The sequence below is a fragment of the Pavona decussata genome, unplaced genomic scaffold (assembly GCF_977016875.1).
Source record: "Pavona decussata unplaced genomic scaffold, jaPavDecu1.1 SCAFFOLD_2, whole genome shotgun sequence".
Lineage (NCBI taxonomy): Eukaryota > Metazoa > Cnidaria > Anthozoa > Scleractinia > Agariciidae > Pavona > Pavona decussata.
Genome location: NW_028145426.1, coordinates 1,417,501 through 1,532,622, shown reverse-complemented (window position 1 = coordinate 1,532,622; position 115,122 = coordinate 1,417,501). Strand labels below are relative to the sequence as shown.

The window sequence follows — 115,122 nt, the reverse complement described above, 5'->3', positions numbered from 1 at the left end:
AGTTCAGGAAAAAGGTTGACCTATTCGCTGACGCTTCCGGCCAAGCAAAATGAAATATCAACATATTCACTTATAAACCTCTAAACAGAACTTGGACATCTTTCTAAATTTTTTGTTCTCACGTTGACGTTTTCCGACCTTTTTTAAATTCGCACTGGTTGTAAAGGGATGAGCTTAAATACATGAAAGTGAAGTTCACAGAAAAGGAAAACAAAGACAATTATAGATACTTTGGAATATGACGGAACACAATCAATTATGGTTTAAAATCGACTATTAGCGAATTCCAAATTTTTGCAATAATAAAAATTAAAAATGTTTCAAACAGAAATCTGTTCCGCAATTTTTGTTCTAGTTTCCCTTGATGTTCTAAGGTCAGGTTATGTCCTGAAACTGCAATATTTCAGGAGAAAAATTCCTCTACATAACAGAGTTATTCCATTGTTTATTTTGAACATCATAAGAGCGTTCTGTTTGTCTCTCTATAAACTTAGTTTTTTTAAGTTTGGGTATAGGACACGACGGAGGAAATGTGTGTCCAGATGGACTTAACATAATGGCCACTGGAGCAAGCTCAGGAGATGGGGCCTTAAAATGGTCTTCGTGCAGCAAAAATGCCTTTCAGCAGTTTCTCAAGTAAGTGTCTGTTTTCTTTCTTTTTAGTATTATTATCATTATTATTATTATTATTATTATTATTATTATTATTATTATTATTATTATTATTATTATTATTTACTGCACACCCCCCCCCCCCCCCCCTTCCTTCCACCCCCAAAAGTAGGTGTCTGTAGATACACTGGTTGAATAAACAATCGCATCCTAACGGCACCTAACATATCCTTTTCTTCTGTGGGCAACTGAGCACGGAGCCGAGGGGGTGTAGGACGAGATAAAGGGATTGCGATATATTACGTCCAACGCCCTATCCTTCAGAAAATGGGACGATGACGTAACACCATGTTTGGTTGGAATTAAGAGCTTTACACAGCCACCATCTTGGATTTCTCGTCTTCTTCTCGGTCCATTAACACGCAATAAGAGAAATTGGCCGATACCCAGCCATCGCGACATTAGGTTTGGCAAATAACGAAATGTATATGATACCATATCACACCTTGCCCAGTTATTTAGAATAAAATCAATGCAGTATAATACAATGCAATAAAATACAACACAATACAAGGTAATGCGATGCGATAAGGCACAATCCGGAACAAAACATTAATACAGCAAATATGTGTACTACGTTTTATAGTGGACCCGGTTCCAAGTGTCTGGAGGACCCTCCTCGAATATCTCTTCCCACTTTTGCCAACAAAAACTTTGTTGGAAAGTTACCCGGTGTGGTTTACAATGCAGATGCCCAATGTGAATTTATCTTCGGAGCAGGATATAGACAATGTCCTCATACCAAGGCAAGTTTTTGCACGTTTAACATTTGTTTAAGGTTGCTCTAAGCCCTATCTAGATCGATTTTTCTTTTTGGTCCTCTGGAGGAGCCTGGGATGGGGACAGATTCCGTCTAGGGATGTGTACTTTTGAGGTCCGCACTGATCACAAGATGTGGGAATGTTGTCAAACGGCGGCCATCCTAGAAATTGCTATATTGGATTTCTGATTGGCTGGGTCAAGTACTCAAAAATCTGGTAGGTAACCTGTTAAGTCATTTGCTGAATCATTGCCTTCCACCTCCCCTCTTCCTCTTAAAAAAAAGGAAGACAAGAAAATAACGGGGACGGCACATTTCACCTGCCGTCGGCACTATGCAAGTAACTATGTATACAATGCCAGGACTATCTCTGCCACCTGATTACATACTAAACAAATAATATAACTTACAACTGTTGAGTTGATGTATTTAAAATTTCGCACTTTTGCGAGGCGAAACTATAACTACGATATCATTTGTGTCCACGTTCTGTTTCTATTTTCTAGTCAAACTGTGTCTCCTCGTCCTGCACGAACAACTGGAGTGTCTGCGTTAGTCTACCAGGTGGGCCTGCAGACGGGACAAGCTGTGGACCACGTCATGTATGTCAAGTAGCATAAATGTTCCTGTTTTTAATTAACCGACTGCCTGAGACTTTTCTATTGTGAACGAATAGCAATTGCACTGCTATTCTATGTTTCAAAACTAACGTATTCGGGGACTGAGTGGAATCTGATTTGACCTGTAATCATACCAGTGATTTACAAAATCGGACGATCGGGTAGCAGGATTCTGATTTGTTTGATCGCATTCATATCAGAGCGAATCGGTACTGTTACCCGTTCATGGTAACCATGAAAGTTTCCGAGAACAAATGGAGGTGACAAAAAATACAGTCTGAATTGATGGAGAAGGATATCCTCCATTCCGACAAAGAAAAGCGTGTGAGTTCCTTTAGAAACTGTATATGAAATCAAAATCCTGATTGTTGAATTTAGTGCAGAGCGTTCAATGTGATTGGCTCATAGAGGTGTCCGTTTACAGCTTTGAGGAAAACTAGTGTAAACTAGAGCAGTATTTTTAGCCAGTTACGTTCTAAGAAACTGTAATGCTTATCATTTGACTACAAAATGTGCCAGTCAACACACTTCAGTCAATCACAGAATGGAGGCCCTTTTAGGCGTCATGTCTGCAAATGGTTGACCGCTTCTGTAAAGATCTGACTTTTTGAGTTATATGTTTATTGTAATAAGAGTAATTGATTTCGAAGAAAGAGAGTCATTTTACATATTTCACATGTATTGATACGGCTTGCAACCAGTGGTGCATCCATAGTAAGTGCGTTGACAATGGATCCCCAAGGGTTAACGGGGGATGGAGTGAGTGGTCTGACTACAGCTCTTGCAGTCGATCATGTGAAGGAGGTGTGCAGTACCGAGAGAGGACGTGTACTAACCCCAAGTAAGTAGTTGTCTTGGCAAAGTTACTCTGTAGCTTGGAGATATCAATTTATTAACTAATTAGTTAATTAATAACTTTACCAGCGCTCATTTTGATCGTTCGCTTTTATCATGATTACTCTTAACTCCCGGGGAAGTGGGGGGGGGGGGGGGGGTGGGTGCTGGAGGGAATCCGGAAATCTACTACATAAGCTATAGAAGTATGTGCGGTGTCAAAGGGTACGGTTTTTGAGTCACTTTGGTCTGAAATAGAGTATAGATTTTAAACATTTTGGTGTGAAAGTGTGAAAACACCCCAGTTGCTGGCTTCAAGGACAATCGTAAAACATCATTAATTACATTTATTGGGCCAAAGAGAGAAACACGTGCAAATATGACGTATACTAAATCTTCTCTGTCCTTTCAGACCAGAAAATGGTGGCGAGGATTGTTTAGGACCAACCAAGGGCAAATGGAAAATATGCAATTACCAGGTATATATGTTGTGAGAAAGGACTTTTATTTACACCTTTTGAAGGAATGCACCTCAATGAGTTCAGTCGAGATTACTGTCCTGGATTGTGCAATAGAAGGATGAATATTTTCGTAAAGAATGCTGTACAAAGAAGGTACATTCACAACTGGAATTTAAAGATTTCGCCACCAGGGTTATCGTTATTGAATCACTTAACTCAGAACTTATGTTGTTCAACACTATGTATGATTGACAAATTTTTTCTTCACGCGTAGGTCGAATGTCCCTTGCCTACTTACCGTGATGTACAGTGTCAGAAAATACAATCTGATATGCGTGGCTACTTCTATGGGGGTGAGTTATACTGATTTATATCAGTTTTAAACTTGTATTTCTTGTAAATTTTTGGAAGACTTAAAATATCGACCCTAACACCTTTCAAATGTCTTTCTCAAACTCATCAATAATTCATGAAAAGATAACAAAGGAAATTAACACCGTGAAGGAGGTTTGGAAATGAGATCCTAATTATCATTAGATTTGGAACTTTGCGAACTTTTGCTTTGAATTTCTCGAAGAATTACTAATGGTTTGAGAAGCTATATCAAACACTCAAAGAATGCTTCGTCTGATTTCTAATCACCTCAAAGTTAGTTTTAAAAAAATGTCAGCTACGACTCGATTTTTCAATCCACTTCTTCGTGTTTGTTAATCAGATGACACACTCTTTTCCTGTTCGATATATTACATGAATGGTTAGAACGCTGGAATTAAATAATCACACTAGATACAATACGTAGATCTAGACGAAATTTATTCTGGATAATCTGTAGTGAAAGGATGCCTTCAATTCGCTTCATGAGGAGATCAACCAACTGCGACTAGGGAGGTAAACAAAGGACGCATACATTAAGTGACCTGATAATTTCAATCAAACTTGAAGCGTAAAAAAGACTCTTAACCATTATTTAGTTCAATACGGTGATTCAGGTTTCCAAATGGATTCCGAAAGGAATATGCTTCTTAATCCTGAACAAGTTGTGGTGGTATGAAATTTTCTTATTCAAGTCTGGGAGGTGGAAGAAGTAATTTTTTAAAAAAAATTGTTTCACTCGCTCAGGGCATCCAAAAACAATTGCAGCCGAAATTGCAGAAGAAACGTTATTAAAACTTCCTACAGCATTAATTATTAACTAGGGAAGCAATGGTTTTTGTATGATCGATTTTCGTAATTTTCAGTTGTGCTTCCTTGAAAATACGTAAGTTTTTAACCGTGCAAAGCATCACGTCTTTAGCAAGCTGTTAAAAAATTTTGGTCATTCACTTACCCAGTGTTATCTTCCTCGCAATTGAGGAAAGATCTTTGCCTAAGAACGGAGAGTAACTTTATTCCTGTTTACAGATCCCTGTTACCTCGCCTGCATAAAAGGAAATGTGGGAACGTATCCTCATGGCAGAGTTGCTGATGGAACCAGATGCACCGGTGACTCAAGAAACTTTGACACTTGCATTGAAGGAAAATGCCGGGTATGGAAACCTTTAATTTTTTTCATCGATCCTCAAGCTTAGAACCATGCGAATTTCCGACCACTTAGAAAAACTATATCTGACTGTCAAATTAATTTTCTGGCCCCGGTTTTTCAAAGAGCGTAAAACTTATTCAGTAGATAACGCAACAACCAGCGAATAAAGTTGTTTCTCTTTGAGCAAGCGGGGCCAGATTCACATATTTCAAAATGATGTTTTCCTCCAAGGCTGTGGGCTGTGATCATATTTTGGAGTCTGGAGCGAGGAAGGATCGCTGTGGAATTTGTGGCGGGGATGGAGATACATGTATATTGGAAAAATCGGAATATACAAAAGATTACCGAGAACATGGTGAGAATTATTGCCACAACGGTATGAATAGTTTAAAGCAGAATAAAAATTTTCATCTTTAAATATTTGAGAAAGTAAAGGTGCATAATTTTCCTATTTTACAATAGAACTCATTACGTACGAGATTTGAATCTCGTCAGAAAACACAGTGTCTATTTCTTTAGTTTCACGCTAACAACAAGAAGCTGTATAACTGAAATAGTTTAGGACACTGGAGGATATTACAGTAGGATGCTGCGAACTCCAGGGTTGAATTTATCAAAGTTAAGGCCTATTAACTAGTAACGAGATTAAGTTCCCAAAGAGAAACAAAACGTTAAACGAGCTAGTATATCATTGATCAGAATTACAGAAAGAATCTCAATTTGACCTATTAGGTCAGTAGCTTTTTTTAATTTAATCATTTTCCAGGTTTTGGCAAGCCGGACACCATTGTGGTGCTTCCAGTGGGGACGGCCAATGCAAGAATTAAAAAGAAATCAAACGCTACATACAACATGCTGGGTAGGTTTATTAACTGGACTAAAATTAGAGACGAACAGTTTTAATTTCTTGTTTGGCTATTCAGCCCCACCATCAATTATAAGCTTCTATTTAACTAATTGGATTTTAGACTGGCTCTCCGTTCAAATTAAGCCGCTAAAGTACAGCACCCTCACATTTTTCATTCTAAAATATATTTAACTGTCCAATTGACATCAGAATCACTGGAAATATCGACATGCAAACGCGTTCTACCTATCTGAAATTGACTTTTGGGTGGTTGATTGATTACGTTGACTTAATCACTAATTAAAAAAAAAGCTGATGGGGACAATTCGTTTCGTTATCAAACAGGAATCAAAGATCATTTGACAGGCAAGTACATAATCAGTCTTCCAAGCTGGAGCCGAACAGTTTATTACAAGGGAACAAAAATTGAGTACAGCCATAATGACAATCTTTACGCTGATGAAATTAAACTAGATGGACCAACAACTGAACCTCTGAGGGTAGTGGTAAGTGTGGATTTTACATTTTTTGACTATTACACCTTTAAAGTTTCAAAAATGCAAGTTACTACCTAATCTTTGTCACCAAACAAATAGTTTTACCATGTAAGACTAAAACAAATGGATTGATATAATGATATTTTCCTTTTTTTCTCAGCAGTAAGATGACTTCATTCACCTCAATCACCCGAAATCATTTTTCTCCCATTTAAATTCAAATTTTATAACTTCAGCGAGAAATAAACAACAGTATTTCTAACGTTCATGAGCAAAAGAGACTTTGAGGGGTTATGGTAATCATAGCGTAGTCAGATGACGCCATAATGAAATTGTCCTATTACTTTTAAAGTCGCACAGTCAAGTGCCGAAAATTGTAAGTCTCTGTTATCATCACACTAGTTTAAATGTTCGAATCCGTTGTTTACTGCCAAGTGTCCCTTAATGTTTTCCTTGAGGTGTGGGAATATAGCAATTCTCTGATAATACTTCCAACCAAAAATTATGCACCACTCACACCAAGGTTCAAACACGTTTAAAAGCTATACAGTTGAACACAGTTTAAAATTGTTTCCTTCATAAAAGCTTCTTTCAGATTTTTGTCAACTACAGATTTAGGCAAAATGAAACCATAAGTTAAAGTTTACTTGAATCCTATGTCGAAGCCAATGGTCCAGCTTTCTGTTACCAATTTTAATTTTGTTAAACCTGGTTTAATTAAACATGTTTTGTTGGTGTGAATGGGGCTTTTGATTCCATAACAATTTGCAATTAAAAATCATTTTGACAGACGATTCGTGGATCTCCAGTGTAAGATTCATCAGGTAAAAAAACCGATAACATTGCATCGATCAAATGTAATTTTTGTATTTTCTTTCAGTTTGTGTACCTTTATGGAGTGCCTCAAGGAGTTGACTTTCAATACTTCAGGCCGTTATTGTCAAACGAGTCTGCCACAACTGCGCCCTCAAGATGGGTCGCTGGGGAATGGTCCACCTGTTCAGGGAAATGTGGCCAAGGTAATACTTGCTGATATGTTTTTCACTGTAGAAACGGAGTCTCTGGGAAGTAAGGTCAAAAATAAGAATGTGTGATACTAGAAGAATTTCCCTTTAATGAAGTGTAGCAGATTCCCGAAACCTCGATCACCTTCCATCTCGAACAGTGATAATTTCCTTTGATGCTGCTTATAGCAATTTACAACTGCCTAACAAGAACTCCTGCTTTCTCGGAAAAATTATATTCGCTTTGTTGACGTTTTTTGTATTTCTTTACATCACTAAAAGATCCCTAAACCTTTAAGCGTGTAATAACATTGTAAATGAAATGAAACCTACATATAACTAAAATCCATTATTTAGAACGGAGGTTACCTTATTTACAATGAAGACTTTTTGCATAAAGGCTTCAATTGTATATGTGTAAGTTAAGACTTGGTCCAGTATAGTCTACAGGATTGATGAAATTAATACTGAAACGAATAACGACGTGAACTTTTATACCTTTTTGTAGGAGTTTCGAAACGAGACGTTCACTGTTTCCGGTCCGATGATGGGACGCCTGCTCACTCATGCTCAAAACTGGTTAAACCTGACACACAGACGCCTTGCAAACTCTCTGAGAGTTGCCTCCCAGAGTGAGTTTACTTTTTCCTATGATATTAAGTTTCATATTTACAATATTAGCACCAACAATAACAAACACCATCAGCACCGTATAAGTATAAAACATATAAAACACATCAAATTTCGTACACCGTTATGTCTTATAAAGATCCTCCAACGTGTCAAAATTACAAATACATGTGAAGTTAATCTTTTTTTCATTTTAAGGTGGTACCTAACAGATTGGAACGAGTGTTCCAAAACGTGTGGAAATGGCAGCCATTCTCGCCTTCTTTACTGCCGTAAACAAATCAATGACTCGTACTACGAGGAACTTGATGAATCGGCATGTAACATTAGCACTAAACCGAAAGTGTCTTTGTTTCAACGATGCAATGAAATGCTTTGTCCAGCAGAATGGATTTCTTTGCCTTGGTCTGAGGTAAAAATACATCGATTAATTATTAAATGAGTCGTTAACAGTGAAGAAAAAAATATCATGGCAGCCGTAAAAGTGGAAAAAAAGATGGTACGGTAAAGATATTTTGCCGTTTTGGGTCAATAGGCAAAGAAGTTCGTTATTTCTTCCGAAGCATTATCGGTACTGTACCACTTATTATCGTTTCCGCGCCATTTTTTTCTATGTTATGTGAAAGACCCTTAACTAACCAGTTAAGATTGGCTATAGCTATGCAGTGGCATCGAAGTTTTAGTTAGTTCGATCACAATATTTAAAAAGGTCTATGCGTTGTTGACATTTTGAGCCATTTTGCTATAGAAACGGGGTTTTCAATTTTTAACCTATAATATACCCAAAACTCCAAGGATGCTTTTACGTTATAGTTTGACTCCATTAACCTAGTCTAAGTTAGCTGACATGTCTGAGACTGTTTAATAATACTGCTCCTAGCTAGAGAAAGGCTATTAGCAAAAAGAGCCAAAACAAAAACAAACAAACAAACAGAGTGGTTCAACGGAAGCATACTCTACCACTAAGCTATAAAGCAGTCACTTGAAGTAATATATCAAACACGAGGAAGAGTGTAAGTTCACAAAATTTTATGATAATTCAGATCACATTTCTAAACCTCCTTCACGGTAGTGATTTGCTTTGTTTTGGCTTGATGAATTATTAATGAGTTTGATAAAGGGTGTAACAAGTATGCACGTGTCCTGTTCACCAGTATTGACGTGTCAGCATACTTTAGGGTGTGTTCGATTGACCCTATTCCGGAATAGGAATATATAGAATGATGTCAAAAAATCCCACATGAGAGGTTTTTGGAGTTACTAAGGCACAAAATTGCTCTTAAACTATCATGTGTCAGCGAAATTTTGCAGAATGTCTTTCCAAATTTACTTGAAGAGAGAAATCTAACAGCTGTTCTGCTTATTCTTATTCTGGAATACAGTTAATCGAACGCAGCCTTCATTTATGATAAGACAGTTGACATGTTTTTGTCTCGTGGTTTAGTGTTCGGTGACGTGCGGTGGTGGTGTTATGACCCGAAAGTTAGAATGCGTCCGAACTAACGAGCTTGGAAAAGTTGTCCATACTGCAGACCTACCTTGCCGACATGCTGTCAAACCTCTCACCGAGTTCGCCTGCAACGAAGACAAGCATTGTGATCGTAAGCGCATTGAGTGTTACTGTCCCTTAGTTTTTAATTATTAAGAAAATCTAACAATAGAGGTATTTTTACTCTCAGTGATACAAGCAAACAATTAAAGAAAATAAAGGAAACCCGACTTCTCCAAACAGGAGTCCAACCTAAGACCTTCTTATCACCTTATTATAGAAAATAAACGCTTCGTGAAATTAACGCGAATTAACGTTAATTATTTCCGCGTCTTTAATTAAGTGTCGCATTAATTTCCACGATCTTAATTTCCACTATTTTCACACCAAATTCTCGACACACTTCAGAAAGGAAAAAGCACTGTTTTATCAGGGTGGAGATCCCCCGGTATGATGGACACTGCAAAGAACGCCCGAAATGGTCAGATTCTGTGGCTTAACCCCAACGTTTAGGAACAATTCCACGGACATTGTTTGCATTTGGGATCTTTATACTAAGTTTTAAAAGAAATTTGTTCCTGTAGTCTCAACAAATTCTGTTTCTTTGTGGCAGTCGCGTTAATTTCCCTCATCTTGAAATTTTAGCACCTCTTTCGCGTTAATTTCCTTTATTGGGAAGTGATTTTCCTGCAATTCGCGTAATTTAAATCGAGTTCATTTCCAATACCTTAATTAACACGGGCGTTAATTTCCTATAATAAGGTACTAGTTCGAATGCTCTACCACTGAGCTACAGGAGACTCGTGGGAGCTAGGCCAATACAATAGATTCGCGTGTCAAACATCCTGCATACTGCAAGGACTGAATGTCAATAAGTGGATATACGTGAAAGAAATGTAACGTTATGTTTAAAAAATCTACTTTTCATCTACACGCTGCCTTCATCTTAGAACACGTAACTGACGAGCTCGCATATTGTGTTAATGTCTTGCAGCATCCTGATCCAGGTGGCGGCACTTTTTTGTCGCGTTTTGATTTATCACAGTCACAATCCACCGTATAGAAAAAAGATTGCGCCGTATACTTTATCACAATGCCGTGTGAACCTAACACAGCCAATAAATACGTAGCAAGCCAATTTTCTTGCGAAATTCGTTCCTGTACTAACAACATTGTGTATGCTAGATTTGAAGCTTTTAGATTTTTTCTGTGCGTTTTTATGAGCGTTTTTATGGTTTTCGTAAGCTACCAGTCGTCATCATTTTCGGTAGGGTGGATTTGTTTTAACTTCAAAAATACTGTCAGTGATGTCGTTATCTACATGCTGATTCCGATCAAATTAACTTGCTTTGATAAAAAGTATCTGGTTTTAGACGTGCTCAATCAGAATGGAATTTCTGACTCACTACACTAGGATTTTCCATTCAAAGAGGAACGTGAACATTGAGTTACTTGTATTCTTATATCAATTACGTCCTACCAAAATTACTTGTCTACATCTTAAAGCATGTTTTAGATCGGAAAAAATGTAGGTTTAAGTATGGGGTTAAAAAAAGAAGGCATGGTAAACTTGCTAACAATTGATGAAGTCGTACATTCATTATTTGCTTAACAGCTCCACCCGAAATCCAAGTGGCATGCTTTGTTGGTGCTGATAACCTCAACGAGGTACTTGGTGATTTCACCAGTCAAATCAACTGGGACAATACCAATGAAGTTGTTAAGAGGTGCGCTAAGTTAGCTCACGAGAAAGATTACAATCTCTTCGCCATGGGCATGGATGGTTTATGTTTGTCTGGAGCCGATATGAAACACAAGTACCATATCAGTGGTACAGATGGAGCGTATTGTAAAGATGGGATTGGCATGGGAAACAGTATTTTCGTTTATTCTTTAGGTGAGCGTTGATTTTATGTTATCTTATATTAGAGAAATACTTGGAAATGTGTTCAGGAAGTGGGGGTGGGGGTGGGTAGGGCTTATAAGGCTCTTACAATGGCTCTTGATGGACTCGTTAATCGCTCAAGGTTAATCACACTGACACACTTAGTGTTAAACCTTACTTCAAAGACAAACGTTAGTAAAAAAAGGTGTTCTAATTCTTACTCTGAAACAGTCTAGGAATTGCAAGCTTTTTACATTACAACTTAACTAGAAAAGAGCAACGTTTCATATGTAGAAATCCAGAATTGGTTCTTGAAAAGTACACCATTATCAACCCCAAATAAATTAAACCTGCATTCCTCCATGTTGCATTCCACAGACCCCTTACCCAGTCTGCGACCACTTGGGTGTTATCACGACAGTCACTACGATCGAGCCCTGCCAGTATATTATGCCAACTTCAGAAGTCAGATCAAATGGTCACGAATGAATATGACGGTAAACCAGTGTGCACGAGTGGCCCACGACAGAGGATTCGAATACTTTGCCGTTCAGTTTTACGGGGAGTGTTACAGTGGAAATGATGCTGGAAACAACTACGCAAAATATGGCAACAGCACAGAATGTTGGCAGTTTGACGAAGACAAGAGCTTTGGAGTGGGGAAAGAGTGGTCAAATTTTGTTTATCGCATCGATTGACTTGGTAAGATTTACGAATATGATTCACTCACTTGTAGTGACTTGCTTTGTATTGTTTGGAACTAAACTGGAACTCGAGCAGTCTTGTACTAAAAAGCTGGACAACACTACTTGTCTAGATTTAGCTGAATGTTCATTACGGACAGTTTCCTTGCAGTGTCATTAATTGGATTGCACCTTCTATAATCTACAGGAACCAGACGTTCTCAATCTTTTCCATATCTGTAATTTATTGTAACATCTAAAAACGACATTACAGTCGTCCTTAGTCTATTCGGCAGAAAACACATTTGTCTGAAAAGAATGTGCTGGCCAACAAACGACACACGATTAAATAATAACTATCAAAGAATGAATAAGGTCTCGAAAGGGGTATTTTTTCCTTCTCCAATGCATCCGCTCCAGTTTCTTATGTGTAAACCAACAACTTATTAACAGCGGTTTTATGCTTCATTTCCAACAGGGTAACAGGAGAGCAGTCATACAGCGGTTTTAAAGTCACTCTGATTAACTTAACTCACAAAACTTTAACGAAATTGTCAAGGGAAGATAGTAATAATAAAACTGCCGCAACAATGTCATTTGTGGAAATTCGTCTTATTTTGAGAAACATGATTTCCAAAAGTTTGACTGTTATGATCTTTCAAGGTCATGACATTTTGGTGTTTCTTTATTGGTTTGTAGTAACGATTCCATTATCTATTCTTTCCTGGTTCCTACTGGCCTTGAAGAAAGCGATAAATACAAGATGGGAGCAGCTACGCGTTGTCATCATCTCATCTCATCTCATTTTGCAGACTCAAAGGTCCCACTTTTGGCGTACGTCATATAGAAAGCAGAATCTGCCCCAACCTACCTCCTACCTCCTCCCCCTCTCTTTAGCTCTATGGGCTCAGGAATAAAAAAAAATGAGTAAAATCATCTTTTAGCGGTTCACACCTCATACAAACTCTGCCAATGGGTCTAGTTGTTAGCTGTTTTTCTCCATACATCAACAATCCAATTAAAATTTAAAGTAATGGCCAAAATTTCTTTAAAACGGCTAGTGTACAGAAAATAATCCTGTCTTCAGTCATGAATGGCCAAGATCAATGGATGAGAAAAAAGTCAAAACGACGTTTTGAAGCTCTTCCCTGATGTTCTTGATACTGAATTGACACTAACATTTTAGGGCTCATTCTTTTTTTGTAGATCAAATCTCAATTGTAATATTCATGGAAGTTAAGTTTAACGAGATAAACTATAAAAGGATAACCTCTTTTATCCCCGTTTCATTTTTTCATAAAAATTGTGAATAAACAGTTAATATATAAATTTAGCCAAGCCTGAAAGCGGAGCTCCAAAACTACCTATTAAATAGCATTTATATAGGTCTGATTATGGTTATCGTATGAATGTAATAACCTTTCAAATGGCTCATCCTTTCTTGAGTTATTTCAATAGAACTGACATCCTACAAAGCCATACGATTATGTGGAGCTGGGGGCCTAAAAAATGTTCGGTGTGGAATCTTATCTTAATTTATCGAGTTACCATAGTTTACTTTACGCTCAAATTTGCATAGAGTTACAACTGATAGACTGCTGCACAATCAATGCATTGCAAACATAAAATGTAATATCCCCGGTCCTATAAGCGTGCACAGACGATTGAAACGATAAAATACTCGGTATTAAAGGGTGAATTTCCCTAAGAAAAAGTGTTTATGATGCGCCATCCACTGACGAGTAATTTCTTTCCAGGCAAACTCCATGAAATAGGCCATTTCCGAGTTGCTGTGAACCTCACTATGAGAGCGAGGCTAAGTGCAAAACTTTTCAAATGAAAATTAGTTTTGTTTGCATATGAATGAAAACTAATTTTCATAACAAAAACTTTGCACTTAGTCTCGCTTTCATAATGAGATTCCAGTAACTCGGAAATGGCCTATTGTGTTATATTTAGCACGCACCGGCGATAATTGTAAACAAGGCGTCACGGCAAACATAAAATGTGATATTTCCGATTCTATAAGGCGTGCATAGACAATTGAAACGGTAAAATACTTTGTATTTAACGGTGAATTTCCCTACAAAAGTGTTTATGATGTGCCATCTACTGGTGAATAATTTGCCTGCAAGCAAGGTTCATGAAATTGTGTTATTTTTAGCTGTCATTCTCGCTGTTGGTCACTATAACTTGGTCTCTTTTCTCGTGCTCTATCTTGCTCTTTTACTCGCTGTTGGTCACTATAATTTAGTCTGTTTATCCTCTGAAATATAAATCGCTCAAAATGGATTTCAGAAGCTCTGAGAAGCCTTGAAAACACACAAAACATACCATTGGTGAGCTTTTTCAGACTCCATTGTAATTTTTGTAGGTTTTCGAGGCAATGTTGTTTTTTAATTTTCAATCGAATTTTAACGCCATGCAAACTCTTAAATTACACTTTGGTGACCTGCGACAAAACCTAAATTTCTCGCATCGAAGCTTACCATATTTTCTTACCCATGGTGCTCCGCTCGTGCGCCTTCGGCGCGCGGAGCTCCATTATTATTTTTGTATCGGAACAAAAGTTTTTAGGTATTTATTGTCTCATTTTATATTAGTTTTAAGGTTATGGATTTAGTAGCTTTACTCTTGTTGTTGTGCGCAATTGATCATTGATTTGTTAGCTGCGTAAAAGAATTCGAAGTAACGTTAAATTGTGGTAAGATATGGCTATTTAAAAGAAGAAAAAGGATGTTTGAACATAGTGCTTTCAGATCAAGTTTTCTTTATCTTGTGTCTTGCGTTTCGGCGATCTGTGATAAGTAATCTGTGTGCCAATTTCTTTGTTTTAATTTTGTTGTTCTTTACACGGGCAGTGTTACTTTACTTAAGAGAAACAAAGTTATGCAATTAAACCCAACGTTTTGGGTAACAAACAAAAAAAAAAATAAAAAACGGCAGTGCTATACCAATCCAAAAAGCAGGAATCGACATGGATACGATTCGGCTTGCGGCTTTCAAGTTTCAAGATCGCTAATAACCAAGACAATTTATTCTAATAAACGGCTTATGTACACTTAGTGTTCAGGTCTTGTGACCTTAATTCCTCCCTTTTTCCGTTAATGTTGTACTTTCCTAAATGAAATCCTATCCATAAGGTACGGCAGCAGTCTTGGGGAAAATTTGTTGAGAGACCTAACTATGAAACATTCTGTTCGCAAATGAATCACCCTTGGTCGTCCATTAAACGATAGTTTAACCATCGAAGCCTGGGAAGACCTTGCTTTAATCGACAATCATGGCGCAGCCGGATCAGTAGTGGAGCCTTTTTAGCTGAATAGCGTCGCAGAGCTATGGCTGAAAATAAATGAACAGCGCGGGAAGCGAGAGCTGCTAGCTCTTCCAGCAAGTCACCAACCGGCCCAAACTACGCAATCTGGGGCACACAGTTGCATGCCTAGATTGTACTAATAAGCCACCTTCGCAAGCACCCAGCCAAACAATGAAGTTGGGGTCATCATCGTTATCAATGGACGAACATCATCAGCCATCGGTGGCTAAGACAACTCACTGTCTGAACAGTCAAGTCAGAAAAGCTTCTTTATCGTCTTGTATGATGCGCGCATAGTTTTTCACCCACGCACATTTCTCTGCGAATTAGCTGCTGTTTGCAAATGACGTAAACAAATATGTGCAGAAGGTTTACGATTTGGTTAAATTTTAAGCTTTTACAAGTGGTGTGAATCCGGAGAAAACAAGATGCGTTTTCGAATTTCCACGAATTATTGAAGACGGGGTATGAAATCTAGCTTCATGACCACAATATAAAACTGCACTCGGTCGTTTGAGGAGATGACCCGCTCGGACCAAGGGGATAATTGCCATTTTGGCGGTTCAGTCAACTAAATTAAGCCGGCTTTTGAACTTATTTTTTGTATTTACATTGACGAACAAAATTCGCCGAAAGTCACGCTTTTGATGGCATTCAATTGTTTAGCTGCCGACAGCAAAATGTCATACAATATGTGCAGAAGGTTTACGGTTTACGGTTTAAGGTTTACTTGCCTGTATAAGTATTGATCCGTTTGAATAACATCTCCGCACAATCTTTCCAATCTCCTTGCAATTGAAATATTTATTTCCTCTTCTAATATCGGAAATGACGCCAACCTTTATGCTAAAACAATTTGATCTCATTTTGCATGAGAACCTACCCGGGGCATGCAGTATCTTTCCCTCTGCACGTGTAAACAAGAGCGCGTAAGGGTGTCAGTAAAACGCAGGGTCGGGGTCGGGGCCGGGGCCGGAGCCGGGGTCGGGGTCGGGGTCGGGGTCGGGGTCGGGGTCTCTTTTTTTCTTTTTATTTTTTTTTCAACATCACAGGTCATTTGTGGGTCAAAAAAGGATTAAAGCCAATATAAAAAAGTTAAGTCTCTAAAGCTTACTAGCTTAGGATAAGTCATCGGTGACAACACTCGATGCAGTTCCGTATTCTGGCGGACATTGGTTCCGTGAATTGACCACCTTTTATTCTTCTAAGAAACGAAATGAGGCAAAAATACAAGGTACGAGACAATATGAACTAACAAATTCTTGAACTAGAATGTGCATGAACTTACTATGATCATGAACTGGATGTTACTAAAACCGGGAACGGAGAACGGGGAACGGGAGTCTGGGAACGAGTGTACAGCGGTAATCCCTAAAAGAATTCAAAATAGGCTATTTAATGCAACTTAAAGAGCGCCTTTAAGGTTTATCTTAGATTTTTTTGGCAGATATTTAGGGTTAAGTCACTTCATAACAGGTATTAAGAGTGATTGTCAGTAAGAATCCGAGAAATCGTGGCCACGGTCAAAAAATCGATTTCGCCCATACTTTCTCAGTTTGAAGGCCTAGGTAAGTAACTGAAGGATATACAGCTTTTTTTATTTTTTATTTAATGTTCCACGAAAAACTGTCACCCTGCGGGAAGCTTGGAACACGACATTTTACACCTTTCAGCTCCTCGCTACACAGACGTTAACATAGCTGCAAATCTTTCCTAGGTATAATTGACTACATTGATTCCTCGTCAGTCAAAACATATAGCAATTACTTTCATCTCTACTCGTTTATGAGCGAATTGAGCTTGGATTAAGCATACACACTTTTCTCAATTACGCAAAAGTAAAATAATCCAAACCCAGCGAGAAAAAAACTGATCGGTAATGGCTCAAATGCTTTGGTATTTTAACAAAAGACAGTTGATTTTTAGGTTTGCGGTTTTAAATCTTTAGGATCTAGCAGCACTTTCGCACGAACGCCGATCAAAGTTCAATAAAATTACAATTCAGCGCCTTTGAAATCTACAACTCTCCAGCGCGTATAGGGAACAATGCAATATTTGCTTTTTGTGGGAACAGTTACTTCCGATTGGCTATCGAAGGCTGATAAAGCTTCTCATCCTTTATAAAATTAATTTTAATTGTTCCACGTTGTACTGCTATTCTGATATTTTCTCTTTCTTCAGCAAGTTAACCGGGGAATCTGGCACATCGTTAAGTAAGATATTTTAGAATATGACCTATTTTAAATCAACGGATGTAAATATCTGTTTGTAGCCAATTCACTCGTGACACAGATTGGGGAGCGAGATAGATTTAATTTCATCTCGTGGTAATTTTGGTGTTTGTTAGTTTGTTTTACCTGTGAATACAGTAGTTAACATCAATATATTTTATAAAACGTTTAAGAGTTTAAACCCTCTTTTTTACATAACCTTTGGCCGAGGAGTTAATTTATTCTATTTTGCATTTTTATGTAGAGTCAGGGGTAATGGGCTCCTGGTAGAGTTGGAGATTTCAAAGGTGCTGAATTGTAATTTTATTGAAATTTGGTCGGCGTTCATGCAAAAGTGCTGCTAGATGCCAAACTGCAAACCTAAAAATAAATGACTGAACTGTCTATTTTGAATTCTTAGGGATTAATGCTGTACACTCGTTCCCAGACTCCCGTTCCCCGTTCCCCTTTCCCGGTTCCCCGTTCCTGGTTTTAGTAACATCCCCGCCGCCTTCCATGATCGTGCTCGTTTGTTACAGTCAATCCATGTCATGCTTGACTATTATTTCCGAGAATGAAAAAAAATGCGTTCGAATTCCTTTGTAAAGCTCGGCATTTGAATGGAATGTAGAACACACCTCTGGTCGAAGTCTTTCCGAAAAAGACGCATTAACTGACAAAAAAAAAAAGATTCAAAATACTTGAGAGACAATTGTTATTCTTGAAATAATTGTGCTGTAATGTAAAGAAAAATTCATAGTTTTATACCGTCAATAAACTAAGGAAATTTCTACGAGAACTCTGAAATCTCATTGACGACATCAAAACTGACATGTAAATAGACCTTATCACGGTTTTCGACGCCATTTTGACGAGTAGGTAAACAGGCTTTAAATAACAGTGTTTGTATGGAAATCCGGTGTCAAATAATTTTCATAAAACATTGCTGCTGAAAAATTCATGAGTTGGAAACTTTTGACATTAGGAAAAGGATTTTAAGAAAAAAATTGGAGGGATATAACTGTGCCAGAAAGCGTCCAGTCGTGTTTTGAACTTTCCATACATTTTCCTGTATTTTTTTTCCCGCGAACTATTTTTAGTAGCAGTTCACGGCTGGTTCGCTTTACAGACAAATGTATGGAAAGTTCATAGTAAGTTCATGCACATTCTAGTTCAAGAATTTGTTAGTTCAAGGAAATATATTGTCTCGTACCTTGTATTTTTTTCCTCATTTCGTTTCTTAGAAGAATAAAAGGTAGTCAATTCACGGAACCAATGTCCGCCAGAATACGGAACTGCATCGAGTGTTGTCACCGATGACCTATCCTAAGCTACTAAGCTTTAGAGACATAACTTTTTTATATTGGCTTTAATCCTTATTTGATCTGCAAATGACCTGTGAAGTTGAAAATAAAAATAAAAAGAAAAAAAAAAACACAAACGAATAAAGAGACCCCGACCCCGCGTTTTACTGACACCCTGGAATGAATGGGGTGTGTTAAAATAGCGTAACATTCAGCCTGTTGAGAATGATGATTATTCAAGAAAGTGACGCAGGCATACTCGGAAAAAAGAAATCCGAGTGCTCCTATCAGGAGTCGAACCAGGCTGGAAATATACCATCACATTTCTTTCATATTCAGCTTGTTGTTTAGTAATTATAATGTTGTAATGCAAAATGTACTGCTTTTGCTTGTTGCGTTGTTGAAATAAAATAACCCTTTATTAAAAAAAAAATCATGACCAAAAGATATCCATTTTGCCGGTCCTTTATAGCTTTTACCGACATGAAATCACTCTATGATTTTATTATTTTCTCAATAAGTCAATTAATTGGAAAATAAAAATGATTTTTGCAAGCTTGAGCCAGGGCACGGTTCAGTTTTTCTAACTTACCTTACCTTCATTTTTGTAACTTTAAATTGAAAAGGTGACATCTCCGAAGGTATGAGTTTCTATTGACTTGGCAACATGTTATTTTTAGGGCATGTTAACCATATGCACATTGACCATAATATGGCACAATTATCGTTTTGTAGGGCAAATGAAAAAGGTTTGTTCAAGGCAAAAACAGAAAAAAGTGATCTACTTCAGCTACTGTACTGCTCCTATAAAAGCGGTTTTCAGTTTAGTATCGAAAATAATAATTCATTTTTGTGCTTTTAAAACTTGCTTTGTTACAGTCTGTGCTACCTTCTCAACCAATGAAAAGCAAAGGAAAAATCAAATGTAACTTGCGCGCTTGAAGTTTCCCGTGCTTGACACTGGCTACATGTGCACTTATCTATTTACTTTGAAATTCTAGTTCATTGTGCTATGAGAGTAATTACTTTGTTTTTGGTTATATGACACTCAAATGAAATCGCTCTTCGTTTTTTTAGCAGCCCGTAGGTACACGTAATGGATTTCAACTTTGTTAAAGACAGCAAACAACACTCCATTTGCTATGCTTACTACACCACGTTTATTTCAATTATTTCTTTCAAATCTTCAAACTGAACTGCTATTCCATTTCGCAGGGAACTTTCAGGCCGTCCTCTATTTATCCTGTTCAGAAAAAAACAAGCAGAATTCTCGTGTCAATGAAACGTTAAGCACAAAACTGCGAACGTTACATAAGTTTTATTAAATCCCGTATTGCAATCCAAAAGCGCGATTCCTAGCGAAGTTTCTCTAGTAGAGTTATGACGGTACGTGTTACGGTACTGAGCCGTCGAATGTCACAGAAACTACTCGCTAGTCTTTAGTACCTCTTAGGCTAGGGGTGAAAATAAATTTACGTCTCGTCAACAACACGAGAGTCTAGTACCTCTTAGGGTCTTACGAAAAATCCTATTTTTTTTTAGCTGAAGAAAACTCTAGTAATTAAGAAGACCGGGCACCCAAAGCTTCATCACCTGCATGCTTTTCCTCGAAAAAGTATGTATGTGTATTCATTGTTATTAAACATATAGTTCGGAAGAGATGGCTGTTATGAGACGTTTAGTTAGGATATCGAAAAAAAAAAGAAGAAAAACGAAACAAAAAACAAGAGTCGAAATTAAGAAAGAAGGAAAGCCAGGTGATCACCACTGGAAGATCGATTGTGACAATCTTTATCTTAGCCTTGTCCCATAAAGGAGTTAATTCATTACAATTTCATGCGACTATTGAAAAAGGCATAATTATGGTGCATTATATTACTTTGATGACACTTCTGTATTTGATTACTGCCATTTTTCTATTCCGTTCATTAAAGTAAATAAGTATCAAGTTGTTTTATTTACTAGAATACAGCACCATGTCTTTTACAAACCTGCTTTATTCGATACACAAAATTACTTAATGATGCCCCAACTCCGAAGCCTTTTCCTTTATCAAACTCCCAGCATCCCGTACTTTCCCCAAATTTGGCGTACGTCTTTTTAGCATCTTTTCCACCGTGGCACTCTCCGTAAAACTGAACGGCAAAGTATTCGAACCCTTCGTCGTGGGCCACCCTTGCACACTGGACCACAGTTAGCTCCATTTGGCTCCAGATGATCTGATCTCTGAAGTTAGCATAGTAAGCTGGAAGAGCTCGGTCGTCAATGGTGTCGTGATAGCATCCAATTGGTTGGAGACTTGGCACAGGGTCTGAAGAAAATAATTGACATTGTTTTGTGTGTGCGTGTTTATAACAATAATAATAATAATAATAATAATAATAATAATAATAATAATAATAGTAATAATAATAATGTTTATTTCTTATATTGCGTAGTCTAACATGCAATAAAGATATGATCGAATGCGCATTACAACAACAAAATCTTAAAGTAACGAATGGCTAATCTAAATAATAACAACAATAATAATTTACAATCTCGGGAAAAACAATAAATTAAAATATGAGTTAATAAGAGAACTAATAAAAAGCTAATTTAAAAAAGATATTCAATGATTGGCATTGTCTGATTTCTAAAGGGAGTCGGTTCCATACTTTGGGCGCGGCATTTTCAAACGCCCTATCCTCTAGTGTCTTTTTTGTCCTATAGGTATTATCCATTAGAAGTATGCCCCGGTGTGATCTCAACTGGTACCGCGAGCTCTCATTGATTTTTATCAAGTCTAAGAGATACTGTGGTGCGACGCCATAGATACATTTGTGAACTAGCATTGCTATCTTGAATTCTATTCTGTGGGTAACCGAGCTGCCGCGTTCTGCAGGCGTTGCAGCTTACCAAGATGAACAGCAGGCGTACCATATAATAGACCGTTACAATAGTCTAATCGTGACAATATAATAGCCTGTACAACGGACTTCCTATTGTCATATGATAAGTACTTTCTAATGCGCCGGATGTTATGTAGATATTAAAAAATAGACTAACATATGCTGTTAATATGTGTGGTCATATTCATGTTTGCATCAAACCAAGCACCAAGATTTCTACCAGAGTCGACAGCAGAGACCTTTATCTCACCTACTTGCAAGTCATTTATCGTAACCTTATTTAATTGTGCACGTGTACCTATAATAAGAAACTCGGTCTTAACATCGTTCAGCTGAAGTTTGTCCTGGACAATCCAAGTTCTTATGTCCCTGATGCAAGCTTGCAAAGCGTCAACAGCATCCGTCTCAGTAGCAGAACCATCTGGCTTAAATGAGATGTAGAGCTGCGTATCATCAGCAAATGCGTGAACATTAGGGAGATGGGATTCAACAACATCGAAGAGCTTGCTTGCATACAGCATGAAGAGTAAGGGACCTAGACACGAACCTTGCGGTACCCCTTGAGGCAGATCGAAGTCACTGGAATAGCTCCCGTTAATCAGGATTCGCTGTTTCCTGTCTGATAAACACGAAACCATTTGAGAGCGGTACCTGTAAAACCATACGTCACGTACAGGCGATTCAGCAACACTTGGTGGTCAATGGTGTCGAATGCTGCACTCAGGTCTAACAATACCAAGAGAGTAACTCGTTGATTGTCCATTGCAGCTAGTATGTCGTTCTGTATCTTCAATGGGGCAGTCTCTGTTCCGATAGGCTGACTGGATGGGATACAAGCCCGACGTGATCGGTTGTCTGATCATAAACTGCCCTTTCAACCAGTTTAGAGAGGTATTGCAGATTACTCACAGGTCTTAAATTGGATAAGGAAGTCCCTTCCTTGGTATTCTTCAGTCTTGGATCCACGAGGGCCGTTTTCCAATCAGATGGAAAGTGTCCCAAGAAGAGTGAAGAATTCACGACATCAGTGATGATAGGGAGAAGCGTATCGGACATGCCGACTACTAAATTGGTCGGCATAGGATCGAGTTGACAGCTTTTCTTCGATGACCTACTGACCAGCTTCCTCATATCTTCCACAGAGTACGTATTGAAATGATCAAGTTTCCTATCGCCTGTAAACACTTTATCCTCAGCCACCGCCCCAGGGTGAAGAGTGCACGCATCAAGTTCCGCCCGAGTCTTTGCAATCTTACGGTCAAAAAACCTCCCGATATCGTTGGCTAAGATTGAGTTGTCCGTGTACCATCTGTAAAACACAACTCGTTCCTCGGAAGTAACAATGATCGAGTGGCCCTGAATAGCTTTCCTTGGTCTCCACTATTGTCGTTCACAAAGTCTGAGTAGAAAGCACGCTTAACCCGTGTACTTATATAAGTAACGTGGTTCTTGAGTTTCTTGAAGGCCAACAAATGTTCCTGTGATTGTTTACCTCTTGAGTTCCATCACCGTTGCATGCATGTTGTGTGTAGAAGTTTATTTCAAGTATCTTTTATAGCACTGTTACCATTTTTTAAAAATACAATTGTTGGCATTAAAAGATTGTTTTAGCAGACATGCAAAACATTGCTTGAAATATCCAGTGGTCTGTTGACGAGTTTATCGGTGAGCAATAATGAAAATAAATGCGTCAAACAATTTCGCCTAGCTTTTTGATGATAGAAGCTCGGTTGACATAGTAATTAACAGTTATTACACGAGCGAACGTTGGATAAGGAATAAATTAGGTACCCAACAAGTCGCATTGGCTATAATCATCCGATATCCTAAGTAAAATAATTGCTTTATTACAAACAACCACGAAATATTGCAAAATTCTGCTCATTTAGTGATATTTTCTTTTCTTCCCTACCCTGACTCTTTTCTTGCTGTTTATCCATCCATCCACCCATCCATCACTCCACCGTTTTATCCATCCGTCCATTTGTCCCGCCGGCGTCCGTTCGCCGTCTGCTTGTCTGTCTTCCTATCTGTCTATCTACAATTGTTAATATCAGGACTATGACAAAACATGTCAACGATGCTTGACGCTTACATTTCAGTGACTGTAAACTGAGGCGATTGCAACCTAAATAAGTTCGTGAGAACCTATCCGCAGTTTATTTCACCTTTTCCAACTTTAATTCTAATTCATGTTTGTCAAGCAAAAAGCAAAACAAAACAAAACAAAACAAAAAACGAACAAATAAACGAAAAAAAAAAAAGCAATGCTTACCCAACGAATAAACGAACATACTGTTTCCCATTCCAATACCGTCTTTACAATTTGCTCCGTATGTACCACTTAAGTGGTATTTCTGTTTCATGTCTGCTCCAGATAGACACAAACCATCCTTGCCCATGGCGAATAGATTGTAATGTTTTTCATAAGCCTTCTTAGCGCACTTCTTCACAGTTTCATCGGTGTTGTCCCATTTTATTTCATCGGTGAAGTCACCGAGTACTTCTTTGAGGTTATCAGCACCAACAAAGCAAGCTACTTGGATTTCGGGTGGAGCTATAGAGCAAATAAAAAAATGGTTTTCCATAATCTGTTCACAAGTTTGCGTATCATTCCAGCTTCATATTTTACCCCAAGGTTTCGCGGGTCCAAGTTATCTTAATGTATTGAGAATTTAATTAGCTAGAAGTAGAATAAGTACTATTACCCTACTTTTTACCCAGAGTCAGGCTACCACCGTGATGACAGTAACAATCCCATAGACTTCGTACGGCTGGTTTGGACTCTGGGAATACTGATGAATGGTTATCAGAACTAGAAACATCTGTGAAAAGCCAAAATTATTTCATTTCCAAAGTCCATCACGACCCGGCATATTTCATACGGGGAGGCCCCGCCCGGGGCTTCAACCCTCAGCTTTTCACATACCATGTTTAACCCAAATAGTGCCTCTTTCACACCTAACATAAAAACGAAAAATTGTGCCCCTTCCTTACACTGCAAAGATAATCCAAGGCCTCAGTTTTTTTGCCGAGAAAGCGGAATCTTTCCAAATACTTGGGTACCAAGTATTTGAACCCTTTCAAATACTACCCTATTAGTTCAAAGTATTTTAAAAGTACTACGAGGGTAAGAGCTTTCCCGTAAAGCCAAACACATGGGGAAGCCCTCCTCGGTCCACCCCACTCCCGAGCTACGATCTACCACTCGCTCAGCATATATGTAAGTGTACGAGGACATTGTTTATCTATACAGTTACAAGAGGTTGTAGAAAAGGCTTCCAAACATTCAAGACTTGTAATCCACCCCTCGATCAATAAAGGTATTTCCTCATCCACATCAGTTCTAAAGTTTACCTTTATTTGAAATAAACAACGGGAGAAGCTTGGTGTGGCTTGCCATTCCTTACTGACCAAAATTTTTTCACGTCGAGTTTTGTTCTCGAAAATTTAAAATTTTCCTGGTTTTTTTGCCGCGCGAATCGCAACGAAAAATTCCTGCAGTAACTTTCGATTCCTGATGTTGATTATCCAAAATGGTGGGTACTTGGGAATCATAATGTTGTTTCCTTCTCATTTGACAGAATTCCCCATTACCCCACCCCCTAACTTCACTCCCTCCTCTCTACGGCAGAAAACTTGACAAAATTTGTATTCTGAATTATGTACGTACGATCGCAGGGCTTGTCATCATTGCAGACTCTTTCCGCGAGAGGTTTCCTTGCATATCGACAAAGCTGGCTGGGAGCTGATTTAGCTTGACCAAGCTCGTTTGTTCTGATACACGATAACTTTCGTGTCATTAAACCACCACCGCATGTAGCAGAACACTGAAAAACAGAGCAACGAAAACAAATTAACACTGTTAATTTTTATCATAAGTAACACAAAAAAGTAAATCCAGACTCGTACAATTGGAAAAGGGAAACACGTGTATATGCTGGTAAAGCTGGGACATATAAAACATTTCGTTGCCATCTATATGGAAACCTTGAATATGTAGTGCTTGCGCCCTTGCCTCACAGTGCTGGCTGTGGTATTTGGAGATAACTATTGAAAGATAGTCTGGGTATATATATATCACTTAGTAAGAGCCATTCAGGATAAAAGCATGGTCGTGGCTAATCCTGAGCAGTTCAAAATATGGTTTGACCAAAAACTATAAAGAAACCTGTAAAAGATAATGTACAAAATTTAATAGGAGTTAATACCGAAGCAAAAAGGGTATACTGGGCGGTTATTACAGTTATGAGTAAATGGGTCATTCTCTAATAAACTTGTCCTACAGTCTCTTTTGCACGTTTTTTGAAACAAAATATTTGACCGCAGACTGAACTGTAATAAAAACTTCTTATTATTCTTTTAATATACCTCAGACCAAGGGGATGGTTTCCATTCCGCTGGACACGGTACTTCGTTACAATGTTGAGCCAAGGATACATTCGGTTTGGCGCTCATATCACATGCCGAGTCATCAAGTTTCTCGTAATAAGAGTCGTTGATTTGCTTTCGACAGTAAACAAGGCGCGAATGGTTACCATTCCCACATGTTTTGGAACATCTGTTCCAATCTGTCAAATGCCACCTTTAAAATAAAAAAACAAACAAAGGATTGAACCAGTTGAAAGTAATCTATAAAATAAGTTTATTCATCTGTTTCCTAAAGAGGCCATGAAGGATTTTTCTCAATGATGCACAATAGTTGATTGTGATAAATAAAGCACAGGCATATAGACCTTTCTGTAAACGTTATGCCTGCAATCTATCGTACAGAGAGTTGTTTTATCTGTATCTGACTATAATAACTAAAACTCACTCAGGAACGCAGCTCGTGTTGTTGCAGAGTCTTTGTGATTCAGGTTTCACGAGGTTTGAACAGGAGCTCGCTGAGGCGGGTGTCTCATCGTCAGATCGTACACAGCTCACTTCTCGAGTCGACACTCCTAGAAAATAAAGTTGAGCAACATAGTTTGGATTATAAAAGAATTTTGTTTGCAAATGAATGAAAACTGATTTTGATAGAAAACGTTTGTACTTAGCCTCGCTTTTACAATGAAGTTCAAGACAAGTTGCAAACTTTGACCCTTGATCCAGACGTTAATGAGATTGACACCTGGATGGCGAGTTGCCTTCTGAAGAATAGTCTTGCCGTAAGATTGCTCTTTCTAAAGCTACACAAAATTATATAAACTTGCAGAAGTTACCCTGTCCACATGTCATCGAGCACGAGGACCAGTGATCAGTGCTCCATTTTAAGGGTACGCTTCGGGAAGATTCATTAGATGACAACGGTCTATAGTATTCGAAGTCCACTCCCTGGTTGTCTTCATATAACCATATAAACTGGAAAAAAGAAACAAATAGTTAAATGGCGGTCACCCGCTGAGAAAAGTGGTAGTAGACATCAAAACGAGGCCTTTTAGGATTAACAAAAAACAATTGTTCAGCAAGTGTAAGCTTACAGAGAGAGTATAAATCAGCCGATAAGTGCAGAGTATCTATATAGAAAGGTTTTCTGATCGCTCCTTCCCAACGAGTTCAAGTTCTAGTATTTATTATTTATTGTTTGGCTTCTTTTAGCAATCTCAAATGCAAAATACATACCCATATGGACAAATCAGATAGATTTTTTGTTTCAAACCTTCGAGCGCAACGTCTACAGAGAACAAGAAAGGATGGTGGAAAGGTCTTCACTCTATAACACGTACTACAAAGGATTCTTCGGTGTATTTTTTTGAAAGTGAATTTGAGGTAAAACAGGTCTTGAAGAAACGAAAATGAATCGAAAAAAGGACGGTTGAATTGAGGGTTCAATTGAGGGTTGCGTGATGACTACCGGTCGGAAGTTCCGAGCACAAAACCTTCGAAAACTGCAAAAGAATCCAACCCTATATGTGTGAACAATTCTAATACCTTGTAAAACGAGAGCAAAACGACATAGGGAGAAAACACTGGAAGAATAGTTTAAAACTAAGGAAGCAAGAAGTGAGCCAAGACTTGAATGGTTTGGTGGATTTTAGGTGGTCTTCCTCGAAATAAAAAAAATATCATGCATCGCAAGATTGGCCAAGATTCATGCAAGTCATTGAAAATGTGGAAGCTACCAAAGTCAAGAGGAAATACTGGAAGTAAGGTATCAATTTTAAGTTAACGATACTACATGGAAATTCAGGAATGTTACTTTAAATTAGGTATATTGTAACTGCGTAACTAGGAATGGCAAGTTTAGGAACCCAGTGCAAAGCGAAATCATTTTCCGCCAAATTATCAATGTAAATCTTCACTTAACGATTTCAACTGAATCGACGTTAAACCTCTAGTATTTCTCAGCCAAAATGTAGTATTCTCTAGTCGCTCTTTTACGGATTATAAAGTTCCTCATTCAGGCAAGAAATTTTCTGTTTGAGCTTGTAGTAACAGTTGGATTTTGGTGACTCGAATGATGAATGAGCAAACTATGAATTTTGAAGGGACCGCATCCTCTGCTTGTTGTCAATAATTAAAAATGAATCAAAACACCCAAGTCTTGGCTCACCTATTGCTACTTTTTAAAACGATTCTCACTGCCATTTCTCTCCTCATCCTTCGTGTCATTTGTTGTGTTTTTTAGGCATAATAGCTGTTTAGCCAAATCGTGGTGGTCTCCCTTGTGCTTGGAACGTCCGATACGTATTCATCACATAACCCTGTTTGGAAATGCATCCTTTTGTAGGTTCGTTATGTTTCCTTCAAGACCTATCTTACTTTCCTTTACCAAACGTATACCAAACAAACCCTAGTAGTATCTGTATGCATTCGTACTTTCTGTAGCCATTGCACTCGAAGGTTAAATCCTTCGGAAACAAAAAATCTAACCGATTCGTTTCCGTGAGTGCCTATTTTGCATTTGAGATTGTTATAAGAGACCAAACACAATAGAGCTCTCTCGTTCGGATTAAAACCAACGATCTGAAAAACTTGCTACCAAAGAGTTTATCTGCTGAATTAAGTCTCTGTGAGCTTGCACTCACTGGAAAATTTTTTTTTGTTTGCCCCCCAAAGCCTTGTTTTAATGCGTCCGCCATTTGTGAACACGGTGTATGTAATGACATTCTATTCGTCGTCCTTAATATCCATAAAGTTAAAGGTTATATATTACGTTTGACTCACGCATTCGAGGTACGCACGGTTGAGTCAAAAACACTTTAAACCAGGAAATATATTAGCACTACAGTCAACTCCCTTAGTTGCGGACAGTCTCAGGACCAAGCGTTTGTGTCCTCAATAGCGACAGTCCGTAATAGCGGGAATTTATTTCAGTCAAACGTCTGTACTCTATTCTTGCTGGGGATTTAGCTGCTGTCCGTATTATCGGGGTGTCCGTAATAGCGAGGTATCCGCAAGGCGAAAGTTGACTGTAGTTCGTAACGTGATTCCGAAGTGAACGTTTCGTGAACCTTAAATGTCAAGGAGGAAATACAATTATTGAAAAATCCCGCGCCAAAGTCGACCCGTTCTGTAAACAATTGATCAATGAAGTGTTTTTTTGTGAGTGACAGGCCACAAGAACAAATAGGAAAGCCTGTGAATAACAAAGTAAATCTGCTGCGGAAACTTCTGAAATTCAAGGCTTGCAAATAAACGTTTCCGACATGACTGAGCCCCTGAACTTTTGCTTAAGGTTACCGTATACCTTCAGAGGTGTCTCGCGTTAAAGCGATGTAGCGCGTCCGGTTTAAATTGTAGATTCCTGAACCCTCATATCAAATTAAAGCTTATAGAGCTGGCTATCAAACTGTAAAAATAATTTGAAATAAAATGAATTACCGAAATTTTAGCACTGTTTTCTCGAATCAATTTTTTCCTTTGGAGGAGACACTTCAAAGAGCTAAAACTCTAGCTAGTTTAACATATAAACAACAAAAACGTGTCTGCGAATTTTTTCTTTAGAAATATTTTTTCTCCGAGAGCGATTTTTGTACGATCACTCCACATTTTTTTGATCCTATTTCGAAAATGTTCTGTAACTTTTCACTGCGATTGAATATGGCAAAACGCAGACATGTTTTTTTAGCGCTTTGGGTCCGGAAACTGAGGAGGAAATTAAATTAGCGAAAACAAAATTAGCTTTGACTTGTAGCATTCAAAATGTGATTCGGACGCTCGCATTTGGAGGTCGTGAAAAATTCGACAATTTATTTTATTTCAAAATTCTTGGTATAGTTTGATAGCCAGCTCTATAAGCTTTAATTTGAGGTAGGGGTTTAGGTATCTACAGTTTAAACTGGACGCGCTACATCGCTTGGACGCGAGATACCCCTAAAGGTATACGGTAACCTTAACGATGTTTGCAATTGATTTTGAGGAAACTGGCTTTTTCAAAGTTGTTTTGTTGTTTATAATTCATGGTTAATCCAGGCCATTCAGGCACTAAAGATATTTCACCTCATTAGTATTCTTTATATAAAACTTTACACTATTTGCCAGGTATTCTTTATATTAAGAATTATAATGAGGGCAAGGATTTACATAACGAACACTAATGAGGTGAAACTCCAATCAGCCCCGCTCTCCCCTGGGACTGAAGCCAAATGCCGAACCGCCTAGGTTTTTTCAGATTGACAGTGGCTTGCCAGTTTTAATAGTTCGTCCACGTCACTGATTTGAGTGAAGTGATAGGTTATAATACTCATGAATTGTCAATGGTTTCTCTTCGTAAACTTTTACGGATAATTCTTTATTATGCTCTTACCACAACCCTTAAAGGGACTGTTGTAGGACCATCGATTACAATTGAATCATCGTGCATGTTATCCTTATGTTCGTACTCAATTCGTGTTCCTTTGTGGTAAACTGCTTTACTCCAGGAAGGCAAATTGATTATATATTTGCCTGTTAAATCATCCTTGATGCCTATTTGAAAAAAAAAAGAGAAGAATTTTCAATAACTGAAAAGGGTAAGGGTTTTATGGAGTGGTTTTATTATTTTAAAATATAAATTCGGATGACTATGAAGCGTACGGCTGACTGTTTGTAAATGGTAATGGCAAAAAGATCGAAGAATAAACAGAAGGAGTTGAAATCAAATCGTCCGTTAACTCAGTAATTGTTTTTTTTTTTCTGTTTGTTTGTTTGTTTGTTTGTTAGCTTGTGTGTTTGTTTTAATTATAATCACTCTATTCATCACCCCGCGATTTGTTGCCCTGGCTGAATCAGAAATATCACTAAAAGTAACTTTAATTCATATAATGTTTTCTCTCCTGTGTGTCTTGTTAGAATAAATTAGGCAACAACTGTTTTACTGAATGTTGTAGCCGTAATGAAATCACTACCGCAAGAGAAATGCACTCTTCCTGGTGGCACCTTTGGTACCGATTATGGTCCGAAAGTTAAGCAGCGCAAACTCGTGCACGATAAACTGGCACGGTATAGATGATATAGATCATCTATGAAACATTGAGTACCAGACGCACTGCTTGAGAACTATTTGCAATTAATTCAGTGGTATTTTATTTTCTTTGCTATCTGATGCCTTTTTGGATTTTTTATGACGTTTATTTTTCTTGCAATAGCACCTGAGATGCGCAAGGGGAGGATGCCCGTATCATGAATGATGGATATCGAAATGTTAGCAACTCGCTATTATTGGATAACCAGCTCATCCTCACGCTTATTCTAAGAGCTAATCAATCCTTTTATGCTAAATGCCCGAATGTAATTTTAGAAGTTTATGAGTCATACAGAATGGCTTGACGTATTGTGACCAGAGTAACTATAAATCCAATTATGGTGTATTGGAAATCTGTCGTTGTTCCCCTAAATAACATAGCCATGATAACTCACCCAGCATATTATATGTCTTCGCTTTTTGTTTGAATCTTGCGTTTGTTGTTCCAATGGGAAGTATTGCAATTATATCTGGACTGCTAAAACCTGGTGAAAGTAAAACCAAGTGAATCGTTTCTTCCTGACTTCATCCCTTCCTCTCCCTCTTTCCCTCCCTCTCTCTTTTCGTTTTTCCCAACAATAAAGAATGAATGTCAACAGAGTTACACGATAGTTCGATAGCATTTTGTTTGTACTTTAGCTTTGATTTAAAGTACGAATAAAGTTATTGTCTAATGCCCTTTAACTAGCTTTGATGTTCATACTATAATTTAAGAAAGAAACCAGTGACGTGAGGCGTTGATCAATCGTGTGCCATAGACAAAAGCAAAACCATTGGAAGAATTCAGCTTCGATAAGTTCTCAACGATTATCAAAGAAGAAAGGTTCACGAAGTCAGAAACAAGCCATACGTAATTAAAGGTTGGGGTTTCGAACCATAATATCTTATAATTAAGAAAGAAAGGTTGTTTCGTCAATAAGACATTTATAAGGACTAGGTTTAGTAACAGGTTGCTGTTCAAATAAATGGAGCCTGTTGTATGACAAATTTATGGCAGGCAAAATAAATAAAAGAAATGTTTACCATGGTAAGAAATTTGTGCCACAAACTGAGGTGATCTACCCAAAATGATTTTTAGTCTGCTTGTGATACTGTGCTTAAATTGTCGATCTTACCATATCCTCTGTAAATTTTTGTGTAAGCTGATTTTTCCAATATGCACGTTTCTCCATTTCCGCCGCAAACTCCACAGCGATCCTTTCTTGTTCCAGACTCCAACACATGATCACAGCCTACAGCCTTGGAGAAAAATTATGATACCATCAACTTTCCAATATTTGCCTTTTTATTTAAGCGAGCCTGACATTTTGTTTAGTGTTAAAAATAACTCGGGAGTGAGGTCTTGTAGCACTAAAAACATCAAGGTTAATTCAACCAATAAGATCAGTTTCGCATTGAGAAGATCATAGCTGAGTTGCTTCGCAGCGTCATCGATATGGATGGGTTTTAGTGAGTTTCCTTCCTCTTTAAATCTGAGAGAAAACTAAAAAGGATCATCAATAAACTTACCCAGTTTCGAGATTTTGTCAGCTAAGTTTAACCAAATTTTTGGGCACAGCATCTTTATGGAACAATTACATTTCAGACCCTAGTTAAAGGCAATTATGCATCTTCCAATCGGTCTTCTGCCGACCAAACTTTCTGTTCTTTGAAGAGACGTGGCCGTTACGGGTAAGGTTAAAGTTTATGGCCGATCTAAGGCGGGAACATTGTTGTTACCGTTGTCGTTATTGTTAAGATTATGACTTTTGTGAGATTTCCTAAGCTTTAGGAGAGGGAACTCAAGGTGCAAACTGTGCTGAACTTCCTCCATTTTAAACTTCAAGAGCAAAAGCTAGTACAGAATTAAATGCAAAGGATGTGTAGTACGTCGAAAACTGCTTCCCCTTGAGATCAGTAAAATGAGAATACAACAACAACTTTATTGAATAAATAATAAAATTACATTCAACGAACTTAAGAACCCGCATGTAGCTATCAAGGTATTCGAGGCGTGCTCAAGGAAAGCAAGAAAACAAAAAACAAAAAAAAAAGGAAATGCATACTGTTTGTATCATCATATCACAATTTCTCTTAACGGCCACGATTTCGAATGCAAGTAACTAAAAGATATTTATTTTTTTAACTAAAAACCCCACAATAACAAATTTCAAAAACAAAAACAAAAGCAAAAAAACCCGCCCATATAAAAATTTGGTTGCTTCACCCCTTCCACTCAAGATTAATAGGGTGCATTTAGTTTGATTGACTGTTTTGTTCCATGTCTTTGCCAATTAAGAAGTAAGAAATCCAATTTGCTAACGGCTTCATTGTCGGCGTCAAGCTTCCAATTGTAATGATCCAACTCTCGCAAAAATCATTTTTAATGTATTGTACAGCACATCAAATGAAAACATATATGTTTTCTCACCCGGCATCTTCCTTCAATGCAGATATCAAAACTTTCGGGACGATTATTACATCGACTGCCGTCTGCAACAAAGCCATGATAGTAAACCACAGATCCTTTCTCGCAGGCAAGTTCACAGGAATCTGCCAAACAAAATGAACATTCACTCGCTGGAATCTTTCACATAATGGAAGCATTACATAACAAAGAACAAACAAGGCCATGGTAATAACTTTGAAGAATAATGCAAGTCCTCGGTCTTTCCATTCTTCATCAGGTAAGTGTTGGTACACATCGCGTTTCATTTCGCGTTTAGTAAGTGTGCTGCATGTGCAGTTTGTGATCAGTATTGACCTACCTCCAGAATAGTGAGCCCTCAAGTCCGAATCTATGTCTTGACACTGTACATCTCGGTAAGAAGGAAGAGAGCACTCTATCTAAAATAAAATGAGATACTGGTAAAGCAGATTACAGATGTGTATGTGTTCATAGATTGCAGTAAAGGGGATCAGATTGGTTCACAAAAATAAGATCATTTCCATTAGGCCTACCCTGAACCGCCAGTCATTGAGTATGTACAGTCGGTTATTATATACCAAACCAGTGGCCAGTGTTTATCGCGTGCTCCCAATGATTGGCTATTGTAACTCTGGGTAGTATTTGCTATTCGCCTTTAGGTATTGTCGTCGATATCGCGCGCGAGTTATTAAAGAATGGTCAAGCTAAGACTGAAATTCCACCGGTTTGATCTTTACATAAAGACAACTGCTCACTTCAGTGTCGGTTTACAAAGGTAGGTAGCACTATCCACCTCAACTCCACCTTGATAAATTATTGTTGAACATTAAGATTTTATGTGTTTATGCTGAAAATATTTTGGGAATTAAGAAAAAGTCTTAATGAATCTCGATAAAAGTTGGATTTTTTATTCATGTTGCGTCTCTCTAGAATTCAGTGGCATTTTAACACTTATTTTTGAAATGTGGTACACTAATTTGGATCAGTAATAACACTAATGAATTTGAGTCATGAGTGAAATTTTTCTGGTATTTTGAAAAGCATTTTGATAGAAAAATAATCCTACTAAAATTGTTTTCATTTTGACCATGTAGTAAATTTGAAAAACCTTATAAAACGCCGTGAACTTCCCATTCCGGCATAATATACTCATTGCCGCGTTGCGAGCGCAGCGAGCGAGCAGCAACATGATCTAGATTCAAGAAAAATATTAAAGTAAAAGTACGTATGTAAGCTGGGACGAATTCTCGATTTCATCACTTTTTTCCAGAATGCACTGCGCCACGAACAACTCAAATAAAACACGTGGACGTCGCTCAGCGGTAAATCGAAAGAAGAACTACTAAGGAATACTCAACAGTTTCAACAGGCCTAGGGGAAATCCGAGAAATAACCGCGAAGAGATTGTGCTTCGAGGTCAAATTGTCGTTTTATCCAGCCGACCAGCTGGCGGACAACTCAAATTATTTTTCAGGCCACGGACTTTTGCTTAAATTGCGAGTACGTCTGGGAATTCAACTCACCAAAAATTACAGGTTTAATTGTAAATTTGTTCTAAAATACCATTCTGATTGACCGATTCTTTGTATTCCGAACAGTTTTTGCGAAATTTTTGAAAAACGTGCACCGCACGAGTCGACAAAATCGCTTCGAAATGCACTTGTAATTCCTTCAAATCGCTTGCGCGTCTCTCGTCTCACTTTAAGAATTATAAGCGTTTCTTTCTTAGGGTTAAGCAAAGACTTATCTGAACAAATTTTTCACTTAGGAAAGCTTTATGTTTTTTGGTTTTTTTTTCTATTTTCATTGATAAACCGTGACAACTGCGTAATCTCGCGTAAACAAACAAACCCTCGCGAGCGGATCAAATTCACCCATGTGATGCGAGGATCAAATTCATCGATATTTTTACTTTCAAGTTTTTTTTTTTTTTTTGGAAAATTTTTAATTGGCAACTAGTGTTTTTTATTCGATAATGGGTAATTTTAAACTATTTTAGGCCAAAGGGGTGTTGGTTTTTTTACCGTGTAAGTTGTGCATTTTTACTGCACATGAGGTTGTTTGTTACCACTTTGCAAATTTGGCGAATGTTTGGAAAACCTCTGGTTACGGTTGGTGATCAATGGGTTAAAATACGTTGTTGTTCTTGTTACAAATGACACCTGAGAACTACTAAGTAATGTACTGTTAATGTCAGTTGTTTCAAATAAAAAAACATCAATCATTGCACTTTGCCCTAACAGTATTTCCAGCCAAAATATGTCATCAGAAGTTACCATAGCAATGGTGCATCAAATTCAGTAATGACTATTGAACTTAGCTGCTAATAATCGTTTTCACATTCACAAATAATTTTTATTAGTATATCAACCATCAATGTCTTATAAACATGGCAGTCAACTACCATCCTTTCATCCCTTCAACATCAGAAGCTAAAATAATCCTCACTGACTTGGATACACCGTTGTTGTGGTTATCAATGATGGGTGATGTCAGTATCAACAAAATGTGTCGCAGCATCACTCTAGAATACTAGTTTACTTAGATACACTAGTTTTTATGTATAATACAAAAAGTTCAAATTTTCTACGTATCATTATTTACTTGAGAATTGCAGATCCTCCATTTGCCTTTGGGTGATCCCACACATTTCTTTCCACCATCTTTAGGTCTGCAAAACATATATATAATGGAATTAGCCTCGTTTATTCAGCGTAATTCTTCAGTGCAAATGTTCAGCCTAACATGTTTTATATTGATGATGTCGTGTTGATGACAAGAGTCACTTTACTGTTACTAATTAAGGGCCGGAGGGTAAATAAGACATTAAAATGATTATACAATTCACTGCTAGCGTGACATTGCTCAGAAATTAATTTCCAATACTGAATCTGAGTTTAGTAGACACATAACGTTTCGTGGCGATCTGATTTAAACTCGAGGATAAAAAAGAAAAAGATAAAAAAAAATGCAATTTTCACAAAGAATTGTATGGTCTACGGGCGTTGACAGCCCCCCAGCCATATATTTCTCTACAAAAATCGTGCAATTTAAACTTCAATATGACATGTTATGACTTTCCAGCAGATCTCTACGAACTTGACGTATCTGCTGAATTTGATATGATATTTGTTTTCTTAAAACGTTTTTCTACTTGAGCAAACGATTAAGAATGAAGCTTCGAATGTTTAAAAAAAAAAGGAAAACATTTGTTTAATCTAAGTGAGAACCTTTCAAGAAATATTTACTTACGGAGGGTTAGTACACGTCCTCTCTCGGTACTGCACACCTCCGCCACATGATTGGCTACACGGACCATATTCAGACCACTCACTCCACCCACCATTGGTCCTTGGGAGGCCGTTATCAACACAGTTGCCCTTGATACACCACTATTCAAAAGATTAGCATAACAAAATCAAGTTTAACTATGTTTCTTGTGAGGCAAAGCCAAATGACAAGAAAACAACGACCAGCAGGCTTCCTTTGGAGTGATGCCCCTTCTTACCGTCCTAACCTCCTTTGATTAAAAGAGAACAACAGGGAACGTACTCCCACTAACATGCACTGAGTGTGAATATCAAAACTGTCATCCACCTGTCCAACGGTCGGCACTCCAATGCAACCTTTGTCCAGTATGAATATTAGAAGCTTATTCCTGCCAATTATCGTTATCAAATACTTGTGAATTGTTCGTGGCTAGTCTGACGCGGCGTTTCGTCTCGGCCAAGAGACTCTTCAGAGACCTTTAGAATTTGTAGGCAAACTCGTTGAGCATCACGCTCAAAGTCCCGTTCGCAAATTCAAGATGTTAGCAGTCTGGCCCTCTATCGCAGAAGGATTCCCAACCGCACGTACACGAGTTGAAATTTATACAATAAAGAATTGAAAAATTGTCAAGTATTTGACAATTTTCAAATCTTTATTCTGCGATAGAGGGCCAGACTGCTAACATCTTGAATTTGCGAACGGGACTTTGAGCGTGATGCTCAACGAGTTTGCCTACAAATTCTAAAGGTCTCTGAAGAGTCTCTTGGCCGAGACGAAACGCCGCGTCAGAATAGCCACGAACAATTCACAAGTATTTGACCATTTTTCAATTCTTTATCGTATAAATTATCGTTATGTCAATACGCACCATCACAAATCTAACTAAATCAATTTCTATAATAGTGGAGAAAACAACAATTAAAAACTGGATATATTCTATTTTGCTAAAAAATGAGATAAGAATTCACCCCTGCCAAGAAATAGATAACAATTTCTTTTTGTTTAAATGTTCCTCTGGTTCTGAAACACATATTAACACTATTTGCTTGTTTATCAAAGGGGAGGGGGTGGGGGTAAGGGGTTGGCCCTTAATTCTGCAGCTATTTTTGTTTCATTAATTTCAATTATAAGTATACCATGACCATTGTCTTCAACAGCTTTCACTCCTTCAATTTTTTAAAACTTTGATTGTAAAGGCTATTTCGATTCAATCCGCTCAAAAAACTAGCAGAATTTTTAACAGCTGCAATTATAACGAGTTTTGTGTACAGGGGATAGCTAGAATTGAATTATCACTCATATAATAGGGCTGAAAACAGACTAAGCCGGCATGCAAATAGTTAATTACTGGATGTACTGATAGATGATATGAAAGTGAATTTTAAATTTACATACATGACGTGGTCCGCATCTTGTGCCATCAGCAGGCGGGGCCGCCATGGTAATGCAAACATCCCATGTCCTCGCACAGTACAGGGAACGACATGTCTGATACTTTTAGAGATACAAAAGAAAGTTGTATGTTTAAAAACTTTCTTGTTTACTTGGTAGGAAAAGAGGATCAAAATGCTTGTTTTACCAGGTTATATAAAGAACCAAACTCAGACGTACAGTTCTTTAGTCTAAAATAAGCTGTGTCACTATCCATAAAATGTATAAAATAATTCCTGCATACTTTGTTTTGTAATTCTTGCTTAAACGTGACGCAAACTGGATCGTACGGGAAACGTTTTTCTGATCCAAAAAAGAAAAACAGCCACTTTATCAATATTTGTTTCTACCGAGGGATTGCCGCTGTCTCTCAAAAGCGACGTTGAAACAGAAGTTTGTAGAAAAAAAAGTAATGAACACAAAAAATTTGACAAGAGTGTTGTACCTAGTAACATAATCAAAGTGGTATATTTTATTGGAGTCAGATAACTTCAGTAAATAAATTTTCCACCTCTACCTAACTCAATGATAGCTGCCAAACTCCAAGAAACCGAAGAGAATATCATAAAATTACAGATTTGTTAGAAACCAACTTGCCTTACTATCAGAGCATTGTCGATAATGTGAACCGAAAAGAAATCTGCACTGAACATCTGCGTCAAATAGAAAACCAGGCAATTTTGTAGCGAGGTTTTTGTTGGTGAAACTTGGAAGAGATATTTGTGGAGGATCATCCAGACACTTAGAGCCTGGTCCGCTGTAAAATGTAACATATTTGAATTAAAGATGATCATAGTTAGATCAGTTTCAAGTCCCCCCCCCCCCCCCCCCCCACCTCCCCCAACTAGGGTTCCCTATTTTGAAGTGGAGTCTGATGGGAGTCTGGTGATGTTTATGCATATCCTTAAATATTCGTTAACTTTTAGGGGACTTCAAATTACAGTTGTAACTGTTAACGAAAGGCTTTCAACCAACTCTTGACTCCTTTTCCTGTATTGAGTGTAACAAAACAATCCATGTAATTCGCGATCCGCTATCAAGGTACTGACAGAATTGCATAATCTCGAAAGACGCACTAGTTCCAAGGTGGTAGAATCACGATCGAGAAGCACTCCCAAGTAAACATGTATCCTGAGTACTACGTCTTAACAATACACTATTGTTAAGCAACAGTGCTTATGATACATCTTAACGTAGGAGGGCTTCGTGAATCTAGCGCTAGGAGGTTTCGACATCTAGCACTGACCTTAGAAATGCTTGAAGTAGTCTTTTGGTGCATGGAGACCATTTCAGAGCTCCTTTACCACCTGGTAAAGCAGTAGCCATAATGTTGACTCCACTTTTACAATGGTTGTCACCATCATGTCCCGCGCCAAGGCTGAAACAAAGTTAAGAAAGGTTTTCTGAAAAGAGGTTTATACTTATATCAGTCCAAAGAGGACTCTTAAATCTGTGCATACCCTCAAAGGTTTCCACTAACTTTCGAATGGTTCAACAGCATTTAAGACCCAGGTTATGCAATTTTAATATTTTCGAATCCATTTAAAAACACACCTTCACAAAGTTGTTCTTCATTATGGAGGAGAACCATGGGAAAAGATGTAGCAGGAGGAAATGCTTCAAAACGTGCTTTTTTGTTGTTGATGTTGCTCTAAAATGAATGTTAGTAGTCAGTGTTTAGTGGGTTTAGTGCCCGCGACACCCACCTTCCTACTCTTCTTTTACCCTATTTGTATTCAGGATCAAGAAGGTTTTGATTATACTTATGAAATCCAGTAAATATCAAGTTCATCCTCATCCATTTTGTGCACAGAATCACTTACTTGTGACCGGTTTCGTGCAAGATGATTCCAGCGGTTTGCAATCCAGTGTAACCATTTACATTACCAACGACTCTGTGGGAGCATATCCCTCCCAGCAAGGCCATTCCTTTTAAGAGATATTAAAGCCAGTTAAGCGATGCAAGAAAACGGCCATTTTAAATTTCAACTCCCTACATTAAAGTCGAAAATATATTGAGTTAATCGTCTCCCACATTAAAAATCCTAATTCACGAAGCCGAACTTTTTGGAATTCACTGCTCACAGGTTACATGTTTAGATCTTATTCACTGCCTAAAACGCCATATTGAAAAGACCTTCTACAAGCCAATAGGTTTCCGTTTCAAGAGTACCAGGGAGTTTGTGGGCCGTTTCCCCCTATTCTGGGACCAATTCGGTCCATCTCCAGAATACGCCAAATTTAGAACGATGTATAATTCTTGTGACAAAGAAGATGCAATCAGCTTTCGCTGATCATGATGTTAGTCAGCCTTCAATATGTCTCCACCTTAAGGACGGTGCCTACTAATATCGAAGTATTTTTGTGCGGTTTATGACTATGCGGGAAAAGAAGATCTTAGGAAGGCCTATTGGAATCCAAAACGAAAATTGGGGGTAGCCACGCATTTTTCAGAGATAATTAAGCAATAATATCTCTAAAAAGCCCTAAAATATGAAGCAATGTATGGGATTTATTTCCTAAATTGAAGCTTAATAATCTCTGAAAAATGCATGGTTACCCCCAATTTTTTTTCGAGATACCAAAAGCGTTTGCTAAGTTCTGCTTTCTCCGCATAGTTTTAAAACGCGCAAAAATATTCCTGCATTAGCAGGCACCACCCATAGGAAACCCGAGTATCTCAAGATGCGCAGAACGTATGCGCAGTAACAATAGTAGGCACCGTCCTTAAACAGTTTAAAAGTTACAGGCAAACATGAGAAATTTAACTGAGCCGAGAACAGCTCAAGCCTAATTTAATATAATTTTAACAGATCATTCTAAAATCGAATTTAATATCCGTTGTGGAATGGTAAATGAAATGTCAAATTTCTCTTCCATAGAAATACGTACCGCCCCCTTGGCCACTGTAAATGAAATAAAAAAGGAATATTTTAGTCCAAAGCATTAATTTTTTCTGTGTTCATAAAAGTCACCAAGCATGTCTTTCAAGTTGGTTTGGGTAATTTGTTAATAGATTTATCAAACTATGCTACGTCTCACGGTTACAGAAAATAGATCTGAAAAAAAATAGACATTTATGGTGTTTTATCCTATTCTATGGCAATGAAAATCATGAAAGTACAACATGGAATTACAATAGACTGACAACTACCCATACTTCCTTCCAGAAATGTCCTGGGTGCTTGAAAATATACATAAAAATACTAAAATGATACCCAACAATTACTTTAAATAAATGCTGTATAGAAACTTAAAAGTCTGTATACAAGTAATTTTCCTATTTAAATGCTTTGCTTAATAATAATTTATAATTTTCTAGGGGGGTGATTGCCACCAAAGACGAATTTAAAATAGCCACCAAACATTCAAAAATAAGTTACCTAGTGACATTTTGGAACGACATGTTGTTACTCAACAAATTCTCCATACCCTCCTTTCCTCTCTACCACAGTGCAGACGTTTTCGTAAATGACGTAAATGAAAAGTAACATTTTAACACGACTTACACATGAATTAGTGAAGTGACATCCAAATACATTGGATCGCTTTGGTTTCTAGGCTTATGTTTTTCGATCCACCCATTTAGCTTAGCCAGTCTCTCGCCGTTTGGGGCGTTTCGGTTCACGTTTAGCTGAAAGCAAAAATGGGGTACCTTTAATTAAGAATGACCAGCCTTCAAAAACTCTACAAAAACTACAAACAAACACAATGACAACAATAAAAGCAACAGAGCATTATATGATTGTGATGATGATGATAATAATGATGAAGACGATGACAAGGCATGATGCACGTCTACTCAGTACTCAGACATGTAGACAGACCGACTTTGACCAGGCACGTCAGTTACTTTGGATGGTAACATTGAGGCATAAATCTAGCATATTTAACATAACAACTGTCTTCAATAGAATGCAAAGTAAATTCTGCAAAATTTAAAGCTACATAAAAATAGATGCAACATGAATTACCTCTTTGTTAGAGATGATTGCAAGTCGGCTGACGACATAATTCACTTTCATTTTTCCAATTGAGTTATCACGGAACGATCCAGCGACCTTTCAAGAAAAAAAAAACAACAACGAAAGATACAGCACCTAATTTTATATCTAGACTATCTAAATCAGAAGCTTTTCCAATTATTGTTGATTACTTCTGATATAAAGACCTCTCTTGACTTCGCGAACATAAAAATAAGATATAACTGAAATTCTAGACTGTTGACACAACTTAATTTATCATTGTAGACTTACCTTTAAAGGAATATATATTAATTTATATAACCATCAATCTTTGCAACTGGAATACGCTTTCTAAAATATACATCGCCAAAGAACAAAATCTTGTTCATCTCCTCAATGAGCTAGGCACTCTTTACAATTTGAAAGACTACAGTTTTTCTCAAGCTAACAAAAGGTAAATATATCGCTCCTAAAGAGGATACATTTTCCCTCCTGTTTTCAAGTATGCATACGGGAGTATACGTGAGCTTGTACGAAAACATATAGCAGAAAAAAAACCGAATACGTACTATATTTGCTATAACTAACAGGAAGTCTGCGGTGTTGTTTCCATGCTTAGCTGCAACATTCTCATCCGCTAAGAGCTCTACTTGTAAGAACTTGTGAGAAGCAGCAGTATCAGAGCTGCCATTGATGACCTCATCAAAATTGTTGGAAGAATCAAACTTTGAAGCTGTTAAAGACACAATAAATATTAATGAATGAGTGACGCATTGTGTGCCTATGCTTATGGCGACAGGAACAGGATTAAGAAATTAAATGTTATTATCATCTTGGGTAATTTTTTGCCGCTTTTTTTTTTTTTTTTTTTTTGTTAGAGAATATGAGCGGTTATCATTTCAATTGCTCCAAGTGATTCCGCACACTGTAAATTACCTTAAGTGTAGTCAGACATAATAAGAGTTAAAACATATTTGGTGGAAACTGACCAAAAGCCGTAAAATTTGAATTTTTGGGATAACACGATAATACTATGAACACGAGAACCTCATTAGGGTTTAACTGAAATTCTGTAAAAGTCAGGAATGTGACCACTAGCGACAGCGGTCTGTAATCATCATAGTCGCAACAGAATCAAAATCGTGATTATTGTGAATACGGTATGACGCTAATAGAGAGTTTTTGTTACCTGAAAAAACACCCCCTTACTTTCTTTTGTTTTGGTTTTTAAGGCCCTAGATGTTTTTCCAGTTGATACTATATTAACCAATTTACTGATCTCTCGACTACTCTTGTCTTCGGAGTTTTTCGGAATCGAGCTAATAGGCTACGTGGGTTTGTAAGAAAGAATGGCCCAAGGTTCTTGCATTGAGATTACCTGTTGTCCTGGTTTAAACGTGTGTTAAAATGACGAAATGTTTCCGGAATTGAGACTGGGTGGTTTAGGACTGATTTGACTCGGCTTTGTTGCTTTGGCAGCGTAACCATTGATGTGGCTAAGTTTGTCAACTAATTATTATAATAATTTCATCGGGCATTACGGCGTATTTTGCGGGCTAAAATATAGTTTAGCCCGCTGCTCTGAGCCAATAAGAAAGAAGAAAATAACGTAGCCAGCCAATCACAACTGGAAACCATTCAACTGTTCGCGCCGTTTTCTTGCTTATTTGACTGGAAGCGTTGCCATTCGCAAAGAAATTGTTTGAGCTACAAAATGGATAAAAAACCTAACGAAGAAGCAAATTCTCAGTAGTCTCAGCTAGATGGGCTAAAATGAGCCTGAGAAGGGCCAAAAACATATTTACGCCCGTGAACATCAACTCTATTGTTATATTGTATTTCAGATAGTTTGCAGATACCTGTTTTACAGGGAAGAGGATTTAATGACTTTCTGTAGACGAGATGCGGCTGGGCTCCATTTCTGGTGTTCACGTGTTGTGCCAAGTGATCGGGTATTGGATGAACAAACAGCGTGTCACGTGATAACCTGATCATACCAGTCTGAAAAAGTATCAGTGTAACTGGAAAGTTTAGACTTCTATTGACTTCTATTATGCCTTTCAAAAGCGTAGAATCAAGGGTTACTTTGGGTTACTATTGGATGACATGTAGCTGATGTGTTTAATTCTACTAGGACAGTCACCATTGCTCTGAGACTTCACAATAAAACCGGATAAAAATAAACGACATACCGAAATGTACAGACTTCGAAAGGGAAAAAAGTTATAACCTGCCCACTTTTAAATAGACCGATTGAGAGGTATTCAAATCGTAGCCTGGCTACAAGGCTTTGGGGAATAAAACAAAAGAAATTAATTGCTCATCCCTGAACCTCACTGTAATAGTTTCGTTATCTTATTTCCAAAAGCCTTGCAACCAAGTACAAATTTTAATGTGCAGAGGGTATGTACTGTCACGCAGTAAAAAATAAATCGAAAACCATCCAGTGGAAAAAGTTGAGAAGTTGTGATGTTATAGAGGATGACTAAAGGAGATAATTCTCTAAATTTTAGGCCTGTACGTCTCCCCAAACATCAGCTATCCGTCGAAATGTTTTGCAGAAATTTACAGAGCCCAGTGTAGATCCGCCATCTTGGTGTCCCTCCGTGGAGCACCAATATGGCGGCCGAAAAATAGTGTTAACATCTGGAACTTACTTTGGCTATCTAGCGACTGATTAGCAGCACTGAACACCAAAACCACTTACAAAAGCACTTTCTCTAATGTTCTAACTTATAAAAGGCTAAAAATAATGAGATAAGCATATATTTTACAACAAAGTCGATCGTAGCTCTTTGTCACGCAACTCCATAGTGAAATTCAAACTGCTCTGATTTCCAAAGGAAGGACGCAATGGAGCTGTAAAACTCTAAACAGTTATAAATATACGGCCTCTTATCCCTGATGAGGATAAAAACTTTGGAGGCTCTTTAGTTTTGGATTTAAGAAATTATGACGTCACAGGCATACGCTCTATCGGAATTTGTCTATTAAATTAAACAGCAAACGATTCCTCACCAGTCCCTTCATGTTACTAACAGCCACCAAAGAACCTGGATCCGAGGTCACTTTACCATGGAAGTATGAATTCAGACTGACAGGCGTTCTTGTAACGTCACCGTTCTCGTGCCTTGTTTCCAGTTCGAGGCCTGGTTTCACCATTTGCGTATTTTCTCTCAGCTTCAGGTGCATCGTGTTTCCAAATGCGTCCATCCTGTAGTGCCACTCACCGCTGTCGTGTAACTCGCGCGTATGTCGCCCGTGGAGCGTGTGTGACACGAATTCGCCATTGGAATTCGACAGATATGGCTCGGTTACTTCATACTCCGGAACTAATAAATCATATTTGAAGTAACATTTTTAACAAGAATCTTTCTATACAACGAAAATTGAATAGTGCTTAGCTAGGTTTTGGACTACCTTTTGATGGAATTTAGGTTTCCACAAGAATGATGTCGTTTGTTCGACTGTCGTATATTGTTTTTGTTTTGTTTTTTTCTATTGTTCAGTAACTTTCCGGGTCGCATTTATTCTATGTGACTGAGGAAAATTCTCATATAACAGTATACCTTTGCTATTCGACAAAAAATGTGAAAAGCATAGCAGTTGAGTTCACAGAAGAACTGTTTGAATTGCCATTCCATCGTATATAAAGTTTCTTCTTGAATTCTTAAGACCTCCTGCAGTTATCTAAACTTACCGTCCGCGAAGGTCTGCACACCAAAGTACCGTTCTATTTCCATTTTTGTCATGTGTTGATGAAGAGGCTATGGAAATGAAGTTCGATTTTTAACCAGTTATATAGTTCTAGAAACCTTAGACTGCACTTTCATTCGTCTTAGATGAATTTTTGTTATGAAATTAGAGTATTAGACATTTTTATGTTAATTTTTTGAAAACCGTTTCTCTATCTTCGGGTTAATTCTTCATGCTCGCAATGTAATACTTTTGGATAGTTTTAGGAGTCAAAAGGAAGTAGTGCCGGCCTTACGGTAATTTTGCAACGATACCCATCTTTTGTGGTAAAAGTTTGTTTTTATAGAGTGCCCGTCGAGTTTCAATCGTTTCTGTTAGTACTGAAGGAGAAATTCAACTTCCTATTGTAAGAGGAAGAATTCTATTTTAATTAACAATGATTAATTCTTAAATTCCTTCGTTTTCGTAAGGGTTATATTCATACGCTGCAACACAATACTAACTTCCATTTCGAGTGAGAAAATCTATTCCTTACTGCATTGGCCTCCATCGCTAAGCGATCCCATCCAAATAAAGAAATCCTTTTTTGTTATTACCAGGAGGCAGTACCGCTCTAAATCCATAAAAAAATTTGTCTGCATACATCAATGAAAACCTGTCTGGGAAATTCATGAGAATGTTGTGTTATTCATTCAGTAGATGCTTGGTGGTCGTGTTCCTGTTAGGGGAGCCCTCGTTTCTCTTCCGAGTATGCCTTGTCACAAACCGATTCTGGAAGTTGTACATGGAATGACATTAAAAAAAAACAATTCCGGTAGGATACTTGTCATTCCTTTTAGGCCGGCTCAATTACAACTCAAATTTTATGCAAAACAGTTTCAAAACTCTGCTACCTTTGAATCCACTGATTTCTGCATCATGCATTCTGCAATTAAATGTGTCAAACAGTTAAAGTTGTTTTTTACGACGTGAAATGTGTGTATCTGATATATATTGAAATCTTCGAATATTGTGAGAAGGCGAAAAACTGAAAAAGGCGTCTAGTTTTCGCGAGAACATAGTGTTGTCCAGAAAGGAAAGCTTTTCAGTGCTATATACTGCCAAAAATTTATTAACTGCTTGTTGAAAACAATAGCAAAAAACTAAAAGCCTAAAAAATAATTACTCTTGTTAGAACGCATACTTTTGTAACTCTCACATAGGTCCAAGTCTTCTTGAAGGGGACTATTGCACCGTTTGTGCAACTTATTGCGTCAGCATTTTTCTGCCACCCGAAATGTGAGAAAAATTCAGAAAAAATGCTGTCACAAAGGAGGCATTTTCAACAATAACAAAGGTGAATGGACATTCAACAGAAAGACAAAGGAAAACTGATGAGAGGAATAACCGAAAGAAAGCCAAAAAAAATATCTCTGTGGAATTCTTTTTATCGAAGCCAAGAAAGGAGTACTCATCATCATCTTGATCAGAAGAAACCTCATTTGCATTACGTTCAACGCAAAATTTAATTCAAAACAAACATGGCGACCAACTAACCAGATCTTTCTGCGAAAGTAAATGCAAATGATGTTTTTCCTAATCAAGATGAAGCCAAAAATGCCCTTAAGTATAGAGCAGTTACAAAACTTACCAAACAGAAAGGGAATGGTGACAAAATATCTTGCCAAATGAACCATCTGTGGATATAAACGGTTAAGAAAGGCAAAGTGAGCTTTGCTACATATTACGAATTCCGAAAATATTTAAGTTACTATTTCGTCGCAAATTCAGAAAAAAAGGTTGGCACTATAACCTCTCAGCTATTAAGAAAGATTAGAAAATAACATAGGCTTTCTGTTTTCACTAACAAATTTGAATTATCGCTTAATTCTAGTATGTGCCAAAGTGTTAAAGTCGTAGACTGGTAAAATATAATGAAGGAAATATTAGAAACATTCATTTCTTTCGCCTTTATATACAGCTGTTTCGATAAAGGTTGTCCAAAAAAGCGTCAACGCATATGCGACAATATCAAAACGTAGTCAGGGAAATACCTTATACATTTCAACAAGAACTCAGAATCCATATTGCCCGCCACATCAAGTCTGCCCTGTACGGTCGAGGCATTGTTTACTCGAATGACACGCCTGAGCAATTCGGTTCCTGGGTAGTTCGCAGGTTTTGTACAAGTTGGAGAGGTTGAAATATAAATCGCGTAGTAGCACAAATGAAATGAAGTTATATTTTCAAGTGACGTTTTCGTTGATGTCGCCATTGTCGTTGTTTAAGTTCCCTACTGTCAGTCTGTGTATACTGCGAGTTTTTGTTTTTCGCTTTTAAAACATGCAAACAAACGTAAACAGTGTTTCCTTTCACCCTACTTGTCGCGCCTCCGAAAATATATTAAGACTGACTACCCACATTATCCGTTTCGGTCCTGTTTTTAAGCTTGAAACTTTGATTCGACAACGTTAATTGAAATAGCTGTATATTTTACCTCCAGCTACATGCTTTTCGAATTTTTAGCTTAATAACTGCTCTTCTTTCCTTAATGTATGGTAAAAAAATAATAATAAACAAAGCAGTTACCTTCATTGCTTGCATTTGATTTTTCCGCCGTCCAGCTGTTTCCAAAAAATGTTTCCAGTAAGTCGATCTCAAAAACCCCTCATTTGACCAGTCCACTGATCGGTGCTAAAGTTTGTCTGTGTCAGGATTAGTTCCAATTTTTTTTTAATTTCAGAAACGGACAATACATTAAAATATTTTGTGAATGGTACAGATGTAAAGTTCTTTGTTTATTTACAAAAAGAATACGATGTTATATGTGGATGCACGCAAATATCTGGAGCTCTCAAGAGAAAGTAAACATTGCTCTCAAAGGGAAACGTCTGTATTTCGTTGAAAACCCAATTCTCTAAAGAAAAAGCGACTGGAATTTTTTTGAGAGATTTATTTGCGTTTATACTTTCTTACAGTTCTAAATTACGATTTCTACTTGCATTAATTAAATAATTTATTTATTTATTTAAATATTCTTGGGATAAGAAATTTTCTTAAAGGTACATTCTGCACGTGATGTAGATTCGGTCCTGAAGGTGTTGCAGCTTTCAAAAAACATTTGTACAAAACATTCTTGAATAGAATGAGTTGCTAAAGTTTATTTTACATTGAGATTTAAATTGTTCAGTTGATCTTTTGTTTTAATGAATACATTGTTGATTGTAATTCGCTCATTAACATGACTATAGAAGTCAAGATATCGATAGCTCGTTAACCCCATCAATACATGCCGGCCTCACTAATTATTACCCGAAAATTCTTTCAAGAAGCTGATTGGGTGTGGCATGATCTGCCACCAGCATGAAGGCACTTACTCGGACTGTTAAAGCGGAATAAAATAAATTCGTTTAAATAGCCAGCTTCGAAATAAATTTAATTTAATACCCAGCTTTAATAGTATTCCTCTTTGAAATACTGATTGCAAAGAATCGGAGAGACAATATCTATCAGTAGGTAACTTATCTATCATATCTGCAATTGTAACAACACTACTAAGCAAGCACCCACTGTTAGACCTAACGAATCAACTTGTAATTCAAGTGCTCCTAATGTTTTGTCAAGTAAATTGTAAACATAAATCTACCCCAATCGTCTAAGCAGTTATTTATGAATAGTTTATCAGCATATATCGATGACGCCTAGCTGAGAAAATCGTTTCCATATATTCGTAAGTTCTGAAAGATTTTCAAATCTGCTCCATTAAAATATCACTTTGACTCGCATTCAGTTGGCTGTGAAGTCTCGAGACTTTCTATTTTAAATATCTGAAAAAAAATGTACTGAAACAAAAGACAAAGTCTGTTTTGGCTGGTAACTGTTGTGCGCGTATGAGACATGAAAGGAATACGAGTCATGACCCCCGTTAAAACAGTTATGTTCTGTCAGTGTTTCAAAGAAATCACTCCTACAACCAAAACTTTGTGGAAAGTGGACGTTATCAAGATGATAAAATCTAGCAACACAGTACCTATGCGTAGCACCCTTAATAGCTCGCACAGTACTCTTTAATATTTCTTCAAACAATCTATAACAATTTTTAAGATAAAAGCAACAATTGTGACAGGATTGTGGGCCAAAAACACGAGAATATTTTCCACCGGATGTTATGACGAAAAGGTAATCCTGGTAATTGTTATGTTTGTTCAAGTTATGAACATCAAAAGGCTTAGAGAATCAGGGATACCTTACTTTTCCCGTCCTACCTCGAGCTCATGAAGGATCACACAGATACATGCATTATATTTTGAATTCTCTCATAGCACATTACTTCCATCTGCGTTTCAATGTTTCCTGAACGAATAATACAGCTCCTCTCTTAGTCGTCTTTTGAAATGTCTTTTTCTTCGTCGATCTCTGGCCTTATCTCCCATTATTCGAATGCATTGCAGATTGCCTTGCAAGAACTCCGTCGATATTATTATTTCAGGGAATTCTAAAATGACCATAAGAATTGAAAATATCAATTGTATAACTGGATTTTTAAAATAGTTGGAAGTACGAAATATATAAGTTCGTAAATTTTACTTTACCGATAAAGTAATATTTTATCAACTCCACAAAAGAATTATGGCCAAATCCTCCTTCAGATATTCCTGGGAATTACATTTTTCATTCCCCCCTTCCCCCTTTTCACCTGCAAGCTAGGAGATGTAGGACCAGGCCTACAGCTTGCAACCTGTTCACTGACCGAACGTTTAAACAAACGCCATACAAATGCACATAAAGCATAACGGACAATAGCGATGGCTGTTGATGTGGATGGCGATTTCTAAATGGATCCATATGTTTACCGTAATATATATGGATGTGTTATTTATCAAAGCGTTTAATTGGATAAGGTTAAAATTGTTATTGAAATGGACTGATAAGAGTCACTGTCGGGAAACAATAGTTTATCTGCGAAAAGAACATCTTCGTTAGATTGTGATCACTTTTAAATGCACCGAAAAGCTGTGTCCGCTAACTAATTATTATTCACGAATTAATTAAGATACTAATTTTACTATACTAAGAGAAATCCTTAAAACTGAAGATTCTTTTCCTTTAAAACAATGAAGACGTACCGATCCTGACTGATTTTGGCGACAATTTTTCGACGAACGATTGTATTATTTGGACATCTGATGACCAGATTCAACTTGACAAAAAAAAGCAATTGCCTGACTTTGACTCATTGTAAATGCTTTTCTACAACTTTGATTCCTTCCACATAAAAGAGTATGTCTCGAAGTGACGCACTGCACCATAACAGAAAGCTCACAGGCCTATAGCAAAAAGCAATGAATTCATGCTTGTAATTTGAATTCTTCGGTTTTAAGAATGTTTTCCATGACACAGCTGGTGAAGATAGTGAGTCCAGATTTTGGCCCGTATGCGTAAATATCTCTCATTTGTAGAAACTTCCTACTAGGGCAGCTTAGAAAGAAATTTAATTATTATTAAAATGACCTAATATGTAAATGATGGTCTTATATGTGTGAAAAGGATAGCTTCGTTAGATTTTGATCGTTACCAAAATTTTAGAATTAGCTATTAAGGGAGTTTGCTGATCACGAAATCGTGAAATGTAAAGATTCCTTTTCATGTAAAACAAGTGCATGCACTATTTTGACCAATTTCGATGCCACATTCGGCATAAGTGCATTTTAGGATAAAGGTTCTAATGCTAGAGCCATTTAATAAATGGACCTTAGAATGATCGATCAATTGAGGGAAATCTGGCTTTCGGAGGTCACCGGCTTAAGCGCCTCCCTCACTGCTAGCTGGAGTTTGTTTCAAGGTTAAGGCTCGAGTTCAACCAAACCCTTGGACCATTACACGAGCTTACTGTTCGACTGCCAGGTGGTATTTTTGACCATGTTATTACCAGTGTGAATAAATTCAGTTTTTAATGTTTGATACTCGGCCCCATTCGCACCTTTTGCAACTCTTATCAAGGGTAATTAAGGGACAATGATTCTAGCTAGAAGACCGGCTTCCTGCTGACGTCGTTGCTCAGTTGGTTAGAGCTCTGATGAACTAATCCAGCGGTCGTGGGTTCCAATCCAGCCGAGGTCAAAGATTTTCCTTTCACCCCATGGCGAACCAAATTTCCTCCACAGGACTAGTAAGCATGGGGAGCTCTAAAAATAGACGTCCTCACGTAAGCACTCTAAAAATAATTTCATTGCATTTCTAAACCATGAAAGAATTTTACTGAACGTTTCGCACCCTTGACCATTTTAAATGTTGTTTCCGCCACAGAATCCTCAAAGGCGTTAGGCAATAGAGATTTTCACGGTATGTTTTCAAACATGTGCTGAAATAAAAACTTAGTATCTTTTCTTGTGCAAAAATATGCTCCTGGAACAGCAAGTGGAAGGCGTCAAGCGTTGTTTTTTTTTTTCCTTTTAAAGGAAAACAATAGCAATTTTCGCAAGGCAGAAGATAAAATAACTTGAATTTAAATTGCATTGCAAATTTTTTGGAAGTTGCAATCCACATCCATCCTGGCCATAAGTAAACAAAGAAGCTCATTTATGGTTTGAGAAAACTAGTAAAGTAATTTGAAACAAAACCGAGCTATTATTCTTGGGTTCAGGCTGATTCTAATATGCCTTTAAATTTTTTAATACCAATAGCAAAAGAGAGGAGAACATAGCCACTTTGATGAAATGACGTTATAAAGGGCTTGAGGTGTTGTACAATGGACCTCCTTTATTTGGAAAGTATGAATCTGGACAGGTGGATCCACGTCAAAGCAATCCCAAGCCCTCTCCTTCACTCAACCCATGCAACCCCAAAGTGAACATTTAACAAGACGGGCCCAATCTTTTACACGTTTTATGTCTGATCAGATTACTACAGTGACTACACTGGTTTTTCGTTTTTCCTTTCTATGCCACCGGTAGAAGGTCAGCTTTAGCTACCGTTGGATCTTCTCTTTCTTCATTCAGTATTCGTTTGCAATCCAGGTTACGTGCGGCTTCACACAAACTCCTTCTGTACTTCTGCTCTACAGATGGCTGCTCTGGAAAGAACAGAAAGGTATTGGTGATAAAATTGTTCTTTGAAAGGGTCCTGTATATCTAAACACAAAGTCATGCATACAAGGATAATTAAAAACAAAAAGGTTTCACTTTATTCACAGTTAATTTTCTTCTTCGTTTTCCATTTGATAGAATTATTTTGAGGAATGATTTAAGCATTTTTTGACAAGTACTTTAAAATTTCAAATGTCTTTCAATTCCCAATGCACTGAAAGCATTAAAATGCGTCTTTGACTACCGATGGACAGGATAGAGCTACATTGGAAGTTTGAACGATAGACATACGTTTTTAAGTGTTGAAAAACGTTCTGTCTTGAAAAAAAAAATGACAGAACTAAACACCAGCTACATTTTGCTCTTGACGTTCATTGAAATATTTCTTTTTGTTTGTAGAAAAATAACGGTGTGTATGAGCGCTTATTCACGATTTATTTTTCCCCAGTAATAGCCAAGCAGAAGCAAAAGTTCCTCGACTCAAGGTAGTTAACATTCAAGGTAGGTAAGTTTCGTGAGTATCACTGACAAAATAAAACTTTTCATCAATCGGAAAATACATACTTTTTCATTATTTACTCAGTTACAAATTTCAAGTCTCTTACCTCTCTTTTCCACCATTATTCCTTCACCAGGAATCATCAACGACACCAGCACACAGGTGCAAAGAAACACAGCCAAAATTGAGGACTTCATACTCCACGCTTCTTCTTCGATTCTGTTCGTCTCTTCAAGGTTTTGCGAGCAACACGCGGGCAAGAATGGCTTTGGAATATTTTTCCGTTCTTATAAGTTTTATCAATTATCAGAGAGAGAGAGCTCGTTTTTAATCAAGATTCTTGATAACTGCTTGGTAAGCACTATGTCTGTAGACACATAACTAACCAATGTTTCTTGTGTGAAATGAATTGGATCGTGAGACTATGATGACACATAGATTGTCTGATAAGTATTTTTATTCATCCTATCATTATAATTAAAAGTGTGGCCTAATGAGCTAGAGACGACCTCTTTCAATCAAGATTCATGAAGACCGTTTCACAAGCCCCGATGAGTCTTTTTCATCCATATATAACTGTAATTATTACAAACTTTCGTCAAATGAAGAGAGGCGAAGTGCTCCAACCATAATAAAGTAAATGGCAATTGGTTAAGAGGATTCATAAAAAAAACAGGAGCGTTCGGAAATAAGATATTTTACAGTTTAGTCTGTAACTTTATTAAATGGATGAGACAGTTGGCAAGCAACTTTTGTCAAGAAAAACTTATGATAATAACAAAAGGCTCGGTAGTGTGCGCGCCCTCAAAGGAAATCGTAGGTTCGCCCGCTTGAGCAAAAGGAAAATTCTTAACACATCGACGAAGTAGTAAAGAAACAAATCACGGAAAAATGTTAGTCTAAAAGAGGATGCAAGTTGCAGGGTACAGGTTTTATTTTGAAAGAGAAAATAACTAACTGATGACAACATGAATTTTAAGCACTAAAATTAATAAATTCCATTTGAGTTAAATCGAGATGTCTTCCGAGCGGTCACGGTCCAAAGCTATTTTTGCATGTTTATTTTTATAGAAATGTAGTGGTCAAAATAAGCTAGTGACGAAAAATGAATAATGAAAGAAGGACAATTACAACATGTCTTCAAATGAAGTAATGCGAAAGGTTTTAATCATATTAGAGTGAATGGCAACCGGTTTGGAGGATTCATCATAACCATAAAATTGAGACAGCCAAAGGTTCAATGTGCAGCCGCAGAATCAGTCTATCCAAGATAGTGAATTGACTTTGTATATTTCAGATTTAAAGACATTCATAAGAAATTTAACGCGATTGAACTTTATGACCAATAGCGGTACTAATCTCGTACCCAGATCTCCCACGGTCAGGCGGAGGGGAGATCTGGTAAAGTTCGATTTGAGGCCCGGAATACGGGCCTGCCCATCATCCTTTGTCCACCGTGCTGAATGGCCGCCGGCTCGTAACTGTGATCATTCCTGGTGAGGTTTTCGCTTTCGAGGGTGCTCTTCGGAACGTTCTTCGCTCGAGAGGACAACAAAACTTGAAACTTAAACCAAAACGAAAAAGGCAACAGAAGAGATTGCAATCAACAAGCGCGGTAAATCACTTTTTTACTAAGATTAGTTCCTACCCTTTGTGACCATCTAGACCATCTTTGTAATGAAAACTGTTCCAAGAACAAATCCATCGTAATTGTGCTTTCTCCACTCAAGATCAACGTGCTTATCGACGATCAATTAAAAAGACTTAAGTCAACCGGAGTAAGCTGTATCAGTTTTCGCCTTAGATGGTAACTGTATACCTGCCAACTCTCACGCCTTAGGCGTGAGTCTCACGCCTGTGGGTTGAAAACTTCGATCTCACGCTGGCTCACGCTTGCGGGCCAATTTCTCACGCCTGGTTGAAAAATGTGAGTTGTTGCCGTCTTGCTTGACACAATTTCCAAAAATATGTTAACTCAGACCCATGTTAGAACGAAAACCATGTGCAAAAGGAATAAATGACAATATCCTCCTCGCGATCTCTGATTTTTGAAGGTGAAAAGCACTGGGAGCGAGCTCGCGTCTATACGCGCCTTGAGACTTCGGACGTCCTCGGAAGACTTCGGAATTCTTCGGAAATAATCGTGTCGTCTTCAAAAATCCCAGCACTCCCAGGATAAAAATCTCACGCCTATATCTTAGAAAAAGTTGGCAGGTATATAACTGTATTGAAGATACTGTAATTTACAGGCAGGGAAATGTCACATAATTTTTGTGCACCCCAAGGTAAAGGTAGCAACAGACAGTGCAGAGAGTTTTTGTTGTCGAAGCTTTATCAGAAAAATTTTGTGGTCGTTGTTGTAGATGAGGCACAATAGAGTTACTGATTGGCATCTTGGTGTTAAATTTCGCATTGGAAAGTCAAATGGTTCATGTCATATTTTCATTTGCAAAGTTTCAGAAATTGTGGTCTACCAGTGATACGTAAAAATTATTTCTTCTCTTTGTAGTCTTTCAGCTGATTTGGTCACACAAATTCTCCTTCTTCCATAAGTTAATGGTTTAAATCTCCAAACCAAATGGATTGTGTAAATGCGGCAGGTTTTCTTTTACAGGCCAAAGGACACAACTCAAGGTCACTGTAATAATATAATTTTATATGAACCAGCTAAACAGGGCCTCCTCCTACCTACAACAACTGTCCACTCCTATAACACCAGAAATTCTGCCAAACTTAATTTCCACCGACCACAAGCTAACTAACATAGGCAAATTTACTTTTAAGTACTCTGCTTCTGTCATATGGGAAACTGTCCCCATGGCATTGAAAAAAACAAAAACTTTTAACAGGTTTAAGAAACTTTATAAGGCCCACCTGATCTCTTGTCAATCAAATAATATATGTTCTGTTTAATGATCAAATATAATAGTATGTAACTATCTAATAATAATAATAGAGTTAAAAATAATAATAATAATAATAATAATAATAATAATAATAATAATAATAATGTCTGCTTATATTTTGATCTTTGTTGTCGCTGCTGTTGCTGCTGATGATGTGTTGTCCTTTTCCTTTCTTTTTGTTTGTTGTTGTTGTTGTTTGTTTGTTTGTATGTTTTTTTTTTGCTTTTTTTTGTTTTTATTTATTTATTGTTTTGTTCTTCTTTTATTAAGCTTGTCCTGTTTAGATTTCTTGCTCGGCTCAGTATATCTCGAACATACCTTAATTTACACAAATGTAATTCTCTCTTGTATATCCTAGGCTCTACAAACATTTCCTACATTTTCTAATATCTCAATAAAGCTCAGTGTCATTTCTTTGTTTACTTAAAAGTAGGTGGTGGTCAGCTAGAAAGCCTTTGCTACTTTGACCACCACACACATTTTATAATTTGTACTGTATTTATTTTTATCTTGTAATCATTTGTTGTAATACTTTTCTTTCTATGTTAATGTTGTGTAAATAGTGTGAAATAAATGAACCATGAACCATCCTAGCCCTAACACCATGCTACTGTCTTGGTTATATACCAGCAAACCAGAAAGACCTGTCCGTGTAAATGGTAGGCGCCCAATTATGTCCAACATTAAAATACCGAGTACACCCTTGCTGTTTTAAAGGTTTTTTTTTTTTTCTCAAAAATGGAAGTTTGAATTTCTTTTGGGAAATGGAGGTACCACATCTGGATTTGGGATCTGAAGAATGTTTGGTTACTTGCAACATGTGAGCAAACAGAGCAAGTCCCTATAAGTTTCCCCATTAGAGTTTTATTTGGTAGTGATGAGCTTGGTTCTTGATTCACCTTTATCACATAACACTTGAAACATTTTCACCTGAAATTTATGTTAAGTTTAGGGGACATGCCCCCTCGACTGCTTCTTTGATGACAAGTTAATAAAGGTTATAATTTTACACATAGGAGTCCACAGACTCGAAAATTAGAACCACATAATACACAAGTCTAATAATATTTGACTCTTGATATGAAGAACAAAGGTTATTATCTGCATTTGATTTGCAAGGCACAATGAGCTGCTTAAATAATCATTGTTGTACTGAGCATTGCATTATTTGTACATGCATAGAGGATGATACACTAAGAATAATACAAGGTTCTTTATGTCCAAAGCAGCTATCTTGGTGCTTGGACACTCACCTCTGATGGGATCCTTGATTTCAGCAAAAAAAAATAATAACAATAATAATAGGAAGGTGTGAAGGTCTTTTGGGCTCATAAAAGTAGCAAATGGCAGATAAATAGAAAACAAATAAAAAAAAATATTTCCACTATTTGTTTTCCTGTGCATGTCTGTGTGTTCTAATGAACTGTCACCCATTTCTGCAGCAAAACAACAGCTTTCACAGTAAGCTGATCTTCAGTAACCATGAATTCCTAAGTATTCCTTAACCATGGCCTTCCATAGCCAGGAAACAACATTTAATCAAACTGTCAGACACAAACCCACTGCAGAGAAGTGGTGGGGAAAAGAAACTTTGAAAACAGTGTCTGTCTTGGATGAAAATTCCTTGTTGATGCCAATTCCTTGAGCAAAAAAAAATTTCTTGTATTGATGTTTGCACCCATGTAAGGTCCTAACTTTTCTTAATATTAAGACCAGCAACACAAAATTATGTTCAAGGACTTTTCACACAAGTACACAAAAAATATCAGAACAGTGAACCTTGAACCTTTAAGCCCCAGTAGTGATCAGTATCAAAATTTCTCCTAATATTTATCAATACACAATCAAGGAGAGGTCATGAGATCACCAGTGGTGAAATTTCTTGATATTTCAACAGCCTCCCTATAATGCTACTATGAAAAATGGACATGTAGAGACCAGTAAGGAGAAACTGTATGTTGACACTGAGGCTTAAAGGTTAAAAGCAAATAAATACAGAGCCATATTGTTGGTGATTATCGCAGCTTCTTTTATGCTTCGTCCTTCCACCACCCCATGCGTCAAAAAGGGCTTAGTTACTTGAGAATCCCTTTTTATTCAGCCTTCTCATTATCCATTTTCTGGTAATTATATTGTCTTATTCTAATGGAAAGAATAACAACATCCCAGTGAATGACTACAGTTTTTTCTTAATTAATTGCATCTTTGTTCAGGGGGCACAACTTCAGAGTACAGCAAACGAGGAACACTTTCCTCAGTATTCCCTACAGCGAAGATTGTTGTCATGACAACAACAGCAACAAAAAAACAACCAAACTACAATCATACAAAGTTTGAATATGAAAGATTTATGGAGTACTACAAAGGCCCTCCTATCTTAACACAAAGTAATGTTGACCAGTTTGATTAAATATTTTCGCCCATAGCAGATGAACTTATCACCACCAATGTCAAAAATTAAGCCTGTCAGCCTATTATTTACTCATCATCAGTACTGTGTGGATTTGGGGGCGCCTTTTTGGGTGGAAAGCTTGGGGATCACCAGTTCTACCTTACTCCCCAAATTCCTCAAAATGCACTTTTGGCTCAGTCTCATTCTCTACAGACTGGCAATGAATATTATTTGCCACAATCTTTGGGAATGGGGTTTGATTCTCATTGTGTTGGAAGGATAATAATTTATTCATTTTGGTCTTCCGCAAACTATGGAAAGTTTTTTCCAAGAAAGTGGAAGAGATGGGAAGCCTGCTACATCAAAACTTTACTTTAACAACAATCATATTGGTGCAAATATTGAAGAAATGCAACCCACCATGACAGATTAGTGTAAATACCCCAGAAATCTGTGCAGGGGAAAATTTTTGCTTATAACCACTTTGGTTTTGGCTTTTGTGTGAGAAATGCAGCTGTTGTGATATCTGTTGTCCGAAATGACTGTCATTGCTCTTAATTATGTGTTGAGCTGTGTCCAGCTGTTTTAGCCCTTGAAGATATTCACATCACTGATAGGAACTTTAGGAACTTGCTTCTCCCTAGAAATCAGGTGGAAGAAATTAAGGCAGAGTTAACAAGAAATAAAGGAGAAACTGAGGCCAGTGATAACTATTTGTATCAGAGAATGTGCTAAGGATTAACAATGGAAGTAGTAAATGAAGTGTGTTTAGTCCTTCAAGGACTCCATACTAATGATAAAATAATGGAGAAATTCCCCCATCTTGAAGAAAAGAACAATGGCAAAAAGATTCTAAAAACTATAAGTGATGTCAAATCCAAAGAGGCATGTCCTCCTTTTAAAACTACTTCCTTTCTAAAGCCTATCACAAGCATAGACCTGCAAAACATTAGGTGGTGCAGACATGTAAACCAATGTCCCCATTTTTATTTTAGAGGAGGGCTAGTTTTATATTTTGGATCCAATTTTTTTTTAACTCAGCAGGTGGGAGAGAGGGGATAAAATTAAACTAACTACACTTACATAAAGAGCCCTAATCGGTTCAGACAAGGTGTTCTCTGTTGTAGTACGGGTTTCATCACTATTATTTTGGCGGTCATAAGTCGGACATTTTTCATTTCTCTTAGCTGAGGGGTGGGAGGGATATTGATCTCACCAGATGAATAATATTATTGTGTGGACACTCTATCAATTTCTCAAAAGTCCTATGAGAGATGTTGTATGGATCTTGAAGGAATAAGCACACTGGTCTGAAAGGACTTATATTATATATATTATGAAGTCTCTTAATCGAAGTCCAGTTCAATTTATAGAAGGAAAATAGTCTTTTAGCAGAAGACAAAAACTGAAAATATGCTAGCAAATGCGGCGCGCGTGTTCAGGAACTCAAGGTAAAGTATTTTGGGGAAATTAATTTGCGTTTACTAAATAAATAATCATTTAAAAAAAAAATCATTTTTTGTCAAGAAATACCAAAAAAAAAATATATGACCTACCTCCATTTTATCCCCAAAAGTAAGCAAGCTTATATCCATCGTGTTGGAAACTTGTGTAATTTGGCAAGGCCGTTTGAACGTTACTGCAAACTCTTTTCGGCTAAAGTCGCTGTTGTCTTCCGAAAAAACGATTTCTCACTGTTCTCTCCCCACACAAAGGGCATGTATGTATTAAAACGTCGCATGACAATCTTAATCGGAGCGAAAACTTTTCCGTGTTTTTGTTTCTGCGAAAACCAAACACAGAAGGAAAGAGCCAATCACAGAGCAGATTAGAATGAGGCATTCTTAATTCTGGTAACCAACCAGAAATGGCGTTGTATCGAACTTTACCAGATCTCACATTTCGACATTCCCGAACCGACGACTGAGATCGGGGTACGAGATTATAGCGGTACAGCTTCCATAGTTAGGTTCGATACGTAAGCATTTTAAAGTGTCTTTTCCTCCAGAAACAAATTCCCTCCCTGTTTTTGTTTGTTTGTTTTATTTGTTGTTGTTGTCGTTTTTGTGGCTACTGCCTTCTGGGAAGGTCAGTAGCTACTATGCTATGGTGTTGTGCATAAGTCCGTAAATCGGAGGCTTTCGGAATTGCAGAATTTACCCGAAGTTGGGTCGAGTTCACCACGACAGGTTGACGAGATCTCAGTCGGCTTTATTCGTATGGAAGATCCTTGTATTCAATTCAAAATGGCTGCCGTGTATTTCATGCGTAGATTTTCAAGGTGGCAATTTGTGGTTCTTGGAAGGAAAACACAGGTTTTCAATACTGTAAATCAAAAGAACAACTTCTAAGGAACACTCGGCTGCTCAAAAAGAGGAAATCAGTGATTTCATAGCGAAGAAATGCCTGTTCGAGATTTTGTGTCAAGGCGAAACATATGCGATCGTAAACAAGATCTACAAATCATCATGTCAGTAGTAGACGTTCTCGCAAATTTTTGGGTGCCCCTGGAAATCCACTTTACAAAATACTACAGATTTGAATGTGAATTTCACCGTGTTTTATGTTAAATTGATGGATTTGTCATATTTCAAATAGCTTTGGCGAAATTTTCGAAAAACGTACTCAGTTTAAAAGAGTCGAGAAATTGTGCTTTAGTGACTCGCAGTTCGCTTGGATCGGTCGCTTTCATTCGAGGCGAAAATTAAACGAATTTGCTTTTCAAGCGTGAACACAGGCCTGTCTGAATAAATTTTTCAATTAACAAAGCTTATTGTCTGTTTATCTGTGTGTCTTGATTCACGGAATTTCTTCACCATGCGATCTTATTTAAACCATGGGAGAGCCAAACCATATAATCTATTACTGTCCCCTGTGTATTAAAGTGTAAACAAGCCGAAATCCTCCAGCGCATACCAAATTCGCCCATGTGACAGGACGATCAAATTAAGCTGCACAATTTTGGCACTGACTGGAGCTGTTCATTCACCGCAATATTCTACAAAAATAAAGCAGTAGCCACATGCAGTCATAGACTGCCTTTTATTTCACTTTACACTGAGCTCAGAGCGCGGCGAATTCAAAGCGAGATCTCTCTTCGGTTTATGGACGTTTGAGAGATAATGGGGCTAACCAAGCAAAACAAAAGAGTTAATACGCGGCCGGATATTTTTGGGGGGGAGAGGGAGGGGGAGGGGGGGGGGGGGAAGATGTGTTCTTTTTTTTTATAAACGTCTTAGCTAATGAGCCGTGTATTTAATCTCTTAAGAAAAGGAAACGTAGGCCAAGATTTCTAGGGCTATGTTCTTGTAAATCCAGACATATATATGGGGCAGTTTCTCTAAAAGATAGAGGAGCGGAAAAGGTTATTACGTAAGGATTTGAAAAGATAATAATTCAGATTAGATATTTTGGCCATCTGCTTAATCTCGATTAATTTCTGAAACGAGCGCCCTTCACCTTAAAAAAGACAAAACAGCTGTGTTGGATTGCAACAACTAAGACCTAAAACTGTGACGTTCTTTCTTTGTTTTTGTTTTCGAAAAAAATTCGGGCGACTGTTATCAAATCAGACGCTTGTAATCAGTCCGATTTTATACCACATAATGTGTTTTGTCCAATGAGAACGCGCGGAAATTTATCGGTGTGCTGTAATTTACACTATGCAAACGAAATTTAACAGACAAATGAAAACAGATCAATTTAATAATTTATAGCTGAAGTAACTGGACACCAACTCTACACTCGTTCGTACAAAGCAATGAAAAACATCCGGTTTTTGAGACATACATATTAAAATCGATTTTTATATTACAATCCTTTTTCTTCAGAGACCGTAGCGGAGAAAATGTGCGAACACCGCTTTCCTCTGCTTTGGTTCAATACACCAGAAATGTAAGTCCAACAGAACTGAAATGAGTCAACAAAACTAACGTCTACTTGCCCTGGCCAGTAATAGTCATCTTAAGTATTAAACTTACGCATCACAGACGAACGAAACGATCGAGATGAACTCCGTCGTTTCTCAAAGACGTGATTGGAATCTTGATAAAGGACGGTATCGCAAACTGCATGCATGCGCCTGATTTGACCGGCTGTTGTATGAGTAACGACGAACAGTTTTCAGTTGCAGCAAAATTCGTCCGCTAAAAGTCTCTTCTTGACCAGTTTATGACACAAAGCATCATATAATACCTGGTAAGTTGCAGTGGGGCCTTCTCTCTCTTTCCAGTGCAATAGCATTTTGTATGCTTTCTCAGAGTACTCCTCATTTTCTTTGTGAAATGCAATCAGCTTCATGAATCTTTAGGCGTCGTCCAAGGGGCTTCCATGCCTCAGCAATTTTCACTGAAAGCTCCTCTAGTTCTTCTTCCGAGGGAATCCCTTCTTTCACTGTGGTGTGCACAAAGAATAGGATTCATGTTTTTTTAGAATCAAGAAATGCAATGTGGAGATTTAAATCTTAACAGGTATTAAAGTCGTTCACACTGCTGTCACCTCAGTGAAAACTATTTCACGCACATGTATTTTGACCTTGCGTTTCGAAATTTCTTCTATCTTCAGTAAAAAAATATATTACCTGCACAACTTGCTGTCTGGGAGACCTTCACGGGTGGTTGATCAACCGAAGGTTCCACTACTCCACCATTGCATGGAGACCCTCTTTTTCGAGCTATAATAACATTAACCAGGTACCAGTTATGTTCACGCCATTAATAGTATTATTTTGTCCTTAAATGAACTAAACTCTAATTACACACATATGAAGTGATCATAAATATCAAAACTTGCACCTCCATTTCACCCTCACGTAGGTAAATGACATGCATTCTTAAAACACCTTTGAGCATAGTTAATAAACGATAATGGTCAGGAAGCTGGCAATACTTTCTACGTTTTGTTAGCATTTTTGGCCTTGGCCGTGCACAAACAACAATAGATTTCGAAATGTGTTGCAGCATCTTACCAATACAGAAAGTTAACGTCCCTGTTAAGATGTTCAACTGTAGTGTGAACGTTAAAACAAAGGATTATACACGGTCGCGGCCCTTCCAACATAAAGTGCTGCACCATTGTTATCAAATTTGAACATAGCAAGGTTTCATAACAATTCGCTAATTTAAATATGCTTGGAGGAATCCTCAAAAAATGTTGTACCCAATTCAAATCCTTTGGGCATAAAATGTTTTGTTCTAAGTATTTCCATATCATTTAAATGTGAATGCTACATTATAATGCAAAGAATCTTAACCCCGGGGGATCTGAATTGGGTACATGCAGCATTGGGTTAGCCGAATAGGTCTATTAAAGGTCAACTGAACATATTTCTACGCATTTCAAAATAGTTTTTAGTTCACCGCCACAATGAGTGCGGGCACCTTACGTTGGTTTGCTCAGCTAACACAAACAAAGGCTCAAATCATCAAACAAATATTATGCTACAGAGGGAAGACCAGGAAAATGAAGTTATTTAAATTCAAACATAGATCAGCTTAGGTACATGACCAAGGTACACATGAATTTTAAACACGTTCTCTAAAGGGACACAGTCACGAAAATTTTGCTGTATTTTGGTCAAAACTGGTCAATTTATGTTTGACAAAGAACCTTACCTGTAACACGGAGTTTCTCTAAGAGCACCGGGAGAAAAATATTAGGCGATTTTTTGGAGAAAGAACAAACGGTAACCAGTTTTTTAAGTGGTTTCTCAAAGATATACGGTAAGAACTTGAAAAATTGGCCAATTGTTTCAAGTTGCAATCCATCTCCATCCTACCCATCCGTAGCCAAAGATGATTAATACTAGTTTCTGTGCACAAGTAGGGTTGTTGTTAACAAAACGAAACCATTATTTTAACGTTTCTAGAGAGAAAAATGTACTTCTTGGCCATTGAAAATAACACTACAAATAAGTGACACTGCCCTTTAAGATAATTAACACAAAGTTATGAAAGATATGGACTCAACTCCTGAGGGAAGCGGTCAAACCGTAAATGGTAAAAAAGATAAACAGTGACTCACCAGACCGTCCGTTGGAAAGGACACTTCCTTTTAGTGCCTATAGCATAAATAACGAGAATGATATATTGATCATTAAATGACACAGGCACACTCGGAAAAAAAATCCGAGTGCTACTCTCAGGAGTCTACCCTAAGCGCTTCCGATTAGTAGTTCAAATGCTCTGCCACTGAGCTACAAGAGACTTGTGGGAGCTAAGGCAAATAAACTAGGTACACAAGTCTCTTGTAGCTCAGTGGTATCCGAACTAGAAATCGGAAGGTCTTAGGATCGACTCCTGATAGGAACACACGGATTTTTTTTCCCGAGTATACCTGTGTCATTTACTGATTAATACATCATTCTCATTTATTCACCAGTCTTAACATATTCCATCACATTATTTCCAACATAAACTACCTTTAAAATTCCTTTAACTCGAAATATAACTGGATACAATCACTGATTACAAGGGGGCTTACACCGATAATATAAAACATAAAGAACCTTCTCACAAGAATGTTCAATTGAGAGGAAGTGGGCCTTTTCCCGAAAAGACAAAAGTTAAATTCACGATAAAGTGAAGGACAAACGTATACCTAAAACCGTATACGCCGATTTATCTACCACCCTAATATAGATTCTAATCAATCATTTTGTGACTTCAGTATAATATACCTGTCGCTTAATTGGTAGGCCTTTAGTTGGCTACAAGATTTACCTATTAAAAACTAAAGTTGATCGATTGACTGACTGATCGAAGGAGTGATCAATTGATTGCCTAACTGACTGATTGGTTGATGACAAAGGGATTGTTGCTTTGCTTTTCATAGTAAGAGAGTGGGAGCAGACCAAGTGGTTGGCCGACAATTTCCGTCGCTCTCATAGGTCTGGTAATTCTTCCTTAAGCAAGGGCTCATTGCACCGAGCTGCGGCTAGTAACCGTGCCTGATATGGAAACAGGTAACAGTCTTATTCCTCGAATTTGCCACATTGAAACCATCACCCACACCCAAGCTCTCTCTGAGAGCATTGGACCGCTTACCTGAATCCAAGTCTGAGGTATGCGGAGGTCTGGGCCTTTGGCATCTTTACAGCAGAAAGGCGAACTGTCTACAGGTACGTAGTGGGCACAGTCGTCATGTAAACATTCTCGTTCCTGATGCCAGAAACATTTTCTAGTCTCAGGGTCGACTTTACTGGGACACAATTTACATTGACCACAAAGCTGCCAAGATACCGCACACAACCAGTGACACTCTCCCTTCAGTTTCTCTAGGCTATCCCTTAAAATTCTAAAAGGAGAAAGTTTGAATGGAGTGATCACCAACCTAATTTTTATCATCATTATTAATTATACTTATTAGTAATAAGGTACAAGCACAAGATGAAAGAGATTGTAAATAAATTACACATTAGGGCATGGGCAATAGGAAACATGGGTTTCGACTAAGCAAATTGTAATATTACATTTATCTCAAATACAGTTGAATTACTCACTGAAATAGTCTTTAGTCTTTTCTAGTCGTTTCTCCCCATTTATTTCTTGTAGAATAGCCCTGATTAACAAGTAACAACGCGCCGTTTGACTCAGAACAAATTTAGCCTGCATAACAAATTCGTCAGCATTCGTTAGTCTTGGTAACCGTGCGTCCTATTGAAATCCCAGCCGCAGTCGCTAAGCGCGCGAGTGTTAACTCATAATCCCCCCTAGGTAGGAACCAAACTCGATCAATCGTGCTAACCTCGTAAGAAGAAACTATGCCCATCTCCATATCAGGAAGCAAAGGGTGCCCGCTCCTGGGGGGTCTAAAAGGCGGATAGAAGTCTGGTAACGAAGAGGTGTCGGACAATGTTCGAGAGAGAGAAAACTGGAGACAAGAGTCGCTTCGAGTTCAAAATATGTGGTTAGTTGGAAGCTGTTTCACCGGAATATTTCGTTGTTTGTTTTGAATACCTTGCCATGGAACCACAAACTAACTTCATTCCAGGTTTGGAAAAAAATACCATCGTTTAAAGTGCGTTTACTCCAGTTCGGCGCTTGAAAGACGTTTTTTAAAGTGTTCGATTTGTTTTCTTCTGTATTATAGCGATTGTTGCATTTTTCCATAAATATCTATATCTCTTTAAGCTTGTTAGAAGTGCAAGTAATTCAACTGCAACAAATTTCGTACGATGTTGAAGCCATCCGAAGAAGCTGGAGTTGGCGCTTGCTCAAGCTGGGAAGACCGGACTGCAATACGTCAAGTAATGTTTGTAAAAATCCTGAATAAAATGTTATTACATGTAATGGAACTTTTTCCTTCGTTAATCTACTTCTTGACCTTCTTCTGTTTATCTGACTTTGAAAAATTATCATTGATTTCAATTCACAGTTTGGCCAACAGCAATCCAATCCAAGCATTTTTCAAAGCCCAAATATATCAGTCCAGTCATATATTTCAAAATTGTTTTCGACTCCTTCCATGTGGGGAGAGTAATCTTTTTGTCATATTTTGCAACTAGCAAGGGGTGGAAGGAGTTTGCAGTGCTCTTACCAGGTGCAGACGAATTTGAAAAACAATGCCTATTGTATTTTCGGTTTAGTGATTGGCCAATAGTTCTAATCTCCTAGCAACGGTTAAATCATTTCCTACCCAGTCACTTTTTAGTGTTAACGCTCACGCGCTTAGCGGCCGCACCTGGGGTTTCAATAACATGGTACGGTTACCAAGACTTAACGAATGCATGCTGGCGATATAAGAATGTTATGGCTATTCTACAAGAAATAAATGGGGAGAAACGACCAGAAAAGGCAAAAGACTACTTCATTGTGAGTAATTCAACTTAATTTAAAATAAATGTGATCTTTATTTAGTCGAAACCCATGTTTCCTATAGCCCATGATTAGAGAGTTTAAAAGATCCGACGACGGCGGGTGTCTGCGACGGCAACTATGACCGTGGAAACCTGGGCAGAGGCCGGAAGAGTAAACCTTAAGAAACCGGAGGACAGCTGCGTGTTGAAGAAAGTGTTCAATAATTTTAGTTGTAGTTATGGCTTTCCTTATACCGGATCGGGACGAATTTCTTCTTTTGTACGATTTAAACAAGTCGAAAAATCCCGATTTTTCTTTTTCTTCTGTCCATTCCATAAGGATTCTGCAATATAAAATATAGTAATTCGAAGTAGTCATGTTCCCGGCCGCTCGTGTTTGAAAGGTAACAGATTATGTGTACCTCTATAAACGTAGCAAATTTCAGAAGGAAAAATTTAAAGGTTTAATGACTTGAAAAAACAAGCTCGATTTTGTGTTGTCAACAAACGGAGCCTCGATTGTTGAATGTTGTCTCGTTATTTCGATGAAGGACGACTGGTCTAATCTAGCTACAACTCGATACACACAACAGAATTCAAACGGGATTTATTCTGATTGGGATCTTTCACACAAATCCCTAACATTACATCAAGGAAAAAGAAAACATTACAGATTTGGCGGCTTCTTGACAGAGCTACAGTGGCTTTTCATGTGTACTTCTATACGATCGACAAAATGAGATTATTCGTTTTCTCTTCATGAAATACTCAAATGAAGCGATCCATTAAGATTGAAAAATCTTTAACTATCGAAAGTATCGAAGACTTTCGTCGAAAAAGACCTAAAATGAGATTCTTTTATTCACGTTTTAGACGCGACAGCAAACTCGGCCTTTTGACGTCGTAGACAACCCCGCTACGGCGGCAAACCTTTCACGACGGCTGTCAGGAAGTTCTCTGGAAACTTTTTTTACTCCCCCTCGCTGCCAAAGACACCCGCTGTCGTCGGATCTTAAGGTCGACATTTGTCAACTAGGAATACGTTAAAAGATAAGACGATAATATCACTGGAGCCGTGTGGGTCATGATTTCTCAAACGATATCGGCGCTACCATTTCAATTTCTATTCCATCCAAATTTTCAATTTCTTTGGTATTTGTAACTGATATTAAAAACCTCAGGATGTTAAAATCAATCAACCTCTCAACAGAGATTCTCTAGATTTAGCTGATGATAAAAAGGTCAGATCGTTAATCCCAGTTAAAGCAACATTGTGAAAACCACTTCACGGTCACGAAACAATGCAGGTTACGTAGTTTGTTTTGTTTTCGACAGATACTTGCACTGACAATCGAATGTTTTATTCAGGTAATTACCTTCACGTAACTATTTCATTACCTGGACGCATCTGAAGACACTTCTGGCTCTCTTTCAGCTGGGTTGGAGCCGTCCATTGTCCACATGTGGATCTTGATGACAGTTTTAGAACAAGCAAAGCTTAGGCAAGTGACCTCTCCAACAAAAAAACGAGCGGCGTTAGCAAAAAGTTGTAACTGTTCACAGCTAGTTTTTGATGCGGCCCACTCCCCAAAAAAAACAAGAAGCCTAGAAAACAGTCCAGCTGGAACGTAATTAGTGTCAAATGTGATGTACACGGGAGCACATCCATGGAACACTGGACCCATCAGGTCTTTCACCGGCTTAGTTGTCAGCATACAAGGTACAAGGTAAAGTGGCTTACCAATCTTGTCCTTACATTCACAAAGAAGGTTAAACTTCTTCATGATGTAAATCAGGGAGTGTTTAATGTCACCTAGTGCCAGGTTCCTGCATGCATGATCAAGAAGTTCTGGATAAAGAACACCTTTGTCTTTAAGCTCTTTGCGAAATAAAAGTATTGTGGTCTCATCCTCGCTCTGTTCCTTGACTGTTATTATCTTGCAGAGTACATCATGGGTAAGCCATTGTGGATCCAACACAACCAGACCATCTGGATTGTCAGCACAGTCATGATACACCACTGTACCTCGATCGTGCAAAAAATTCAGAAGGTGTTCCAAGTCACTTCGGAAGTCAAATTGGATGACTTTGTCAACGATTTCCATCTTAAACTTCTGTTTTGTCATATACGTTTGTTTTTTCGTGCTGACGTGGTTGCAGATCATGTTTTCAACTTCAAGCCATTTCAAAGGCACTTCAAGTTTTGTGTGGGGCATGACATCTCCTACATTTAATATGGTTTGTCGTAGTGCAACAATTCGTCGATCTTCTTCACCCGTGATAGCCAGCTGACCAGCAAGCTTGTTATCTATGGTTAATCTCTTAGCAATGCGTTTGAAAAAATCTGGTGCATTGTACATGAGAAATTTGTTTAAATCATCCATTTTCTTATTAGGATTGCAAACCTCGTCAGCATGTGTTCCAACGAGAACAACAGGAGGAAACTTGTAATCACTTTCAGATTGCCTAAGTGAGTGAACTAAGTCTAATAATCTCAGAATATGATCAAGATTTGTGTCCAAACTGTCAGGGGCTTCAATTTCAATCTCTCCAAGGCCATCTGTGTTCACTCTACATTTGGCCATAGCGTGGATATCTTTTGTAAGATCAAACACCAGAACGTAAAGTGCTTCGGATGACATAAAAATGGGATGAATGGCACGATAAACAGCTTGGCCTGCAAAATCCCAAATAACTGGCCAAATTCCATTAGCCTCCCCGACCCCAACTTCTTCATCATTGAGCTGAAAGATTTTGTTTGGTATTTTACTATCTGGCCGTATATCATCATCGGCATGTTCATCTCCATGAAAGTCACTACCGCCATCACCATTATCGTCACCATCATCGTCGCCGTCGTCTTCTTTCTCTCGCGGCGGTGGAAACTATAGAAGAGTAAAATAACACTCAAATGCATGTAAAAACAACATTACGGCTTCGCAGACAATACAATATTTTTTTCAAACGTCTGAATAAAAGAACCTTAAAAACATTTTTGAAAAGCACAAAGAACCAGTCAAGGAATGATGATCATTACGCTATCGGAACGGCTCACAAATTAGGAAGAACAGAACTCAACCTGGGACAGTGCAAAACAACAACGTGACATAACCAAATTTAAGGTTTCATGGAGAAGGTGGACGCATGATGATTAATTTTCGCGCAACTTACTTGGAATAGGAAGAAATGGGGAGAATAAAGCTTTTGAAAAGGCTGTAGAAACCATTGGACATTGAATTATATCATTATAATATCTTCAGATCACAGCTATTGCAAAATACAGTTGAACCTGTGTATAAAGGCCACCCTCGGGACTTGAGTAACTGGCCGCTTAATACAGGTTGCCGCTTAATACAGGATCACTAAAAATACTCCCTGGGCGTGATCTAATGTCAATTTAAATGGCGCATCATACACAAACACTTCATGCACGGAAACAATAGGACAGTCAATCAACACTCTTTCAAGTAATCAATACCTTAAACAAAGTTCAGTGCCAACTTGTAACTTAACGGTATAGTATACGTAACATTGTGTAAAAGTACTATACAATAAATTGTCCTCTACTCTCCTACGGTATATAGTGCTCTATTTCTATGACTTACAGTTCACAACAAAATATCTCATTCCGTCATTTCATAGTTGTTACGCTCAATGTCCAATGTCACATGGCTGAAGAACAAGTTAATTAAAGAGGAATTTCTTGCTAAATAGTGAAGCATATTCAAAACAAACTTTTTTAGGCGTTCGTGATATGGTACTGTACTTCAGCACATTGCGGACATCTGAAAAGCGTTAACTTTATTAAACGGCCGAGTATCAGCTTACAGTAGCTTTGTACATGTTATTTCTTTATAGTGATGCTGGATCGCATTTTAAACACAATAAAATACCGCATAAAATAACATATGGCTTAGTTTCCATTCAAGGGTGGCCGCTTAATACAGGTAAAAATAACTAAGAAAGACAAACATGGGACTGCTACAGGGTGGCCGCGGCCGCTTAAGGACGGTGCCTACTATTGTTACTGCGCATACGTTCTGCGCATCTCGAGATACTCGGGTTTCCTATGGGTGGGCCTACTAGTACAGGAATATTTTTGCGCAGTTTAAAACTATACGGAGAAAGCAGAACTAAGCAAATGCTTTTGATATCTCAAAAGAAAATTGGGGGTAACCATGCATTTTTCAGAGATAATTAAGCTTCAATTTAGGAAAAAATCCCATACATTGCTTTATATTTTGGCGCTTTTTAGAGATATTATTGCTTAGTTATCTCTGAAAAATGCATGGTTACCCCCAATTTTCTTTTTGGATTCCAATAGCCCTTGCTAAGATCTGCTTTTCCCGCATAGTCATAAACCGCACAAAAATACTTCGATATTAGCAGGCACCGTCCTTAATAGAGGTGGCCGCCTAATACAGGTAACAAGTACAGCGTTTGTATGAGCAAACAATCGGGACTTTAAAAACTGGCCGCTTAATAGAGGGTGGCCGCCTAATACAGGGCCGTTATATACAGGTTCGACTGTAGTTTATTTCATTACTTAAAATTTTGGAACATTTTCATACTATTTCTAGACGAAAGCGAGGAGGCTCTATGCTTTTGGTGTATGAAACATTAACCAAAGTGGTTTATAACATAGAAAATTATTCCCAATCATGACCAGTCGTTCATTTCAGTTCATTTCATTTGCTTCATTTCGGTTGGTATTTAGTCTGGTCAATACAAAAAATCCCCTGTCCAAAACAATGGGCACTCAAAACGTCTCCTTCGTAATAAGCAGTTACCGTATTTACTCGAATAAGCGCCGCCCTCGAATAGGCGCCGCCCTCGATTAAGCGCCGCGCATGGAGCGGAATGGTTAATAAGCGCCGCCCTCGAATAAGCGCCGCAGCTCTGGTGCGGCGCTTGTTTGAGTGTTTCCATAAGATGATAAAAGTACACTTTAATCGCTGCAATGCGGTTCTAAGCCAGCAATGGGAATTTATTTCCATCAACAGTGATGTTTTTCAGGTCGAAGTGAGTATATCTTGATGCTCTTTCATTCAGTTCTCTCTTCCAAATGTTCGCGTTGTTCAGTTCTTGCGTGAAGGCTGTAAACTTCGCCGGTACGATAAGCCCAACCTCCCTCTTTCTCTTCCCTGTAATTGTTGCAGTAAGGAGATTGTCAACGTTTGCTTGTACAATCAAAATGTTTTGGCTTTGTGGTATGAGCCTTTTAATAAGCGCCACCCTCGAGTAAGCGCCGCACAGGAGACACGAAAAATTAAATAAGCGCCGCGGCGCTTATTCGAGTAAATACGGTAAACAATCCGCGATTACGCCCTCCCCAGGCGAGAATGGCCTATTGCAACTTTTTGAAGGCAGAGCAGAAGCACCAGTTGGTAGTGCATTCTCCAGCCATTTCTGATTCTTTGCTTTAACCTCCTATTCTACCTCTCCATCTTCGCTTGATTTGATTTTGCTGTTTTAATCATGACACATGCAACTTTCGCAGCTTGTGTAAGAACCATGGAACCTGAAGACAAGGCAGTTTGTAACTTTAAGGTGCCATCTGACAGCAGCTCGTCAGTCGTTTGTATTTTATCGATTGCCTCCCGCTCCTCTCTGTCAAGACTCCCTCCTCTGTCTCTCAACGATCTGGTCTCACGTCTTAGGTTCTTCCAGTCTCTCTTCCTTCTTTCCACCTGTTCAGCTTTCATTTTCTCTTCAGCCTGCCTAGTCTTCGTCTTAGCTTCCACTTCATCCAATCGCTTCCTCTAATGCATATGCGCAGATCGTTCAGCACTTAAAAGGCCATCTGATAGGCGAATTTTCTCTGGTCTGTGGTTCCCAGGGTTGTGAAACTTCACAGCATCTTTTACAGTTGTAAGGCCAAGTATGGTCTTCTCTCCAAGAAGTTTCCTTATCACCAAACGGGCATTCACTGAAAGACTTCTTTCTGACTCAGCATTCATTTGTGCAAGAACAAGACGACTTTTGGAAAAGCTGAAGATCAAGGCCCGGTCCCACGGACTTGCACAATGCTGACATCCAACTTATGCTGCAACTTTTTGCCAGTCTTGCAATTGCCTTTACATTGCTTGCCTAATGCTCTCAACTCCAGTTGCATAATCCCAATCGGGTAGCTGATTGTTTCGACTACACACAATACTTGTAGGTCACTTCCAAATTTTTTCTCATAGGTTTTTTTCTTTTGGAACCTAGCTATAAGCTTCCGCAAAATCCCACACATTTTGGGAAGTTCTTCTGTATAATGGTAAGGAGATCTTCAAAAACAGGTGAAACATTACTAATAAATTTCAGCTGTGCTTTTGCTTTCTTTCCTTCTTCGTTATTGAACATTAAGGTCACTCTCTTGTAAGAAGCACTCTTGCAATCTTTTCCCACGTTCTTTTCAAAGCTGCAGATACAATCCCATTGCTCAACAATTCGTCGCACAGAAGGACCCAGACTAAACCATCTCACCTCTGTATGATGTTGGAAATGGTGTACCTCTACACCCACTGTAATTTGTAAATGCGATTGTCTTCTCGTCTCGCTGCAGTGTACTTGAACAGGAAGTGGACATTCACACACAGCAAGGGGGGGATTTACATGCTTCCCATCGTGCATTGCGGGCTAACTAAATTATCAACTTGAGGCCACCCGCGATTGCCGCATTAGACAGTAGACGCCGTGAGGCTCACAAGTCCGCCAGCAAATATTTTATAGTGCAACAACAGCCAAAATCTCACAGAATCTTCTTTTATTTGTCTTCCAGCAGTGTTCCTGTTATATTTGATGTGTTTTATCACCAAAGTATGCTCATAAGGCGTCGTAGGTCACGACAATCTTATCGATATCGTAAAGACAATAAAAGGACATCGTATCAACTGTTTTGGCAAATTTATCTATTGGAAAAATATCAGAACGAAAACGTGCAGTCCACTGGCATTAACATAGACAGAGAAAGTTAACGAGAAGCCACCGAAAATTCCTCTGAACTTAGATTATTTCAATAGCATTTTATAAGACAGAGCTTATTGAAACGCCTGTTAAAAAATGCGCATCGCTCCCGCTGTGCTTGTTTATTACATTGCGGTTCTACATCTACCTAACAGTAACACGCCGCTTTTCCGGTTAAATCGCCTTTTTCATGGCTTCGTTTTGATCGATTCCGACAGAATAAAATTTTACCTCCTGTATAATCCGACATTTCGAGCAAGACAAGCAATTTATAAAGAAATTAACGTTAGGAAAACAATCTTCGCCACGGCGGTGATGCGCTGATCAAATTGAAACTTCAACATTCACCCCCCCCCCCCCCCCCGGGCAAACCCCCGGCATTTGATTATTTTCTGTTCCCGGGGAGTGGGGAATTTGACGGGTAAGGCCTTCGCGGGGTGGGGAATTTGACCTTGCCTGGGTGGGGTGGGGAAAATTGAACCGGAAGTGTCAGGTTTTAAATCGCTTTTTTTCTTTTGGGCGCCGAAGTCGCTAACAGCTATAAACACGTGTTTGGACGAGATGGAAGAGTTTAAAGGAACAGATATAGCATTTTTGAGTGATTGGCTTACAAAAAAAAGGTCTTCAAAAGTGAGAGTGTTTAAATATTAGTTATTTTTAGAGATTGTATATAAACGATGTAGATTTTTTATACAATGAGTCAAGCTGCGGCTTTGTCCCGCAGTGAATAGTGAAAGAAATAAACACTGTCGAATGAAAAACTGCTTTGGCTTAAATTGCAGAATATCCTGCCACTCGAACAGTCTACGTAGCCGGCTAACTCATTTTCAATATGTTATTATGTATTTCTCGTTAAACAACCTTTGCCGTGATTCGGAGTCAGAGCAGCTTACACTTAATGATTGACATTGTCCGACTTAATTAACTCAATTTCCAATCATTTTTTAATAGTTTCAATGTTAAAGTTGTGGTTTTTGTAGTAACTTATGACAGGAGCCGATAACGATTGTTCTTTAGGTGGGGCATTTGACAGGTAGGGTATTTGAACACTATTTTGGCCCGAGGGGGCGGGAATTTGAACGATCCAATCTTCAAAAAATCAAATGCCCGGGGTTTGAAGTTTTGTTGAAGTAATTTCGAGTTGATCGACTTAAAGTCGATCACACGTCTGACTGATATGACACCTGAAATAACCTACATTTAACAGCAAATTTTGGGGCGAAAACGAGAGGTCAATACATGTCAATTCTTTTCATAGCAAACTTTGAGGTTTAAAAATGTTGATTTTTAAAATCTTTGGCTATCGACGGGTTATTTTGTGTGCCGCATGAACGATTGAAAATGCTTATCACCACTTATTGTGAAACAGTCGCTGATGACAACCAACAAATAAGGCTCCTAAAATTATTTTTATAAGATCGTATACGCTCAAAGAAACACATAAATCTCATTATTGAGAATTTAGCAATATAGTAAAAACTGTTTACTTGCCATATCTCTCTTTTGAAGCGAAAAAATCCATGTGGAACTTCGACTAAAATACACATATTCAAAGCTTTCACCGGTAGTCATTCATCCACAAGTAACGCAAAGAACAATGGGAAGCATGCAAATCCCACCCTTACACACAGCTGTTCAATTTCTAAACCTTTTCAAAGCATTATGGATTTGTTATGAAGGACAAAAATTAAAATATCAACTGAAATTTGGATTGTCTCCCTTGATTGCTCCATGTATTTTTCTTGTCCAAATATGCGAAAAAAAAATATTAGTCTCCTTTCCGAAAACTGCCCAATCTTCCGCCATTACCCCATCTGCAAAACTGAGCCGCTGTATCCCTGATTCCTCCTCCTTCCCACCTTGCTTAGCACGCTATTTGCATAATGAGAGACCTCTGGGTACGAGACAGGTGTAGAGATCAACCTAAACGCTCTTAGCTTTCAATGACATACTAACCTTATGTAGGGGAAATTATTTATGTGAGGGGTCAACCGTTGACATTGTCAATACTAACATTGTGTTAGTAACATTTGATCGTGTTAAAACCTGACTGAGTGATACACAGCGCAGTTGCCGGGATGTCTTCCGTTTCTTTTTGTCAAAAACATCGGTTGGAAGAAATGCTTTTGGCGGCTGACATAAATACACAGTGCATGAGAGTCTCTGAGAGTGAGCAGTACGCGCATGTCAACCCCTGACGGTTTCTCTGTAATAGCTGAGTTGTTATTTGCTATGATACTTAAAGGGACTTTCCTTGAGAATTTGTTAAATTACTTAATGAAAAAGCGACAAGGCTTCCATTCAATTCTGGTTAGTACGTACCCGGAGATAAATTGGTTGTTATTGTTGACAGATCATTTAGTCTGTTTAAATTAGGGGCGGTTGGCGGTTACTTAAAGTAATACATCAAGTGTTCTTTTTTTCCTTCTCTCCCCTACATGAAAACAAAAATGAAAGCTGGAAACTAAATATAGTCAAATATCTCTTACCCACAGAAGATGAGATGGACTGGGTTGAAACTCTTCTGAAAAATTGAAAAACCACATGAGATATACACATTTGTTCTCACAAATTTTTGTAGCGCAATGATATTTAATTTAACTTACGTGTATATTTTCATACATAGACAATGAGAAGCTTAAGCAGCGACGACGATGACGTCAACAAGAACGTCAGAAATAAATAGTTTTAATTAGCAAAACACAGGCTCTGCACGTGCATTATACACTTTGGCACATTTCTTCGCGGTCCTCTACAAAACAACAACGTGAAATGACAAAATTTAATGTTTTATGAAGAACGTGGACGCATGATGATAAATTTTCTTTTTTCTTTCTGAACTTTAAAGCCGCCCGTGCGACGTTGGCTCCTAGATAGTCTGGCCACATTAAACAAACTAAAAGAGTGTCCTCACGAATTTATTCAGAAAACGCAAATAAGTTCCGTTTTCGTTGGCTTCGTCGTCGTTTCCACTTAACGTCCCTAATGATTAGGCGTCGAAATGGTAAAAGAGGGTTAAGGTAACTGTTTTTGCAACCCGTAAATGACATCGCATTCAAGGTAGAAATAGAGTTTTTAACACGTTCGTTAAGTGCATGGCTGCTATTTCATTTTAATGTTATTGGCGTTGGGCTCTAGTTTACACCAAAGTGGTCGTAAACTGGTGCTCGCAATCCTAGATCTTAACCTCTATGCACCTATGTTAAGTAACATTCATCGTGGTCCTACTCATCCATCTCCCGACAACCTATAGCTAGGTGTTGGCTATGGCATTAAATAAAGAAGCAAGTCAAGAGTGATTAATACAGAAATAACTTTAGATGAACGGAATATTTTCAAACCTGATTTTATGAGGTATGGTCTGGTTAGTTCGTCCGTCTTTAGTGTTGCAGGATAACCCAGGCGTCTTTCAGAGAAACCAGGTGTTTCATGGAAATCAAAAGTATTTGAAACTTTTTCAGTGGGGTCTACTTCAGCTTGCATTTTCACCACCAACAATTCCCTATTAACGTACTCAGCAAATTTGTGATGGTACGCAGTAGTTCCCTTTTGCAAAAGAAAATCTTTCCAGGGGCGAACTCCAGGATTTCTCACGGGCTCTTGCATTTGAACTCCATCTGTGCTTGTTTCATTGGCCCTGAATTGCTCGCCTTTAAGTGATCTGCCGACACTAGTCTTCCCCACACGGTCCTGACCAATCAGTAAAACTTTAACACGCCTGTCAAGTGTCTTTCCAGTTGCTTTAGCTCTTAGGTAGGCTGCCATAGCTTTTGGCCCTCTGGCCACAACATAACTAGGCATTGCATCTAAAAGAATAAGTTCCAAGAAAGTGACTCCCGTAACTAGTTTTGAAAAGAGAACGTTAAGTGATTTTGAACCACTAAGACATTAAGACACTAAGTCACTCTTAACTTTCCTCTTTGACTGAACGAAATTACAAAAGGGCTTCGGACTGTTGCGTGTCTTTAATTCCTCTGCCAGGTCGTTTATATACTCCCAGAGCGCAGAGTTGCATTCCTTATTCAGGTACGTAATTATTAAATTTTCGCAAGCTTAAGTATCTGCTAAGCCGTGCCCTCTCTCCTCCTTCATTCGGCTGTATTATTTGCGGCGCCCCGTGCATTAATTCGACTTAACATAGCAACATAGCAGAGGTTGAGGAGTCAAGAGAAAAGACGCCAAGAAAACTTAGTGGCACGGTCCTCCGTTCGAAATTAAAGAAAAGTAAACGAACAAGTTACACTCACGCATCACTGCTATTGTTAGAGGCAGCTTTTACCTTAAGCATTTTGCCTTCGCCTCCCATGTAAGAAATGAGCAATAAATGTTGCAATTTTATATTAAAGTAATGATTGTAATGCCATTACGTGACTTCATAATGTCCTATATACTTACCGACTGCATCCGTTATGACTGTAATGGCGTCATGGCGTTCAATCTTGTCCAATGCCACGATAAAATCGTGTAAATTTGTGCCAGGTGACCTTAATGCCAACCATATGAATACTTCTTTCGTAGGGCTTGGGTCTCTTCCCTCTGACTCATCAAACCAGTCAAGAAAAACGTTGGAAGGAATACCCAGCCTATGGGCCAGGTAGCGCCAGTTCTTGACACCAGGTACCCTTTCGGGATTGAGTGCCTCCGTTATCCTATCCAAGATTTCGGATCTTGTTACCACCACGTTTTTGACGAACAGGCTATCTGCATAAACAAATCAGCGAGGCTAGTAAACAATCAGGCAAAACCCTACCCAAATTACTATCACTTTCAATGTGACTGTATATCACTACGACTCAACTATGGCTGAAAATGTAGCGAAAGAAACATGCAGAGAATTGGCTGAAAGCTCGACGTACTACATTAGAAAGCCCTTGACAAAACTCTACACACAAGGAAATTAAAACAAAGTATATTCTCGACTCAACGTAATTAGAAATCTGGCTCATGGAATAACTATTACGAACCTAAGACTAATAGTTCATTCATTACCGTTAAATTAAGGAAGATACGAAATTATACGTCACCAATACCAGCTGAAGAAAGAACATGTTTAGTTCTTCAGAAAAACTACATACAGAATGGACGGCATTTCGTAACGTATTTCCAAGTACGCGAAAGACTAAGAAGCACACTTCATTTAATTATTTTCCAAAAAAGACGTTACTTTGCTACTGTAAAGGTTCATGATAGAGCAACATATTTTCTTAAGTAATATGATGGCAATGCTTTCAAAGGAACTTGTGAGAATGTCTTTTCATGTCATTTTTCGGAAAATAAACAGGGTACGGGATTGTGGATAGGATATTCAAATGGTAGTGAAATAAAGACTGAGAATTAAATGGCCTCAAGATCTAATAAAAGCGTTTAGAGCTTTCTCCTTGTCAGATAAAAATTTGATTTACATCAAGGATTTTTTGAGAAATTCGACAGTATAAAATTTGTGATCAATATTTGGTCTTCCAGAGGTCATGGCTTCGAATCCCCTTCAAGCCTGAATTTTTGCGAGGCTTTCTTTTCGCAAAAGGTCAGGTTGTGTTCATAATTGTAATGGTCATTCACTTATTCATTCTTTCCTCTACATTGAAATATGTGCATTTCATACATAGTGTGTCCAAAGAAGTTTCCATTGAGATCCGCAACAGGAAATCACGCGGGATTTACGTCACTATTTCAAAATGGCGACCATGTTAGCACCACCAAACATGATTTCTTGATTCTCCAAACCTCAAAAAACCTCGAGAATCGGCCGAAAAGTAGTCAAAATGAATTCAAAAACACAATATTTACAGTAAGAAAGTGAATTTTTGCTTATTCAAAACGGGACTCTTGGATTTCTGAAAGACCTGCCTGCCAAAAAACAAAAAGTGGCCATAGTAACATGAAAGGCAGTAAACCCTGAGCTACCATACCAAATTGTTGTCAGACAAATTCATGAAAACATTTAAGGTCTTTTGTTGTTTACTTAAATATTAAAAAAGTTATCAACGTTTAAAGCTGGCGCGGGCAAAATCTGCCCTCCCCCCGTTTAGATAGAATGAGAGTGTAGAAAAAATTATCAATTTTATTACGTTCTAAGCTCTTATAGGCCTTCGGCTAAAACAAATGATGTTATAGTTGATGGGGTAGTTTCTAAAGATATTGTAGTGTTGAGTCATAGGTGGAATGAAAATGAATATTTCGTTTTATCAACTGTGTTGATAAGGTAATTTGGCCACTGCACTGAGATTCGAGAGCGCAAGTTTAGAGCACTATAATACCTCTTCGTCAGAACGAATCTATCAGCCCTCGCATTTCTTTACGTGGCCAATTACCTTAAGGAAGACTGGGGTCGTGGGCTTTGAACTTACCTCCCAAGCCATGAGTTTGCAGAACATCCAGCACATCTCTCCTACCAATGATAGAGAGTGTTTCCTTCAGCTCCTTTACTATAAGCTGTGGGCGAGTAGTTGCCAAATACTGGAAGAGCTCTTTAGTCGGGTTTTGAGTTAAACATTTTGGCACTCCTAAACGCGGCGACTTCCCATCTAAAGCCAATGCTAATTTGGCCTGAAGTCCACTGTGTGCTGTTATGACATCTTTGACCTTCGTTGAATCTTCGTAGACCGCTGTAAAGGAAATTTTCGCTATGTCAATTCATGTAGGTGCACAGATAACAGAAAAAAATTCATCCTTAACCCGTTTACCAAAGAGAGTCATCGGCTGCGGTTGGTCAACACGTAATTCTCCCTCAATCTCAAGCGAAGTCTAACATTTGTTACTTGCCGAGTGAGCCGTATTGAAACGAATTTTTTTCAACTAGTAATTTTGTTTCTGAATTCCACTGTTTGTGATTTGTACTGGGAACAGAACGTCAGTTCATTAAATTAATGTTGGAATGTTTAAATCAATTTGCAGCATCTGTTATTTCACTGGCTGTTCGAAAAACCGGCAGTACTCATCACAGAGTGTTCCCGCGGCTAAAGTTAAAGTAATTGAGCCAATAAACGAACTGGTCGGCGGCTAATAAACATGGGCAATGAATTCGTTTCAACGTGATGGAGTAATCTCGTTACATGACAGCTTAAATAAAACTTTTAAACGTTTTATTGCGATCGAATTGGTAAGAAATTTTTAATCTTGCTTCGTGAAGAAATTTCAAAGCAATATTTTGTTGCTAACATTCGTTGAGGACATGTTCGATGGAAATATGGACGTATTATTCGAATGCCACACTGTACCTGTAACGTTGTGGTTTTAATGTAAGCTACATGCAAGACATTGTTGAAACGTTGAAGGTTCGCTGAGCGAGAAAGAGAGCACACATACATAACTTACGCGCAGCTTGATATATACAAGTTGGCGAATGCCACGCAGGACATTTGCACGGGCTAATTAGCAAGATAAATATCGACACATCTTCCCTTAACAAAAAAAGAAAAAAAACAACAACAACAACAAACAAAACAAAAACAAAGAAAAGAAAAACCAAAAAAAAAAGTCTTAAAGTCATTGACAATTCTTCGCCAGAAGAAATAAAGTCCTCAAAAGTAAACAAAGTCCTCACTGGTCCTTATATATGAATCAGTTATGACATAACAAAATCCTTAAAACGTTCAGGAGGTCTTCTCTGTCTTGTTGATCTCCTCATCGGCAGGACAACATCCTCAGCTTCAGAAGATGGCGCCGTGGACTCAGTTACTAGACGTGGCGTTGACGATTCAGCAACAGGAGATGGCGTTACTGGTTCAGCAAAAGGGGCAGGAAGGGCAGTAGCCGGCGGTGTGACAGCAACCCGTTCAAATTCAGCAACTGGTTCATCAAAAGCTTGTGCAGTCAGTGGTTCCCCAGTGCGCCATATGTCTTTGCGATTTCGACGCGAACCGCTCCATCGATTAGAACATCGTATGATCTGGGGGCAACTTCCCTGAGACATTCAGCCGGTTTCCAGGTTCCAACAGGTGAACGAACGCGGACAGTCTCACCAGGCTTTACAGGTAAAAGGGGGCGCTTTCCACGGTTGTAGTACCAGCGCTGTCGCTCTTTCCGGGCACACAGTTGATAAGCATCATTGGCGAGGCTAAATCCAGGGGTCAGAAGAGTTCCAGGAGTCGGCAACAAAGTCTTACAGCGGCGACCCAAAAGACGCTGGGCGGGACTCGAATCCATGCCCTAACTCGAGGTGTTCCGCCAATCCAAGAGTGCTTGGAATTTGCTTACACCAGCTGCATCGCATTTCGTAAAGAGGCGTTCAACGGTGCGTACGGCGTTCTCGGCCTTGCCATTGCTTTGAGGATAACGGGGACTCGAAGTAACGTGCACAAAGTTCCACCGGTCTGCGAATTTGGCGAACTCAGACGAAGCGAAACAAGGCCCATTGTCCGTAACCAAGGTATCCGGCACTCCAAAACGGCTAAATATAGCCATCAGACTTCTGATCACAGACTTAGAGGTTTCAGAAGAGAGGGAATCAACCTCTATAAAGTTGCTAAAATAGTCGACGACCACCAACAGTACTCGACCAGAGTGGAAACAGATATCCGCAGCAACCCTGGCCTAAGGACGAGGTGGGACTTCGTGCTGAAGTAACGGTTCTCTTACTTGCGAGTCACGGTGCGTAAGGCAGATATCGCACTGGCCAACGAAATCCTTCATTTGAGTGCTCATTCCGGGCCAGAACAGACACTCGCGAAGACGGCGAAGGCAGCCCCCAAGGCCAATGTGACTCGAGTGAGCCAGAGACATAAACTCCTTTCGGAGTGAACTGGGAACAAACAGACGAGATCCGCGGAAGACCAGTTTTCTTTCAACGATCAGCTCACCATGAAACTGGAAGAAAGGACGCAAAACAGGTTCGCACTCGCAAATGTCACAGGGCCAGCCTTGTAGAATGACTCTTCGAAGATCAATACAAACTGTATCACGGGCTGATTCTTCCTCAATTCGCTCCAGCCGAGACGGAGAGACCCGCAAGTTCTCAATATGGTCTACGAGTTCCAGAGACTTCACCTCCCCGAAGGCAACGTTTCCTTGAGGTACGCACGGCTTAGCGTATCCGCGATGTACATAAGGGGACCTCTCTCGTACCTGACTTCGAGATTGTAGCGCTGAAGTCGTAATAGCATGCGCTGAAGTCTTGCCGGTGCGTCGCAGAGACTCTTCTTGAACATTTCTTCTAGAGGCTTGTGACCAGTTTCCACATGCACAACATCACGCCCAAAGATATACTTGTCGAACTTCTCGCATGCAAACACAATAGCCAGGAGCTCCTTCTCAATTTGTGCGTACCTGGTCTCGGTTTGGGTAAGGGCTCTGGGGCCCGTTTCTCGAAAGTCCCGGTAACTTATCGGGCCCGGTAAGTTGCCCGGTAAGCCCCCGATAAGTTTACGGGTGTTTCTCGAAACTCCCGTTATTTACGATCCCGGTAAGTTGCCCGGTAAGTTGCCCGGTAATTTACGGGAGGTCATGACCTCCCGTAAAGTGCCCGTAAAGTTTACGGGAAGCAATAATTTTGTTGCAAGAAAACAAGATGGCCGCCGGAGGCGGTCATTTTTGTCCCGGTTTGTCGGTCGCGTACTTACCAAGAACGATTGATTTTAGACAAAATAGAAGAAAGAGAAATAATAGAAAGATACTGGTTATCCAGGGAAGTAATAAATTCGCTTGTTGACGAGTTACTGGAGGAAACCTTTCGAGAGACACCATACAGTACGAGAAGCAGTCCGCTGTCCGCGAAAACACAGGTAAATATTTTGCAATTTTAGAACTAGAACAAACTCCTAATCCAGTTGGTTTCAGTCGGTAAAAACCAGAGCTACTGTAGTTTGCTCAGTGGGTTTCGAATTTCGGTTATCCCGGGAGGACTTGCAATTTTGCGCCGTAAAGCATTTCATATGCCTGCCCGTACGTACGTGGCCCTTAGATTGATTTTGTTTGAGATCTAAGATGGCTTTTTTTACGTAGAAACTGCTTCCGATCGTCCGAAAAGTACAGTATGTGAATTACCGAATTAGCTGCATGCTGCATTTACTACCAAAATACCGGCCGAACTGAAACTAAACCCACTCAGTACTGTAAATAAACACTTCATAAATTCGGGAAAAAAAACGAAAGTGATGGAGGTGTCATTTTTAACTACAAAAATACAGGAATTTGTGTTAATGACCTAGTGTAACATAGGAGTTCACAGGACAAACAAACAAACCAAAGTAAATAAAATAACTGAGGGCAAGGGTAGGGTAGGGTAGGGGGGGTGGGAGTAAATAAAAAAGATATGAAAATATTCTTTGGGCCATGGAAAGCAGACATACAACTGAACTGCCCAAATAATGTATTGAATGAATGAATGAATGAGCAGCCACAACAGCAACTGAACAGGCAGACATAAGCAAGCCAAACTGAGTGGCAGCATGGTACAGACAAGAACAGCTGCACAAGATATTTTCGGGCATGAGGCCCACTCTTAGACGTACCAAACGGACAGTTGAACATGCACTAACACCATCCATCAGATGGAAAAGCAAACAAACAGAAACGACAGTCCCTCAGTAATTTAAAGAATGACTGAACAGCCACAGTTGTGACTGAACAGCACATAGACAATAGAGTTAAACCACCATGAATAAGTACCAAGACAGCTGGAGGTATGGCATGAATGGGAACAGCGGCATAAAAGGATAGCCTCCAGAGTATATGTTGATCGAGAATTCTTATGGTGTGGGATTGCTAGATTGAATTAATTTCTTTACATAAAATTACATTTTCATTTGAAATTTGGTGGAGTAGTTTTTTGGAAACCATTAGCAATTACATGTAATTGGCATCAATTGGATTTATTTGGAGGAATAATTTGAATTTTTTTGGAATAGAACCTTGAATATTTTTTTTTAATTTGAATTATTGAATAAAAACTTGAACAATTTTGTGAACAATAACTTGAATAATTTTTTTAAATTGTTATTGAATAATTATTTTTCAAGATAATTTTTATTGAAAATTCTTTTTCATCCACAGGGGTTCAACTGACAGAAGAGGGCTAACTGAGAACATCAGGAGCAGGGGAACAACTGATGGAAGAAGACTGAGTGTGAACAACTTAATTGAATTTTAATGAAAAATGTAATTAAGAAAAATGTATATACATGAGTAATTGGGAGAATTAAATGAGCTTGAAAACTGCACTGGCAGTGCCGTCACTCATTAATCATTAAAAACAAATCCTTTACATGTGATAATTAAACTCAATTTTACTAAATGTTGCATAAGGTTAGACATACTTGTATATATTGGAACTGCTAATTCTTTTAAAGTATTTCAATACTTTCTTTTCCTTGTAATATAGGACTTCATGAAAGTAAAACTGACTATTTTTGCTAGTGAAACAACATGAGAATGTGAAAAGTTAAGTGGCCACCTTGAAATGACCAAGTAGCAACATTTTTGGCATATGTACAGTCTGGTTCTTGTGTCAGAAAATTGTATGGTTCCATGCTCACTTTGTAATTTGAGGGCTCAAATCTGCCACACAATCAGCTTCTGACTTAAGCCATTAACCAAAACATAATTTAAGTCCCATATTCTTCCCACCCCCAGGGAGGGTACTCAGTTATATTTGTTGCTGAGGTATGAAAGCTTTTGTGGGTTTGAAGTTAGGGATTTTCAGTTGGATGTTTGGGTGGCTTAGGTTTAATTTTTTTGGCAGATTTATTTGGTTAGAAAACATTTTGGTGGGGAATTTTTTGGTGTTGATAAATATGAAGCAATTATTGTATCAATTTTAAATAGAAGAAAGACCTTCACAGTTATTTATGCAACTTTCTTCTATTTAATCTTTCATCCGCAGTTCAAAAATATGTTTCATACATTCACATGGATGTATCTTTTTTATTTACAAGTTCGAATGATAAGCAGAAAAAAAGAAATTACAAAAAAATCTGATAGCCTGCATGAATAATAAGAGATGACTCGTGAAAAGTTTGATGTAAAAGATATCCAGCAAGAATATTACCTGTTAACCTGGCTATCAGATTCCAGTGGGATAGTATACATTAGTATTGTTGTAAAGTTATATTTTGGAGTTATATGGCCCCAATATCCAACACTGATCAAAGTCACAGGTCCAATGAACATGCGGTTTAATTATCTGTTCTAATACAGATATAGACGTCTATAATGTTCAAAGCTACAAGCAATAATAATATTTATTGCAAAAAGGTTGATACACTGTCAGCATTTTTCCTATTTCCCGCAAATAATACACTCTAAAAGGGCCATGAACAATGTAATACACTCTCAAGCCCCTCCCTCCCCCCCCCTTCCCAGTCACTGTTTCAAAGTACAAAAGGAAAAATAATTGTTTTGCCTAGAATTCAATAAATTATACTTTCTAATCTCCACATGTTCAGCACCTCCTCGGAGCTATTAAAAAGATGCTGCATGTGGTCGGCTGCTAAGAGCCTCATCAATGATAATGATGATGATGATGATATATCCTGACCAATATCGTAATAGCTATGTATAAGTAGCATTATGGGAAGGGTTCCAAAATGCTATAGGGTTCCCTAGTTCTGCCAACTCAATGTCATTAACTCACTAGTAAATGTTTTTTCGGCTTATATTGATTCCTGAAAAACTTGCAGCTAAAATTTATTGTTATTACTATTTTTATTTAGCATCTACCCCTAAAGGGCATAAACTAATTACATAAAATATATTGGAGACACTCAGTGGATAGGCTACATTGTATACTTAAATCTGGAACATAAAATTGAGAACTGCACCTATTATCTAATTAGTCACTTGAATACAGCATTAGCTTTTGTTCCTTTTTTTTTAATAGACACTAATAATTAAAAATGAATATTCACACAGAATGTACTGGTGATCAGATTATTTTGAAAATATCAGTTATTCAGGAGTATGGTTAGAATATATTACTTCCAGCTGAGCTTGAGCAAGTGTCTACATTGGTGGCCTTTTCCTTGTTTGGCCCAGTTGGTGTTGTGCCTGTCCATTTTTTTTTATCCTAAAAGGTTAAATCATCAATAAATTATTAGTACTATTAGAAGTGTTGTTGTCCTAGACATCATTTCAGTGATCATCACCAAAGGTCATGACTGTAATCCAATACAGTAGGTTAACCTTGGCTGGCCAGAAGTATGGCAAAATAGTCATAAACTGACCACAATTATGCTCCCACTGATATTTGCTATCACTAGCATCCTCCTTTCCCCCTCTCCCAGGTAATGCATGACTGGTTTTGGAATCATTTTGATTTTTGAGCAAAAAATCACAATTTGTATTTTCATGTGAGCAATTTGGCAGCCAAGTGTTATTCAAGTGCAAATATATTACCAGTAAATAGTAACAGCGGCAGTGCAGTGTTACCAGCTGCCAGACTGACTCCCTGTATAAGATAACAATCATACTTGTAACATTATTATGATCAAAGTTGAATATTAATACCATTAATCTGAATCCAGACATGACAACCACTCATTAGTTTCACAGTAGGGTTCAGGCACAGGGACAGAGACTACTTTTTTTAGCGATTGAGCAACTGAGCATGTATTAGTCATATAAAGACTATAGCAATCCAATAAAATTCCACTACGTAGAGTAAAATCACTAAGTATTGCTTCATACCTAGTATCTGTAATCTAGAAATTGGAATTGGCTCAGCCATTATTATTCAGACATGGTTTATTTCTAAGAGTGTGATTAGAATTAGTCATTTCCGGTTTGATGTATGTGTAGGATTTCAATAAACTGACTAGCCAAGAACCGAAAATACAATATTTGATTTATAAACAATAAAAGGGATAGCTATGGTTACCTGCGCGTACATAAGCTTACCTTTAACACCACCAAATGTTTGTTGCACAACCACGAACTGACCATCAAAGAGAAAAGCAGATAGGAATCCAGCAGATCAATACACCTTCCTTCCTCCCACACTGGCGCGTTCTAAAATAATGTAAACATGGCATCTCCAATTCGCATATCCATGTGAAGTATCATCATACAAAAAATACTTCACAGACGATAGATACATGTAGGATGGCGAAAAGCGAAACTGTCGAATCGAGCTACCAAAGGCAACCGATCATCTCTTGCAAATTACATGATAATGTAAAATAATGATCCCTTTTGGTTGCTCTCCTTTGACACAACGAGAAACTCTCAAAGTTAAACTTAGCGCGTATTGTACTGTCCTTCAATAATCATGAATACAGTCCTGTCGTGCTTTTCCATCGAATGAATCGAATGAACTACGCATAGTCCCAAGCCGTTCTCCTTCTCTTGCGAACGAGCGTGGAGCGCGCGCAAGAGCCTGGTAACGGTCTTCTATTTTACCGGGCCCGGAAATTACCGGGAAAGTTTACGGGTGCTTCGAGAAACACATTATCGGGCCCGGTAAAGTTTCCCGGTAAGTTGCCCGATAAGTTAACGGGCCCGGAAATTACCGGGACTTTCGAGAAACGGGCCCCTGGATGCGAAACTCACTGGCTGCTGAAGCTGAAGCAAAGCGGCTCCCAGTCCAGTCTCAGAGGCGTCACACTGGAGAGAAACCTCATCTTTCAGGCTATAATAACGCAGAACCGGGGCTTGGGTGATGGCAGTCTTGATATCACTCCATGCTTTCTCCTGGGTTTCAGACTAAACCCATTCAGCATTCTTACAGGCCAGCTGACGAGGCGGGTGGGCCATATCATAAAGGCGGGGCAGGAATTTAGCCAAGTACTGAACGGTTCCATTGAAACGCAGCTCTTCACGTAAGTGGGGCGTGGCATCTCAAGAATAGCTTTCACTTTCTCAGGATGAATTTTCAGACCAGACTTTGTAGCGTAGTGGCCTATCAGAGGGACTTCTTCCAAGCACAGTTGAAGTTTTTCCACAGCAAGCTTGACGCCACGTTCAGAACATCGTTGAAGAAAAGCAACAAGATCATGAATAGCTTTCTCAAGCGTGTCCCCAAAACCAGCAACTATGAAATCATCTGCCACAACCTCAGTACCGCTAAGTCCCTCAATCAGTTCGTGCATGCGCCGTTGGAAGACTTCGGGGGCAGAACTTATTCCAAAAGGCATCCTGCACCAGCGATAGCGCCCAAAAGGTGTGTGAAAAGTAGTCAGGTAAGAAGACTCCTCGTCTAAATTGACGTGCCAAAAACCATTCTTTGCATCGAGGAGGGAGAATACTTTAGCGCCATGAAGGCGAGCAGCAATTTCCTCTATGGTAGGCATAGGGTAGTTCTCCCGAAGAATTGCCTTGTTCAGATCCTTTGGGTCCAGGCATATTCTAATTTTACCATTCTTCTTCGGAACGGCTAACATGGATGAGATCCAGGGCGTTGGCGTTGTGACTGGTTTAATGACTCCGGATCTATGAAGTTCTTCAAGACTCTCTTTGATCTTATCGCGAAGCGCGACTTGACCTCGACGGGGAGCGTGTTGAATTGGCCTTGCTGAATCGCTAAGTCGGATGTGGTACTCGCCCTCGAGCAGACCAGGGCCTTCGTCGAAAACATCGGGAAACATCTCCATGACCTGCTCCTTGGAAGGTGGCCTGGAGCTAGACATCACGTCTTGGACAGAAAAAACTTGACCGCCTCTAGTATCAGGCCGACGAATAGCGTCAGAATCCTTAATTTCAACCACACCCATTCCTTCACAGGCCGATTTGACCAAAATGGGACGACAGCGTTTGCTTTCCACGAGACGACACAGCAACAGAGATGTGAATGATCCTCTCCAAACTTGGATCTTCACAGTTCCTGACACCGGAATATTTCCACCATCATACGATACAATGGACGACTTTGCTGGGTTAACCTGCTTGAGGTCAAAATCACCGGTTGCCTTCTTGTAAATGTGCACAGGTAATACGTTCCAACGCGCTCCGGTATCAATCTCAAACCGTATGAAGTTTCCACTTGAGACCTTCAGCGTCACCAGGTTTGAGTCATAACTCTGGGCTGACACTTTTTGCCCCACGCAGGGCAAGCCTCGCGCTTACTCTCGTGTTTTCTCCCACAAAATCTGCAAGGATAGCGAAGTTGGCTTACGGGAGGCAGTTTATCAGAAGACTTCTCTTCGGCAGACTACTCGTTGTCCTTGATTAGATGAATGTTGGGTGCGTTGAGCCCGCTCACCTCCTTAATCTGTGCTTGAGAGATCTCTGATGCGCGACAAAAATCCAGCGTCTTTGCGAGACTGAGTTCGGGTTCACGCAAAAGCCTTTCTCTGACTTTGGTGTCAGTGATGCCAAATATAATCCTGTCTCTAAGGATGTCATCGGGTGTAATAACATCAAAGGCACAATTGTCTGCGATCTGACGAAGAGCAGTCACATAACGGTCAAATGACTCGCCAGACTCTTGTTGACGCGAGTTGAAGCGATAGCGCTCGAATGGAATATTCTTTCTAGGATTACAATTACATCGCTCTAAGACGCCTTTGATATCCTTCTTTTGGGTAGCCGTTAGATTCCAAGTTTTGAATACTTTCCTTGCTTCTGTTCCAATCGCAGTTAGAAGTGCAGCTACTTGGACGTCTCCTTCTTCTTTGTTGACTTTAGAAGCAACGCTGTAGTGTTCCCACATTTCCTTCCATTCGGCCCATTTTTCGGCGACGTTGGAATCGTTTATTTCCAGACTGTGTGGCGCCGGCTGTGAGTGAAGAAAAGCCATTGGTCGATCCCATTCCTGACACCATGTAACGTTGTGGTTTTAATGAAAACTACTCGCAAGACATTGTTGAAACGTTGAAGGTTCGCTGAGCGAGAAAGAGAGCACACACACACATAAATTACGCGCAGCTTAATATATGCAAGTTGGCGAATGCCACGCAAGACATTGGCACGTGCTAATTAGCAAGATAAATATCGACACAGTACCTGTTACTAGTGGAACAGAAACTGGTTTGCGGCCAAATGTTGTAACAGATTTTCACAGACGATAGAAGGGCCTTTGAGAAAGAGCCACGTTTGCAATTTGTTCACTCGTAAATATACTTTTTGCCCTCAGATTTATTACAGTAATTAAAGCTAATGATTGTAATTCATCATATTATTAACGTGAAGGGTCATCAGCTGTAACTAGCGAATTAGGAGGTTTGGAATGATCCAGAGCTAACAGGTGCAAGTATTGGAAATTCCACGATCTCGGCACTGGGTTTCAAGCAAAGCCGGCGGTGTGAAAAGTTCACATCAGAAAATCTTAAGTTTAAAAAAGTTAAATTCCTCCGATCTTATTTCATATTTGTTACCAACTTGCCAAAAGAAGTTGATGGAAGAGTTATCAGCGAAATCTATTTGTTAGATAAAAATCAAATAGGAGGATCTTAGGGAGACTCGCTCTTATAAGATATTGTATGGAGCATTATGCAACTTTGCATCACAAAACAGGAGGGATACAAAGGACACATACGAACTCTTTGCTCAAATCGTTTTGGGACAATTTAGACTTTTAAAATCCGAGGAAAAAAGACATACTAGGAAACAAAATAGGCCTGAAGTACATAGTCGTCTAGTTTTCTTCTTGTTAATTGTAAGCATTGCTGTAAAATTTCGAAAGCTGGTATATTTCTAAGCTATAAAAAGATCATTCTTTCCGAAAAACTGACATAAGTTATTGTTCAAACACGAGAGGACCGGGCTTCTGGAAACTGAACTCTGCATTTTTAAGTGAAATTGATTATATAAATGGAATCAAGACGTCAATTGTTAAAACAATCAGCCAATATGATGAAGAAGCTGATGAAGTGTTACTAGTGTGACAAATTACTCCTTAATTTTGGCGCGAAATTTCAGCGTTAATTTATAATTTCACATGTGAAATTACAAAATTGCTATGGCAACGTTTCCTATATCTCAGTGCCAAGATGGTGTCCGGGTTTAAAGATGTTACGAATGAAAGAAGTTACGGCATTAAAAGAGGGTGCAGAAAACCTAAATACGCGAAAGAGCACAATTAACTGGGTGAGGGTTTTTGAGAACTGGTTTGATGAAAATAACCTTGAAAAAAACCCTGAGACGGTTCGTCCTGAGCAGTTAGATAAAGTACTCGAGCGGTTTTTTGCCTGCGTATGTAAACAAGACGGAATCGACCACCGACCAGTGTTGAAGGTAGGTTAAGTCAGTTTGCAAATGATACCACATTGATTTTGGATTGTTCTCCAAAATCCCTTCAATACTCTTTCAATGTACTAGACAGACTTGGGAGTAAATTGTGAACAAATGGAAGCTTTTTGGATCGGTTTATTGAAGGGATCAAACCAAATCATGTGCCCCGAAAAAAATCTCAAGTGAGCAAATGGTAAAGTTAAGGCTTCGGATGTTTGGGTTTGCACTTCAGTCGTTATGATTACTCGGTTTTCTCCTTTTTTATGGGTTAATTAACTTTTTATACATTAATATCTATTAATTGTGGTTGTAATTATGGGGTTTTTTAGGGAGGTGGAATTTCGGGTGTCCTTTTTCATTATTGTAACTTGCAGTTTATTGTAATTACTAGGTTTATTGCAGTTCATTGTAAATAAAAAACAAACGAAATAAAAAAAATCTTTATTAAAAGAAACCATTGCATGCAACTTATAATCATGCTTCCTCCAGTGCCAATTGGCTTTGCCTTAGGTTTCTGATCGCTGTTTCTCTCAATAAAGATTGGGGTAACATTAGCCTTTCAGATGAGAGATCGTCTACACTGTCCAATGCGTCACCATAGTATTGTCAATGTAACTATTGTTTTTTATGTAAAAATTGCAGTATGATTTTATACACTCTTAATTTTCAATACACAGCTACAGCCGCACAAGTATCTTTCGCCAGCTCTGAACCTTATCCCAAACTCACCCACCGAGCACCTCTCCCTACTCAAGACTTACCGAGTAGATGCAGTATATCAGGCCTCTTCCTGCGAACTATCAAATCTCTTAATTGCATAATGGTCCAGTCCGGATACATGACCTTGAGGAACTTGAACATCTGGATGGTAGGACTGTCTATCGCGTGGTCTATCGTCAGTGACCTGCCTCTTTTTCTTTCTCTTTCCCTTACTTTCCCTCACTAAAGAGTTTGCAGTTTGTGGCCAATTCATTGGTCATCAATTAGTTATTTGAGCATTGGCAATTTTCAATGACTAATCAACTGATTACTCATTGGTTACAAATTAAGTACTCGTTGATGTCCCTCTTCCACAGGGGAAGATATCATCGATTAGTAACACGAACAGCGCAAAAGAATCACCGAAGAACTCTGTGGGCGCGTCACGCACTCTTCCACATGAACATGGCGCTATTTATTCAATTCCCTTCCAAGGTTATGACAAGAGCTACATTGGTGCAACGAAACGCAAATTTGCTTCTCGACTACAAGGAACAAGAAGGCGGAAGTGCATAAACAACCACAAACTTTGCAGACTTTGGAAGACTGCGTCAGCAGAACATTGTTTACGCTTTGGTCACTCCATCGCCTTGGAATCTTCTAAGATCTTACGCACGAGTGCAAATTGGCCAAAGGGACACCTTTTAGATTGATGGGAGAGATTGATACTTGAAAAAGCCGCTCAATCGAGACGACAGCATTCATAAAGGACAAGACGTAATTAACTCAAAATTTGCATTTTTGTTTATATACGACGTGCTGTTTGTAAAAGTTCGTTATCACTTTCCCTTGACGAAGGCCGAAGTTTTAGCCAAAACGTTGGGATTCTAAACATTTACATTTAGTTATCTATCACACTACAGTTTTATTTGTTATCATAAATCCACTTGATTACAGGTCCAAGTTCTTTGTAGCGGAATGTATTGACATTCATCACGAGCATTTCATCGCTCCAGGTCTCGAGCCACGAGACTAGAAGGCATCACGTTGAAAACAAGTGGCCAAAAGGCGAACAAGTAACAGATGAAACGATCGAACTAAAACGACGATAAGCGAATGTACAATGTAATACGTTGCCTGCCCCTGGCTTCATTAAACTGTATTTTAAAATAATAGTTGTACAGTCTCCCTCTCACTTCTCACAATAACAATACAGCGACGATTTCGCTATAATTTATATTATCTTGGTCTTCTTGCCAGCAGTCTCTTTCTTCTCTTTTCTAATATGCATAATTTTACCGTCACTTTGTGTGCGTGATCTGAGGAAAACTCTACGACTACTCGCAGTCTATCTTCTTAGCCAAAGGCGGTAATTAAGCTACAGCGTGGCTTGCTTGAAAGCGTTTTAACAGTGAAACTCAGGCAAACGAGTGCCTCGTTCAAATATGAGTAGAACGGCTGATTTAACAAAATCGAACATGAATTCAACTTACCCATCGAGAGGCTGTTGCCTTCTAAAGAAGCCATGTTTTAACATGTCCAGCCCACCGCTCCTAGATATGAACAATCGAAAGAGCAGTCACAGACATCATCATTAGATGTTGCGTTACGAACATGTACGTCATCCGGCTATTTAACCAGAACTTCATCCGAGTAACTGTACAATGCCCTGCCATTTCTGAGCACCATTGTCTTCATCTTTCGGCATCTTTTAAAGAACGAGGCAGATAGCAATGCATCCTATTCTCGTTCAGTGAGATGCAAATAAGAAGCAGGGCCGATTTAAGCTCCGCATTCTCCTCAGCGGCTGGCGGAAATAGCAGTCAACTCGAAGTTGAAAATATCGGCATTGGCGTGTACCGTTGCATTCCGAAAGTAACGCCTCCCCCACCCGAAAATAACGGCTTCCCAGAAAGTAACGTAAATTTTTTACCTTTCTATTTAAAAAAAAAAAACAACAAAAGTACCCCCCCACACACACACACACACACCCGTACCCCTCCTGGAAGAAGTGATACCCTGAAAGTAATGGTCCCTCCAAAATGACAACTCACAAGCAATAAAATATGTTGTATTTATTGCAACTTTCCACGTGTCACGGCTAACAAATACAATTTGGCAGTGATTTGAAAAAATAGTTTCCTGTTAAATTTAAAGCGAATTTCAACATCTTTCTTCTGTTTTAGCAGTGTATTTTCATAAACATTGCATGAAATAACCACAGTACAAGTCTACTACAAGTAAACCGTCTAATTGGATCAACGTTCAATGAAAGTATTCCCAGACCATGGGAGATCTGGGTACGAGATTATGAAAGTATCTAAAGCCGGCGATACACCTGGCGATTTTATACGCCGATCACCGCGATCAGCGAAAATCGCCAGGTGTGTCCGGTGCAGCGATTTGCGATTTTCGCCGATCGCCGCGATCGGCGTATAAAATCGCCGATATCTGGCATGTCAGATATCGGCGATTAAATTCGCCGGCATTCGCCAAGTGTGCCCGTTCCCGCGATTTTCTACGGTTATTGCTGCGAATCGCCAGTAAAGCCAACCCATCAGGTTGGGCGATTTTATCACGAGTTTTCAAAACTTCCACAACGCCGCGATCGGCGAAAAAAATCGCCAGGTGTGTCCACATCAATCGCCTGCCAAGCGAGTTTCGATCGGCGTATAAAATCGCCAGGTGTGTCGCTGGCTTAACGTAACTGGAACGCGAAAAATATGAATCGCATGGGTCTACTCTTTTCTAGTACTGAATACTGAGAGGAATCACTAAAAGGGTATCGTCTAGTCTTTAATCACCGAAATTATACAATGAACAGTGTAAAACTCGCGTTTTGATTGGTGTAGTGGAGTTTGTATAAATTAGAGTATAGACGCACGAATGATGTCATCGAGTGAGTAGTTAGATATTTGGGTGTATGAGCCCACTTTTCAAAAAAATGATAAAAAATCCCATACAAATCCTTATAAACCCCAATAACTACATAAAATACTATTTCAGCCTTTGAATTCAACAATGAACTCCTGCAACGGAGACGTCAAAAACCTAAAAACCTAAATTTAGCTTTTGACCTAAAAAGCTAAATTTTTATCCTCGGTTTTTCAAAAACCTAAATTCTCACTTTCATAAATGACACCAAACTCACAAACAATCATCGATTAAATCCAACCAACTCATCAATCGCTGATTTGAATGATGAATACAATATTTTTGAACACCAATTTGGATAAAAAAATAATCATTATGGTTGTTGTGTGACTGGATGCCGTTACTGTCACGCGTGACGTTGTGTGACTTGTCACGAAAATGGACAAAACCCTGAACGTGGGGTGCTCGGTTGGCTGTTTACTTGCAGGTCTTTTTCCCGCCGCTGACAAGGCGGCTGTCCCTTTCCCAGTTTACCTCTGGGACCGAGGTTGAGTCCTGGGACGAACTCTGAGCACCCCGCTGTAAACCAGTAGGGCCTGAGCGGGCTCACCCTGGAGGTACCGTCTACTGGAAGACATCCCACACTACTCAGTAATTCACCATCTGCACAAGCCGTCAAACAGGTTTCAGTCAGGGGCCAACTGACACCACCCTAAGCTTCACCAGAGTTTGTGAACTAATATAACAATGGCCCGATTACCTATATATTACACTCAATTCTGAAATTTTTACACTTGTGGTGCTATTTTTCTGTATATTGCGTAATATTGCTTGATTTGGATTAACACGCATGCGCTTTCATGCACACAACCCAACGCGGACTGGACACTAGTTTGTTAACACACGTGTCGGCCATTTTGTTGCCATTTTGCGAAGTCATGTTTATGGCTCCTGTTTTGGGATTTTTGAACATTTATTTCTCCACTTTCATCGTTCTGATGTTTGTAGACGCTTTTTGAGGTAAGAATATCATTTATCTTGCACACAACAATAGATTTTTTTATTGAATCGACTCGCTATCGAATATTCGTGAAACCGTGACTGTATGATAGAATGAGCTTATTTATTTTTTACACATCGACCAAATCCTTGATTGGGATCCAAGAATTGAATTCATCACTGTATCCTTTCCACTTTACCAAAGCTTGTTTCTTCTTGTAATCTCTCCTGATAACTTTATCGATTCTGAATACCTCCTGTTTAGCTTTCAATAATTCTGGTTCATAAAAACTCCCTTTAATCTCTTCGTTATTGAGATCTTTAAGTTTATAAGTGATCGGATTGGTGTATTGAATTTTATCGATAATGAAGACCTCTTCTGACCAGTTTTCTGTATAACCTCGATCAAACAGCTTTCTTTTAAACTTTGATATTCTAACCTTTTCACCAACTTGGAATTTTGGCAAAGATGACGAGTGTGTTAAATTGCCAAATAGATTGAAGTAAACAGTTCCTTCATTCTTTTTTTTAGATGCCTCTATCGGTGTCATTTTTATTGAACTGTGTTTAGTGTTATTATACTGCTTCAATATTTTAGGCAAAATATCCAGATACATTGTATTGCCTTGAGCTGTGAATCGTTTCCACATTTTATTTTTAATCGTCCGGTTCCACCTTTCCACCACTGAGGACTTTTCTTCATTTTCAGTCGAATACAGTGTAATGTTATGTTTATTGAGCAAGTCTTTAAAATGTTTGTTGTAGAACTCTGAGCCTTTATCAGTCCACAGATACTTTGGTTTTCGACCCTCTTTGAATATGCTTTGAAATGCTTTCGTTATGGTCTCACCTTTTTTATCTTTTAATGGGACAATCCAGCCGTATTTACTGAAAACATCTATAGTCGTGAGAAGATACCTATTACCTTTATTCCATTTACTGAATTGTTGCATTTCAACAAGGTCAGCAGCCCATATTTCATCAATATTATTTACAATAACACGCCGCCGAGTAAAGTTACGCCGTATGGGTTTATGCAGCTCATTAGCTAATTTTTCTTGCCAGTTTTCCTCTTTACCCGACGGCTTTTGACGTTTTTTGGAACCCCAAGACCCAGTTTCTGTTTTGTATTTATTGCATTTCTTGCCAACCAATGTCCCCATTGTCGTTCGGAATATGGAACAGCATCCAATGACTTTACCATCTTTTTGTCAGCTTTCAATTTACATTTTTTGTCATCTTTGCAGACTGAATAATCAACATCATGTTGCATGGCTATTACATCTGTTTTGCCTGTTGGTTTATCATATATTTCCAATATTTGTCCAGTTTTGGGGTTATATTTGACTTGATTTTCCAAATCATTGTATGGGCCAGTGTATTTATGACCAGGTAATACCCACCCAGCTTTGGGCTTTGGGAGCTTACCAATCATTTTGTGTATATCAATTGAACCACCGCTTTTGGGTCGTCCTTTGATTCCTTTCTCATATTCATCCCAATTTGGTGGGTGCCAACCAATTGCATCATAACTTGAGCATTTCGGTGTGTTGTGAAATTTGCTTCCAATTTTTACCATGCTTTCACATGGATAATTTTTGTATTTTTCTAATGTATTTTTCCCAGCCTTGCCAGACCAAAATTGACTCGATAATATGCCAGTGTCTGTGCTAAATGCACTTTTGGCAATGTCACCGGATTTGTATCTATTAAAGACTTCCTTTGTTGATGGAATTAATGTTCCAACAACATCCATTGACTTCGACGCAACCTTGCCTGGTGTACCGAGTTGTTCCAAAATTGTATCTAAATTACCACCATCAAGTTCTTTTCGGTCAGTTTTGTACCTTTTTTTTGGCCTTACTTTGGTTGATAATTTATCAAACATCTCTGATCCAGTCTTTTGAACAAAAGGAGTTGCTTTAGAGATAGCATAATCAATAGCTTTTTTTTGCAATTTAGGGTTTCTAAGTGCTTCAGACCCATAATATCGACCCATTTCAACTGCTTTTTTTCCCATCCATGGTAATGCATGTTGAATTAACATATCAGCACCAGTTGATGCTAAAGTATCCATTATGCCCCCCCCTTCAGAGGGGCTATTTAGTTTCCCTGTTTTTTAACAAATTTGGTTTTAGTTATCCCACATTCAGCACATGTACAGAAGAACATGAGCCGACCATTTTTGGCTTCCTTGTAACCTGCAGGCTCAATACATTCAGTTTCTTTCTTTTGTTTAACACAATATGATTTGACCATTTTATATCACTATATTAGGTTAATTATCATAATCCTCTGACTCAGAATCTGTTACCAATGTACACCATAAACATAATTTTCCTGAAAATTCTGTGTATTCATCACACTCTTCACAATATCTTATATCAACCATTATACAAACTAATTAGATAATTTTTTAAAATATTGGATTATAAAATTATGATTGACACTTTGATTGTTCATGTCAAAATGTGCATTGTGGATTGTTTTCAATATACTTGTACCCTTTTGTCTCTCAAATAAATAATACAAACACCAATAGCCACATAATACTGAATCTCTTTCCTGGATTTCATCACCTGAATACATTAATCGTTTGCCACTTGTTGACATGAATTGCATAATTTCTTTTGGCATAATTAACCCAAAACTATCAAAATATTCTACATATTTGTCTCCGTTTCGATACGCAACCCAATGTGTACCTGGTCCAATCTGTGAATCCAGGTTAATGATACCAACTTCATCTTTTTTCATCTTTTGTGGTAGATTATCTCTGCTGTAAATGCCTCTGAAGTGTTTTATTTTGAGTTTTTTGACCCAATCAATGAGTTCAAAGTTACTGAGTGGTTTATTTATGAATTTCACAGAATGTCTCCGATTAATGGAATCCCCTTGAATGGACTGTTTTTGCCTAACAACAGACCTTTTCCTTTTTTGGTTTTTTTTTCCCTTTACCATACTGATCCCATGTACCGAAAAATGGAGGCGGTCTATAATTAAGTGGTAGGACCAAACCACCATCTTTTTTGGTTGTGTTTGGAACAAAAACTGGGACCGATCTTCTGGATCTACTTCTATCCACCTGCAAGCCTTTACCCATTAATGCATTCAAAACCATTGGAATGCCAATTGAAGCCAATAATGTCCCCAAAAAACCTCCTGATTGTGTCTTAGTTGGTTTAATTACAATCTGTCCACCAGTATGTATTGCATTGACAATTTGCTTCTTTTGTGCTTCAGTGAGCCAATCTTTGTATTTTATTAATTGATCAATTTTATTTTGAGGAATGAGGAAACCACCAAATATTTTATTGACTCCCACATTTGCAAGCCCAGAAAGTGCTCCAGTAGCTAATGGTCCAACTGCTTTCGTTGCCATTGGTAGTAATTTTGTGCCAATTTTGAATAATGATGACCAAAGACTGCCTCCTTGTTGTACAGCTTTTCGTATCTGTGTTTTGCTTATTTTAATATCTGCTCCAGTTTTGTTTTGCATTGCCTTTTTCAGCCTATTTATTTGTGTTTTGGTTAACATCAGCTGATCCGGTCCAGTTAATTCAGAATTTGATAATCTTATTGTTATTGCTGAATTGTTTTTTAATGCTTTTGCTAGTCTATCTTTTTGCCCAATTGATAGGTTTACTCCATGTGAATGATAAGTTGTCATATCTTTTATATAACTAACGTTACATTAATTATCGAAACAATAGTTTGCCATCTTTTTGAATGAGCTCAGCGTCTTGCTCGTATAATGTCAATGCATAAACTGAATATGCAGTTGCAGTTGTGCCAGATAATTCATAGTGGAATGTCAGCTTTGTGGTACCATCTTTGATATCCATTTTTTGTTTTGTCAAATCGAAATACAAGAATGGAAATAGTGTTTTGAAGTTATTGATATTCAACAAAGTCCCCTGACTGTATTCATTATTTGCATGCACATATTTGAGGACATCTCTGTAAACTCGAGTCAAATCAGCCTCTGGAGTGTAATGTACATCAGGATATTCATTGCCATTAGCCACAGATAAATGACAATTTAGCAATGTTCTGGGATCTGTTGATACACTAAATGTATTGTACAAAAATGGATTTACTGTTTGTGCAGCAAGATTTGCATCATTGATAATGAAAACAAATACATGCCTTGGCTTTGAAATCCCACTTGTTATCTGAAAATGACCACTTCTTTGTGTTGAAGAATTACTTCTCTCAATATTTTCTCGCAAATAAACCCATTTATGTGGATTCAAAAACTGACTAATATACAGTGATTGCCCCTCTGAATTGAAAGTGATTCTTGGTACAATCAACTCCATTCTGGTAATAATTACACGACAATCAGCCCCAGCTTGCCATATTAGAATAGTATCAGATTCAATCTGCAAATTTAATTCCAATCTTGTTGATGGCAATAACTCATCCATCAATGCTTCAAAGAATGAGTATCGATTCAATGGTATTTCTGTATTGACAACCACTGAAAGACCCAAAAGTGCTCTTCTTACAGCAAATCCTTTATTGTAGTTAGCTTCAGTTGATCGTTCTTCAGCGTGTCGGTTTGTATCCAGATAGAAAAACTCATTTGTTGCTGTCGATTGAGCATATCCTGGACTATATTCCAATAGATTCTTGATATTAACACAATGATTTGCATCATTACAATCATATACCATTTTACCATTCAATCTTACATCGAAATCATGTATAAGACTGTGTGAACCATTAACAATACCATTATGGTCTTCAGCTGCTATATTTGCATTCTGCATTGTTTGGACTTTAAAACCAACTGATATTCTTGCATTATACCAATCAAATGGGGTCACTTCTCCTGTGTTGTCAACAACAAAACGATAACCATCTTTCTTTTGTGACCTATTATTTCCTGGATTACCAGTATTCAATGGTGTCTCCAATTGGAAGAAGACATCTTCGTATCTCTCAATGTATTTTGGATTTCTGAATGATTTCATTTATACAGATATGTTACATTATTTTCATTTCCTCCTTATTTTGAGTTTTCCACCAGATATCATCCTATTAACTCTCTCAGCTATTTGAAAATCAGTCAGTGGCTGCTCCATTTTTGGTTGGCTCATTGTCACTGATTTTGTTTTGGAAGGTTGTTTTTTGCTCAATAATTGAATTATTTTATCACCTGCTTTATTACCAGCAAACTCACCAGTTTTGGTGACTGCTTTTTCAGCTGCAGTTTTGGCTCCTTTTTTAGCTAATTCTTTTGCTGTTTTTCCGAAAAGTTTTGATCCAACTGATCTGAAAACATCCATAATTCCTTCACCATGGATATGTTTCATCGCATAACGACCCAATTCTGGGTCAAAACGTGGCTTAAATTCACTTTGTCGTACCATATATTGATATATTATCTTAAACTAGACCTGAGAATCAAGCTCATGAACCAGTCAATGCCATTCAAGTCAATTGGCCGACCCAAAGCGTCAGTCACTGTTATCCCCATTTCTGAAATAATTGACTTGGAAACTGGGCTGTATAATGCTCTTTTTGGCTCAAAAGTAAAGGGATAACTCCTTGTTAAATTGTCAGTGGGTATCATTATCAGTGTATTTGTGAATCGTCCATCACTGAGGCTATCAGTTATTATATCACAATTAATGTCCAAAACGTCAATATCATTGGTAATATTTGGCAATTTTGTCCCATGTTCAGTTTGGTTAATTAACTTTGGTTCAAATCCAATAAGTGCTCCAAAATTAGAGTTTCTAATATCAAGCTGCCATTGGTTGTCCAGCTCAATGACAACTCTATATGATGAAAGCACAAAATATAGATTGATGCCCTTGCTGGAAGATGGTTTATCTCCATTTTGAATTATTGATTGAGTGATATAATCATCAAGGTCATCATATGAATACATTCCATCAACAAATGTGATTGTTTTCCATTTTGTACCATTATCTGGGCTGTATTTTATTGTATTATTGTTGTATCCTGCATTGACATTATGCCACGAGTATGTCATTGACACTCGATCAACAGCTAGCTCATGTCTCATTGTTGTGTCAAGCTTCAATGGTGGATCAAATTTGATAATAAAGTCTTCAGGCCGACTTCGACCTATTTTTTGACGGTTAACAGATGAAATATGTATCGCTCTTTCTTGCATATATTATTTGATTATATATTATGCAAGAAAAATCCGCGTCCTAGCGAATTATATATTGTTGCAATAAATCAATGAGTTGTTTGTTGTTTATCAAGCCAAGTTGATTCAATTTATGGGCTATTTGTGAAAATTCCTCTTTGACTCCATTATTGCCAGCCAAAATGGATCCACCAAGCAATTCCATTCTGTCAATCAAATCATTAGCATCATTGAAATAAACAACACCAGAGCCCAATTTCTTGAATTTTTTGCTGTATTTCTTCTTTGGTTGCGTATAACCAGAACCTTTTTTGATGGTTTTCATTCCTTCTGGGATTATTTTAATGCGCCCTTTGTATTTTTGCAATAATTTTATATCTTCATCTATTTTATCAATTTTGTCTTTATTCTTGGTCTTTCCTTGGCCCTTGGATAAAGGACCCTTCTTTGTTCCAAGTTTTTTCAACATTTTGCCAATATTAGCATCGTAATCCTTGATGTCAATATCTCCTTGCATAGAAGCTTGGAGAACAGAACTCGGAGGTGCAAGATCGTATTGCATCAATTTTTGGATTTCATCAATATCAAAACCAGCATCCAAATTTGATTCAACATCAGGTGACATCATTAATGGTTTATAGCCAATTGGTAGCTTTGCTTCTGGTGATTGTGTTTCAGGCTGATAATTTAACATAGCAATGTCTTCCAAACCTGAAGTCAACGCTTTTTGGTTTTTCTCCAATTGTTCAATCAGTTTGTCTTGTTTTTCATCAATTGTTTGTTTTGTTTCCTCTTGAGCTTTAATAATTGGTTTGAAAGTTTCTGTTAAACCTTGTTGTAAATCTTGTTTATCATGCTTGTACTCCTTCAATGTATCTCTAACTTGTTTGGTTATTGTTCCAGCCTTAATCTTGGCTTCAGATAGTTGTTTTAATCTTTGTAGATCCATTATATTATTAACTTATATAATGTATTGATATACATGGAAATCCCAAATTATGATAGACATGATAAAAACACTAATTTCAAAAGATTGTATGGTTACATGCCAAGTGACACGTTTCGGATGTTAATATGTGGTAATTCAGGATCTGGAAAGACAAATTTATTGTACCATATGCTGATGAAACCACTTTTGTATTATGATAGAATACATTTATATGCCAAAAATTTGGAGCAACAAAAATACAAGGATATGCTACAAACATTGACTGATATATCAAATAGTGTCGGGTATAATGTCCTTGTTTGTAGCAATGATGATATAATTCCAGTGGAGGAATTGAAGGATGATGATGCCCAGAAGATAGTAATATTTGATGACTTTATTTGTGAAAAAAACCAGAAACCATTGATTGATTATTTCATTCGTGGCAGACACAAGAACTGCTCTGTTATTTATCTGAGCCAATCGTTCTACAAAACACCAAAAGATATTCGACTCAATTGCTCTCATTTCTGTGTCTATGACTTTCCTAGCAGCAATGAAAGAGGTCTGATATCCCGTGAGTTGGGTGTCGAAAAGGATAAATACATTAAAGCAACCAAAGAGCCATTTTCATTTCTATATGTTGATAAGCCCATGAAGAGAATTAACAGGAATTTTTATGGAACAATATAACCAAATGATATAAATGGGAATATTCAACGAACATAGTTCATCGTCTTCTTTCACAACGGTTCCTCTTCAAGGAGCCGCTGGGCCTCAAGGAATAGGGTTTAAATTGACCCCAAATGGAAATTATGATATACAAAACAAAAAACTTGTTAATGTTAAACAAGGAGCTGATCCCAATGATGTTGTCACAAAGAGCCAAATACAATTGTTGGATAATGCTCCTGGTGATGTGCGAGCTAATAAAGCAGTAATTTACAGCAACAGTGGAAGTGTTCATACCAATAGTATTTATCTACAAGACACACCAGACGGGGCTGGCAGCTCCAATGATGTACGATTATTAACTGAGCATCAGTCTTATGAAAACATTCATCTTAATATACCAGATTTGAAAAACTTTGATGGCCATGGTGGACGAGCTAAAAGTGAAATAATGGTTACATCAACAGAACAACATATTACTGGACGGAAAACATTTTTTGATATTAGTGTTTTAAAACCCGATAATAACGATCAAGCGGCGAATAAAAAATATGTCGATGATGAGATTAAAAAAATACCATCACCTGATTTATCTACATATTTGAAAAAAGATGGCACTGTTGAAATGACTGGAAATCTGGATATGGGTAATCAACAAATTACTAATCTTGGAGCCAATATACAAAATACATATGATGTCGTTAATTTAGGTTTCTGTGATACTAAATATTTACAAAAAGTCTCCAATAGTGACCTCGATATGGACAATCATAAAATCAAAGATATGGCTCAACCAACTGATGATAACGATGCTGTTAATAAACACTACGTTGATCATAACTTTCTCAACAGGTTAACACCCAATGCTCTTGGTGGTGAATTAGATATGAGAGGTCATAAAATAATCGTTCTTGGAAATCCTTCCGATCCCAATGATGCTTCCACTAAAGCATATGTTGATACAGAAATAGCTAAAATACCATCTGTTGGAAGTGATTTGAGTGTATATTTGAAAAAAGATGGAAGTGTTGCAATGACTGGAAACCTTGATATGAATAATAAACAAATCAAAGATATGGCTCAACCAACTGATGATAATGATGCTACTACCAAAAAATATTTTGATGACAAATTGGAGCAAAGTCATCTTGTCAGCAGCCATAAAACAAATGAATTCAAATATCTTACAGATACCGATGAAAGCAGTTCAGAATATAATATCACAGTGTATGGAATAGCTGCTTTCAATCAATCCCCGCATCAGAATAAAAAAGCTTATGATATCACATTGATTAAAGACAGTGGAAGTAATGATTACAGATCAAGGATAGGTTTCAATATTTATACTCTTGCTATTGGAACATACACAATTGTGTTTGAATTCTACCCACCAGAAATGACTAATATTCAATTATCATGTACTGCTTCTGAAGCATACATCCACAAAGCTGTACAGCGTGATTTCACTGCTTATAGCAAGCTATTGGTTCAATTCAATAACAACAGCAAACAAACTCCAAATTACATCTATTTGACGATGCATGGAACAGCTACAGCGACTCCAGTACAATGTCATCTGGTTGTTTACGGTGTCAAAGATTGGTCAGATAGCGTTTATCCAGGAGTGTATGATGGCTTGGACAATGTCATGTTTGAATATAAAAATGGAGATCTCAAGCAGTTTAAGGCCTGGGTCAAGGGCTTTTAAGAGGAAAAACTATTTATTCTAGATAACTTTAACAAATTCAATGGCACTGAACTGAAATTTGGAAGATAAAAAGATCTCATCATTCTGAAAATTTCTAAGCATAATAAGTAGTGCTATAGATCACGTGATATGTCACGTGATCATTTTTGTGAAAAAAGCAAAGATTTGACAGGTAGGCGACGGTTTTAAGAGATAACATCAAACAAAAACGCGTTTCTAATAAAGATTAAATATCTCCATCGCTTCACGTTTGGAATGATCGTCCATTGTTCTGTAGAAAAAAATTATCAGGGCAAAGGTCATTTTTTAGTCCAGAATTCAACCTTTGATCGTTTTTTTCTCCAATTTAAAAACTTAAGGACAGTCATTCCAAACGTAGAAAGTTAAATATTTAAAATCTACTTCGGAAACACTAATTCAGTTATCTTTATAAAGAAAATTCGCCGCCATATCGCCGATTTACGAAATTCTCATTTTTTGGTCACGTGATGTGTCACGTGATCAAAATTATACCTTAAGGCAAAGGAAAACATTAAGTTTAATATTCAGGGAAAATTTCATCCTGTTCTAGGCAGACAAACCGAAGATAGAGGGGATCATTCATAATTTCTGAACACCCTTCAAACCCAGGCCTTAAACTGCTTGAGTATGGAGATGAAAGTCAATATGGATATGAATAATAAGATTATTTCTGGTTTATTAAATCCGATATTTGATTCTGAAGCAATGAATTTGGGTTATTTTACCAACTTATTCAAAACGAAATACACTGGAACTATTGCCAGTGGTGTTTTCCAAAGAACAAATCCAACAAATAATTTTCAAATCTCTGCTGATGGAAATAACTTTTTCAATCTATACTCCATTGTTTTCCAAAGCAATCAACAAGTTGCAAATGCACAAATTTTGATAAATGGGAAAAAACAAGGTGAAACAACCAACACTGACACATACCACAGAATTGGAAACATAATAAGTGGAAGCAATACATTCGCTTTGCCTAAATCAAGAAAATTTGTCAGTATTGATTCTATGTCAATATTGGATAATATTGGAGCAGGAACTGCTGTTAATGGAACTTTTGAATTGAAAGTATTATACTCTGATTTTTTTGAAAGATATCATGCTGTCAATAAAAGTTGGTTGTCAAATATTGAAACTTCAAGTGTTGTTAACGGCAACATAAAAAATGGAGTTTTTGAAAATGTACATGGTTTCAATTTTGGAACATTAGGCCCGGTTAAAATAAAAAATATTGTAATTAATACAAAAAATCAATACCAAGTTTCTTTTGTCGCCATTGCTAACAGTAAAACTTTATTTTCCCACTTAATACAATTTAATATGAAAATTGGGAGAAATTTTGTAACTACAAATACAACAATCAAACCCATGATAATTCAAATGGGGATTTTTAAAAGACGTCCAGGGTTTACTTCTCCAATTATAAACAGAGAAGTCACAGGAACTTTTGAAATTTATTTATCAACACTATTAATATAATGCCATACGTTGAAGATGAAAATGGAAACCATATTCTTGATGAAAATGGAGATAAAATAGAATACACAGTAACTTATGACAACTTACCAGATGGATTCAAATATAGAGAACCAATACATCTAAATGATGATGGTCATTTGGATACAGAAAACAGACATTTGGTGATAAAAGATGGAGTTAATTCAAATCATGCAATTTCACTCCAACAATTAATTAACAACAATGAGGACATCATCAAACCATATGTTGAAACACAAATACAACAAGCTCTGGCTCAGTTTAAAGCTCAACAAGCTCAGGAAGCTGTAACGTTTCTCAACAATCAAGTTGCAATGAGAATAGGAAGAAAAAGTGGTACAATACCAAAAACAAATTACACATGGATAAAATTATTGAGTAAAGATGATATTAAAGCAATCAATACACTGCAAGAGATTATTGTGACAAACACATATATCAGAAGAAATGACAGATATCATCATTCCAAGTCCGATTTGGTGTCATCATCATTTGATCAATTGGAATTCTTCTTTGATGTGTCATTTGAAAACTATTATTGCTACTTCAACAATCATCCATCTGATTGGACAATGAAGTATTTTGTTGAATATATTAGGATACAATTACCTGACAATAATGAATAAAAATATTGTAATCAAATTGTATAATGAAAGAATTGTCAGAATTGCAAGAACACATTCGAACATCGATGATAGATTTTCACCGTAAATTGAGTCTTCCAATATTACCCAGACAGGAATGCATGATAAAAAGTATCGTAATATTCACATATTTGTATGAAAAACATTACAACACAGGTTTACCTGATGAAGTTTACAACGAGTTAATTCATGATGGAATCGGATTAATTGGACCTGGAGATGGATGGTTAACAGCTATTCTCCATCGATTATTTGGTTGGCAACCATATATCAGATCACATGGAATATTACATGATGCTTATGGTCAATTTTACAACAAATATCATCATGACAAAGGATACATGTACACCATTAATGAGAAAAAAACATATCCTTGGATGAAAAAATGCATGTTTTTGGGTCAAATAACTGGTCTCTATTATTGCATCAAAAATAAGATAACCATATAATATATGCAAAAGAAGAAATTAATAATTGATTTCAATCATATTTCAAATCGATTATCAACAGAAGAAATTGATGAATTGAAAGCTTATTACATGTCATATCACAAAAAGATGTGGATGTACAAAAGTGCATACAAAAGATTCAAAAAATGGGAATTCGCTGGTAATATTTCATCCATTGTATTTGCAACTGGTGGTATTGCATCATCGGTTGCAACCAGTGGAGCTTCATTATTGGCAATATCATCGGTGTCTGTCATAATTCAAGCTTATATGAAGCATAAAAAAGTTGAAATCAAACTTTATCAATGCCAATATGCTTTTCAAACTTACGGACATTTATTAAATGAAATAAAAGAAATAATGAGAAATGGACATTTTGATAGAGATGATTTGACAAACAAGCTTACTCAAAATGATGATTTCATTTTGGATAATTCGCCGATTGTCGATAAATGGGGTAACAAATATGATAAAAAATATCAGATATTCACTTATGTTTGATTGATTATACGTATTATTTCAGGTCCAATAATATTCATAATTTTATCCCAATAAACATTGTATAATTTCATTGTTTTTTTGGATTTTGTCAACTCAATTTGGGAAGAATCAATTTTCATCAATTGCAATATTCTATGCAAAAGATATTTCAAACTGATTATTCTCTTTCTTTTACCATTGATTTGTGGCAGTATTTTGTTTATTTCAACGAATATTTTATGAATTTTGAAATTGGTTGAACAACTGATTTCAATTTTGTTTTTCAAAATAATTTTATCTAATGTATGCGACAAATGGTATTTTCTATTATACACTGTTTTCTTGTATATTTTGAACAAATTGGCATGAAAATTGATATATTCTGTTTTGTAATCTTCACCAACAACCTGTCCACAAGCAACACACGTTAATTGACATTCCATGTTTTTCAAATTCTGTGATCCACAACAATCAGGCATTGATTGTTGTGTTTCAACTTTGGATTCATCATGATATCCACAAAATTCACATTCATCTTTGCAATGCAGGAATTGGCACAGAGATGATTCCACCTGCTTGGAAACATCTTTTGGTTTTTTCAAAATGGATTTCATTTTTGTATAAATATAGTATATAATATAATTACACAAAAATGTTTTCGAAAATATTGAAAACACAAAGAATGATTCAAAGTCTCGAAATCAAATATGTGACAAACAACAAACAAAATACCTCATCACAAAAGATGAGTCGAAGTCTCGAAATCAAATATTTACCACAAAATATGAGCAAAAATCTCGAAATAAAAATATCGAAATCAAATAATTGTCAAAAAGATTAAAATCACAAGTTTTTGTTGCAATGTTTTGATCACAAGTTGATACTATCATTGGATAGCATAATGACCATAGGCCAATGAGTGTATTCCATCAGGATACAAATATCGTTTATCATCAAAACATGACAATGATGTTTTGTTGATGGTGTAACTACCAAGTTCATGATGGTTACTTCTGATTGTTTTCATTTGATGAAATAATTGTTTCTCATTAAACAACACATCTTTGTAATCAGAATGTTGAATATCATTTTTGATCACATTCTTTTTGATTCCTTTGGCTGTTTTTCCACCATTGTTGTTATCTTTGATGTATGAGTACATCTTGGATCTCAATCCCACAAATTCAGTAATGGGTACACCAGCGGCTTCATCTTTGAATTTTCCAATAACTTTCTTGTTTGTGGAGTCATAAAATTGATGATTTGATGGATAATCCGAGTTATCAAACATTTCTTTTTTATTCCAAAAATCTTGATACACATCTTCGGCTTCAATTTCGTATGTCAAACTATCAGTATCAGTGAATAGTAATTTGGCTTTGTTACCATATTTTCTTTTGATAAAGTTGTAATGAAAGTCATACATGAGAGTCTTACTCAAATCAAGGATACACATACCAACATAGGCTGGTCTGTTGAGTGTCAACGATTCCTTTATTTTATGGACTGCAACCAAGTTTTCATTGAATATTTTACTGTTTATGAAAGTTGGTTTCGAAGTCATTTTCAATAATTGTTTCTCATTAGTCACCAATTTGATGTCTTCTCGTTTTCTGATATTCTCCATGGTTTTACCAAAGACACTATTGTTCATCAGTTTGAAGAAATCTTTCTCAAAAGCATTCTTTGCATTAGTTCTTTGATGTGTATTGAAATCAATGTATGTCTTCAACCAGGGTGATTGGTCAAATGATAGAACACGATATATTTTCTTCAATTTCAAACCCAATTCACGATATAATTGCAAATTACGATAATGCAACACATATTTTGTTTTGTTTCCCAATGTTGGAATCAACTTATTGACTTGTCCACTTTTGATTCCAAATTTTTCTGCAATTCTTTGACAATAATCTGACAGCATATCTTGTGTCACTTTGATTTGTTCAGCGCCACATGGATAATCATTATGCAGGTCATGTAATTCATGAGGATATTCCAAATCAACTTCCAATAAATATCCAGTCTTATTATCTTTGGGAACTGTTTTCCAATTAATGTTTTTTATTTGCTGTTTATTCAACCATTTGAAATTCCCAGTTGGAAGATGTTGTGACATAGCCCATCCATATAGATTGTTTGCATCCAAATACATGATATGTTTACTGGGTTCATTTGGATTCCAATTTTGCATGTATTTGTTGTTTGCTTTGCCGTATCTATTGGCTATGTAACTGATTCCTCCACGCATGCCCTTTTCAACAAATTGATACATATCAATATCCGTGATTAATTCAAGTTTGACTTCAGTCATTTTCAACATTGCATCCCAAGATAATCCCGGAGATGTAAAATAATGACATGGATCCAATCTATAATATTCCAAACATGTTTTACGGAAATTTTCAAAAACATCAGCCAGCAATAATACATCAGATTTGAGATATAAATCATGGTATTCGCCCATGGTTTTCAATTGAAATGTATTCCAAACATTTTGTGCATGACTGTATTCTTCATCAGTAATATTTGTATTGTTCATTTGACTGTAAAATTCATCTTTGGTTGGTAATTGAGTATCATTGAATTTATCAAAATTACTCATATAATCGTACGGATAAACTCCTTTTTGTTTCATTAATTGTAATTTACGACCTTTGAAAACTTCATTGGTATATTTGAAGGCATCTTCTGGTAGATTTTTTGCAAGATTTGCCAATGATTGATTCATAAACTGTAAACTATCGATAAATACCAAATTATAACCCAACATGAAGGCCATGTATTTCTCCATGTTATTTGGGATTACATTAATTTTGTGTTGTCTGGTTTCACCTTTTTTATCCACATAAGTATTGGTCTCAATAATTTTACCAATTTCTTGCATTATAAAATGACTATCATATCCTTTCAAATTATGAAATATTACAGGGATTTTGTTAGTTATTGTAAAATCCCTGTTACATTGATTATGGGCTGAGCCACGGAATTCTCCATTAATATGACAATGATCTCTGACACGTTTATCATTTGGTTCATATTTTTTACCACAAATATGACAAGATGTTGATTTTTGGAATTTGTCTTCATCTTCTGGAGACATAACTAATGGTTTATTGAATTTGTATTTGATTGTATTGCGGCAATATTTGACTTCATCAAGCATTGCTTGCATGAATTTGTAAACAGCTTTTTCTCCACGATAATATTTTATTGGTTTGGAATATTTGTCATCATAGCAGCAAACAACTTTGTAACCATAACCGCAATCAGTGTGTTTTTGATAAGCTTCAGTAAAAGATTGTTGGTTAGATTGATTACAACCATGAATTGGTTCAGTGATTGCTTCAAAATCTGCGTATATCACGAATGGTGCTTGCATTTGTTTATGATAATTTTTGAATTCTATTTTGGAGCCAACTTCGGGCATTTTGATTGATTGTACACCATTGATTTCAATACATACTTCCTTATGCTTGGTTAAAACTCGTTCTGATGAAAAACATTGCAAACAATGCATACAAAAATGTTTTCTTTGATGTGATTTGGTTTTGTGGTGCATAAATCGATTAAAATCTTTGATAAGACAGTAATGTTTGTTTTCATCTTCTGAGATTAGCAATAGATTCATCACATTCTCAAACTTTTCTTTGGACACATAAATTGGATAAGTTTGTTTGTTTTCATAACCAAAAACATTGATGTTGATACTGTTTTGGATTTCAATTTTGTTGTATTGTTTGACTGAAACAGGGAATTCAATTCCTTGGTAATTCAATTGTGGCATAAATGCTTTATCAGTTTTTTTGATTCGTTGTGGATTATTTTCTCGTGGATTCAAATGTCTAACGTGACACCAACGAAAGCATTCATTATCTTTATTCTTGAGATTAATCAATCCACATTTGTGATGTTGAAGTTCAGTTGGAAGTTTAATGTAAGAACTTCCAGTAAGAGGCTGATATTTGATAATATTAATGTAATGTCCATTGATTGATTTAATTATCCAAGCTGAACCTTCACTAATCCATTTGTGAATATCATTCATAATTTGTTCAACATTAACATCCAAAGATTCTTGAAAATCATTGGCATTAGTTATTGTTTTTGGTTTACTATTAAAATATCCAATTCTGGAGACAGTTTGGTTTCCTTTTTGTTGTTCAAAATAAATTGTCAAAGTTTCAATAAATTTTATTCCTTTCATTTGAGTTAATAATTGTTTCATAAAATGAGCAATAGCTAATCTGGTTGAACTCATTTGTATCAAAGGATCTGTTTCATTTTTAATTCCAACTTCATAAGATTTGTTATATCCCTTGAATGCTCTTGCAACTTCTGTGATTTGAGTTCTCTGTCTAGGAATCGGAGCCATTTTCTTAGTCCTTGGTGCTGCTTTGGGTTTATCAGCAAATTGTTTTGGAGGAGGAATAATGTTGTTTCTTGGTTGAACAATTGGTCGATCTCTGAATTGCATTGGCGGCTTGATGATTGTATTCTCGTACTCTTTTACCATTTGTTTGACAGATTTTCGTGGATAGGGTATTGGTTTCACTTTCTTAATTCTCGGCATTGGAACCGGTTTTTGTTTAGCGATTAAGAGCAATTCTCCAGGAAAGTGAAGGAAAGTTGGAAATGAAAATTTTTAACCCCCCTTCATTTTTTGTGTGGAGGTAGGTTACCTGGAGGGATGAACAAAAACAGCCATATTTGGATCGGCAGGTGCGTCGTTGCCATGGAAACCGCACTTGATCACGTCGGCCTGAGGTCTATGTTTTGACCGAAAAATTCACTCTCAAATAGTAAAAATAAACGAGTCTGGTTCTCGAGTACATGTGAACCAATTCAAATGAAATTCATACAGATGGTAGAGCCACTCTCCCAGTTTATAAAATTTGCTGTTAGAGTATTTTGGGTTTTATAATCAAGAAGGCAATGTTCGTATTACTATGTTGCCTGTCAGCCATTTTGACAAGAAGGAAAAACAAGCACAACCAGATTCGTTATTTCTCCGAAAGTACTCTTTCCACATAAACCAAATTAGCAGCAGGGCTTACATAGATATTGAAGTTTGTAAATATCATAAAATCTATTTGGGGAAAATTATATTCTGGCCATGGGTGTTGAAGACATCCGAGGCAAGTTGCAAAAAACTGCAAAATTGGAAATGTTGAGGTCTCCAGTATTTGGTTCAAACAGGCTTTGGATAGAGAATATCAGCTTCAGAGGTTTTTTCATTCATCTTATCTGTTATCTACATTTGATTGATTGGGTTTTGGCCAACGAATTTGATGAAATATAAATTAAAACAAAGCCCACCTTGCAAGTTTTGGGAATTTCTTCAGGATACTTTTGTCGCATAGGATGGGTCTCTCCTCAGTTCGCTCGCTCCATTTTCTTGACCAAATCTTGCACAGACTCTAGCGGAAAGGACTAATCTAACTGCCTAGCCTCGCCGAACATCTACTTTTAGACCAAAGATGATGATGCAT

The 115,122-nt window shown here is 37.8% G+C and overlaps 2 protein-coding genes, 3 long non-coding RNA genes and 2 pseudogenes across 6 annotated transcripts in view; 2 read left to right on the top strand and 5 right to left on the bottom strand.

The window, feature by feature from the left end:
- LOC146489926 (A disintegrin and metalloproteinase with thrombospondin motifs 1-like) overlaps window positions 1-12,495 on the top strand; it is a 21,919-nt gene extending 9,424 nt beyond the window's left edge. The window contains exons 12-28 of the mRNA XM_085120606.1: window positions 505-636; window positions 1,259-1,446; window positions 1,964-2,034; window positions 2,754-2,893; window positions 3,299-3,365; window positions 3,622-3,700; window positions 4,749-4,873; window positions 5,101-5,224; window positions 5,636-5,728; window positions 6,062-6,222; window positions 7,094-7,232; window positions 7,726-7,849; window positions 8,046-8,259; window positions 9,292-9,448; window positions 10,952-11,233; window positions 11,600-11,923; window positions 12,383-12,495. Of these exons, the coding sequence (XP_084976732.1) occupies window positions 505-636; window positions 1,259-1,446; window positions 1,964-2,034; window positions 2,754-2,893; window positions 3,299-3,365; window positions 3,622-3,700; window positions 4,749-4,873; window positions 5,101-5,224; window positions 5,636-5,728; window positions 6,062-6,222; window positions 7,094-7,232; window positions 7,726-7,849; window positions 8,046-8,259; window positions 9,292-9,448; window positions 10,952-11,233; window positions 11,600-11,919 (2,416 nt within the window). The 3' untranslated portion in view covers window positions 11,920-11,923; window positions 12,383-12,495. The remainder of the gene's footprint in view (window positions 1-504; window positions 637-1,258; window positions 1,447-1,963; window positions 2,035-2,753; window positions 2,894-3,298; window positions 3,366-3,621; window positions 3,701-4,748; window positions 4,874-5,100; window positions 5,225-5,635; window positions 5,729-6,061; window positions 6,223-7,093; window positions 7,233-7,725; window positions 7,850-8,045; window positions 8,260-9,291; window positions 9,449-10,951; window positions 11,234-11,599; window positions 11,924-12,382) is intronic.
- A 7,375-nt stretch (window positions 12,496-19,870) lies between these two features.
- On the bottom strand, window positions 19,871-48,203 carry LOC146489925 (A disintegrin and metalloproteinase with thrombospondin motifs 1-like). The gene is made up of 27 exons (XM_085120510.1): window positions 47,452-48,203; window positions 46,715-46,746; window positions 45,826-45,892; window positions 45,144-45,457; window positions 43,985-44,126; window positions 42,695-42,858; window positions 42,135-42,221; window positions 41,670-41,794; window positions 41,053-41,066; window positions 39,984-40,089; window positions 39,407-39,538; window positions 38,758-38,917; window positions 38,125-38,223; window positions 36,712-36,851; window positions 36,064-36,130; window positions 33,800-33,878; window positions 33,463-33,584; window positions 32,168-32,291; window positions 31,448-31,537; window positions 30,357-30,517; window positions 26,830-26,968; window positions 26,442-26,568; window positions 25,997-26,210; window positions 25,299-25,455; window positions 23,901-24,182; window positions 20,726-21,045; window positions 19,871-19,977 (listed from the first exon to the last, which is right to left on the bottom strand). The coding sequence occupies exons 1-27, from the start codon at window positions 47,495-47,497 to the stop codon at window positions 19,969-19,971; spliced, it is 3,519 nt and encodes a 1,172-aa protein (XP_084976636.1). The 5' UTR covers window positions 47,498-48,203; the 3' UTR covers window positions 19,871-19,968.
- Window positions 48,204-58,365: 10,162 nt separating this feature from the next.
- LOC146489924 (uncharacterized) lies at window positions 58,366-60,439 on the bottom strand. Its single transcript, XR_014866834.1, has 2 exons — window positions 60,239-60,439; window positions 58,366-59,322 (listed from the first exon to the last, which is right to left on the bottom strand). It is a non-coding gene; the product is annotated as an uncharacterized LOC146489924 (long non-coding RNA).
- Window positions 60,440-62,369: 1,930 nt separating this feature from the next.
- Window positions 62,370-93,415, bottom strand: LOC146489920 (uncharacterized; annotated as a pseudogene). Its single transcript, XR_014865371.1, has 10 exons — window positions 93,288-93,415; window positions 80,775-81,032; window positions 78,823-79,128; window positions 77,769-78,233; window positions 76,917-76,951; window positions 68,875-70,361; window positions 65,726-65,975; window positions 64,704-64,740; window positions 63,262-63,354; window positions 62,370-63,074 (listed from the first exon to the last, which is right to left on the bottom strand). The product of XR_014865371.1 is annotated as an uncharacterized LOC146489920 (transcript).
- Window positions 72,912-74,087, bottom strand: LOC146489923 (uncharacterized; annotated as a pseudogene).
- Window positions 83,846-85,583, top strand: LOC146489922 (uncharacterized). The gene is made up of 2 exons (XR_014866787.1): window positions 83,846-84,146; window positions 85,417-85,583. It is a non-coding gene; the product is annotated as an uncharacterized LOC146489922 (long non-coding RNA).
- Window positions 85,485-88,894, bottom strand: LOC146489921 (uncharacterized). The gene is made up of 2 exons (XR_014866848.1): window positions 88,258-88,894; window positions 85,485-87,427 (listed from the first exon to the last, which is right to left on the bottom strand). It is a non-coding gene; the product is annotated as an uncharacterized LOC146489921 (long non-coding RNA).
- Window positions 93,416-115,122: the final 21,707 nt, after the last annotated feature.

Coding starts and splice junctions, on each gene's coding strand:
- LOC146489925 (XM_085120510.1), bottom strand. CDS start 47,497: ATGGTTCATTTGGCAAGATATTTTGTCACCATTCCCTTTCTGTTTG. Junction 38,918..39,406: donor CTACTTCAAGCATTTCTAAG/GTCAGTGCTAGA, acceptor TACATTTTACAG/CGGACCAGGCTCTAAGTGTC. Junction 21,046..23,900: donor TATGTTCGTTTATTCGTTGG/GTAAGCATTGCT, acceptor TATTTTCTTCAG/ACCCTGTGCCAAGTCTCCAA.